Source organism: Paramormyrops kingsleyae, chromosome 19 (assembly GCF_048594095.1).
Source record: "Paramormyrops kingsleyae isolate MSU_618 chromosome 19, PKINGS_0.4, whole genome shotgun sequence".
NCBI lineage: Eukaryota > Metazoa > Chordata > Actinopteri > Osteoglossiformes > Mormyridae > Paramormyrops > Paramormyrops kingsleyae.
In genome coordinates this window covers 5,370,338-5,512,103 of record NC_132815.1, presented here as the reverse complement: position 1 = coordinate 5,512,103, position 141,766 = coordinate 5,370,338, and the positions used below count along the sequence as shown (strand labels likewise).

The following is a 141,766-nucleotide window of genomic DNA, read 5'->3' as shown; positions in this document are numbered from 1 at the left end:
GTTACTGAAATCACGGTTAACTTCATGTGCAGCCTGGGCGGAGTTTGTGGTGGAGGGGGAAGCTTTCGCAGGTCGTCGCTTTCTCGTTCTTCAGCATTACGCCATTTATGAAGAACATTCTACATTAATTTATGTGGTCATAACCCTAATCCCAGCTAAGATAACCTTAACCATTACCCAGTCCTAAACTTAACCATAATTAACCCAATTAAATACAAGACTTTTGGTACTTTTTTTTTTTTACTCCACTAATAGATTTGCATAAAACTGAGTTTCCCGTTGTGGGGAACGAAAACAACATAAAAAAACAGGTTTTCCTTACAAATGTCCCCACAATGTAATACACACACGTAAACATACCACTGTCCGTAACCCAGTTTATTCACGTTTATGGAAGTTGTTACACATCCTGAAATTGTACCCAGATCAGCATTGCTTTACTCTTAAACAACCTTAATTTCTCAGATGTTGTAGTAAATATCTCTACAGAAAAGGAACATATATAAAAAAATAAATTATTTCATCTGGGAATTAGGTACCCTGTTATAATTAAATCAATAGAAGATTTTTTTGCATGTGCTATTCTGTTCTCAGAACTGTAATTAAAATAAGATACAATCAAAATGTCAGGTGGCCTAGTGTTATCCTGGATGCACTATATGGAAAGTATTATCCGTAGTTATTTTCTTAGCAAATGCATAACATACTGGCAGAACACAATTGGTATAGTGTGTAAAGGTGAAGCATTTGTAATTGTTAGGTGTTGGCTGGGCTGGGCTACAAGTATATCCACATTGTTGTGATATTCTAGGGTGTACAGTAACTAGAGAGGGAGCAGGTGTAATGAGAGCTTTATAGTCCCTGGACAGCACAGTCACCAGCCCCGCCCATCTAATCCATACTCCTCACATACTGCCCAACCCCCACCATTTGTAGAAGTGCTGGATGGAACAACTGGAAATGTGAAAGCCAATAAATGTGCTTTTACCCAAATGCCCCAAGTCATATTTGTGACACGTAACTCTGAAATAACACTTATTCATTTATTGCACATTCTACATACATGACAAATCACACAATCTTTCCACATTTGGGTCATATTTTATTGTATCTTAATTTCCATTTCTTAAAATGTCATTTATAGTATTTATACATCGAAATATTAATATATTTATAAATATTTATTTCTCATTTGTACTATGACCACCTTTTCCATGACATTACAGTAAGAACCATGACAGACACAGCAATGGCGTAGGACTGGGCGATGTAACGATACAATCTATGATGGACAATCAGACAAGTAACCCAGGATGTTTCTCAATATGTGTACTTGACTGTTCTTGTGTTCACATTGCCTGATTGAAATCATCTTCCATTGCCAAAGTACAGTTCCAATACTCAAGAACAGAACGAAAGAGGTAGAACAGTAAAAATCCCCAGATGTCGTTCTTGTCCAGCCCTAAGGATCAAGGATGCATCGGTTGCATCCTGACCAAGGAAAACAATCTCATGATTCATTGTGTCCCAAGTTTGTTCTTGGGAGGCAAGTTAACAAGAACACTCTTGCCTAGAACACAAGTTTGCTCTTTGCATTTTTGATATTGATAAATACCCAACACCTGACTGAGTAATTGGTGATTTTCACCTTTGTTGGTGAATTTGTTACAAAACGAGGCGGTTCAGGCACGAGAACGAGGCATGATGAAGGCAGAAATGTGGACGACCCACTTGCGGCTCGAAGGACAAAACGGGGTTTATTAACAAAAACAGAAAACACTCGGAATACTACAAAGAAAAAGACCACGAGGGGTCAAAAGCTAAGGGGAAAAATTTTAATTTTTTAAATTTAATTACGTATGTATGTGGTTTAATTACAAATGGGTGCAGGCAGGCAGAACATACATCTTACAGCTAATATCAGCAATCACAATCAAACAATCACAATCAACGAACCACTGGGGAACTAAACTGAGGGAGGGACTTAAACACTGAAACTAAACTGGGTAACAAGACTAACACAGGGCAGGCGAGACTAATTAACATAGACTGGGAAAACAGGCCACAATCAATGGACTGGGAGAGGAAGACTAAGACACTGACAGAAACAAGGAAACAGAATCTAACACAGGGGAATAAGAAAGGCAGGTAAAACACAACCAAAGCACAAAACAAGAAACCAAAAACAGAAAGCAAACCACAAAATCACAGTAACTAGAAAATCTGATGAAACAATACAAAGACAGAGGGGTTCACAGACAACCGGACGCTCAAGGAGTTGAGCCATGCGGCCGACAGGGAGCAGGGTAAAACAGACTGACAACAGGAGCTGACCCTGACAGAATTAGGCTTACACGCAAAGCAAGCTAATAAAGCCTGTGTCCAAATTCAGGGACTGCATCCTTCAAAGGATGGAGCTATTGTAGGCTACATCCTTCGAAGGGCCGTTCAATGAAGATATTGGGCTGCAAAGAATCCATCAGGTGAATCCTTCACTACCCAGTGGAAAAACAGATGCATTGCTAGATGGCATGTGAAGGAGCCTTCGAAACGGGACAGCCTTGTCGCAGTGCCGTGACGCCTGTGAAGGAGCCTTCGAAACGGGACAGCCTTGTCGCAGTGCCGTGACGCCTGTGAAGGAGCCTTCGAAACGGGACAGCCTTGTCGCAGTGCCGTGACGCCTGTGAAGGAGCCTTCGAAACGGGACAGCCTTGTCGCAGTGCCGTGACGCCTGTGAAGGAGCCTTCGAAACGGGACAGCCTTGTCGCAGTGCCGTGACTCCTGTGAAGGAGCCTTCGAAACGGGACAGCCTTGTCGCAGTGCCGTGACGCCTGTGAAGGAGCCTTCGAAACGGGACAGCCTTGTCGCAGTGCCGTGACTCCTGTGAAGGAGCCTTCGAAACGGGACAGCCTTGTTGCAGTGCCGTGACGCCTGTGAAGGAGCCTTCGAAACGGGACAGCCTTGTTGCAGTGCCGTGACGCCTGTGAAGGAGCCTTCGAAACGGGACAGCCTTGTCGCAGTGCCGTGAAGCATTTGATCTTTGAATGCAGCCTTAGAAGGATGCAGCCCCTGAATTAGGATATGGCCAAAGATTTATTATTTGACTTTCAGTTCAGTCATCTAATATATATTTCTAACAGTTTAAAACACACATATTTGCATTCATATCTTTGTGGAGACAATCCATTCATTCCTATGGGCATAACACTAATTCTAATAATGACAACCATAACCCATACCCAACTAAACCTCAACCCATAGGTAATTAAACCCAATACAAGGTATTTGGCTATTTGGGTTTTTTTGATGGGGGTAATATGTAAACCAGACTATTATAACTACACAGGGGGAAAACTCTCAAAAATACAACCACAAATACAGTGCTACACAGGGAAACAGTCACACGGGAAAAACAGACACAACAAACCAACAAGGAACAAAAGCAGCTTAAATACACCACTAACAGGTCATGACGCAGGACAGGTGAAAAGCATAACTCAATTAGCCAATCAGTACAAGCACAGGACAACCTTGAACCCACAACTAGAGGGGTGTTATTTTCTGAGCTACTCATCCAACCCATCAAGCTACATGACAGCCCTGGGCGCAGAGAAACACAATAGGGACTAGGGCTAAATGACAGCGGTAACAGGATGGTCAGCAACACCTGCTGGTCAAATGGGAACATACATATAGGACAGGGATGGATGGACACTGACCCTGACATTCCTGCCCTCCGGTCTCCCTCCTTCTCTGCCACTGGGTAAAGTCACTTATCCAGTAAAATTTACAGAACAGAGAGGATTGCAATGAAAAATCAACTTCATTCAAAGAATATTCAGAACTCTTGCGCCCCACAGTTAGAATCACTGACGATGCTCCTAGAAAGTTTGCAAGAAGATCCTCAGAATCAATTTAGATGGGAGACGGTTCTGTCCGAAAGATAAGAGATGCAGGCTCCATTTTCACCCTCAGCCACCTTCTATCATTGCGGGTCGAGTTTCCGAATTTCGAGGTGATTTTTGGTGTGGTCACGTGTACATTTTCAAGTGTAGATTTTCATCCATATACTGTTTTTGTGCAGTGGCAATAAGATCCATTAAAGGTCAAATAGAGCAAATGAATTGATAACAAATATGGTGATCCTGTTCAGAAGGATGAGCTTTCCATCCTCTTTGTTGTCACAATGCACCATTGCTTCAGTTTTGGTGCGATTTATTTCAAAATGTAAACAGGTCTAGATACACAATGTTGATTGATGTGACCAATGAGCAATCATGTGTGATGACAGACAAGGATCGGGGGGGTCAGGTCAAGGGGGGGTGGGCTGTCTGAGGGGTGGGCAGAGACGAGAGGGGTGCACGAACAGCAGAAAACAAGATGAGTGCCAGTCGCAGACGAAGCTCCTTTTGGATGCATTTTAATATCACAGACAGCGCAAAGGCTAAATTTAGAATTGGTAAGATAAACCGTTATTTCGACCGAGTTCTTCTAACAGCCTTCAAAGGCATATTAGGACTGTAAATCTAACAGCGCCCCAGGTACACTGCGTTTAGCGTTCGTAGCGAAACGCTAATTTACAACATTCAATACGCGTGTAATAGTGTTTGATGTTTTTACATTAATGTTTTTATACCAAACGTAATGTAAATAATGCGGTTTAGTATAATTACATTTAGTAATTGAAGTGGTATACGTGCACACATATTAATCATAGGTCAAAACATTGCTAAATTTTCCTGAATTACAAAACCTGAGCTGAACTAAATGATCCGGCTCACTAAAGAGAGCTCAAGTGTGTAGTACGCTATAGCCTGCTATGCAAGTTTGTGTAAGTACACTGTCGGGTTTGCCAACTCTTACGCGTGGCGTGACTCTCACGCTTTCTGAGTCACGCAGAAAATCTTGCGGCAAATCTAAATTAAACCTAACATTAGCTACATCAAAAGCCTCGGGGTAGTTTCCAAATCCCACAGGCTATTCACAAGGTAATATAACAGTTACATATATGTAGAAGCGTGTGCAGACTTGCCACGAACTGCAAATCACACTCCAGTGGCAACCCTGCACAATCTCCATCGTTAAAAGGCGCATGGCTGTAATCTCACTGTCACCTGCAGTAACACTAAGTGGCAGATGCATCAGACATACGAAGCTAGCAGGTGTAACCAGACACCAGAAAAGACCGTAAAATACAAAATGAATTTTAAAAAATTTTTATACTATTTTTATATATGTTTATACTTCATTCCCTATGCTTCGATGTGTCTAACCTTCGGCATTTCAGGTAGACACATCACGACGTTGTATTAGATAAGCTTTGTGGGAGAAGGATGAATAGATAAATTTAAAAATCCCGTGTCTGATGGAACTGTTAGGCTACTTCTCCAAATTATGCTTTTATGACGGAGAAATTGCTCCATCTAGTGGCAGAGAACAGATTGCGGATGTTATTCGTTTGCTCTTTACTTTTGATTTCCAATCCTCCATGTTTCCGGAAAGAGCAGAAACATTTCAGTGACTCATGTTAACTATACAAAACAAAAATATATTTAGATAGATGAACATCTCAGTATATTTTTTGTCAAAGGTGTAGGCCTATTTCGTAATCACAATTGAAATATCTAAAAAATATTTTCATTATGGATTTAATGACATTACGTATTCCATAAAAAACATTAATTAGAAAATCGTTGTTTGCGTGTCTATTCATTCATACATTTCAAAATATATTGCAAAATATATTACAATATATTTAAAAATACATAAGGTATCGATGCTTTTCATATATATCCAAACTATATCTAAACCATGACAACAGAGGAGATCCACAAAGCTCCTGTTTACACTTTTTACTGAACCCTTGACTGCTTCAATAAGGCAAAGTGATGGTATCTGAGTGTCCTCTCTCCCATCAGTTCATGATCTGATTAGTATCTATAGTAGTGGGTGTAGCAACTCCGTAAACTGAACAAAATGCAAGATTCTGCCTACATCCAAATTCAGCTGGGATGTTGAAGTCCAGGACCCCCCCCCCCCCCTTCCAGAGAAGTTCATCATATACTTAGATATTTCAGAATCAGCATCAGAATCTTTATTGCCACATGACCAAGGCCACCGGAATTTTTTGTTGGCATAGCTTACAACTGTTGGAACTTCAAATGAAATTCTTAATTACAGTCTTTCATCATTTACTCCTTCTCCATTTGGGCATAACCTTGTGCTTTTAATTAATAATGAACCAATCTTTTTCCCAGCATGGCGTCACAGAGGAATAACCCACCCGGGACAGTAATTCAATGAAAGGCTGCTCAGGATTATGACATATTACTTGGTAGCATCAATAATCACTGCTAAAAAACAGTATTACCTAACTGGAAAGATTAAAACTATCCACAAATCATGTGAAAATGCAAAAGCATCCTTGAATGATGATATTAAATCTTTTGTGGACACCTGTCCTCCCTTTTCTCTGTACCTTCAGTGCTGATTCCACTTTCCTCATACCTAAAATGCATTATTACTGCATCTGCACAATGTGCACCCCTCCATCTAGTTTTTCCTCATTCTGGATTTTTCTGCCTCCTTGTCATATTTCATGTTATATGCCTTATATTATCTTGTTTTGTTGATATCAATTTAAAATACACAAAACACAAACCTCCGCATACAGCACAACACTCAATAAATCTTGTCTTTTCATGGGATGTGATAATTTAACTGCCTTTTTCTACATACAGAGTGTCATGATCCGCTCCGTCCGATCCTGATGTGTGCCACGCCCCCTTCATTACCTCGTGTGAATCCCTGATTGTGATCACCTGTTGCCTGTTACAGTATGTTCAACTTTTTTTTTTTTTTTTAATTTTATTTATTTATTTATGTATTTGTGATTTGTTGTGTTAAGTGACCTTGGGTGTTTTGAAAGGCGCTGAAAATAAAATGTATTATTATTATTATTATTAACTTGTCTTTTGAATTTAGTCCGTGTCTCAGTTAGTTTCCCCAGATCCGTCATTGTAGTGTCCGTAGATGTCCGTGCCTGTCCCTCCCTCCCTCAATAAACCCCGTTTACCTGACTTCCTGGCTGCTCTCGCCTGCTTCCACGGCTCGCCTGCCTTCCGAACGTGACACAGACATTTGAAGGTTTTTTCTTGTGAATAGGAATAGAAGGAAAGATGCTCCCTCATACAGACATGCTTGCTGATAAAAGGCCAAAATTCATCAGCGTGTGTTTGATGCCTCACAATTAGGGTGAGAAAGACAAAAATGTGAGCTGAGCATAATGAGGTGATTCTCAAGCACAGACCTGCAGGACCCTCCCGTCGCTTCACTGTGGACTGTCATGCGGCTGACCGTGAAGCGATGTGAACAATGCCGCATTCGCATCAGCGATTTCAGCCACGTTTCACTTCCTTGCATGAGGTGGGAACAGCGCAATTTGTTTAGGTGAGGCATTATGCTCAAGTCCTGTTTGTACCATGAGAGATCCTGTGGACTAGAGGGGATGTTTGGACACAGAAGTCTCGTGTTTATTGCTGTGTAGTAGCCAATTTCATCTGTATACAATGTCCTTCCCTCATCTGACTTCCACATACTGCCAGCAAAGGGGATTTCTTCGATCTGTCCAGCCGGTCAGCTTGATTTGTAAGAACAATCTGCTTGTTGTTGTACAAATTATTACAAAGCATTTTCAGAAAATAATACCCAGGCAATCCCATACATCAATCCTTACCAAAGGCTCTACATTTGGGCCTGTTTTTTAGTACTTTCAGTCCTGTTGCTGAATTACTTCTAATTATCTTGTGGAAATACTTCTGGTTAGATCTCAGATGGCTATTTCTGGATCAGTGATTGTAACAGCAGGAATTCTCTCGCTACAAAAATCAAGTCACCTGCCAGTTAATCATTAGAGTAGATTGCACTGGCCATCATGATACATTTGGAAAATATATATATATATATATATATACACATATATACACACACACACACACATACATACAAATAGATATAATGGAAATTTAGAGATGCCAGTTCTCCAAACTGCATGCCTTTGAATAACGTGAGGAAACCGGAGAAGCAGGAGAAAATCAGCACAAACACAGAGAAAACATGTAAGCATACAAACATAGAAGGAGCAGCAGCCAAACCAGGTGGCCGGGAGGTGAGGCGACTGGGCTAACAGTCACACCGAAGTGTCGCCCTCAAGTGGTCATTATGTAAATTAGTGTAATATTTGTCGTAAAGAGGTAAATATGACTGAGAATGGCTGGATTTTTACATTTTTTAATTAAGTGTGTGCCAAATACAATGATCATCTGCCTAAAATAAACACTTTTACAAATAATATTAAAGCAAAAAGTAGTAACCTTAAACAGTGATACTAGTCTAGATAGCAATTTACTTTCCATCCTTCTGTCAGCAAAGATAAAATCTCATACCATGAGGACTTTGTCTCAGTGGTGGATTTCCTGTAAAGGTTTTTACAGTTTACATTACCACGGTAAACAGAGATGTCCCAATAAATTGAAAAAAAAGATATTACCCAGTCGAGTGAATGTTTGACCAAACTGGGAACAGAATACAAAACGAGTACAATTAGATTGCAGAGTTCACCTGACTATGTGGTAATACAGGATATTTAATAAATCAACATAATGAACAAGCATTAATAATTGCGGATGTACATTCACTCTATCATAAAGTAAACTGGCAGTGAATGCTCTGTAGTGAATGCTCTGTAGTGAATGCTCACTGGTGTAACTTCATTACCCATACTCGCACCAGGCTAAAACTCACTCTCCGTAACGTTTGATTTAGACTGGTTCACTGTATCAGGTTGCTAAGTTGCTGCAATAATCATTTAATACTAAAATGAATACAAAAATTATACTACACAGAGAGTCTTATACTATATATTACATTATTATATCCTAACAGCTATTTATACCTTCATATTCGCTCATTATACATACGTATTAACATTAGAGATGGGCGATATGGCCAAAAATCTTTTCACGATAAAAAAAAATTCCAAATGGTCGATATCGATAATTTACTGAGCAAAAAAATAAAATGCTCTTACTTTCGCACTTGCTTTCCCGTGTAAGAACAGATTTTTTTTTCCCGTGTAAGTTTTTTTGCGGCATAGCGTTTAGAAGGCTTCGAGGAAACTCACCCCGGGTAATTTTAGTCATCTTTGAAAAAAACGCCCTGCTGTGCGATCTCCCTATCCATTCTTAATACTCTGTGGATTATTACTGTCGGGATTTCTCATGGACTGAACTTTACTGTGGACTTTCCCCGTTTTTACGGCTGTGCTTGCGCTTGTGCTCCACTGTATTGTGCTCTAAACTCCCCCCTTGACCCGGATTGCCTCCTCTGACGTAATCCCTCTTTTTAAAGCCAATGGCTTCGCTTCTGGTATTTTACAATCAAATTATTAATAACCTTCTATAAAATTGCAAATATGACAGTTACTACTGTTTCATTAAAATGCGAAAGTGATGCATTCCGCTATGACAACTTAATTTCCCTTTGTGGAAGCAATCCTGGTGCAAAATTTCTCCTATTCTGTTTTCTTTTCATACCTATAATGTGGCAATTAGCTTCAAACTCGGCACTGTCGCACCTGGAAATGATATGACATCAAACCAATTTCACTATTCACTGTAACAATTACATCAGGGGAAACAATCCATAGCAGAGGGGCAGTTTACAGCGCAACACTTGTCCTAACGTAGTCAAAGAGAAAGTGACCTCATTTAGTGATACCAAAAGTGTCACCAGTAAGTGTTTGATCTTAAATTATTTCGAACTTTTATCGAGTATTTGGCACGTCGATATGGAGGGAAATATATCGTGATAATTGTCGTTTTCGTTTTGACGCCCAGTCGTAATTAAAATGAAATATTTTAGTCTGAGATTAACTAGATTTAAATAGCCATGCTAATGTATAACACATTGTATAAAATGAAAACATCATGTTTTAAAAAGCGAATAAAAGCAAACATTAACTAATTAAATCAACACTATAATTCTTCCTTCATTATTTTTTGTACACGGCAGCTGTGCACACCTTCCACAAACACCCTGCGCATGACATTGTAAGATTTGGCAAACAGTGGAATATCACTGATTTCAAAATGTCTCATTTTCACATGTTGACCTGGAGAGCCCAAATGTTCTCCATTTTGGTCAGATCATCTTCGAACTCAGTGGACCCATCTAGCGAGCGCCTGATGTAAACTTTAGAGAAGACATCAAAGGAATGGGCGTCGTCACAGCGCAGGCTCACTTCCTCCACAGGCTCGAGTTCTGGCTCAAAGTCAGAGAGCAGAGGGAGCTGAATCGTGCCGGTCTGCGGGTCCCAGTTCACTATGGTGCCTTCTTCTGTCTCGTGTTCCTCCTGGAGGCCCGGACAGGCAGCCTGCCACTGCTGTTTGTATGCAGCAGAGGCTCCGCCCACCCTGTCACCGGGAACTTGGCCCTCGCCAGCAAACGGCAGGCATGCCTGGGTAACCTTGGCCACCTCTTCCACCGGTTGAGCCTTGAGCACGAAGCCGTAGTTGGAGTGCTTGCTCTGAGTCACCTCTACACCGTGAACCTCCTGCTGAACCACAGTCCTTGGCTCCGCCTTCACAACCCCCTCATGGGCTCCTTGCTGGGCGGCGTATGCCGGGAGCATCTGCCTCTCTGATTGGTGGGCAAGAAGCATCTCCATCTCTGATTGGTGGGCAGGATGGAGGGAGGCTTTTTGAGGGCCTTTGGCTCTTCCCTGGTCTTCAGGGTCCAACTCGGCCATGGCGTTGTCGACGTAGATGAAGTTCACCTTCAGGAGCATGTCGGAATAAAAGTGCTGGAACTCCGGGAGGTGCGGGACCAGCTGCTAAGGGGGGGCAGCATGTTGTCGTTAGTCCAGCAATGGATTACATTTTGCCCATTTGAAACAATTAGCAGACCATTATCTAATCTTAGTTTCACACAAGTGAAGTCTTGACCCCTTTCGTGCTTCTCATTCACAATGATTGAAACCGAAATGATTCCTCTCACTACCTTTACCAAATTTCAGGTTGTATATTTGACAGACTATATGTTATTGACACTATAGCAGAATCTAAATGAATTAGCTTGTTACCGCAAATGCTGATTTATTATGCATATAATGTTATTCAGAAGTGGGATAGCTATGACAGCAGGATAGAGATATCAGCGAGATAGCTATGACAGCAGGATAGAGATATCAACAGGATAGAGATATCAGCGAGATAGCTATAACAGCAGGATAGAGATATCAACAGGATAGAGATATCAGCGAGATAGCTATGACAGCAGGATAGAGATATCAACAGGATAGAGATATCAGTGGGATAGCTATGACAGCAGGATAGAGATATCAACAGGATAGAGATATCAGTGGGATAGCTATGACAGCAGGATAGAGATATCAACAGGATAGAGATATCAGCGAGATAGCTATGACAGCAGGATAGAGATATCAACAGGATAGAGATATCAGCGAGATAGCTATGACAGCAGGATAGAGATATCAACAGGATAGAGATATCAGCGAGATAGCTATGACAGCAGGATAGAGATATCAACAGGATAGAGAAATCAGCGAGATAGCTATGACAGCAGGATAGAGATATCAACAGGATAGAGATATCAGCGAGATAGCTATGACAGCAGGATAGAGATATCAACAGGATAGAGATATCAGCGAGATAGCTATGACAGCAGGATAGAGATATCAACAGGATAACTATATCAGTAAGACAGTTATAACAACAGCGAGATCATGATAATCCAACAGTGAAAAGACTGACGTCACTGGAAACTAAGGCATCAGGTTTGGCTTACCAGATTGGGGGGGTGTTTTTGTTTGTAGCAGAAAACATAGTGGTACACGGGAACCCCCACGAAGACCAAGAGCAGCAGGATAATCATTAAAGGCAGGATACCCCCCAGGGTCAGCACCAGCGCCCGTGTTTCCTGGGGGACTGGGGACCAGGGCATGGGGGATGACAAGGTCAGAAAAGTTCCTGCCAGAGGTTCGCTTGTTTACCTACTGAATACACAGGCTCACACAAACACACACCCACACACACATAGCTGCAGGGCTGGCCCACCCTTTAAGTGATATAGGTGATCGTTAGGGTGCCATTTGATTAGGGGCTGCAACAGAGTGAGTAAAAAAAAAAAAAACAGAATTACCTGTGACTGCATTCATGACGAGTTATTCACACTAGTTTTATATTTCACTACTTGTACTTGTGAAGCTAATGGTAGCCAGGGAGGTTGTGCTCTGACATACAGACTTCCTCATGTTCAGTGTAAACATTAGTCATCACTGATGCAGTGCATTGTGGTCTGTATACTTTGCCAAAGATCGCTTCCATGAGGGATTTACCAAAGCGTGGATAAAGTGCCCATTAACCATGCTGTTTATGGCTTATTTGAGGGCCCAGACATCCTTGGATATTTGCGCTAGGTGTGATAGTGTGTACTTGGTGGGGCAAATGGGACAAAGCCTCTATGTGGCACGCTGTTGGATGACTACGTGATGTAATTGGTTGATAACTTGTTGTATTTAAGGTAGTCTGGGCTAAATGTGAGTGAACAAACATAAAGTCTGTTTAAACTGGGGTACCCTTAACTAAATGGAAAGCTGGGGCCTGTATCACAAAGCGGGATTTCTTAGTCGCATAACTTGTCGGATTTCAGGTGCCATAGTTTAAATGGATTTTATCATTGTTCACTTACATCTAGCCCAGACTGTCTTAAATGTGACAAGTTAACTTGGCTAAACAAGAAATCCTGGCCCTGGTTATTTTCCTTTTCTGATTGACAGAGCTATAGAGCAATAAAGAGCTGAGACCCCCCCTTCCTAGTTCTGGGTAATAGGCGCCATGTTTGTAGTCCCCAAGTGGCTTCACTGAGGGCAAAAATGTCAGCATGGGCCAGTCGAGGGATAGGACTCCTCCAACAAAAACCCTTATGTCTCACAAACGGAATTTCATTGGAAGAATATTTATTCCAACAAATCTACAGAATCCAATGATGCCCAACTGGGTAGATCCTAAATAACCCCAAGTAATCACTCCAGCCCTGCGGAACTACATTGCTAAACAGGTTAGAATTTCAGCTCTAGGTATGTTTTTAAGGGTTTCAGAGCCCAAAACCAAACCAAAGCTAAATTAATATAATAAAAATATCAGTTTAGCATTATCACATTAAACTTTGGAGTTAGCGAATTAGCAGTTATCAAAGCTAACTTTTCAGTTAGCTGTGCCCACCATCAGAAAGCGTGCACCACAGACGGCATACTTACCTTTTCCCGTCGTCACACACTGCTTCGAAGACGCCTGGGCTTTTGTGGGACGTGATGCGAAATAGATGCTTGCAGAGACGCAGTACAGAGTGTTGAAGTCTCGCAAAAATAGCTCCTTTGAGGTGTCGTCAAGAAGGTGGATCTCCTGACAACAGAAAAAGATAATTAAATGACACCAAGAAATCTAAAGAATTTTGACTAAAGACACCCTTGCCATGAAAGGAAAATGAAAAAGAGTATATGACACATTTTTTGGACACATGACGTTTTTGAAGTGCTGTGCTAAGAAGCTGAAGCATGGTAATGACTCATGGCATTCTTCAGGCTGAAGACAGAAATCTGCACCATCTACATAGTGATTATGTGCTAGACAGAGCTGTTTTCCCTCAGCTACCATGCTCACCAACTCTACACATTTACACTTCAGCGCGACACATTTCCATACAGCAAACTAAAGAATAATTCTGGAGTTTTGATACTGAACCCCAAACGCTAAGAGAAACAGCAATATATATATGTGTATGTATGTATGTATATATTAGGGCTGTCAAAATTAACGGGTTAACGTGGATTAATCCATCATCATGATTAATCTGATTAAAATTTTCAACGCAATTAACCCATCTGCAGCGCAGAATGACTCAAAATCCCAGAAATGTCTCTGTCAACCCATTTCGGGCAGTTTTGGTGCATTCCATTTGCCCTGGGAACTCGGATTCCGAGTTTTGAAGCCGGAAGTGATAACATGCGCGCTCCCGTTTCTCAGAGATCTGAGAAATATCTCGGAGCAGCACAGAGGATCCCGAGTTCAGAATCCGAGACGGCTGCGCCTTTTATCAACAGCAGGGAAAGTTGTAGTTTTATACTGTTCAAGCACTATTTCTCATTTGTGGCTCAATAAATCGGTCGCACACACTATACCGTCCAACTTATCTGTGGACGTGTTGCTACGGAGTTTTATATGTAAAGCACCGCGCGTAATGTGTTATCAACTGATATTGCTAACAATGGCAATTAACCGAGCTAGAATTGGATTTCATGATTAGTCGGATTATTTGTCGGATTTACGGTAGTTCGGGCTAATTGTAAGTGAACGAAGATAAAGACAATTTAAACGAAGGTACCTTAAATACGACAAGTTGTCCGGCTAAGCAAAAAATCTTGCTTTTTGATAAGGGTCCATGGTATTGCACTTCTGTGGCAAATGGAATGCATCCGACTCTTGTTCAAGACATTCAATAAACATGTTAAGTGCATATGTATTCCCTTTTTTCTTGAGTCTGCTTGCTCATGCAAAATGAAATGCGTTTAATATAGATTAAAAATGAATGACATTTAATCGTGATTAATCGAAATTAATCCACAGCAACCCTGTGATTAATCTGATTAAAAAAAAATTATCGTTTGATAGCACTAATTATATATATATATATATATATATATATATAATGTGTGTGTGTGTGTGTGTATGTGTGCAGGTGTGGGTGTTTGTGTATTTAACAAAACATCCATAAATTCACAGATAACTGTCACCCCTGTGCTGTAGTTACACTTTAATTGCACATACACATTGACAGAGGCTTCCAACTTCCTGTGTGGTTTGATAAATGTAAGAACACAGAGTGACAATGAACTTCATGGCCTCATTTCCAAGAAGCAGTAGGAATTTCAAAGAAATACCAACCGTTTGCCCAGTCCTGTTGTTGTGGACGGACAGGTTGTACAGCATCAGGCTCTCCGGATAGTACTCTGCCATAGGTTCATTGCTTTCTTTGTTACTCCATCTCATTGGACCCGTGAGGTTGAAGAACATGTGACGCTCCTTCACCACAATGTTAACGACCGGTGGTCCAAAGGTTGCTGATAAGTAGAGAAAATGAAACCAAAAACATGCATCAGACACCTCAGCCTGCAGCACCCACTGCTACAAGGGCTTTTATGTCTGTCAGCTTACTGATGTTAAACTCAATACCTCATATGTGTGCAGCAAATTCAAAAGGAATTTAGATCAAGAAATCAATTAAAGCCCTTCTTGTAGCTACACATCTCAATAAAAAAATGTATGCCATCAAGGTTTTCATCAAAAAGTGTACATTTTCTGAACTTAATTATACTGTAATTACATATCAAGATATTTACGTTTATTACTACACATAGTAAACTATGAATAATACACACATACACAATGAAATACAGAGGTACTGTGGTCAATTTAATGATGTTGGTGATTGACAGGTCGGCTTACTGTCTAAGACGGGGTCGAATCGGTCTGTGTGGTTCCACTCTGAGGCTCCGTTCTTGCCCACAGCCTTGACCCTGGCATAGTACTTTTCATCCGGGTCACTGGTCTCATCAGATAGGTCACACATCGTCTTCTTCAGCTTCTTGCATGCCTTGACCCCTTTCCATACCTCCTGGCCGGGTGCTGCCTTGTCCTCTTCTCCGTATCTGCAGGAAGGAACAGTCTCAACTTCAGACCTTTTAAAAACCCGGCTGGAGTAGCATGGCAAGACCCTCACCAAGGAGCTGACATGAGTCAACACCTCCTTTGTTCTTTGTTCTTCATTTTCTTTCAAGTAATAGTCTACTTTCACATTGTTGTGTTTTTCACACAAAAACAGGATCTGGTAGTTAGGCTATACATCCATATTCTGTAACGACTTATCCAACATGGGTTGTGTTGTGCCAGGAGTTTATTGTAGGAAACAGCCTGGAGCAGATGTCAGTCAATCTGAGGGCACGAGCTAGCACACATAATCAGACTCGATTTAAAAAGCCCCAGTTCACCTACCCACATGCATTTGAACTACAGGAGAGAATCTGCGTGTAAACGCCACCCAAACAGTGACAGTGATTCAACTCACAGCACTGGAGGCCGTGAGGCCGCAGTGTTAACCACCAAGCCAACCAGCAGTCATACAGTTAAGCAGAAGTAATTCTGAACACTGGCAATTCGGAAAGATACACAGTATTTGATTGCCACTCTTCTGTTGCTACTGTATATGACAATGGAGTATTTGGGTAAAGTGATACAGACGAACCAGAACTAGAGGCTGATCACGCCAGTAGCTGATTGACCTGGAGAATCCCTTACATTGCATACTCCACAGCGTACCATGTCCCCTTCGGTGTCCCTGGTCCAGGACTCCACTCCACTATGTTCCGCAGATTTATAGACTTGAACTTGACATCCTGGGGTGGAGCGACAGCAGCTCCATGAGTGACGGCTATGAGGAACACAAAAGTTACTGATTGCTTTAACTGGAATGATCAATCCATACAGTTAAATATAAAGTCATTAAATGAGACATGCTATTGAATTTTTATAATTATTTAGATTTCAGACACAACTCCTTTTCATTTAATAAAGGCTACATTTTCTTACTCGTTTATTTCAAACATATTTTAAATAGCTTCCGTTGAGGCGAAAGTTAACAGTGTTGAATTTAGGTACAGAGAAGTTCATGTAACCACACTATGTTCCCTCATCTTGTTTCAAAACCCCATAAACTTCCTGAGCTTCTGACTTGACTAAAGCATTTAGATAAAGAAATTATTTATTAGACGGTATGGTTTGAGTAAGAAAACAGAAAATTAAACAATCATTGCGACCACAAATTATAATTTAGTCAAATTCACTCATTTCATATTTCAAGTCTATTGTTTACTGGAAATTCTGTTTATCTGAATGCAATTCAAGTTTATTCATATGGTGCATTTTCACAATATTACATTGCCTCAAAGCGCTTTACATTGTGCCTGCCCAATGAATTGATGCTGATGAAACGCTATCAATCCTAAAGAAAATCTAGTGATCAACAAAACTGCTAAATCAGAACATTTTATTCAAAACAGACCACAGATAACAATTAAGCGATATTTTTTACTGGAACTGTGCTTTTATATTAAAGCTGTTACACTTAAATAATGTGTTCCACTGTTTGTAATTGTCCGCAGCCATATGCAAAAACTACATAGTAAAAATACCTACATTACAAAATTAAATCTGCCCTCCAACTGCACAGTACAACTTTATTAAGAAAAAAACAATAAGAAGAATATTTCATCAGCATATCATAAGTAATTCAACTAATTAGAGCAGGGCTATTCAAATGACGGTCCCCAAGGGCCAAGCACTGCTGATTTCCCTGCCTTCCTTTACCTGTGAACCAGTTGTGAAGCCTCTGTAGCCAATCAGAATCAATAACTGCTTGGGAGAACTGAAGATAATAATAGATACTTTATTTCCAGTGGGGAAATTGTCTTTATGCCTCCCTCTTTGTATAATGAGTCATCTGTGAAGGACAGCCACCTGTAGCAGCTCCCAGGGAGCTGGGGGTTAAGGGCCTTGCTCAAGGACCCACAGATGTGCTGAGGCTGGGTTTGAACTGGCAACCTTCTGATTACAGGCACACAGATTTCAACCCACACCTCATTTGGAATTTGATTTGGAATCAAGAGCCAGATTTGAAAAGCCCTGAATCAGACCAATATTCCGAAGTAACCTTAAGTGAACAAGTGAAGTAACCTTTAAGTGAACACTTTTCACTTGTATTGGAGTAATATTCTCTATTCTTTGACTAAAGTAATGGAGTTGTGTACTTCGTCCACCTCTGCATATACGTGAGATATGAAAAAAAAACAGCCATATGTGAAGGCTTTATTTTCTGTAAGCCTTTACCTGCTCAGTCAACTGCTGAAGCCATGTTTGTCGTTCTAAATGCATTTATTGTGTCCGATGGAATTGATTGGACAAAATGTGTGGGAATAAGCACAGATGTGGTTAGAGCATATGGGGTTCCATTCTGGCACAAATGGAACCCAGTAAGAGGAATGATGGGTTGATCCAATGGAGTCATTACTCAAGTTAAAAAAAATTCAGCTTATTAAGGGTCCAAAGCACGTAGTGCTATGGAACCTTATTGTTTTCTTAAGCTTGTTTTTGGATAACGTGGTTAAAATACTTATCTTTATAAAGAGTGTCCCCTTCCAGTCACGATTATCTCAAGTGCTTTGTGAGAAAATAGGAAGGAGTCATGTTCAGCTTCTTTGGCACGAGGAGGTGCAACGGCTTTTGTGAAACAAGATGCTGACGCAACATTTTGAATTAAGATGAGGCACAGATTTTTAAAAATCTGTCTCTAAATTTGAGCTCTCAGAGCACTTCCATAATTTTGAATGGCTTGCAAAATTTGCATATTTTTCAGCCGTTTAAATTAGCTCAGTCTTGGCCTTCAAGGCACGTCAATGACAGTTTTTCATGTCCAAAGTAAAATTGAAGTAACAATAAAGAAACTGGGCATGTGGACCAGAGGCACTTAACAGGGGAACTTTCTGAGAATCGTTTAGATTTTCTGACAAAGCAAGACAGGTCCCCACTAGCGTCTGTTGCAAAGGAAATTGCATTGCAGCTGCAAACTCGGTTGCATGAATATATCCCAGCTTTTGATGTTCATGTGAGCTGGATTGAAAATCACTTTGTGAACCTGAGCAAGGGATCGCTCACAAACTTGAGTACAAAGGAGCAGAACAACTTTGCGGAATTATCTTGTGACAGCGCATTAAAGATAAATTTTAGATAGGAATCTTTAACAGGGTTTTGGCTCCAGACAAAGAAGTACATTTCTTGATGCTGTTTCTGATAACTTATCTTTGCAAAACTGGATTTTCAACATTAGTGTCACTGAAGACCAAATATAAGAATTAACTTACTGTACATGCTGCATTCCATTTGAACTGCAGTTTTCCAAGTTACTAGTTATAATTGGAAGCTTTCCCCATTCAGTCTGACCCCTAGAAGTTACCAGCCTTCCCATTAGGTGAGTTACAAATTTTTGTTTTGTTAATTTACAGCTGCTTTCAAATTTTTTGTAAGTATTGGTGGGCCGTGGAAACTGAGACCCCCTGCTCTAGAGGAATCAGGGCAGCGTCATCGTGCCATGGTGGCTATCCTTACCCCATCCACTAGGGGCACCATCTTTTATTTTATGTATTTTTTAAATAAATATATAATATATTTTTTATTTATATATATAACATAGTGCATCGCCGTTCTACCTAAAATATACAGTTTGTGATCCAAATTTCCCAGTACTCTGTGCATCACAGCCCCCATGAAAATCGTCGAACGTTGTACATCAGCTTTGTTCTCTAACCGGCACTGAGAAAAATCCACCTTGCCACTCAGTAAAATGCACAGGGGGCAGCCTACATGTATATTATAGGGACACTTAACATCGCTTAACATGACAAAAAAGGTTAACGCGTTCCACAAGAACCCTTTTTAAGGAAAGGAACTAACGGTTGAGGGCAGGGGTGGCCTAATGATTAGGAATGTGCATTTGTAATTGAAGGAGTGCTGGTTTGAACCCCTGACCAGCAAGGTACTACTGAGGTACTCTAAGCAAGGTACAGCCCCCAAGCACTGCTCCCCAGGTGCTGAATTAGCTGCCCCCTGCTATGTCACACATGGGTAAAATGCAGAGGACACATTTTATTGTGGTGTGTCATCACTGATCAATTAGATTACTAATTAGAGGACTAATTGGCTGAAGAGTCCTCACACCTGGGTTTGAACAGCTGACCTGAAGGTTACCCCAAAAACCTGCATACACACCGGCCCTTTGCAGATAAGATTGGCCACAGCTGCCTTACACTTTCTTACACTAAGCTCTATATACGGCAGGGGTCTCAAACTCCAGTCCTGGGGGGCCGGAGCCCTGTGTAGCTTAGTTCTTTCCCTGTTCCACCACAAATGATTCAGCTCAAGAGCTGTGTGGTAATTAGCACAAGGAGTTGAATCAGGTGTGTTAAATGAGGGTGAACCAAAAACTGTGTAGGGCTCCGGCCCCCCAGGACTGGAGTTTAAGACCCCTGATATACGGCAAATGTGGTTATGCCAAATTGTAGCCTAACTGCAAAGCACAAATTTATACATTAGGCTGTTTTCCATAGGCATACATTAGAGAGGTTATGGAGTTATGGGGACAAAAATCTTACGATTTTACAGATCAAAACAATGACCAAGCACAACCAAATGTCACTCTCACCTCTCAGATGTTTAACATTCAAAATATAAAGTTTGGATTTGGTTTCAGTTTCAGTCTTCTGACAGAAACAGTCTTCACAGAATGTAAAGTGTGACAGAATTTGGTTACACTTGATCATTGCTTTTGGCACATTGATATAGGCCTAACCGTAAGCTTTTTCTTTACAATTGATGCTTATGTAGAGGAAACACTTAATGTCGTATTATAAACTGTCGGTTGGGTTGTGATTTAAATCAATTTACAGTTGATAGCGTTTACGACCCATAAAGGCCGCGAGAAGTTTGACTGCTGTTTTGTCATTGAGTTAGCCTACATTACGTGTTATGCTTTATTTGTCATTTTGAAGTTTATCAGAAAAGTCCCCGATTGTGGCTATTGTGAAACAGTGCCTAATTAGTCACAATGAATAATCAAACATATTACTGTTTTAAACCGAGAAGAGATATGCGAATACAGAGAACCGTTGATATTTCGGTAATTATATTTACCTGTAACCCTTATTGAAAGAAGGGAAAGTGCCGTCAGGAAAATGTGCTTTAGCATTGAGGATTCATCAGGTGCCCAGATGTCATTGTAGTCTGTGGTGGTAATCCTCCAGGTTGGCTTCTTAAAGTATGTAGACTACATCGGAGTGCAAGTGTCTCTCCTGGCGGACAGGTTTGTAAGAGCAAAGTCTGTTCAGTGAGGCTGGGTTACTGAAATCACGGTTAACTTCATGTGCAGCCTGGGCGGAGTTTGTGGTGGAGGGGGAAGCTTTCGCAGGTCATCGCTTTCTCATTGTTTAGTATTGCGCCATTTATGAGGAAACACAAACATGCATGCGCTCACAGTCTACGTATTCATATCTGAAAAGTGGCGTATTCGTGGCGTAACCATGGCGTATTCATATCTCAAAAAAATGGTTCCTACAATGTCAAAAATCAGAATTTTATCGCACTGTAGGGACATTTGGTCCCCACCATGTAATGTATACCTGGACCACACACACACAGACACACACGCACATGCTATATTCATATCTTTGTGGGGATCATCCATTAATTTCTATGAGCACAATGCTAATCCCAGCTCTGACAATCTTAACACCCACCCAGTCCTAACATTAACAATAAATGACCCAACAAAATACAATACTTTTGGCTTTTTTAGTTTTTTGACTAAAAATTGTCCTCATAACATCAAAATAACAGGTTTTTGTTACATTATGAGGAAACCAGGTCCCCACAATGTAATAATAACAAAAAACGCACACACATAAACATACCACTGTTCCTTAAATGGATCTAATCACATTTAAGGAAGTTGTTAAATGTCCTGAAATTGTATACTGATTAACATTGCTGTTCTCTTAAACAAGCTTTCTATTCAGATGATATGATAAATATTACTACGGAAAAGCAACATAGGTTAAATAAAATAAAATAAACAGTTTCATCTAGGATTAAGGTACCCTGTCATCAAACAATAGAAGTGGTTTGTATGTGCTGTTCTGTTTAATGGTATGTTATACTAAATGCTTCCTCAGAACTGTAATTAAAACAAGATTCAATGGAAATGTTAGGTGGCCTAGTGTTATCCTAAATGCATTTTATTGAAAAGCTAGCCCGAAAGTTGTTTTCTTAGCAAATGTATAACCTACTGACAGATAAGCACAGAACAGGAACTGGTACAGTGTGTAGGTGAAGCAATTGCAATCGTTAGGTGTTGACTGGGTTGGGCTACAAGTATATCAACATTCTTGCGACATTCTAGGATATACAGAAACTATAGAGTGTCACATCGGAAACAAGGAAGGAGTAACGATCTACGCGGTGACATGGGTTTCCACAGGTTTGATTTGTGAGGGTATATACACCAACAGACACTAGCTCTGTAACAAGCAACAATGACTGAACTGGGGAATCAGGTGTTGGCAGGCACATATACACATATGTAATGATCGAGGACCAGACTAAAGACAGATGACGGTGGTTATCACATTAGGCTGGAAGCAATGAAGTGTTTACAAATTGGCCAAACGGGAACATTATGGGCTGATGGGGCAGGTCCTTACATACCCCCCATCCCCACGTGTAAACTCAGGGCACAGGGTTACCGTCAGGCTGGGGTGAGGCACACAGGACTGGGGACAAGAATGGACTGGATACATGGGACTGGGGACCAGAGATACATAACGTGGGGAAAACTAAACTGACTGGAAATTGACATGAAGGGCTAGGGGAAGCAAGACTGTCAGACGGAATGCAAGGAACTGGGTGAGGCCAGCAGAGACAAATCATCACTAGGAAAACGACCAGGGGACTCAGCACACACAGAGTCACCAGCCTAGATTTACTTATTTATTCACCTGGTTGGAGTATTAGTCATTAATATGTCTTCTAGGCAAAACGCATATATTTTTTCTACTTATAGCAAACATATTGCTCCTATCGTTAGCAACACTTTAATTCCTAAAAATAAATACAGAGAAACCAATTTATAGTGATCACAGTTATAGTGATCAACCCCTTATATGGATCAAAAAGCTTGGGACAGAATCAGTCCTGTACAAATGCTGTTTCAATAGTTTACTTACAGTAATCAAGTAGTCCGCTTACAGTGGTCATTTTGGGTCCTTTTATACATGACAACATAAGGAAAAAAATAAAACTACACTAATTCTCTCTCTCTCTCTCTCTCTCTCTCTCTCTCTCTCTTCTTTAATTTTACTTTACTTTGATAAACCTACTTCGCCCTGCGGTAACCCGGTGGCGAATGAAAACGACGAAAGCCGGACGGACACGAAGTTATGTTACTATTTAAAGGAACCGCACGTTAAAGATCGTCGGCTTATTGTGATCAGTCTCAACCAGACATTTGTGATCAGTAAAAGTGGATTCCACTGTATTGTAGCGAGGCTCTGGAACCCCCCCCCCCCCCCCCCCAGAACTCTGAATAAGACGAAGCGGTTTCAGAAAACGGATGGATGGAAATATTGAAACGCAGAATCGAACGACATAAGCCATTATATTGATGGATGGATGGATGGATAGATATTTATATTTTACGTAGTACGTTTTTAAACGTCCTTAAGTCTTTTAATTAATTTATTGCGATGTTTTTAGGCTGTTACCAATGTTAATATTTTATATATATAATAATCACAGTGAATTATATGTGTGTGTGTGTATATATAGCCTATATATCTGTCTAATATAGGTGACGGTTATATGTCTAAAAAGCTCATACCTGTTTATAAATTACATTTTAACTACACAGTTATTCACAGAAGTAAATACAACCACATTTTTATATGGGATTTCCGACATTAAGCTTAAATGTAGGCCTATATGACTCACAAAATATTCGCAAACGTGGAACGATTGTGTCCTTTTCAATGTTTCCTTGTGTTCCCATTTAAATACTGCACTGACTTCCGGTGAAGACAAAGCGGCTCTGTTTTTAATGTAACTAGAGTTAATGAAACCTTGCAAGCAATGGAGACTTTAATAAGATAATTTCACTTGTTTATTTAAGCGAAAGTGGACTGACTAAAATGGCGATTTCAATGGAAACTCAGCTTCAAACCATATTCGAGGAGGTTGTGGTGTGTGCATTCTTTGTTTTATCTAGCAAATGGCTAACACTGGCTAACTTGCTAGCTTTTGGCTATAATAAAAAAGTTTTCACTACAGCTGTCAGTAAGTCGAGATCAAGTCCAATTTTTTAACGCTGCATTTGTGAAACTATTCATTAGTTATCGATCAGTTCATTTGCGTTCGCTTTGAATAGGTAGTTAACTCGTTTTTTTTACCAGCTTTGAAAAATCTCACTTTCCTTAATATAGTAATATTTTTATTTTGTCATCTGCTTGTTCTGTAGTCGAATGCTTATGTAGTCAAATCCTTTTTTCTTTTTATCTAGAAAACGGAGTTTATAGAAGAAGCTTTTACCGGGTAAGACTTTTTGCATGAATGTCTGGCAGTAGAACACACAATAATGGATGCGTTGTAGCTACGTACGTTTGTGAAATCATGATGAAGCAAATATGCTTGCCTCAAAATTAATGCTGAATAATCCCGCCACAGTATTAGTCGGTCGGCTTTATTTCACTGTCAGAACTCCGATGTTAACAGAAAAATTATGCCATGTAACACATTAGATCTGGCATCTTACTGATTTCTCCATCAGCATGTTTATGGATACCCCCGAGGATGAGCGAACTAAACTTGTCCGGTGTCTAAGTGCCTTTCGTCAGTACTGGAGCACTCTTCCTCAGGTGAGGCATTGAGATGCATTCTTTGATTCTTCATTTTTTTGAGGGTTTGGACAAAATCTGGGTTTACAAAGTGCACCCTCAAGTTGTGGTCAATCAGTCCAAAACTGTGGCTTGGTTGCAGGAATCATGCCCCCTTACTCGTTTTTGATGCATCTGGGGTTGCAGAATTTTGCGAATTTTCATGTTAATTTCCCTGGAAAGTTTCCAACTTGGAATAATTCCAAATTCCCCCAACTTAACTTCCCATGGAATAGAAGGTTTCTGGAAATTTTCCACCCCTCTGCAAACAAAGATTCACCCTTAGTGACTATGTTCTGGACTGGTAGTGATTTGATCCTTGCACATTCGTAATGTGTGATTTATCTTTTTCTGAAGAATCTCCATGCTATGTCATTCTCCTCAGTGCATTCATTTAGGCAAATAGTCTGTTGGTGGATATGTGAACTGAGATGGGTAGTGTTTCCTGGCTTGTTCTTCATCGAATAAGACCTAGGCCTCTCTGTTAACTTGTACTAGATAAGTGGCTTGAACATGGAGTTACTTGGATGCCCGTTATATAAACTGTATTGTGGCTGCTTTTCAGGATTCTCATGATCAGTGTGTACAGTGGATTGTGCGGTTTATCCATGGTCAGCACAGTCCCAAGCGAATCTCCTTTCTGTACGACTGCCTGGCGATGGCTGTGGAAACCAACCTTTTACCCCCTAAGTATTCATTCTGTTTTTTTCCAGTTTGTACCATAGAACTGGTTTTTATAAAGCATTATCAGTTGTACTGTTTTCTTGCGACTTCCTCATTTGTCCTGCAGTTAAAAAATTAGGGACCCAAGCTATTTGACATTAGAGTAAAGTAATATAATTCTCAGAGCAAATATTGGCTGCCAGGTGACAAGCTAGCCAGTGGGTTCTATGTGTAACAGCAGTCTCTTGTCCCTAGGATGGTATGTGAAGCTTTGATTAACTCAGACAGCATGGAGTGGGAACGAACTCAACTGTGGGCTCTGACTTTCCAGCTCATCCGCAAGATTATCGGAGGGGTGGATTATAAGGTAACGTACAGGAAGAATGTAGCAGTCGACCACACCCCCCCTCCCCATTTGAGCCCCTCAGAGTCTGTGCACATCACTGGTAATGTGCAAATCCTCAGGTTCCCATGTTTTCTGCCTGGTCATCTGTTAACTCACCGGAGCTTTAAACTACATTATGTTCTTTGGGTTGTATGTGCCATAGAGTACGTGTTCCCAAAAAAAAAAATTAAAACGATTAAACTTATGAAATCATCCTATTTACGAGTCTGAAATTTTTGTACTACCCACACATCAAAAGGTTTAAATGAGAATAAGTTCCTCCAAGATTATTACAGTTATTATATCTATACGTGTCAGAATTTCATCCCAAGGGCCGACCCAATTACTGCCTCTAGTGAAATCCTTTGTGAGATGGATGCGCTCAAACATATGTATTAATATTATGTATTAAGGTTTCTTTTATACCTGGCACAATGATTTATTTAGTTGGCTTGACCTGTGGGAATTGCAGTGTCTTATTGAGAAAGGTTAGTGTGCTTTAAATCCGAGAGGTGACGGTTAAGAGGGCACCCCGTGAAGTCAGTCATGAGATCTGAATTGCTTTCATTCAGGGAGTTCGAGATCTTCTGAAGGTCGTCCTGGAAAAGATCCAGACCATTCCCAACACTGTGAGCTCCGCAGTGGTCCAGCAGCTTCTGGCCGCACGAGAGGTAACACTGTATTATGTGAACAGACCCACACTGGCCTTGCGTGCCATAGTTTTGAAGCATTTGTGAAAAGTCTGTGTCCTCTCTAAAGGTGGTGGAGTACATCCTGGACAGGAAAGCCTGTCTTTTGCCAGCCTATTTCGCCGTAACAGAAATCCGAAAACTGTATCCTGAGGGAAAGTTGCCACATTGGGTAAGCTACTGTTCATGAAGTGGAAGACTTGACTTTTTTATTGTACTCATTATTTATCAATTAGGGGGCTTCAGTGATTCTTGAGACATTAAAGGATTTTTACTAACTTGATTGAGACATCGAAATAATGGCATATTTATGTCGTCATCTATTCTTTTAATTTTACAATGATCTCTGGTTTCCCCCTTTGTAGCTGTTAGGCAGTCTGATATCTGACTTTGTGGACAGTTTCAGACCTACTTCAAGAATAAACTCCATTTGCGGTAAGACTACTGTAGATTGAAGATTTAAGATCTTTATTGGCCGTCTGCAACAGCTGCAGTGAAATACTTGCTCGTATACCTACAGTCGGTTCCAAAGAAAATAAAGACAGTGCAAGAAATAATCCAAAGCAGTGTAAGAGCTAGATAATATGCTTAGTGGTGCAGTGCAGTGAGTGTGCTGCAGTGTGCGGGAGCCGTGGATGGTAACTGTCACGGGTAACGTAGTTGTTGGAAATGCGCATGGCTCAGGGAAGAAGCTGTACCTCGTAAGTTCGCGCTTGCTGCTTGAAGCCGCGCGTTTTCCCATTTCCAGGGCGGTGCAGCCTCCTCCCCGTGGTCAACAATTCAGGGGCCATCTGTAACTCCTGGAAGCTGGACCCCACCACGCTGCGCTTCCCCCTGCGAGGGATGCTGCCCTACGACAAGGTTGCCCGCGTTCCTCCTGCTCTCTGAACCGAAGACGGGAATCCGCTGGCTTGTCGGCGTGGTTCGTCAAGCCTGTCTTTATCCCCTCTCCCGACAGGACTTGTTTGAGCCGCAGACAGGGCTACTGAGATACGTGTTGGAGCAGCCGTACTCCCGTGACATGGTCTGCAACATGTTAGGGCTCAACAAGCAGGTACTGTAGCGACCGTCTCATTTGGTGCCCCCCCCCCCCCAACCCTGCTCCCCCCTCCCTTCCTCAGACCGGCCTGTCCTTCGCTCCCCTGCCCCCTCTTTCCACCTGCAGAGACTGACCAACTACTGTAATCGTTGGTCAGTGGGACATGCAGTCGAGAGAATGCCATTGAAAAGACCTCCTGTCACGAGGCTGCCTCTCCAGCGCATCTCGATAGCCTCGGACCTTAAAGAGAATGATTAACGTTGCTTTGTGACCATATAGCCAGCATACTCCCGGCATACTCCCGGCATACTCCCTTGAGCGTGCACTCATACGGGAACAGATCTCGCCATTTATCAGCTGATTCCAGAATATTCCAGCTCCGTCTCCATAGCTGGTTGCGTCTGTAGCACCCGACTGCTGTGTTCCAGCTGGACACATGCTAATGCTTTGAGTATAGCAGTATAGCTGCGATCCTACTCCCAATACCTTGTCTGACGGGGAGTATACCGGCCTAGCCAATCACAGTTGTGTGTGGGAGGAGCTTGGCTTGACGGACTGACGGGGGAACTGGTGCTGCCCTCCTAGTCACTGTTTTTGTCTTTTCTTTTTTCTTCCTTTATTTTTGTTCTGTCCTGTCATGCCCTGCCCTTCCTCCAATGCTCTAGACCTTGAACATTGCTCAGGTATGTTCTCAACCTTCCTGTTGTATTGTGACTAACCAGATATTGGCCGCTTCGTAGCCACACTGATTCTATCTAGACCACAATTCTCTGGGGCTTGAAATTACCGCGCGCCCGACGGCGCTGGAGTGGCGTGGCGTGCCACTGAAGCTTGCGTCTCTCTCTGCCGTGGGCTTGCTACCCCACACTCTCCCGAGTTTTATCCCAAAAGAGACACAATACTAAACTGAGCCTTAAGCTTTTTTTAGGCACCTGCAGGAAGTGACAACGGGGGCAGTCTTGAGCGTGCAGGAAGTGACAGAACTGCAATCACCGTGTGAACCGAGAAAGCCACTTCCGATTAAGCCGTTTGGAGCACAAAGTAATCACCTACAGGCAGATGTGGAAGCAGGGCTAGTTTATTTTGTATTGGTTGTTTACTTTCCTGTATCTTTGCCCCCTTTATTTGCCTTTGTTAATCCTCGCGATAAAACTTTATTGCTAGAGTTAGCACTGGTCAGCTGGCAGGTAGACACTTGCATCGTGCTAGTTATGGTAAGCGCAGGAGCGCCGTGCTAGTTATGGTAATCGCAGGAGCGCCGTGCTAGTTATGGTAATCGCAGGAGCGCCGTGCTAGTTATGGTAAGCGCAGGAGCGCCGTGCTAGTTATGGTAAGCTCAGGAGCGCCGTGCTAGTTATGGTAAGCGCAGGAGCGCCGTGCTAGTTATGGTAAGCGCAGGAGCGCCGTGCTAGTTATGGTAAGCGCAGGAGCATCATGCTAGTGTAAGCGCAGGAGCGCCGTGCTAGTTATGGTAAGCGCAGGAGCACCGTGCTAGTTATGGTAAGCGCAGGAGAGCCGTGCTAGTTATGGTAAGCGCAGGAGCGCCGTGCTAGTTATGGTAAGCGCAGGAGCGCCGTGCTAGTTATGGTAAGCGCAGGAGCGCCGTGCTAGTTATGGTAAGCGCAGGAGAGCCGTGCTAGTTATGGTAAGTGCAGGAGCGCCGTGCTAGTTATGGTAAGCGCAGGAGAGCCGTGCTAGTTATGGTAAGCGCAGGAGCGCCGTGCTGGTTGTGGAAAGCGCAGGATTCCTTGGTGTCATTCTTTTCTGAGATTGTGAAGCCAGTGTGATCAGAATTTAATAAACAATGTTGTTCAGGGTAGCAGAAGAAATATTATTGGTGTTGGATTCCCAGCAGTCAGGTGTTTTCCTGAAGCTTGTTCTTCACAATGTAGACACACTCAGTTTCTTTGATTACATTGGTTATGGGCGGATTGTTTCAAAGAGGAAGTATAACTTTGGAGGGAAGTAGGTCCTTCAGATCTTACGGTGACTTTCCGAATGCCGCAGCGGGCCGCGTGCCCATCCGCTCGCCTTGCCGGCACGAAGGCCGCCTTCCCTGTATGTGAGCATATCTGAGATGTTGCTAATTTCAAGCCCTGATCTGCTGCATGCCTGCCCATAGAGTGTACCCTGTGTGTATCGCTTCGGCGCAGTGTGTGTACCCTCAGTGGTGGTGGTGGGGGGGGGGTCGTGCTCAGCTGTGGTTTCGTCCTTGTGATTGTCCCCCCCCCCCACACCACCAGGTGCCCTTTGTTCTCCTCCTTTTGTACTGTGTCTCTCAGATCGGTGTGACTGCAGTCTCCCATCTTTAACCCCCCCCATTTGTTTCAGTAGGGGCCCGTTAAGGGCAGCTGCGTTTGCGCTTCACCACCGAGGTCACGTTCCCCCCCTTCCCCTCCCCGCCCCCCCCCCCCCCAACAGGCGTGGATTTTATTGATTTTTTTTAAGGATTACTGTAATCAAAATAACCGTATTCTGTTTTAGTGACTGCTGTGTGCATCTTGACCCCGTAAAAATTATTCTGCTAAAATTTATTCAGACGCCTAGGGTCTAACTTCTCTCCCTGCTGGGTTTTAGTTCTGGGTCATAGTTGAGAATCTGAAGGGGGGAGGGGGCAGTTGCCTTTAAATCATGAACGCATCCAGCAGACACGCCCCCAGAGGACGCGCACACCGCGGGTGCCTTTGAGTCTCCTGCCGGTCTGCCATCTTTGCTCTTAGCGATTTCTGCTGAAACAAGTGACCTCACCAGCATGTCCTCTCACAGTGGGAAGCTGCAATATGTCAGAACGGCTCAGGGCAGGGGTGGGGGGCGGTTTTGGATTGGTCCGCATGGCTCCCTTTGTGTAGTGGGGTAACCACCCGGTCTCAGCGTTGGCTATTGACTTCTCTTCGAACCACGAGAGGCCATCGCCTTCTCACAGCTGTTAGCGTAGCGCCCAGTTCACTCTGCATATGCTAACAGACGGCTCGGGCCTGATTTCTCCTAACGATGAATTCATTCATTGTGAAACTCCCTGGAGCCTGTTTAAGCCTGAGCTTTGAAGGGACAACAAGCAGAGATACCAAATCTGAGCATTATGGTCTTCGTTCTGTAGGTTGATTCTAGTAGCTGGTGATGATTAGGGGTCACGCCGCCCTCAGCCCTGAAATCCTCGGCCAGCCCGGAGATATAATGCAGCTTTCCTGGGATCAGGGCTTTGTAGGCATCACAATCTTCATATCATGGCCTTCTGTGACTGTCCTCTCTGTGTGGGTCACTGTGAATGCACACCCGGGAGATTTCTGTCTGCCGCATGACTGAGTGGCCTCCGGCCACTAGGTGGGGTAGTGGTGAGGCTGTTGGAGTTGCCGTGGGGAGGCGGGGGAGGGTCCCTGAAGTAGTGATGTCAGGCCGCTTATCCTCGGTAGATGGCGTGGTTTTTTTGCTTGGGCGGGGGCATGGTGGTTGTTTTGGGGCCGTCCGTGTGACTGTCGCGGCCTCCCTTGCCCCCAGCACAAGCAGCGCTGCCCGGTTCTGGAGGACCAGCTGGTGGACCTGGTGGTGTACGCCATGGAGCGCTCGGAGACGGAGGAGCAGTTCGACGACGGCGGCACCAGCCAGCTGCTGTGGCAGCACCTGTCCAGCCAGCTCATCTTCTTCGTGCTCTTCCAGTTCGCCAGCTTCCCGCACATGGTGCTCTCGCTGCACCAGAAGGTGAGCCCCGCCCACCGCCATCCCCCGTCTCCACACACGTTCATGCAACCCACCTTAGAGATGAGGTTCTGACACGCTTTCCTTACCCGACCCCCCACCGAAGCTGGCTGGCCGCGGCCTCATCAAAGGCAGAGATCACCTGATGTGGGTCCTTCTGCAGTTCATCTCCGGAAGCATCCAGAAGAATGCCCTGGCTGACTTCCTTCCGGTCATGAAGCTGTTCGACCTGCTGTACCCCGAGAAAGAGGTAAGGGCGGACGTGGCAGAGGGTCCAGATGGTGGCACTGTGGGTTAGGAGGATCCGCTGACTCACTGGGAAGTGGCCAGCACCTTCTGGGTTTTATTAATGTTGTACACGGAGGGGGTGCTTTCAGCACGCTGGGAGGCCAGCAGAGGGCGCTGCATGCACCTCAGCACCGTGTGTCCTGGCTGAAAGTCAGTGCTGTTCAAAAAAAACAGTCTTGGCTCTCAGCTTGATGCCCAAAACTGAAATTCTACTGAAAATATATCTCTAGGGCTCCATTATCTCCCTCTGATTATCTGCCCGTCCTCGACTCCCGTGCGCATTCATTTTCGGCCCCGTTGAATGACCTTCTCTTCAGGGTTAATCACATATGGCTGTGTGCTGAGCGGCGAGATCACTGCCCGGGACGGCCAGGGCTGTGAAATATGAGTCCAGGGTTTTACAGCCATGTCACCCCTTCTCACCTATTAGCAGCAGTACTATAGATACTGCTGTTAATCTCACTTCTAACATTTCCGTTTCTGTATGCGAGATATCACTCTAAAGAAACCCATCCGTCTTCCAACAGCGATAAAGTATAAAATAAAAAAATGCAGTACGTTATATTTAAGATAAGTCCCATCCTCATAAAGACCAAATTTACAACTGAGTATGTATTTTATGGGCTGTAGTATGAAATGCCGCAGTGAAATAAAACGGAATCGCATTGATAGCGTGTAATGGAAGCTAATCACTTACAGGAGGCTGCACTGAGACCACGAGCTGCTCTGCGTGGTTAGAAAACCGGCAGCAATATAATTTCCCTGGAGTCCTGCCTGTAATTCGCCATTAGGGAGATTCTGTGTGTTTTTTTTTTTATAAATGACTCAAAGCTACACGGTCGTGATTCCTCCATCGCCTAAAGACAAGCCTCACGCTGGATGATGTTCTTGCGTGGTTTTTTCGACGGTTGAACAAACTGCCCAACTACATCCATTCTCCCTAGTCCCTCACAGCCCTCAGGAGATCTATCTCTTCCTGGAACACCTGGACATCCTTCATCCTTCTGCAGATCTTCCCCCGCTCTGTCTTGGCTGTTCCATCGATATGGCGTTACGTGGGCACTGCTTGAAGCTCTGTTGTGTTTTTCTCTAGTATATCGGCTTTGTTTTGAAAAGCTTTTCTGATTGTGGGTTTCACTGTGTTTTCTATAGCTCTTGTTCCCATAACAATGCCGTACTTAATGTTAGTCACTCATTGGATACTTAACCTAACAGCACATGTACCAAAGCTGGTTCCTTGACAGCTATATGCTTGTAATTATCTGCATCAACTTCACCTTGCTTTGGGCCTAAGCTTCTGTCAAATGAATCGAGCTGAACGTCCTTCCTGCAGTGCATCCCAGTGCCCGATATCAACAAGCCCCAGTCCACCCACGCCTTCGCCATGACCTGCATCTGGATTCACCTCAACAAGAAGGCACAAAATGACAACTCCAAGCTGCAGATCCCTATACCGCATTCTCTGAAGCTTCACCACGAGTAAGGCGCATGCCGGGGGAACTTGGGGTTCTGGGGGTGTCCGGGTCAGTGTGAAGTGGGGGCCTCATTTGATGCTGAATCAGAGCTTTAATTCTGGCTCCAGTTAAGAAGAAATACTTAGATTAAAATTAAGACTGATTTTATTGATTTTGGAGGGAGATTCTAGTGCATTCAGCTGCAAGAACATGTGCCCAGACAAACAATCATATTGTGCTGAACAGACAAATAGTACGAATGATGACTGAGCTCCTTAGCTGTCAAGCTTGGGATTGTGAAAAGTGCAGGTCAGCGATGGGTATTGTGTGCTTTAAAAAAGCATCCTGCTTAATTTCACTGTGATATCCACAGCGATATGAATGCTAGAGGTCTTCCTGACATGCACGTCTGTCGCATGCACGTCTGTCGCATGCGACGCCCTTCCTGCCTTCCCTGCTCAGGTTCCTGCAGCAGAGCCTGCGCAGCAAGAGCCTCCAGATGACGGACTACAAGATCGCGCTGCTCTGTAACGCCTACTCCACCAACTCGGAGTACTTCACGCTGCCCATGGGCGTGCTGGTGGAGACCATCTACGGCAACGGCAGCATGCGCATCACACTGCCGGGCACCAACTGCATGGCGTCGGGCTCCGTCACGCCCCTGCCCATGAACCTGCTGGACTCCCTCACCGTGCACGCCAAGATGAGGTGCGACCCCACACCCTACCATGCTGGAAGGGGGGCTCCGACGCTTTTAGAGACTCGATTTGATCGCTGTTCCGTAACGGTTATCGGTGATTTGCCGCCCTGCCAACTCTGGACTGGATTCGGTGCCGTAGGTGTGGCCGTTGTCCGTCGGCGGAGTGTCACTCACTCCGCCATGCTGGTGGCCGTGTGTCTCACCGACAGACGAGCCGCTGGCCATCCCACGCGTTCTGTTCCGCTGCGGCGTCCTCGTTAAAAGTTCTCGTTATGTCGCCTCTGCGGATAGGAATATGCTCGGGCCAGGATGTAGGAACCCGAACAGCGGTGGGGTGCTGGGGGGGGGGGTCCTCAATCGGCTTGGTTAAACAACACGTATCCCTGACCTCTGACCTCCGAGCAAAGGGGACGGCCACTCAACTCCCGTGTTTTTCTGCGATGTCGCAGCCTGATCCACAGCATAGCCACACGTGTGATCAAGCTGGCACACGCCAAGTCCAGCATCGCCCTGGCCCCGGCCCTGGTGGAGACCTACAGCCGCCTGCTGGTCTACATGGAGATCGAGTCCCTGGGAATCAAAGGCTTCATCAGTAAGTCCCAGATGTTTTGGGGGCGTTCCACAAGGAACGCTTGTCTTATAACGTCTGTCAGGCAGGTCGTTAGATTAGCTGAGTGTTTAAGTCCCCGCTTGTGAGTCCAGCTGCCTCTATGTTGAGGGGGGATCCTTCGGTTGATATGCTCCATTGCGCCTCCACCAGGCCAGCTCCTGCCTAACGTCTTCAAGTCGCACGCCTGGGGCATCCTGCACACCCTGCTGGAGATGTTCAGCTACCGCATGCACCACATCCAGCCCCACTACCGCGTCCAGCTGCTCAGCCATCTGCACTCGCTGGCCGCAGTGCCGCAGACCAACCAGAACCAGCTGCACCTGTGGTCAGTGCCAGCGGGGGGGGGGTATCGGGGCTCGGCCCGCCTCTTGGACGAGCATGAGTCCTCGCTGTCCTGATTTAAGGATGTGACCCGCAAATGATTTAATCAAGCCAGAGTGTAATTACTACATCGCAGCGTTTATGTCACACTGAGTGTGAACCCCGAATCACCTTGGCACACCGCTGTCTTGCCCAGTGATGCGTGTTCATGGCGTGAATCTCATTCAGTGATCCTGTTTCATGTATCCAGGGAGAGACTTCTTTTGTATCCTGCATTAAGGATTAGTTTAGGATTGAGAAAGAAAGCTTACAATGTAAAGGCGAGAGCTTGAGCCCCTTAGTGTAGAGCAATGTTTTCTAACCCAGACCTCAGGGAAACCCCAGACAGTCCACATTTTTGCTCCCTCCCAGCTCCCAACACACCCATACAGAGGATTTGGTGTTTGTGATTGGCTGGGAGCTGGGAGGGAGCAAAAATGTGGACTGTCTGGGGGTCCCTGTGGACTGAATGGGGAGACACTGGTGTAGAGGAGCACCTAAATGTGGCGCTGAGTTAACGTCTGTGTCTGTGGCGCCCCCCCCCCCCCCCCCCACAGTGTGGAAAGCACGGCCCTCCGGTTGATCACAGCGCTTGGGAGCTCAGAAGTCCAGCCACAGTTCACACGCTTCCTCAGCGACCCTAAGACCGTCCTGTCGGCGGAGTCGGAGGAGCTGAACCGCGCCCTCATCCTCACACTGGCCCGGGCCACACACGTGACAGGTCAGCGCGGGCCAGCCCGCATCGTGCCCCATGTGCACCGAACGTGTCGGCGGTTCATCCAGGTTCACATGGATATGCGCTTGGTCTGCAACGCACTTAAATAGCGAGTAACATGAAAAGTAACACCGGCGTATGTAACAGCTCAGTCTGTAGGCTGAAATATTACCTAACCATCTATAAATGAGTCATATAACAATATGTTAGCTTCAGTGTAGCTGCAGAAGTGATATTGTGGTCTGTCTACGATTTGCATAAGAGGGCAACTGGAAGCCAACGCTTTATGGTCTGGGTCTTTATGGTCTGGGTCTTTAGAGTCTTGTGAGGATGCTAACGGTCCCTGTCCGACCTGCTTTCCCACCGCACTCCCACAGACTTCTTCACGGGCTCCGACTCCATACAGGGCACCTGGTGTAAGGACATCCTGCAGACCATCATGAGCTTCACCCCCCACAACTGGGCGTCGCACACGCTGAGCTGCTTCCCTGCCCCACTGCAGGTACCGGGGGTGGAGAGACCACAGGATAGTGGCAGAAACGTGTAGGAGGCTCCTGTCATAAGCCAGAATCGTTCAGCAGCCAAAGCTGCCCTGAGCTCCCAGGCTAGCGCTGAAAGCAGTATGCGGCCGTACATATTTTACGGGCAGTAAGAGGTGATGTAAGGCACCTCGTAGATTCTCTGATTTATTCACACGACGCTGAAAGCAGGATGAGAATCGAGCTCTCTCCCTCTCGTCCGTAGGCGTTCTTCAAGCAGAACAACGTGCCTCAGGAGAGCCGCTTCAACCTGAAGAAGAACGTCGAGGAGGAGTACCGGAAGTGGAAGTCCATGACTAACGAGAATGACATCATCACACACTTCTCCATGCAGGGCTCCCCACCTCTCTTCCTGTGTCTCCTGTGGAAGATGCTTCTGGAAACAGACCACATCAACCAGATTGGTTTCAGGTACCCCATGAGCAGCTCTCGGGCCCGGCGAGCTTTATGGCACTTATCAGAGGGTGTGGCTATTTTCTAACCTGCTGATGAGCTGCACTGAATATGGCTCATGTGTTTAGTCGACGCTTTATTGGCCTTTTATGGCTTTTGTAGCTGAAACGTTATCCTTAACCTACGATTGTTCGGTATTTTGTCCTAGTAGTCAAGCAGATTGACATCTTGTATAATTCAAGTCAATCAGTCAGTGTCTAGTCCTGTTATTGTAGAATGACAACCTCAGCTCTGTGTGTCAAGTGAAGAACATGTATCTTTCACTTGGCAGCCAGTAATGGGGATGGTATTCTGAAGGCTTGAATGAGGGCATTTGGCCTGACCTTCACTGGGAGTCCAAAAGTACACAGAGCACCGTTCTTGTTAGTGAGGTCACCCTAACCCAGGGCTTTTATAAATCTGGTTCCTCCTCCCGCGTGTGCCGTTTGTTACTCTAATCGCCAGTTCACACGGACGGCCCCAAGGTGTCCAGGGGCCTCCCCAGAGCAGTAAATCGCTGTCGCTTTAAGGTCACATTTCTGGGACCATTTCCTGGCCCGTGTTTTGCTGTTGCTCCCATGACGATCTACCCTGACGTGTCACCCGTGGCTGCTTTTGTGACAGTTGTAGTCCTGTATCCGGCATCAGAAATATATCAAAGTTGTAACAAAGTTTACTTCAGGGCTGACGGCAAGTTTGCTGTGTAGATGTTGAAAGACGTGTGTCTGCGTGATGGAGCTGTTCCCCTCTGTGTTTTTGGCAAATCTGGGCCAGCAAGCCCGCACAACTGGCCCTCGAAAGATGGATCTTCACCCAGAGCAGCCCTGCTTCAAGCAAGGATTTTGGCAGGCTGTGATTTTGTCCCATTTTTTCACCAGATCTCCGGGTCACGCTTTGGAGCTCAGTTCCTGTTGATGTAAGTCCCAGGGGAAGACTTCCTGTGAAAGTCATTAAGTGCCCGGATAAGTCGCACCCCCCCAAAGAAAGTATGTTAGGGAAAAGAAAACAGCCCCCCAGTCACTCTTAATGCATCTCCCTCCCCTGAAGAATGATGGCTTTTCAGTCATGAATGTTATGCAAAGATTCCTGGATCGTTGTACTTGGAGATACACAAAGCGTGCGTGACTTCACGGCAGTGGTGAAAGCTTTTTTTTTCCCTTTAAATTCCAGGGAGGGGTCAGGTGTCCCGACACAGCACCCCCTGTCTGTTGCACGAAACATTTAAAAAGGCTGCTTTCCAAGCTGTCGCGGGCGATTATTAGAAACGGAACGTGTGATGTCAGAAGCTGTCGGCTCAGACTCGGATGGCACTGGGGTGATTAAGTGGGTTCCAGTGCTGGAACGCGCCACTGTCTGCTTCTGTGGCGGGGTGGGGGGTTAACCTATTTCGGGAGTGCTGCTCATTCCATCTCTGCGAGTGCGGGGGTGGCCGCCCTCCCTCCTTGTGAATGACGGGTTCGGGAGACCTGCTTGATTTCACTGTCGGTGTTCGGCATTGTGTGATGACATCACGCTAGGTCTCGACGTTCCAGCGTCTTTTGCCGATTCATGGGTGAGGGTAGCCGGCAGTCTCTGGCGCCCCTGGGTTTCATTCCCACACTGAGGGTTAACGGTAGCCATGCCCCCGTCCCAGGGTCCTGGAGCGGATTGGCGCCAGGGCACTGGTGGCCCACGTCCGGACCTTCGCCGACTTCCTGGTGTACGAGTTCTCCACGTCTGCCGGGGGCCAGCAACTAAACAAGTGCATCGAGATTCTCAATGACATGGTGTGGAAGTACAACATCGTCACGCTGGACCGCCTCATCCTCTGCCTGGTAAAGAGGAGCAGCCTTCCTCCTGTCTGAGGCTCACCCGTGCTGCCCGGGGGCCTGTCTCTGCCATTTTCCCCCTTGTCCCGCTTTTGTAAACTGATTTTATTCGTTTTACGAAACACTTTTTAACTGGGAATTACATTGAAGGGTATGGTAAGTCGTTGCTGAGGATTTGCTGTAACCCTGAGTCCCGTCCCGTCCCGTCTGAAGGCCATGAGGAGTCACGAGGGCAACGAAGCCCAGGTCTGCTACTTCATCATCCAGCTACTGCTCCTCAAGCCCAACGACTTCCGCAACCGCGTCAGCGACTTCGTCAAGGAGAACGCCCCAGAGCACTGGCTGCAGAGTGACTGGCACACCAAGCACATGTCCTACCACAAGGTCGGCATCTGCCCTCGACGCGCGCGGGCTCCCGAGGTGGCCGCGATACTTTCAGTGATGATTGATGTTGTCGAAGTGGCCGAACATTTAGTCCAGCTAGCTGGGGAGGGTCGCTGTATGAGATTGAATTTAATAATAACTCTTGCTCTGTGACTTCAGCCCTTTTGAAGATATCAACTGATTTCTCGGTTGTAACTTGTTATTGGTGTGAGGCTGTGAGCCGGGCGTGATCTCCCTGGGTGTGACCCACAGAAATACCCCGAGAAGCTGTACTTCGAGGGCCTGGCGGAGCAGGTTAACCCGCCGCTGCAGCTACAGTCACAGTATCTGCCGATCTACTTCGGCAACGTGTGCCTCCGCTTTCTGCCCGTCTTCGACATCGTCATCCACCGATTTCTGGAGCTGCTGCCCGTCTCCAAGTCCTTAGAGACGCTGCTGGACCACTTGGGCGGCCTCTACAAGTTCCACGGTGAGGGGCCCCCTGGGGTGAATGTGGCAGGAGGGGACGCTGAGCTGCTGCTTCTCGACGTGGTGTGGTGGAGCGTCAAGGCGCTAACGTTGTTTTTTTTTTCCCCGCTCTGGGGGTTCACGCTCCCTCATGGTGTGATGGACGTGCTCTGGCTCTCAGTTTAAAGGTCTCCCTACGGTCTAACACCCTTCTGGTTCGCAGACCGGCCCGTGACGTACTTGTACAACACGCTACACTACTATGAGCGACACCTGCGCGACCGCACCAGCCTCAAGCGCAAGCTGGTGCACGCCATCATGAGCTCGCTGAAGGACAACCGCACCCCAGGATGGTGCCTGAGCGAGACCTACCTCAAGTTCGGCATGAACGCACGCGAGGACAACGTCTGGATACCGGATGACACCTACTACTGCAAGTTGATCGGACGCCTGGTCGACAATATCCTCCCGATTTGATTCAGGCTAGGTCTGAGTCTTGTCAGCTAGTCTTGATGCGACCGGGTCTGTGAAGGGTGGCCCAATGTTGCGGCCAACACCCTGTAATCATCAAAATGTTACACAGCGACTCAAGCAATTTTATAACATTAATCTGTCGATCCGCTTACTCAGGACAGGGGTGTGGTCTATCTGGTAGTACAGGGCTACATTCATGCACGCAGACACTTCACACACTACCAGCCATTTAATGATGCCAGTTTGGCTAACTGGGACTAGTAGAAAATGGTATATTGTCAGATTTTAACAGCTACTTCCCCTGTGATGCATTTGATCTGTGTTAAGATGACTGTTGGCGTTTTGCGTAGTTGCGCTTTGCGGCGAAAACTCGGGCGATAAGCGCGTTCCTTCCTTGACTCCCCTTACCCATGGCGGGCAAATCTCCTGGGCCTTTTCCCAACTGCGACTGGAGGTTCAACGAGTTCCCAAACCCGGCGGCGCACGCCCTGCACGTGACCTGCGTGGAGCTCATGGCCCTGGCCGTCCCCGGGAAGGACGTGGGCAACGCGCTGCTCAGCGTGGTGTTGAAGAGGTAAGGGCAGGGCCTGTGGGGAGAGGGTGGGACTGATGGCTGAGGGGGCGGGGTCATGCTGGAAACGCATGTATTACAATCGAGCATTATTTAATGAGGGTGGAGCTTGTGAGGGAGCGGTGAGACCGCACTGAAAACATGGTTCATTACAATCAAGCATGCTTCACTAAGGGCAGGGCTTGTGAGGAGGGGAAGAGGCCACGCTGAAGTATTGATGCTTATTACAATCAAGCATGCTTCACTAAGGGCAGGGCTTGTGAGGAGGGGAAGAGGCCACGCTGAAGTATTGATGCTTATTACAATCAAGCATGCTTCACTAAGGGCAGGGCTTGTGAGGAGGGGAAGAGGCCACGCTAAAGTATTGTTGCTTATTACAATCAAGCATGCTTCACTAAGGGCAGGGCTTGTGAGGAGGGGAAGAGGCCACGCTGAAGTATTGATGCTTATTACAATCAAGCATGCTTCACTAAGGGCAGGGCTTATGAGGAGGGGAAGAGGCCACGCTGAAGTATTGCTCCTTATTACAATCAAGCATGCTTCACTAAGGGCAGGGCTTGTGAGGAGGGGAAGAGGCCACACTAAAGTATTGATGCTTATTACAATCAAGCATGCTTCACTAAGGGCAGGGCTTGTGAGGAGGGGAAGAGGCCACGCTGAAGTATTGATGCTTATTACAATCCAGCATGCTTCAATAAGGGTGGCTTTGTCGAAGCTTAGAGAAATAGCCAGCTGCTCAACCGAGGATTTCTGGAGGGTTGCTGTTAGTGCTGTCTCCGCGCTGTTTTTCACCCTCTTCAATTTTAATGTTGCAATGTGCAAACATAAATATTTGTTTGCACTCTGAAATGACTTTCTGGGAATCAGCGTGAGTGTTTCGGAGCTTGGTGCTTCATCGCTGTGATGCTTGTAGCCAGTATAATGCACTGCACTGATTGTTTCTGTATTGCTCACCCTGTGTTTGTGTGTGTGTGTGTGTGTGTGTGTGTGTGTGTCTGTCTGTGTGTCTGTCTGTGTGTTTACAGCCAGCCCCTCGTCCCCAGGGAGAACATCACCGCCTGGATGAATGCCATAGGCCTGGTGATCACGGCCCTGCCGGTAGGTCCCCTCCTACCAGCCGTGGTGGGTGTTGCGGGCCTGTAAAGCCATCCCTGCTGCTGATCCGCCATTCCCGCTGCTCGATCGCAGCACACCCGCAGCCCGTGGCATTCTGTTTTGGAGAATGAGCAGCTGGCACGGTCCTCAACTGCAAAAAAAACGCCCAAACGCTGGGAGCCTCTGCCACGTTGTGCCGCCTGTCGCGCCGCATTGCTGCGTACGGTTATTGCGTTCGATTCTCCGTCACCATGCCAACGGCTGACAGCCGCAGCCCCAGGTGGCCCTCCTGATCCTTCCCGGCGGATAAACACCTCTTGATCTGTTTGTTTTTGTTGTTTTTTCCTCCCTCACTCCCCCCCCCCCAGGAGCCATACTGGGTGGTCCTGCACGACCGCATCGTGAGTGTAGTGAGCAGCCCCTCCCTCACCTCGGAGACTGAGTGGGTGGGTTACCCCTTCCAGCTGTTCGACTTCACCGCCTGCCATCAGTCCTACTCGGAGATGTACTGCAGCTATGTTCTGGCCCTGGCCCACGCCGTGTGGCACCACTCCAGCATCGGCCAGCTCTCCCTCATCCCCAAGTGCGTAGCCCCGCCCGCCGACCTTCGCCATTGGACGCATTTCCAAACTAATCTGTGCTGATTGGCTTTCAGTCTTAATGCAGCCGTAAATTAGTGAAGTATGCGGTGAGTTGAATGAGCCTTGCTGGCAGTAAGACTTGCTGTTCCTCCGCTTTCCTGCAATACTGTGCAAAAGTGTTAGTTAAAGGAAGTGTTTAAAGCTATTAATCTGGGAGGTATGTCTATATTTGGTAAGGAAACAATGCAATTTAATGTTAGAATGTGTACAAATTTACAGTAACAGCTAAAAGTTACTGATATCTTGTTGGACGGATAGATGAACACCACTTCAGTTCCCAAACCTCTCCTCAGGGGCACCTCAGCCATTCCATGGATTTGTTGTTGAATTTCAAATTGATTAATTTAATTAGTTTAATAACTCAGTGAGGTATTGATTAGCCAAACACTCTGTGCTTGTGGTGAGTCAATAAATATATGGGTGTATTGGATGGTTGCTGCAAATCCTGGGGTGACTTAAGGAGAGGTTTTCAAATGGCTAAGCTGACACACTTTGACAAACAGAAAATGAGTTTTATACCAACATGAAAACCATTTTTAAACACTTTGTATGAGTGCCTAAGACTTTTGCAGTCGTTCTTTACAGATGTGAGTCTTTTGTCGTGGGATTAGCTTGAAGCCAGAGCAGGAAATCCTAAAATATGAAGGAATCAGTTTTCTCATCAGTCAGCCGTGCCAGATTCGCTCCCTGAACGCTCGGTCCCGGTTAAGCCCTTATTCTCCAGTGCAGCTTTCTGAGGCTGACGGGATAGAGAGCCGTGCAGCTCTCGATACAGCGTTGGTGTGTGACGGGAAGGGCCTGGGTTTATCGGGAACCAAGCTGTCCCGTGGTGCCTTTGTCCCGCTGTCTATCTCGGTTCCGCGTAGCACGCTGACTGCGCTTGGGTACGACATCCATCTACGCGTGCGTCAGCACCCTCGGGGGGGGGGGGGGCGATGAGGGATCCGGGAGTGACCTCCGACCCCTTGACCCAGGTTCCTGTCAGAGGTTCTGAAGCCCATCGTGAAGACCGAGTTCCAGCTGCTCTACGTGTACCACCTGGTGGGCCCCTTCCTGCAGCGCTTCCAGCAGGAGCGGACTCGCTGCATGCTCGAGGTACCGCTCCACACCCGCCGCATCTCCATGTCACATCGCAATTAAATGCCGCATGTACAATAATCATCAAGGCTTTAGGTGACAGCCAAAACATTTGTCCGGGATTGGCTTTTCGGTACCAAATGGACGTTTGCGTATGCCCACAATTTGGTAAGCAGATTAGTAGTATGCCTAAAATATTAAGGAGATGCATTTATGATGCCTAAAAATGAATCGGTATAAATTCAGCATTCCCTTATGTTTATTAAATCCGGTTAGCGGAGCACGCCATGTGCTACTGTTTTGTTATATCATGGAAGCGATAAGCACTGAAGTGGCGGTGAAGACAGGGACAGCTCAGCAGCCAAGAGCAGACATTGTGGATAAACTAGGTAAAAAGACGTCGTGGTGTGGCGGGAATTTTTGCAGTTTAAATTCTGACACCGAATTTTTGCAGATTACTAATTTTTTGGTGTCACGGTACACATCTCATGAATATTTTAGGCATGCTACTAATCTGCTTACCAAATCGTGGGCGTAAGTAAACATCCGTATAGTACTGAAAAGCCAGCGTCCGACTAAATGTTTCACCCATCATCTGAAGCCCTGGTGACGATGGTGCGTGCACCATATAATCACGACGTGATGCCGTGCAGCCCCAGTGAACGAGCTCGTTTTCACATGGCAAACCCAGCACCTGATTCCGTTTCGTGATCCTGTGGTTACTGGAGGGAATCTCAGAGTCTGGGACGGGATTAAGTAGCTCTGGGATAAATCTTTTGAGAAGCAGCAGATTTTCGGCCTATTAACCGTCTGATGGCAGCCCTTCCAGTCTGTTTCCTAGCAGGCCTGTCCCTCTAGGGCATTTTACATCCTGACCATGTGCACGATGTGTAATATCTGCCCTCCCGCGTTGTCTTTGGCCGATATCGCTTCTCCAGATCGGAGTGGCATTATACGAGATGCTTCAGGCCGTGGACCAGCTCAGCAATCATCTGGCCTATATGGACCCCATCTGTGACTTCCTCTACCACGTCAAGTACATGTTCACCGGAGACAGCGTCAAGGACCAGGTATGGGCCTGGCCTTCATGTGGGGGCTCTTTCCCGCTGCCCTCTCCCCCCGTGCCCCTCCCAGTTCCCCAGAAGGGCCCCTCACTTTCACCGGGCATGTGTCCCGTTGTCCTGTATTTTGCTCAGAATGCACAGCCGGTGTCTCATGTTGACCTTCAGGTGGAGAAGATCATCTGCACGCTGCGGCCTGCCATCAAGCTCCGACTCCGCTTCATCACACACAGCAGCAAGATGGAGCCAGCAGCCCCCAGTGCCCCCCCCGCCGGGGTGGCCTCCCCCACCGGGCAGCCCCCCCAGGGCCCTGTCAGTGTCCCGCTGTCCGTCGCTCAGTGATGCCCCTCTGTAGCCGGTCCTCGCCTGGCTCTGCTCTGACTGTACCTTGCCCTTGGTCCATGGGATGGTCTGTTTTGCCTGTCTGGAACCCTGTCGCCAGCTGCTCAGAACCCCTCGTCTCTGCCGCGGTTACCCAGCAGTTACCCCATGGCTCCTCAACATTCACCTATCACAACGTTTTCTCACTTGGTCCTCTTTGGTTGTTCTTTAGGAGCATCCACCAATCAGCTTGGAGTATGCTATATTTGCCCCCCGCCCCTTTTGGCCCTGAAATGTCTGGACTTGTTCTGTCTTCCTACGGATTGGTTGTTGTCCCCGTCGCCCGGTAACAGGGGATCATGTGCATAAACTGTGACTCTCCCCAAAAATGGAACGACAGATTTCTTATTTTTGTAAACTGCTTCCACCTTAAGCATCATTTCCGCGCGTCACCTCTGTAGAAAAGCGGGAAATAGTTCCGGGATCATTATGGAGAGGTGTGCTTGCTGCGTTCCGTTGGCCCTGCTCCCAAGGTGTGTATATAAGTGGCAGTGTCAGTCTTTCCTGGGCTCCTCCTCATCATGACAGCAGTAAATGGCGTGCCTTCACAAGGAGCTCTCTTCATGGAACATTTAAGTTATGTAGCTGTTTTTTAAAATGAGATATTCAGCGAAAACCATGTCTTTTGAAAATAAAATCTGGTTTATTGTAGTGTGTTATATTGGTATATTTGTGCGCATGCGTGCATGCCCTGCGATGGACTGGCATTCCATTCATGTTGTCCTCAACTTTGTGCCCTGTACATCCTGGCATAGCCTTCATGCTTACCATTATCCTTGTACCTGTTTAAGCAGTGATGGATGGATGGATGGATGGATTTACTTTGGAAAGTACCCGTAGATCCTCCTTTCCCGGTCTGAATGATCTGTGATGCAGGTCTCGGCACCCAGGCCTGAGTGTGACACACACAAACACACCCCCCCCCCCCCCACCCCGTTTCATGTGCCATTCAGGAACTTAATTAATTCTCCTCCAGGAAGCAATTAGGGCAGTGAGATGCTTTCGGCATGTTGTGTTCGTTTGTCTCGGCTCGTTAAAGGCCGGAAAAACTGTGAGCAGTGGGACATCACTCATCTGACGGAGAATGCACCTTGTGCACGTCGCTCCCTCAGAAAAACGGCAAACCGCTATTTTCTTTCCAGTCTGAGGGATTAGAAGTTATGCGCGAGGTGGCCAGCTGGGTGTCGGAAAATCTGATGATTACGCTGCTTTGCGTCGTGAGCCTGATTGTCACATGGCTGCTGGAGGTATTTTTAAGAGGCCTGTTGTTCTGCTGTGACGTACTTCTGAATAGCAAGGTCTTTTGTAACACTTTAGGAGGATTAGTGGGCAGCAGAATCGCCTTCTGCTGAAGAAGCTGATTGAAAGAGCGTTACGTTCCCTTTCTCTTTGAGATCCCGTGTTTCGCATTCGGCGGTATATTTAGAAATTCGCAGCGTTTGCCTCAGGGCTGGGATATAAAGGCATGATTATTCAGAAATGTGATGCAGGACACAAAAAAGTGGAGTATGGTGTTTGTTGTCATGCCTTGAGCGGTATAAATTTAGCCTATGGTGGAGGGTTGGTGCGGATCTGTGTTAAGCTCTCGGCAGATGTGCCTGACCTTCTGCAAGGATGGGCGACAGAATCCCAGGTTCCAAGAGAAGATTATTTGTGTGCTGATTAATCATCCGATCCCCCTGTGGAGCAATAACTGGTCTCGTAAGGCGGTGATGGGGTGTCGCTGGTGCTTACACTCTCGGGCACTTGTGAGTGAGGTCACTCTGCTAGGCCGGCTGTAAGTGCTCAGTCTGTCTCTAGGGAAACCTCAGTGGGGTGGTGGGGAGGGGGGTGGGGTGGGTATCAGAGAGGATGCTATCTTTAATTTAGCTTTTCTTGCAGAAGCAGTTGAAGTTCCTTCATGAGCTGCTCACACTCACCTGAGTCTCCCTGTCCATAAACGGCACAGTAGGAGGCTGAGAAATATCTGTATAGCTCCAAACGCCAAATAATGATACACTAGGGGGGTAGTTGTGATGCTGTGATTCAGTACGATCTCTATCTTTGTCTTATTTACAGTTAGGGTACATGTTTGACAACAAAATGTGCTCTGTTTCAGTTAGATAAACACAAAGTGCTAGTCTCCAGGTGACCTGATATTTTAAGGATGCATGTCCTGACCCTACCTGTGAAGTCGTATTGTCATGGAAACGCAATCCGCAGATTCTGGTAATTTCAATTACAAAGCATTTCACTGAGAAAAGCTTCTGAATTCATCAGGGATGCGACATGGCTGTTCTTGAACCGCGTGCAGCTTCTGGGTGGGGCAGGGGTGTCTTCTGCTGCTGTAATACACGCCACCATGGAACATCTGTGCTGACACCGTTTCCATGGTCACCCTCCGGATCCGGCTGCGCCGGAGATGTGACCTGCCCGCCCCACTTTGTAATGATGATGCATTCTTCTGATAGGACGCCTCTGGGGACGTGCCGCTATTTTCCAGGGTCCCGCAGAACCACCCCATGGCCCAGCAGGTGATCTGTAAGCAGCGGGTTTCAGGAAGGGGACAGAGCATGTTCCTGTGAATCAGAGGCCTCGTGTCTACATGTGTGATGGGTGCAGCGATTGATTCGGAATGCCAGAGGGGCCACATCCTTCTGCAGATGCTGCCGTCTTACTGCTATGTGATCTAGCGACATAAGTGACAGAATGAACATATCTCCCCATCCCAAACAAGCAAACGTCCCACCCCCCCCTCCGGGACTCGCAGCTCGTCTGAGTAAACGGCAAACAAGGCCATTGGAGCCGCAGCTGAGACCCTTAAGATGCGTCTTTAGGCAGCCTATGTGGTTTACAGGGTCGCTCCATCCCACACCAGTAGCTCAGCGTCTGCACGATGGTTAGAAATTTCACCTAGATTTCCTCTACAGGTTCCTTAACCCTGTTTGGTTGCACTGAGTGCAGTGAAAAAAAAAATATGAATAATGACTATAATGAATTTCCCTCAGATTAATAGAGTATGCCTTGTGTGCCGCATTGAAACTACACCCTATTCAGAAGCCTGTGGCGATCAGCCCTTCTCACGTAATCCGTCGAACTTTTGCTGGGACCTGCTCAGTGGGATTAGGCCTGGCAGATGACAGACACTGACCCTGCCGAACTGGCGATAAAGGAGGCTTGTATGATATAAACATGGCACATCTTCAGGAATATTAATTATTAATTAGTATTATGAATTATATTTATTATAATATACACTGGCACAGGGCTTCAGTTTGCTCATTTGGTTACACCACGTGACAAGCTCAGCTGTCCTCTCAATCAGTGTTTCCCAGCCCGGTCCACAGAGACCCAGTCCACGTTTTCCGGAACCAGGGAGGGAGCAAAAACATGGACTGTCTGCGGGTCCCCAAGGACCAGACTGGGAAACGCTGCTGTAAATACCTCAGTGCAAGATACCGTCCCAATCAGCGGGTGTAATTACAGCAGCGTGTGACAGGAACGGATCTGGGAAGCCTGCCATGCGATTTTGAAACGATCTCATGGTACTTTGGAGGATTCGTATTTTACATTGTCGAGTTTGTCGGGCTGTTTAAATCTCACAAATTAACATTTAATTAGCCCCCCCCCCCCCCCCCCCCAAGTTTCCCAGCTTATGAGCTGCTTCTGTAGATGATTTCAGAATGCGACTGAATCTTCTGGTAATGTGAACGTGAGTCTCCGTGCCGAGAGGCTGTGCCCGCCCACAGCGTCACTTGGGGGCACTGTGTTGGCACATGTGGCCGTGCTGCCAGCTGGTGGGGGCCGGATAGTGCCACCTTCCCAGGAAGTGTCATTCACACACCACCGATGGTAAACCTGCATGTAGAGTTCATCAGCCTCTGCTAAACCAGACCGTTACACTTCCCCATTGTTTAACTGGAAATATTCATTGTTTTTGACCTTTACTGGACTCTTGTCACCATTTTCATGTTTTCAATGGGTCCCAGCTGTCCAGCCTATATGTGATGGATATGTATGGATAAGCTTGGGCTTGGGGGGGAGGGGGGATTTGTCGACCATAGCTTCTCTGCTGTCCTCATTTTGAACCTCTTTCTCTGAACGGGAAGGCTGCGTGAAATGTCTCCATTTGTACTGTTTGAGCTGCTCTCCTTTCCGTCTTCCTCAATGGCCTGGTGAATGTAAACATCTCCTTCCTGCCGTGACAGCGAGCTAGCTGCCCTCACAGACACTTATCTCCCGACATCTTGTAAAAACTTTCATCCCCAAATTTTTCTGTAGATAATCTTGTTTAAATCAAAAGCAGCCTTGTCTGCTATGGCTTATTCCCAGCGATGGTTCCAAGGAGCTCCACCATAATACAGCGGCGATGTGTGTTTTCTCCCCGTTCTGGCTTTGAATGGAGCCGTCTTTGTCTGGAATGGGATTCCGTCTCTTAACAGCCAGTTTCCACGGCAACCAGGAGTTTCTGGGAGGATGAGAGGCTACCCGAAGGTATTTCTTGTGCGAGCCTCGCCGCCGCCACTGCTCCCGGCCTCGTACCTTAACGCCCGCTTGCCCCATCAGCCTGCCTTTGTTCATTTTCTTTGTGAATTTCCCTCGATTATTGATTCCCTTTGTCGCCTGGGTCACGGCCCGATTAATCTCCTGTGGTAGCCAGGGGTCTGATTCCTGGCATGGGTTTCGGAACGCGTGTTCTGCCCTCGGTGTTGGGACAGATGTATGGGCGGCGTGGTGCCATCGGCATACAGAGGTGCCCATCTGGATGGGCGCGTCATCCTAGGGACCAGGGACAGTCGTTGAACAGGATCAGTTGTGGAGCAGATTTTTAATACAATTCAGCAACTAACCCAAGCTGTACGACTCTCCACTTCTGCAGGCTTTGAGCTTCTAGCTACATTTCTGTCGCTTATGAAACATGTCATACTAATAGCACACAGATTAATGACTGAATAGGTACCAGATTCAATTTAACAATTGTCCCTCTACTCCTCTACTGTGGGACACAGCTGCCGCAAGCGTTAGACTCCGGATAATCTGCGGTGATCAGATTAGCTCAGAAAAATAAAAGGATTTCTAAAGAGTGACATCACTCACAGTGAGCGATGTCATCATTTGGGGGACACGGGGAAGCCTTACCTTCGAGAGGGGCCCAGAGCGGCACTGATGGCTTTGTAATCAGACTCAAAACGGCGAACAAGAGCGGCAGTCAGCGATGTAATTATCTGATGAGTGATGTTCACACCTGTTCCTGGTGAAGGCGTGTGTGTTTTCGGGAAATGTGCTGGCTGGGTGGGAAGACGACCGGCTGAAAGCATGACATGGCCTTTGTGGGAAGGCAGAGCAGTAGGTGGCGCTGTGGCCTTGCACGTCCTGGGTTTGCAGTTTGGTTCCTGACCCGGTTTTGGCTTGCACAGGTCTCCTCTGGGTAATCCAGTTTTCTCCCCCCCCACGTTAAATCACTGTCTCTAATTTGTTGCACATCTCTGCGACCTGCAGTGATCTCACGTCCCATCCGCTTTGTCCCCCTGTCCTGTGCCTCAGGTTCACGTGGCCTCGAAGATGGACGGACAGACTCAGACATTCACAACTCTGTCACCTTCTAGGACTACATGACTTGCTGCATTAACAAAAATCACTAAATTGTGGTCGTCACAATACGCCTCATTAATATTTTAGGCATACTGCTAATCTTCTTACCAAATTGTGGGTGTAAATAAATCCGTATAGTACCGACTGTGTCTTGGGTATGACTGAAAGCGCCATGCCTCTCCTTCGTGTCTGGGCTGGATTCGGGAGAATCCCAGGTGGTTGCCGTGAGCTCAGCTGATGTCTGAGGACCCAGGTTCAGAGGAACAGGTCAAGGACTCTCGGGCCCAGAGTCAGACGAGAGCACGGACAGGAAGGAAGCGGTTTATCGCGGGGTTAGTGCTGGCATGCCGGCGTAGCCTGTGGGCTGCCTTGTGTTTATGATGGGCTGAGCTTAGCAATTAAAACTGCCACTGTAATTGGAGGGTTTGCCGAATGTTTTTGTATATGCTTTTGTGAAACGTTTCATCGCTGTGAAATGAAAACGATCCTTTATTTGCGCGAGTGCATTGGAATGCTTCGTTCGCTGTATCCCATCTTGCTCTCCTGTGAGACACATACACATGTATACAGTTGAGAGTGAAGCTTAAGGTTTGAGGACAGGATCAGCCATTTATCCAGTGACCCTGGAGCATTTTGGGGGGGGGGGGGTTAAAAGTCTTGTTAAGGGACCCGACAGACATGTGAATGTTCTGTAGAGACTCAAACCGACAACCTTCTGATCACAGTCCCTGGAGCTTTACCCGCCGAGGGTCACACCAGCCTCCTTTAACGGCAGTGCCCTCGCTGCTGGCTGATGCTCCCCGCTGCGCGAACTGGCTGGTGTGGAGGTGAGTTTGACGCAGCACGACGGCGTACGGCACGTGTCCGGGTACCAGGTCGCGCACAGCAGGCAGGGCCCCACCTCCCAGCTCTAATCAGAGGCAACGCTGCGGCGTAACGCCACGGTGAGCCTGTTCTGTATGCGGCCACCATACAGAGCCATGATATTAAACCAATTAAAATCAAGAGCTCTCTGACTGTATAATAGGCAGCAGTAATGATCTGTCACGACTCAGGGCCTGTTCTTGCCGTCTGTGATCATTCCACTTCTGCTAATCATCGTCCGTGTTTCTTAATTTATTTATTTTTTCTTGACGAAGTTTAGCCCGGCACCAGACAGATGATCTCAATTTAAGTGTGATCTTGTGTTGAGGCCAGTGGGATTTTCACACAAGCTGGGCTGTGCAGAGTCAGATGTGAGGCTGATTTAAAAGCATCAGTCATGTTTAAGGGCTCTTGGGCCGGACAAAAAAAAAAATAAATGCTTACAAATTCTGTGTGTAGATAAGGGAATATCTACAGTACGTCAGTCTGTTCCTATGGCAACTGTGTCAGTCACCTTATGGCAACAGGCAGACAGAGAGGTGTTTTTATTTGGATAATCTCCTTAAAAAGATCGCTTAATGTAAATAAGTGGGCTCTGCACGCATGCGACACCTACTGTGAACACTGCTGGAAGCTCAGAATGACAATGAGCTTATCCAGGCGAGTCCTGGTGCGAGAGATGCGGAGACTCACTGGCTTGAGCCAGGAACTTGGTCATGTGACCATTTGGAGTCTGCTGCATGGACATGGTGAAAACTGAGCACACATACGCCTCTAGGCGCTGAGCATAGGTGATAAAATCCAGCCTGACTGCCCCTCCCCTAATGAGACAGTGCTTTTGTGGCATTTAATTGGGATAATTAGCAGTTAATGGAATGGCTGTGGGGTACATGAGGGCATGTAATACTTCCGTTATCCCCACTGATCGTCTCCATAAGTGCAGGTCACCGGTTGATTTACTAAGTAACGCGTGGATTAGCAGATGCTTTAGACACTCAAATATGGCCACTGCTAGTGATTATCCTCGATGAGACGCTCATTCAGAGCAAATGGCGGGACGAACCACGGCGGCCAGGAAGCCTCGCGGCCCGCCGGCCCTCAGGGCCGCTGTTTCGCGGAGGATGTTCTGGAGCGTGGGAACCGGTGTGTCTTCCACTGGCACAGAATGAGGCGAAAGCTGCACTTTCTCAAGCCCCATCATTATCGCCGTCGCACATCTCAGCCGACCTGTACACCTTCCGCTAATATACACAAGTCTGAACGGGCCTCGGACCTCTTGGCGCCTTTCTGGGCCTGGGATGAAAGGCTACTCTATTATCCCCCGCTAAGCTCTTCCAGTGTTTTTAATTGCAGTTCTTAAAGGGAAAAACAAAATTGGCCGAGAGACAAATTAATTGAGTATGCAGGGTCGGCCTTTCTGGGTCCTGCCGGATCTGAGGGCAGCACGACTGGAGACGCATCAAGCTGCTGGATATAATTAGCAGCAGCCTGCTAGGGCCCAGTAAGTTCTGAGTGCAGGACGGTTACCCCAGTAAGATCCTCTTATTCTTAGACCTGAGCGTCATTAATATTCAAACTGCTTTTGCTCATTTAAGGTGGTTGAGGGAGGTTTCGATTGGGGGACGTGTGTGGATGGGTGTCCAGCACAGGTCCTGGACGAGGAGAACCAAAGCAGGTGAAGCATGATTACGCAGCGTGCATACAACTGAAACCGGCGATTCCCCGAACTGCCACTGTTTGGCGCTGTGACGTGAAAGCCATCCACGGATCTGCATGCTGGTAACTGCGTGTGATTTTGGACAGATTTTGCCCTAAATGCCATCTTGATGATCTTCTGGGAGGTTGGGGGTGGGGGTGTGTTGGAGGTGACGTCTCCTAGCCGCACGCCGGAGGTAGGCGTCTCCCCTCCCCTCCCCCCTCGTTCTCCGTGGTTCTCCTGGAGCAGAGCCTCAGATGACGTCCCTGGCATCATGTGGCAGACGGACAGTAGCTCCAGAGACAGACTATGACGTGGCTCCATCTCAGACAGAGAACAAAGAGATTTTCTCCGTCTCTTAAAGTCAGACAGGCCTTATAATTACTACATGTGCATTATGTTCTTCCACGAGAAGGCGACATATCATTTAGGCATGTGGCACTACATCATCCAGGCGTAAATCAATTTACAGGGTTTCTCTACCTAATGGCAAGTGATTAAGCCATATACTGATTGCGCTGCTGTAAGAAATCACTGTGAGCAACCAGTTTTCTGGTGGAAAATTACAACTCAGGCTGTGTGTCATTTTCACTATCAAGATTACGGGCGTCTTTGGACTCCTTATAAGTATCACTTGCGTGCCTAATGACACATACCTGTTCTATCATAGCCAGAAGGTTTGGGTCCTTATAATATTGAGGGAAAGGATTACAGCCTGTCATCCAATCCATTTATGCCATAACCGCTTATCTAATGCACCACCTGGATGAGATATTTGTGAAATTATTACAATTAAAACTGTTTTTAATGAATGCATTACAGGGGGGGCATTTATTTAGAATAAGAGAGCAGCGCAGTGGTTAACACTCACACTGCTGGGACCAGGGTTGGAGTCTCTACCATAGCTCAATGTGTGGAGTTTGCGTGTTCTCTCCGTGTAAATTGGAGTTATCAAATTGTCCATAGGAGAATGTGCCCTGTGATGGGTTGGCCCCCCATCCTGGGTTATTCCCTGCCTTGTGTCTGTAGCCTCTGGGATTGGCTCAGACCCCCATGACCCTGAAGCAGCTACGAAAGATGGATGGATTTAAAATAACTCGCCACTGGTGTAGGATGAGCCTGAAGATAAATACCCGCTCGGGCGGGAATATCTATTTATCAGTCTGCCCAATCGCCATGTCGCCCGGTTTCTGCCACCAGCGATTCCTCAGATGAGCTGTGCACCCCAAAGACGGTCAGTCAGGTGACAAAGCGAGAACATCGGCGGCTTTGCACCAAGCCTGGTGCGGCGCCGCTCCCAGGGACAGCTGCCAGAGCACATTAACTCCTCCGCCGCACAGGGGCATGGGCGAGCGTGTGGCTCACGCCGAAACCACTGCAGCGTGATCGCTCTCCACGGGAACTCGGCTTGGGGCTGTAAAAGATTCTGCGGAAAGACGCTAAATTAACGACAACTGGTCCATAAACGTTAACATGCTAGTGTGTGGAATCCAAAGCGCTAAGTTATTGCGGAAAATAAAAAATATGGCTGGATACGCGTGAGGCAGACAGATAGCGGCGTGCCGCAGAAGGTCAGAGCCACTGAAGGCTGTGTGCAGCAGATCAGGAATGAGCGAGAAGATAAGGCAGAAAGAGCAAAGGTCTGCACTGCCGGAAGTGTGTCGGCTCCCTGCCCATCCAGCGTCCTCATCCTGACTCCATGCGCCAGAGCCCAGCTGCGGGAAAAAGCTTCCATTTGACCCAAAACTATGAGGATTTTATCTTTGCTCCATTTGGTGTCTGATCCCTGCAGTGTTTCCTCTCACTAGATATGAAAGGAAGGAAAAAAGGACAGTTAAAATGTATCTGACTCATCCAGGGTCTGGTGACTTCCAAAGCCAGCTTGGGCTGCATGTCTCTGTGTGTGTGTGTGTGTGTGTGTGTATCAGGCTAAAGGAGGGCACCTTTTAATAGCTGAAGATGGTCTCATCTGAACTCTTCTCACCTTTGACCAGAGGTGGAAATTTCAGGTCCAGAAAGTAAAAATCCAGACCAAGATTTTGCTTCAACCAACCAGTTGAACCGACCACCTTCTAGATCCAGCCTGGGTTTTTACTTTCTAGGCCTGAAATTTGCACCCCTGCCTTTGATCATGATTGGGGGACCAGGATCTTCATCCATCTTCCAGACTGAGCTTATTGAGGTCTAAAAAATCCCTTAAGCGACCATTTTAAACACTTTTACACCTTTAAGGTTTAATAACAGAACAGCTTCTTCTGCTTCTGAGGCAGTTACATACATATAACATGAGGCACGCGGGTTGTGCCTCGAAGGTGTCCTCAGGGGGACAGCATCTCGCCTCTCTGACAGTACGAGCGCTGAGTGCCCCCCGGCCTTCATTAATCTCTCCCTCGGCAGATGGCAGAGCTGCTGCTGTTGAAGAGCAAAAGGCGGCTTCGCTCGGTGAGTTTCCTGGTCTGTGTTTCCCATCATCTCTCTATCTATCCATCCATCCATCCATCCATCCGCTTTTCCCAGGCAGCATGGGGTAGATTCCACATAGCATGCCAGCCTTTTCTGACAAGCGAAATTGGCTCAGGTACAGACAACACTCATATAACAAGTTTTGGAAAAAAAAAACAGAACAAAAAAAATTTACAAATTGTCCCATATTTTTTTCTTAATTTTATTTTTTTTTCTTTGTTCGGGGTGGCAAATGACAAAATCACCATCCAGTAGACCCAATTACACACACATACAAATCTTTCATGAATGGTCAAAATGGACCAAGCCATATGTCACATGATGAATGACACAGTGAAGCACACAAAGCTTAAGGTTCCGGTGAACTTATGACTTCATTGAAATAAAAAATCAATACACTTCAAGTGCAAGGTAATAAAAACAAGATCTGCAGCTATATTCAATCCTTAAGGCCACTTTGGAAGTGGTAGTTTGAATTAATACTTTCCTACAAGCGTGTAAAAATAAAACAAAATTCATCGTTTGTGCTTCTGCAGTTCACTATTTTTTTTCTCCTCTAAATATACAATTAAACTTATTTCAAAAAATAAAAGTGGATTCTAATGGTCATATTAATAGCTTCCCTAATAGGGTCTACTGGATTTACTCTGTTGAAAACGATGAGGTCTGTTATCTACGTTCCTTTGCGCCGCCCCGGAGCCTGGTGTGGAGAGCTCAGCGAGGTGCACCTGGACTCCGGTCCCACAAAAGCTCCTGTCTGATGCTGGCTCGAACCGTTGGCTCGGACAAAAGCCGTTTTATGCCCTCTAGCCTCCTCAAGAGAGTCCTTGTTTGGCTGTGCAGCGCCCCTTTAATGAGACCCATGTCACTCTTTGTCCCTACAGGAAACACAAAGACAATACGCACTGGCTCAGAGCTTCAGACGTTTGCACCATCCTCTCCTCGCCCCCTCCCTATCCCCCTCCCGCGCTCTCTCTCTCCATCTGTAAGCATCGCGTGTGAAAGCCTAGGGTGTTCGAACCAAAACCCAGGCCCATCTCCCGGTGGCGCCAAGTCCCAGCCCACGCCCATTCTGTAGTGTGGCGGCCAGACATAAACATTTTCCATGGCGTGTTTCCGACTGCATATTGAGGCCCGTTGTAGCGGCTGTGAATCGTGGTTCGCGCCAATGACGTCCCAACGGCGCCGATTGTCTTTGCTCCATGGTGGACGGCGGTGTGTCTGACACGCGGCCGTGAGGGGGACGTGAGTGCCTCAGGTGCGGGGGAACTTGGTGGGGATGGGGCTTGAAGCAGGGCATGATGTCATCCAGCATGTCCATTAAAAATGGGGGGCAGTGCTTTTCCTACAAACCCATTAGGCAACAACAAAAGGATACGTCCATTACAAACGGGGTCTGAGGCGACCCCAGCGCGTTAGCATGCCGTGAGCAGCAGTGGCGGCAGTGTAATCGGGGGAACTGCCAGTCCCGCCCAGGGTCCTCTCTGAAGGCGTCCCGTCCACAAACGCAGACCCATTCAGCTCCAGCTCCCTCCCAGCTATTGCTGTGGTTCTCTATGGGCCTTCCGGTGGTGTCAACCCCGCTTTCCCTTCTCCCATTCACGCCCTCATTGGCTGGTTAGGATCCGGGTGGGTGGGGTCCGGGGGCTCACTTGCTGGCTCCGGTGTGGAGGTCGTCCCCGGGCGGGGGCGGGCCTTTGTTGCTGGCCCCGCCCACACCCTGCTGGGTCTCCTCCTTGTACTGCTGCAGGGCTTTGAGCACGGCATCCTCCACCAGCCTTTTGCTCAGGCTCAGCAGCTCCTCGTCGTCAGGCTCCTCCCCCCTCTTCTGACCTATACAACGACACCACCGAGATGAGGGTCACGCCCATATGGCCGGGGGAGGGGCCCCTGCACAGACCCACTCAACCCTGATTGGACAAATCCAAACCTACAAATCTCAGGCTGAAGTAAAGACTTTCATGAACTAAAGAATGTGGAAAAACATCCGACAGCATCAAGTAGGCTTTGTTTAAACATTCCAGGGCTAAGCTCTTAAATGACAATATTACGGACAGTTACTTAACGGGTGGATATTTTAGCATTACTGAGCACAGCGAACTGAGCACGGATTCAGCAGCACAGGGCCCGGATGCCGCCGTAATGCTGGGTCTAAACACAGACAAGGACACAGTGCCGTGCGTAAAGACTGAGACACGTACTTCTCTGAACAGCACTGGGAGAGCTCGGAATAAGATCTGCAAGACAAATAACATTCCTTCTTAAAAAGGCAAAGAGTGCAGCCTAACATTTCACTCCTTGTAATTACTATGACTCCTTAAATCGGTGTGAAGCGATCAATAATCAGACTCATCAGAGAACAGCATAGATTGATTTCCAGTGGCGGGTCCATCATTAAATATTAATTTTGTGGAATCAAACACCTTGGATTATGCATCACGCTGATCGTCTGTATTACTCATGTTGATGCTCACCTTGCTGAACTGTTTTGATTTACTATTGCCAGAGCGTGGGGGGTGGGGGGTGGGGGGGTGAACTTCATTAGCTCCACAAGTCCACACTTGAAAAAAGTCACCTCACGACCACATTCATGCAGATCTGGACTGGTGGGGGTAGCAGCCTATGCTCTCTGTCGCCGCCCTGGTGCTAACCCCCATAGCAAGGCCGTGGCAGTTCTGTTACATGGCACCCTGCTGTCACTATGCGAGTGACATGAGTCAATCTGCCTGTCACAGTTATCCTTAAATGAACCCTTCAGCTCATGTGGGGGCAGCCTAAGCACCCTCTCAGATTTGTGGCTCTGGTGAGGAGCTGGTCACCAGTCGTGCGGCGCTCCCTGGGGCTGCAAACAGCCCGGCTGGAGAGTGCAGGGGCTTCCTGTCAGGAAACTGCTGGCCTGTTAGCGGGACTCCATCACCACGGAGGGAAAGGGGCAAGGGAGACCAGCCGAGGTCTCAGCCAATGGCAGCCGGGACACGGAGACCAGCTGAGCTCTCAGCCAATGGCAGCCTGGACACGGAGACCAGCCGAGGTCTCAGCCAATGGTAGCCCGGACATGGAGACCAGCCGAGGTCTCAGCCAATGGAAGCACGGCCATGGAGACCAGCCGAGGTCTCAGCCAATGGCAGCACGGCCATGGAGACCAGCCGAGGTCTCAGCCAATGGCAGCACGGCCATGGAGACCAGCCAAGGTCTCAGCCAATGGCAGCACGGCCATGGAGACTAGCCGAGATCTCGGCCAATGGCAGCGGGGCTACGGACAGCAAAAACTCATTGTCATGGCCAATTTAATGTTCAACTCGTCGGTTACAAAACAGCGTTGCAGGAATGCACCAAGAACTTTTCAAATGGGGCTGAATGTGAAATATTACAACACAAATGCCTTCTTCACTCTGCAGAATGTCCCCATAACCAGAAATGCACTGAATCAGCAGGAATGAAGACTGAATGTTTCAGTGAGAACAGCACAGAAGACGGAGCAGCCGTTAGCGTTAGCGTTAGCGCGCTCTCCCGTGAAGTCCGCTGTAAGCAGCTGGGCCACATGGACAGCCCGCTGTCTGTCACAGAGCCAGCCCACTCTTCCAGAGGGGCCGAGATGACAGCACACGCGTGACCGGGCGTCCCTCCTGTCCCACACACAGGCGGTGGCATGGCAGGCACTAGCATGGAAGCACGGTGAGCCTAAATCCCAGAAGGCTGCAGACGCCGTGCTCTGTGCAAACCAGACGGTGCGTCAAACATGCTAAACATGCTAATGCACCTGCATAACTCACACGGCACCAATAAGTAAATGCAGGGCCCCCGTTCCGGAAGCCTTCTGCTTTCACGGCCCAACCCATTCTGCTCAGCTAACCGTAGCTCAGACGGCTGGGTTTGAGCTGCGCTGCCCCCCACCCCCCAAACACACGCACACAAAAAGCCCGATCTGCTCTCGCAGTGTAAGATCCAAGATCGCAGGGTAAAGGAACATCACTCACCCCCAGGACAAAAGCTCTAAGTGCCATTCCCATGTGCCTCCATGCGCTCACACCAAGCTGATGTCAGAGCCTATCCCCCCCCCCACCCCCCTCCCATTACTGCCCAGAAGTAGGGCACGCACGAGCACGGGAGGGGACCGGCCTGTCGGCCGCAGCCTGCCCATGGAGGTGAGCCGCACACACTGCCAGGACAGAAAAACAGGCGGCGTGATGGACGTCACTTGCTGAGCCCCCCTCCCCCCGCCCGCCATCGGGGCACGGCTCAGGACCAGCCCATCCAGCTCCTCGGGAGCGAGTGCCGTGCGGCTGCCGGGACACGGCGCGTTTCCAGCTCAAAAGTCCACATTCTTGGCTGCTGCCATAAAGCAATTCATCAGCTGGTTTATGGTGTGGGCATGTGGCTTAGGTGGGTGTAAGAAGGAACTGCCAGCGTGTGCCTGAACACACACACACACACACACACACACACACACACACACACACACAGATATACAAAGAGACACACACACATGTACAAAGAGACATTCAGAAATATACAGACACACACTGATAGACACACTCAGTGATACAATCACACTCAGAGCTATACAGACACACACACAGAAAGATACACACAGACAAAGATGTACAGAGACACACACACACTCACACAATGACATACACAATGACAGACACAGACACACACACACAGACACAGACACACACACAGACATACAGAGTGAGCTGCTCCCTTTCTACCGACGCTCGTACCTCGGGACTCATGATCAGAATCCATGAAGCACATTCTCCCCCATGCGCACGGACGCCCCCAGCCGCCCCCTCCCTGACTTACTGATCTTCTCTTCGCCTCTGGAGAAAGGGAAACAGCACAACTGTCCCATGGCGGCACGTGTGCTGGCCCCGCTCTCCTCTCCCTCTCCCTCGCTCCCTCTCTCCCTCTCCGCCTTCCTCCAGCCCAGCAGACACGCAGGCCACCTCCACGCCACTCGACGGGAATGGGGGTTCCGGTGCAGAGCGCCGCCGTCTGTGGCGAGCGAGCGAGTGAGCAAGAGAGGGAGACTGCGAGCAAGGGAGGGGGGGAGATGGAGGGGGAGGGGTCCCAGACTCCACCTCCTGCCTTACGCTTCTCTCTGATTGGACAGGCGCTGTCCTGCAGCCTCCCAACTGCCAGGGGGTGCGTGTGTGTGTCTTATAAGCTGAACATTCACACAGCACACAGACACACAAGAAATAGCTGCTCTCTCTTTGCGGATCTCTCTTTTAACACAAATACTAATAAATTTCCCAGAGTGCCAAGCAGCATTGCTGCATGCCACATGTTTTATATATTTCTATTGTTTATTTAATCAAAATAATGAAGATTGGTTCAAACTCTGATAGCTGACCATCTTATTAATAGAACCCATGGTGGAGCACTAATACAAAGACCGCAAGGCATCAGGGTTCTTCATTATTTTGATCACAGTGTACTGCCTATGAACCGCTCTGAGGAGGCTTGATGCTGCTGAAAAAGATATAAAGCACTGTGCTTTATATCTTTTTCATGCGTAGTGTTTATTTCTTGAAACGGGCCATTCTAGTACGCTCGAGCTCTTGCGGACTGGAGGATGTCTTATCAGACATCAAACATTAAAATGGTTCAAATGTCTTATGAGACATCAAACGTTAAAAAGGTTCATACAAACAGATGGTGCAAATTGCACTAAACTTCCAAATGGCACTGCATAAATCACCTTCACACTGTCGGCTCTATAGCACTGCGTAAATCACCTCGACCAACAATCCCCTCAAATTGTGCTTAATAGACACTTTCACGCCAAAGTTCAGACTTCCTCGGCAGTCTCAACCGGGAACTTTGGTAATTCCTGGCCACTTTCATGTGGTGCTTTCACACCGCACAACAGGAACCGAGACCATTATGTTAAATAAGCATGAGCAACACAAAAAGCTTGTAGGTTAAACTTTACGTGTAATTTCATACAAAACTACACCGTCACCCCAAAAACAATGGAGGATGAACAAGTCATTTTATTACTTATCAATCGTGCGGTCCGAAAATATGGGACAAATCACATTTTATTTATACGACTTGGGACATGTTTGTAATCCATTATTAAATATGGCCAGCAAATCGACCTTTTGTTTACCCACAGGATAATAAACGATGTAACTTTATCCCACTAATGAGGGCTGGCAAGTTTCACTGCTGGCACTGGTGCTATAGACAAAAGGATATATCAGTAATCGATCGAATGTTCTGCTCAGGGATATGGAGACACAAGCAAAAATTTATGCATCAAAGCATTAAATGTAACTGAGGTACAAAAACAATTCCATCGACTCAATTTCTGTTCTATCAATTCAATTTCTATCTCTTTTTCTGCACTTCTGCGTAGCTCCCAAGTTAGCGCTCGTGCTTGTGGTCAGCCGATCAGCAAGTTTGTCACTATAGGATCCACCTCAGTAGTTTGCGTTCGATCGAAAAGTAACTAGTCTGGAGCAGGGACTAAAAAAAGGTTCCGGAACTGTTTCAGAGGAACTACCAGTGACATACACAGAAGTTCCTGGTACCTGAAAAAAGTCCTTCAGAGGCACTAAGCAGAGGCTGTTGTATGGCGGCCAGCTTCACGCAGATACACCGTAATTTCAGTAACATAGCAGAGGCCCTGCTCCTTTTTCACACCCCCTCCCCGTAATGAATGCTTGGTTTTCCAGTGTCCCGCGGGTGTAGAAGGAGTGAGAGGTAACGCATCAAGGTGAGAGGAGAGAGCTGCAGTGCTTCGGCCTTCTCCTGCATCTGCTGGGGCTTTGGAGGGGCTCTGTCCGCGCTCACGACATCAGCAAGATGCTACACACGCCCCTATGCGTCTGCTTCCCTGTAAGGTTTTTCCCCGACGGCCAAATTCCATCAGCAATACGAAGCCAAGGGCCACTGCACCTGGGGGGGAAAAACTGCCAGGGATGATCACACGGGTCTGGATTCACTGGTTTTGGTTCGGACGCGCAGTGAAGTCCCCTCCCATTCCCAGCACGACCAAACGCACACACACTCTCACTCACAGCTATTCATATCTCTACTCCTTACTAACGGCGCACGGGGCTCAGTGACATCACCAAACAGATGTGCACAGTAGTCCACTGTAATAGGTTGCTTTTCAAAGCACATCGAACCAATTGGAGCAAAGCGAAGGGATGTATCCGGGGATCTGGGAGCCTTGGCATCTAACACATTTCCATGCTGAAAGAGGAGTCCGAGATATTGCCATGTGAACGGTGACCCCGTAAAGCAGATATGTGCTATCAGTCCCAGGTCAGCAAGGCCCAAGCTACATGAAATACCACATCGCAGTAAGAGCTCAGAGTCACATGACCTCACCCAATTAAATGTGAGTGGGTCAGAAGCCGAGTATGACGGCCAGAGGCCGACGCCAATGCGGAGAGCCTCTTTCATGGCCCCTGCCATTATTACTGATTCAAGGCAGCAACGGACCTGCATATGGCTGAGCCTCCCCACGGAATCATCACAGCTTTTAGAGGATTGTTTTGCAAATGCAGACAAACAGACAAAAAAAAAGAAGCTCATCCAGATGGCAGAATTGGCAGCTACCGATCGGATCATTGAAGAACTCGCTGCGGTCGAGAACTGAAACCGTACCGCCTGAAAGTCCGACTTCACATTACACGCTCCTTGTTAGAGGAAATTTCTTCCACTGTTTCCACTGGTAACAGTTCTCTGCAGCAGCCCGCCACGGCAAAAAAACATCAGTCCAACGGATTAATCATCTAACTCAACGTCTTGGTGACTTGTTCGGGAAGCCGGATTCCCTCGCGGTCTGGATTCAACTTGTTTCAGTTCGGATGCACTTGGGTTAGGCAGTCAGGTGCATTTGCACGCATTACAGAATTTTAGCTGGTTAACAGTCGTTTATCATAGGCTCCTATAAAGCTTTGCTAAAATGAGCTAATTTAGGTATTTTCCAAGGAAAAGAAAACCAGGTGAGGTAGGTGAATAAAGCTGGCATTTAGTTAGGTGGGGGTGATGACATCTCTCTCCTCACACTCTTACACCCCATTTAAAGACACACTTAAACCCGCTAATATGTCGCTATTTTACTGCTATGGTGTCACGAGGAAAGGGAGCAAAACAGTAAAGTCTACCTGGCAATCGAGTAACATTACCCAGGACGTTCTGTTTTGACAGGGCCACAGTGTGAATGTGAAACCATAACGGATTACCGTGTTTAAGGATGGGGGGACTACGTGACACCTGTTACTATCCACAACAAACCCACTAAGTTTGACCCAGTCACTTACACAGCTAGGCTGTGTGCTGTGCAGTTAGGCTGAGTCACTTACACAGCTAGGCTGTGTGCCGTGCAGTTGGGCCGAGTCACATACACAGCTAGGCTGTGTGCGGTGCAGTTAGGCCGAGTCACTTACGCAGCTAGGCTGTGTGCGGTGCAGTTAGGCCGAGTCACTTACACAGCTAGGCTGTGTGCGGTGCAGTTAGGCCGAGTCACACACACAGCTAGGCTGTGTGCCGTGCAGTTAGGCCGAGTCACTTACACAGCTAGGCTGTGTGCGGTGCAGTTAGGCCGAGTCACTTACACAGCTAGGCTGTGTGCGGTGCAGTTAGGCCGAGTCACTTACACAGCTAGGCTGTGTGCGGTGCAGTTAGGCCGAGTCACTTACACAGCTAGGCTGTGTGCGGTGCAGTTAGGCCGAGTCACTTACACAGCTAGGCTGTGTGCGGTGCAGTTAGGCCGAGTCACTTACACAGCTAGGCTGTGTGCGGTGCAGTTAGGCCGAGTCACTTACGCAGCTAGGCTGTGCGCCGTGCAGTTAGGCCGAGTCACTTACACAGCTAGGCTGTGTGCGGTGCAGTTAGGCCGAGTCACATACACAGCTAGGCTGTGTGCCGTGCAGTTAGGCCGAGTCACTTACACAAGTAGGCTGTGTGCAGTGCAGTTAGGCTACTCATACTTTTCAGTTAAGCAATGGAGACAGGCAAACTGTTGACGTCTTGATTTAGCAACCGCTAAAAACACTTAAGTCTACCCCCACAGACAGAGAGGGAACATGACATCACTAAACAATAAAAATAATAACATGTAAGACAACGGTCTGATGTCTGCATGTTTTTCAGCAGCACCCTCCCCCCCTGTCACACTGCCCCCACGCCAAACCTCTTGATCCACAGGAAACACTGTTCTCAGCAATTCAGTAATCTACATGAACTAAGCAAACACCCAATTTGCCACTTTAGCAAATGGTAAAAACAAGTGCCTACTAATTAATACTTCATATTCAAAATCAGGGTGTACCGTTTAAGCCAAGACTATAAAAACTAAACAGACACATTTTGTGAATACTGACTCATATGTTGTTATTAACTGACTGAAAGTTTTGGTGTGTGGATGTAAATACGAGTCTTACTGGGCTCTATAACCAGCTTGCAAAGGGGTATCTGCTTCCCTCAGTAATCTGTCTGATCAGCTACATTCAGCCAAGATCAAACAAAGCTTTGTTTGGAATATAAAGCTTTTATCATTCAAAATGAACAGCAAGAGGGTTATGTCACACTGCTGTGAGTCACCACTAACACATACCGCCACAGACCTGATAAGGGGACCGTTCTGCTCATTTTGAACGATCTAGCAGTTTGGATCATTTAAAGACCGTGTGAGCCACTCAATTTATCCATTGGGCAAAATGCTAATGCTGAATAATGTAAGCTTGAAGCCCTAATAATTCTGATTAAAAATGCATTTTTAGTAGCATGAATTTTTAATTTTTAAAGTGCAGATTTCCAGCAGTATAGGAATAGTCCCTGAGATGTATAATGACCGCTTGGTGGTTTTACCTGAGACACATAAAAATCGGGTGAGCCTCGCGGACAGCAGACGAGCCGAGCCGATCGATGTGACACAGGCGTGTTTAGCGTGCAATCAGACATCACACCGGCGTTAAATTGTGACACTTATATTGGCTATTCTACACGACAGGCTGCCATGCTAACAGCTAAGATCAGACATCACACTGGCATTAAATAAAAAGTAATATGACCTGCTCCAGTAAGAACAAAAAATAATAATAAAAAAAGCTTCCTGCTACCAGAGTTACATTTACACAGCCATAGACTTTGAACAGCAAGTTGATGCTCCGCCTGCAGGGGGCGGCACTAAACACACGAGACAGAGGGCAGAGCGGTCATGGGAATTCACACTCTGGGCTGCCTTACATGAGTCACCGCTGCCGTGCGTCCATGTCGGTGCACAGAGGTACACGCCAACCTAACGTGCATCGCGATGACACCCCAGCAATCCTTTGGAAAAGGTCACAGCGTTGACCAGACATTGAAACTGCATAAACAAGACAGCTTATAATTTATAAACTGGGTCAGCCTCAAATTACTTTGGAAGAGTGGAATCTCTTCTACTTCCTCTCATTTTAGAACATGAAATTAATGCACTTGGCACATTGTTAAAGAATCCCTGAAAAAGGGACGGCTGGCCTGCCACTGTGCATACAATTATCTGTTTTATCTAGAGCACCGTCTGCAGAGTGTATGGAGTGCAGCACAAAACGACTGGTGACGTAAAAAGATGTACTGTAAAATAGTAACAGTATTATCCAAGCAAAAGCAATCAGCCTTCAAACAGCAAAAATGGAAAAAGCTATCCCCCCCCTCATCAGAAACCAATATGTAAAGACCACAGCATCAGCTAACACCTGCAATCCTTTAATTATGCTTTTCGAAGCCTAAGAAGCCAGCTGTTAAGGGTTAGGGTTAGGGTTAGGGTTAGGGTTAGGGTTAGGGTTAGGGTTAGGGTTAGACTTTTTTGCTAGTAAAATAATATTAGGGCCTCAATTCTAAATTCTTTGAACAGCACCCCCAACAGGGCAATCCAACTTAAATGTGACAAAGCCATTTTCCAACCCCTAAAACAGCGCCCCCCCGCCCCCCTTGAAACACATGGGTCTTGTTTCAGGCTCATGACGGAAAGTCTGCAGTCTATCGCGGGTGAATTTCCTCTTCGCAACAAATCAAACGGACTTGTCATCCTCTTGGAAAAACAACAGGCTCATTAATCTCTGCGGTGCTTTAAATTTATACTGCTGTGGAAAGAGAAACTTTGCAGGAAAAAGATTACTGCTGCATGTTCATTTTTCCCCCATTGCTTTAAATCTTAAAAAAAAAAAACGTAGGACATCTATCAGCATGCAGGGCATGCCACGGTGTATGCAGACGTCAGCCTCCAGCTCAGAGAGGAAGGCGTTTAGTCTGGGATCACAACAGGGACTGGACTTCATTGTCCTCCCTGTCCGGCCAAACACACACACACCACAGGAAGGACAGCATCCACAAACAGCTCAGGAGAGCTCAACACAACATACACACATTCGCCAAAACGTGTGACCCTCACAGCAGAAATGAATAAATACAGGCTGGGCCCAATCTAACGGCAGCTCTGCAAATGTAAAATTCATGAAGCTTCATACAAATTCATAGAGTTCTTCGGAAAAGGGCATGAAATAGGTTTCAGAGCGCTGCAGGGCATAGTGCGGTTCAGCCATGCCGTTTGCGAGGGTGAGGCTCCTTATGGCCTCAAGGACAGCCATAAAATACACAGTGTCCAGAGTACTCACAGTGCCCAGAGTACCTACATTACCCACAGCATCCAGAGTACTCACAGTGCCCAGAGTACCTACATTACCCACAGCATCCAGAGTACTCACAGTGCCCAGAGTACCTACATTACCCACAGCATCCAGAGTACTCGCAGTGCCCAGAGTACCTACATTACCCACAGCATCCAGAGTACTCGCAGTGCCCAGAGTACCTACATTACCCACAGCATCCAGAGTACTCGCAGTGCCCAGAGTACCTACATTACCCACAGCATCCAGAGTACTCACAGTGCCCAGAGTACCTACATTACCCACAGCATCCAGAGTACTCACAGTGCCCAGAGTACAGGGATCAAATTTATCGACGGCATCGACGGCAAAAGCCGCCGTGCCTTAGCAATTTGCCGTGCTGCCCTGAATATTTACAAGTTCTTGCCAGCAGATACTTGCAGTGCCCTCTTCCTCAGTTGCCTTTGTGCCCTATTGTGTATGTTTAGATCATAATAAAGTCAATAAACTTATGAAATCAAGAACAAGTTCTTCCGTTTTTTACTTCTCTGTCGCCATGTCCATGATGTCTGGGTTAATAAGCGCATCCCATAATTTTACGTTAGCCACGCCTCCATGGTTAAATTATTCAGAGCGGCTATTCTAGCCGATGCTTACCTCCCTCCGAAACTAATAGCAACATGTTCATAGAATAGGGAGGGTGAGAAGGTTTAGAAGTTCTTTTGAAAATAACCACATTTTTTAGGTAATTTCGCTGGTTATGCATGTCTTTCCCAATCATACCGCATCTATTGTTATGGAAATTATCTGTCATTACTTGACATTATAATCATTTATAATAGACTGTAATAATTCATAGAAGATTGAAATAATTGATACCAGATGTGCACTGAATTGAAGTGAAAACGGAGAAGGAGTTAGAGCATAAACTGTACTGTCCTGCAGCTGCTGTCACGGGACAGTTCGTAGTGGCTCTCGGAAGTGTTGCAGGACAGTTCGTAGTGGCTTGTGGAAGTGTTGCGGGACAGTTCGTAGTGGCTCGGGGAAGTGTTGCGGGACAGTTCGTAGTGGCTTGTGGAAGTGTTGCAGGACAGTTCGTAGTGGCTTGTGGAAGTGTTGCGGGACAGTTCGTAGTGGCTCGGGGAAGTGTTGCGGGACAGTTCGTAGTGGCTCGCGGCACTGGGCGGGACAGTTAGCGAGTGGCTCGCGACAGTGTTTGAGTGGCTCGGGACAGTCGGTCTAGTTAGTTTTAAAAAGTTAGCTGGCTTGAATATGGTCACTCATGCATTATTTTGAAGTTCTGTTAGTCATGTTAGTGTTCAATGTCTCAGTAAAAAAAAAATGTTCATTAAATTAAAGTTTTTATCACTGACAATAGCTGGTTCTGTTTTTTTTTCATAAAACATTTCGTCATTACTGAGTAGATGAATGAAGGCAACAGCATCTTTTTTTCAATAGCTAGTCTAACACTATTTCACAGGATGCTAATGCATTTATTGCCCTTGAAAATGTCAGAATGCTAAATATTTCATGCGTCCGGCTATATACCTTTTTGCCTCAGTGCCCTGGCCAGTAATTCTTCATTGCCTTGGTGCCCTCCGAACCTACAGGAAAATGCCTTAGTGCCCTCCTATATTTGAGGGGATAAAAGGCAAACATTGCTGTGCCCCCCGAACAAAGTAATTCTACCCCTGAGAGTACCTACATTACCCACAGCATCCAGAGTACTCACAGTGTCCAGAGTACCTATATTACCCACAGCATCCAGAGTACTCACAGTACCCAGAGTACTGACAGTATCCACAGTACTAATTATACAGGACCCAGTCCAGAGTACCCACAGTACCCAGAATACTCAGTGTACCTAGGTGGGGGCAGCACTTGACTCAGTGGGCTAAGCCTCTGTGCCTGTGTTTGCCTGTCCAAGCCCAGTCTCGGAACATTTGTGGGTCCTTGAGCAAGGCCCTTAACCCCCAGCTCCCTGGGCGCCGCTACAGGTGGCTGTCCTTCGCGGACAGCTTACTCTCACTTATAAAGAGCAAGTTGGTGGAGGAGAAAAGAGATTTTCCCCATGGGGATCAATAAAGTATCAATTATTATTATTTCCAATGGTGTCCAGAGTACTCAAAGTACCCAGAGTACTACAGCATCACACTAACAGCTCATACACATTCTCCCTTAGCAAAATGCATATACAGATTCTACATGCTGACACACTCAACTGTCACAAAACAAGGATCAAAAATACAGAATACATGATTGCATATACAAGCAAGTAAAATTGATATTTATTTCTTAAACCTATGGCTGCCAGTGAATGCTTGAAAAGTAATGTGACTGGGTTATTAGCCAGATTACAAGCAGCAGCAGTATGAGGAAGAGCAGTCCGCATGACAGAAGGTGACGATAACACCGGAAAATGGCCCCGGTGAGCGGCGAGGAGGAGAGTGACCGGCACACGGCAGAACCGGCGAGCAGCAAGGACCGGCACACGGCACAGAGTGAGGGCAGGCCTTCAGGGCTATGGTGACTCATTAAAATTCTAGTCACCATTCCTACTTAAAACAAATCACAAATGGCCATAAATATTCATAGATACCCACTGCGATTTACATGTGAAGCTTCAGCGAGTCACCTTGGTGGCTCTCCAGCGCAGGAAAGGACCCCCGCATTTTACATTCATTCATCATAATTGGCATTTTACTGAGCAAATATCAAGGCCTGTCAATCAGAAAAAGGCTGGATACTCTGATGTGTGTAGAATTATACAAACTCCCACTCTGAGTGCCTCTGTATCAAGTGCACTGTGTCATATCACGGGGATCATCCAGATTTATTTGATGTTGCGGAACACTGTGGATGACAGAGGAGGATTCACAGAGATCTGACAGAATGCCACACTCGAAATTTCAGCACTAGTGTTTCCAGGCATCAGATTTGACCAATAAAATTCACTAAAACGTCTTTCATCTCTGTCTCAGCGATGAAGCCCAACAAGACTGTACAAATGGTCTGCCGATTGGATTAATTTTCTGGTTAAGCATGTACTCCGAGAGCTGAAGGCCTGTTCTTTTACTGTGTGTAGCCCTTGGCCCAACTCGTAGTTTCCAGACCAGTTGTCCTTGACGAGTAAGGTGGCAACACGATGCAGTGATAGATGACAAACACCGTGGGGAACCTCAGTGTGTCCGTTACCGACCGTAAGAACCAACAATGCAACAAGGTCGATTTTTTATTCTCACCTAAAAATGGCCTTCAAATATGATCAGAAGACCCATGACATTGGAAAAGACTGATTTTAATGCATGAAGGTAAAAGAAGCTGTCCTTAATTTGTGTGTTAGGACAGCGATAACTCTACACGTGCACCTTGGAAAGACTGAATATTTACGATCCATGCTCATTCAGACTACACAACTGGAGCTAGCTTATTATTAATCACCGGCAAGGCAAAGGTCAAAGGTTATAAAAAAGAAAAGTATACATTAGTGTCGTCATTCGAGGCCATAAATGAGCACTCAAGTGTATTTTATACAGACTTTTTAAAAACACGGCTAACCCCGGCAGGGAGATCAGTGGATATAGATAAAAGCAGACTGAATAAGTCATGCAGTGTTTAAGGCAGGCTGCGGCAGACTCTGATGCTGTGTGTCTCTTGGGCCAGAGACGATCTCCTCCATGGAGACTGATTTACCAGACATACTTCGAATCACTAACAATGGCACTTTATTAAATCATCTCCAATTTTAAGAAGTAAACTGTGGAAAGTGCACAAAAATCTTAGGCGCTCAAAGAAAAAAGCTATTAATCTATTAATTGCTAAAAAAAGAAAATTACTTAACAATAGGATATACGCACATTAACAGTAACGATAAATGCTAACAAGAATTTCTTCTGTTCTCTAAAAAGTTACTGATATCTAGTTAGACGGATAGATGAACATCGCTTCAGTTCCCAAACCTCTCCTCAGGGGCACCTCAGCCATTCCATGTACTTATTGAATTTCACCACGAGCTTAATTAATTAATTTAATTACTTACATAACTTGATGGGGTATTAATTAGCCAAACATGGCGTGCAAGTGGTTGAGTCAACAAATGCATGGGCTCATTGGATGTTGTAAATACTCGGGTGACTTTAGCAGAGGTTCTGAAATGGCTAAGCTAACACACTTTGACATATTATTACAAATTTACATCGATATGAAGATCATTTAAACGTCATTTTCTCTGTCTAAGGCTTTTCCACAGTGCTGTATATTTAGGAGGTCGCATGTAAACTATAGAACCCAAGTCAAAGACTGTAATAGAACTTCAGGGTTGCAGCCTGCAAACAAATCAGGTCTGTTTCTATCTCGGCGGTCACGGGGCCACTGTTCAGGGCCAGGAACCAATCAGAGTGACATACAAGTTCCGCTGGGAACCAATCAAAACACGCCACAAGGTCAGTGCGACAGGGACACCACACGGTGCCATTTTCATGGCTCATTTGAGCAGCCTGTCTCTTCATGCAGGGATGGTGTGTGAAATCTGACTTCTGCTACAACCACTTTGTTTAATTTAGCAGCACAGTCTCCACCTCGATAAACGGCTGAATCGGCAGAATAAGCAATACAGTTCCTGGGAATAGTGATTAAAAATAATAATAAAGCGCAATAAATGGTGAGAAAGCTAATATGCATAAAGTTGGACAAACTGGAGTGATTATTCCAAAAAAAAAAAAAAGCCGGCATACACTATGAAGGGAGTACTGGAGGAACACAATCAAAGTGCAGCGATTTTGGGACAATGAAACAGCTTTAATAACTAAGACTGATCTGCTGAGTAAGGTACAGAAGGTTTCTGCAGACAAGTGCTTAGGATCATTTTAAATGAAATAGGTTTTATAACGCCGGGATGCCACCCCAAGTCTGAACGCTAAATGCTTCTGAGAGAAAGCAGCTGTGTGTGCCAAGAAAAGAAGAAAAAAAACCTCATTTACTGGCCAAAGTGCGAATAGAAGGACCACACAACGACGACGGAGAATAGCAGGTCCCAGTGGGGGGGTGTTATCTGAATTCATAGCACTGAATATTTAGTTTATTTACAGGATTTTTCACCATGATACTATTAGAAAGAATGGTGGCATTTCTGAGTTTGGAAGAAAGCTTTATGAAGAAACAATGCCTTTTTAAAAGAGTCAGCATGAGGGTTAATGCAAACCTATTGGTGGAGGCATATTACAAGGAGTGCTGCTTTTCACTGAATACAGAGAGTCGCTCTATCTGATCCTAACACAATAACAAAGTAATAAGTATCGCGTGCAGAGCCTATGCCAAGGCGGCAGCCGGATGCCCGGGACCGCAGCGGAAATTAATTTCTCAGCAGGCCTGCCAGCAAGGTCATTTAGCAAATTATGTAGCGCCACAGACGACGATCCGGCCCTGCCGTGTCGCAGCGGAGCTGGTGAGCTTCAACCAGCAGGGGGAGCCCTCGCCCCCCACTAGGATCAGAGATGATCAAACACGTTCTGGCTGTTCAGGATTGGCTGTCGATGGCGTGAAAGGAGGCTTTACAGGGACCAGGCAGAAACCAGTGCCGTGTGGATCCTCGCAGTGCACATCACTTTCGGACTGATCTGTCGTCTCCAGTGAAAGACAGACGCTTCCATTCCCTGATCTATTGAATCGCTATACCGAGATTTCCATACGAGGATAAAACTTTAAGAAGACATTCCTACTAGTATAAGCAGGACCTTTATCCATCCAATATATGATTTCAGGAGGCCAGAACAGTGTTGGCTACTGCACCTAATGATGTTAATCTGTAAACATTTTAAATAGTGAAAACAAATGTTATTGTCTGCATTTTTAGTCTTCAACCACCAGAGGTCCTCGGACACCTGTATTTTTCCCACTTATATCCAAGCAATACACTAAAGTCAGTACCTTTCTACAGAATTTGGGGATGCAGAGGTTGCAATCAGCCAGACCAAACATCCACAAAAAATTTTGTTTCCCTATTAAATTTGTGGTGAGACGCTTGTGCACATTGTAATTTTATACGAGAAAGTGAAAGCACAAAACCACAACTGCAGAAACACTGCGGTAGACGGATGTTTAAAAATTGATCACATAATTCCAGGCAACGTGAGAGAGAGAGAGAGAACAGCCTGTAGTGCTTCTCTGGCTACCTGATGCTGCCCCATGTGGTAATATTGAGAAGTGCATGGTGAAAAGGTCACACGCAGGAATGTCACCGTGCCCACAGCTCACCTCTGGGGCATTGCGTCAACCAGGTTAGGTTTCCCCTTTTAGAGCATTTTCGACCCGGTGTCCCTGGGTACAGGACGCGAGCTTGAGAAGCCCAAACACTGGCGTTCATTGATCGAAAATAACCCAAAGTCCAGAACTTTCTACATGGGCATACATTCACAAAACAAACTCATAGACCAAAAACTTACCCTTACAGACCATTAAAAATATTTTCATATAACATCTACAGGGAGAAATTAATTTAAGCATTGACTCATTTAAACCAATCGAAAACTGAGAAATCATCTACGAACTAAAGAATATCTAAGTTAATTGGTAAAAATATTTATAAATCTTAACAAAATTTATATTTACATTTATTTATCAGATGTTTTTATCCAGAGAGACAAACTATTTTTTTTTTTTTTAGAAAGCAGGTTCAGCCAGTCCCTGGAGAAACTGAGGCTTAAGGGCCTTGGTCAGGGGACCAATGGTGACATCACTCTGCCAACCCTGGATTTTTGACCCAACTACCTTCTGGTCACAAGCCTAGCACGCTACCCCACTGAGCTGCACACCGTCCCCACACCTGTTTTACTCAAAGTACTGACTGTCCAAGTACATTTTTAAAAATAAAATTTGCATAAGAAAATTCTATTGTTTTTGCATTGTTTTTTCTTTTGTTTTTGTTTTGTTACTATTGTTTCTCTGCATTGTTTTTTTTCCCGGGAGAACCTGTCTCTCCCAGCACATTCAAACGAGGTCGGAGTGAGTGTAGCCGCACTGATCGCAAAGCTCAGAAACTCCTCGACTTACCCAGAGGCACGGAGGTCTCGCAGTGGTAGTACCCGTCTGGAGTCTTTTTCTTCAGCATCGCGCACAGGTCGAGTCGTGACGCCGTCTCATCCCCGAACTTGTGCTCCGCAAACTCCGCGTAGAGGCTCGAGTTCAGCTTCCGAATTCCCTGCAAGGCAAGCAGCGCACACCGCGATTGGCTGAGGGTGCCCACAGACCCTCCCCCCACAAATCAGACCCTCTATCTCACCCCAGCTAAAAAATTTTAAAAATTAAAACTAAATTCTAAGAAAAAGAATTAAACACTAGCAGTAGATCCACATCGCACAAACTCAGAAATAAGCTCAGAGATTTTCATTACTGCAGATCCACTGCTGTCATTTTCCCTAGAGTTTCAGAGGTTGAATCATTCATAAATAGCCTCCCAAGTCTATTCCCAGCACCTGGCATTCCGTCTCGCCCGAGAGCATCTGCACATATACAGAGAGGTCACCGTACCCAGGAAGACAGCGCCACAGGCCACCATCATCTAGCCAAACGCTGCCTGATAAATCCCTTGGCTCGTCTCTGAATGACTCTGTCATTTCCCGTAACCCAAAAAATCTTAGGATCACATTACAATCATCCCAGTTCTTTCTGGCACTGATAAAGTTTCCTTCCATTGAATCTCGGGTCCACGGTTCCACAGTCAGCATGGGAAAAGATTTATTTTAGCAAGATTACATGCTCCACAAAATGCTAAAGCCAATACTCTAAACAGACAGCTTTTTGAAACTACAAATTGTTAAGACTACAGCCACATACATTTGTTTAAATGTTTCTCATGATTTCAAAGCAGATCAGTCTTTAATTGAAAACATTTAACAGTCAATGTAATTCACTGCCCAGCATCACATTTTTCTACCAAACATTCAATAACAAGAGTTTCCTACTTTAGTGTCCCTGTGTCACCTTACACTACACTGAAGTACAACTGTATTTACTTACTAGTGTTAAATGATGAAATTAACACTAACACTCAATTCCTGCTGAATTCAATGAGTGCTGCGATTCTCCGTCGCGTGTCAGTTTTCACATTCCACACAAAATACTTTATTTTCAGCACAATAAAACCAACCAGTTTTTATTACCACATAACATCACGACCATGTATAATAATTCAGGCAACTGATCATTAAACTTTAATGGAAACAACGCTCATTCTAATCCTATACAGTACATAATTACAAAATAAAAAGCTATTATTCCATTTTTGAAGTGTGCCTATTCCATGCGCTGTAATATTCCATAACTGAACTCTACGATCATTAAAAAATAACTCAACATAAAGTTATTTTATTATTGTGACAGATTTCCCCCGCTGATGCTTTTCAGGCTGCTCCCTGTCGCCGTGGCTTCCCGCCAGGCGTGTTTACACGCTTAAAGCCAATCAGCCATTTGCCGAGGCGGAATGCGCAGACCCACCTTACCAAGAATGACTCAGCTTTCCCACACTCTCATCCTGCCGAAGACCATCGAGCTCCACAAGCGGCTCCCGCCGCCGAGAAAACTTTCTGGAAAGGGGCTGAACGAAAGCTCCTAAAGCCCCCTTCCTCCCAACGCACGGTGGGGGGGGGGGGGGGCAGCGGTGACCTCACCTGCCGGCGTAGCTTGGGGGCCTTGGACAGCTTCATGAAGGTGAGATGCGGCCGAAACGCCTTGCTTTCTCCGGATGGGATGCCCCGCTCTTCAAACGCCTTCCTCACTGCCTCTGGAACATGAGGGGGGGGGGGAGGCAAGAGGTGAGGCGGAACGCGGGACTGCAGTGGGAGAGCAAAGCACGTAAGAAGAGAACATAATCAATAGGATGGAGGAGGCGGAGGAGGCAGAGAGCCGGGTGGCGGACCTCTGCTTCTCCCAGCGTGGTTACATCAGTGCCCCAGGCCCCCCCGAGCTGAAAAAGCACCCCCCCCCCACCCATCCAGCCCATTAAACCGTGTCTACTGCCGCGAGCCGAGCGAAACGTTTTAGCCGGCGACTGGATCGCAGGATCGCCCACAGCATGAAGAGCGCAACAAAAAACCCCAGTGCTACACACCTGCGATCCCCTCTAGCGCCCCCATGTGGTCGCCCGACGCCAGCCGGGCGAACGCCACCTCGTTCCTGAAGTGGTCGATGCCGACGAAAGGTAGGACCAGCCTCCGGCCCTGGAACAGGTCCTGCAGCACTTGCTTCATCTGGCCAATGGCGCTCACAGCCCTGGCGGGACACTGACATTAGCCCTGCCCCCCCCCAGCTCTGAACTAACATAGGCTCGCTCACCCACCCACACGGAGGATGCATATGGAATACTGCTACGTCGTTAATGAACCCAGGATCGAGGTCCCACACAGGACGAAACTAATGATAGTGCTTTTTCACACATACTTGGAACTAACGCTCTTTAAAATCAACTGCAAGTCCATTAACACCGTGGATTTATCAACTTAATCTTGAGAAAACATTCTTAGCAGATTTAATGAGTTCTTTATGACAAAGGTTAGTGTTACCAGTGCCTAGTTCATTAAAGTTAACAGTATGTGGGTCAATAATAAGAGAAAAATATTCAGTCATCATATAACAAGAAAAAAACAGGCAGTGTATGATGTTGAGTGATTGTGATTGTGATTGTGATTGTGGCTGCCTAGCAAAAGCAGGGAAGCCAGAGGGGCAGAGATACTCACGCACTGACTTCCTCCTCACTGCCCAAGTAGGTCACTAGCAGGGTAATGTGGAGGCTGCCCACTGGTATCAGAGCTCGTGACAGTCTGTTGTCCTTCTGGATGATGTGGTCCTGGACAGCCTTAATGCCACCCTTGATCTGAAACGCGGTGAACGCACTGGTTACACCCTGTACCACAGCTGAAATGCAAACCTGCTCAACCAGAACCACACTCTTCCTCAGAAAGCATCTCATAATCAGTACCCTTTCACTGACATATAGAAGAAACCTGATCCCTCTGAACAACATAATGACAGGATTAGCTGGAGTCTTATTCTATAATTCATGAGCTGCTTTATGCTCCTAATAACTGCAGGTAGCAAAAAACCCAGGAAAAAAAATGCCTCTACAAATTAAATCTGAGCATCATTTGTTCTGGATGAAAGCACGGACGATTACTGATGCAAGTAATTACTTTTTTTTCCCCCTCTGCTTGTTCTTCCGAGAGTGCTTCTTTAAATCAAAAGACCCGCTGGCAATAATCTGAGTCAAACAACATTCAGGAGCTGATGTATGATTTATATTTATTAGCATAGGGTACAAAATGCCGCAGTAGCTGCAAAATCCGCCATGATACCAACCCACCAATAATGTAAACAAATGAAAGCGTGTACCAAACCCGGGTTGCCAAATGAAACTCCAGGTAATATTTCCATTATTTTTGGAGGTACAGCGCACTGCAATACACTTGGACGTAGTTTGTTTTTCTGAGGAATTTCCATGACATAGCATAAGTGTAATATTTATGGCATTTAGGCTACAAAGGGCTTCTGAAGACCAGGCAGTGCAGCACAGGGACCTCGTCCTCCCAGGACCGTCACACCCTGCGGTACCTCGGCACTGCTGATGGGGATGGACACGAAGTAGTTTGGCCTCTGCTGCCTCGTCTTCTTCTTCGTGTCATCCTCCTCGCTCTGCCCTTGGCCGCTTTCTCCTCTTTTCCTCTTTTTATTCTGGCTTTTCTCTGACGTCAAGACTGAACAAACGAAAAACCAAAAAAAAAAAAAGGAGAGCCGGTCAAGCATTACCCCCGACCGCAGGAGATTGGTTCAAGCTCGCTGGGTCGAGTCGAAATTATACTCTCCCAACGTTTAGAAACAGCTGCAGCACCGGTGCAGTTATTTGTCTTTCCTATAAAAAAAAATAAGCCACAGGAAGCAGCAAAACAAAAGCATCACTTGTGACAGTAAGACATCTGGGGGATGCCTGAATACAGCAGCAGCTGGGGTTTTAGCAAGATCCTTGCATTGCTTGGCTAAGCACCGTAAGCAGGGAAATACTGTCAATAAGGGGCCCATTTGCATTGGCGATCTGTCTGTCGTGTACAATAACTATTGCTTGCCTCTGCTCCTTTCCAGCACTTCAGCTGATTAACTACAATCGTCCTCTTCATGAGAGTTTGAAGACTTATGCCTTATTATAAGTCTGCACATGGCACAAAGAGGGGAAAAAAAACACATTAACGGGTGGAGGAAAAAAGACCTTGTAGCAAGGACAACATATAGGGACAGCACTGGCGATTTCAGAAGTTTGCTGGTCCTCGCTTTACGACCCGAACAATAGTGCAAAAAGCACACTTACAGCCAAGTTCCTTCCATACTTCCTCATTGACAAACGGAAGTTCAGCCAAGAGGTTGTCAGGGCACTCGAGTGTCTTTGATTTCTGCTTTCGCTCTTTCGCTTTGCGTTTCTGCCTCCTCTTCTTCGCCTTTTTGCTTTCTGACCACAGACAGGTAGAGGAAGAGAAGGTCATGTGCAGCCACCTCAAACATATCAAGCACACTTCTGAAAGGCTGTTCTTTCATTTGTGGGATGCCTTTCCAGTGTCATATTGTTATGTGAACCATCAGACTCCCGTGTTTGTTGGTACTTGAGTTGAGTTGGTTATTTAGGTATTTTTACCAAAGAATGTTTCAACTTATACCTTAAAACTGCAAGAAACCTGTTGTTTCTTGACAAGGCACCAGCGTACCAATAATTGTGTGTGTTGGTGTCTATGTGGCTCTTGTGCTGCATGAGTTTTCTCCCGCAGTTCAAACGCATGCAGTTAGACCAGTGTTTCCCAACCCAGTCCTCGGGGAACCCCAGGCAGTCACGTTTTTGCTTCCTCTCAGCTCCCAGCGCACCTGTACCAGGTATTCGGTGTTCCTGATTGGCTGGGAGCTGGGAGGTAGCAAAAACGTGGACCGGCCGGGGTTCCCAGAGGACTGGGTTGGGAAACACTGAGTTAGAGGTCAGAGCGTCACTAAATTGCCCTGACACATGCCCTGAAATAAACCAGCATCCTACAAAGGTGTCCTCTGTGCAGTCTAGGATTGACTCTTCATGAGACACAAGCAACTGGAGAATTGATGGATATGAAAAAAAATATTCTGGATATATTTAATCATCTTATATCTAATAGACTGAAACTCATGAGTTAAATTATAGATTGTTTTGATGATTCAGAACAAGACTACAATATACAACAGTAAGAATCAACGAAAGTTTATTGAACAGCTCTCTCGAGACGTGTGTTTATTGTGGCTCGTAATATCAATATTAATGCCTTTATAATACACTAAACCTAAAATCTTGATGTATCCAATTTAAGATTCCAAGCACGATTCCGGACAACATGTAACGGACTTCATAAAAGCTTAATGCCTCTCTTGTCTCCAAATGGGTGAGTGAAATATAAGCGGCGTGGCAGATGAGTGAATGCTGGCAAAGGTTTGGCTTCCTCACCGGCGTGGCCGCGTCCTTTTACACCGGCGGGGGAGCGCGGCTCGTCGCCGTCGTTTTCGACAGTTTGTACATCCCGCGTAAAGGACACACAGCGGTGCTCCATATCATCTGCTATTCCGACTGGCCTTAAAAAGCTCGTAGGACCTGCGACGGCCAGCAAGTCGCCAAGATTTAAGCGTCCTGCAAGTATCTGGATTTGAAGCTTTGCAGGAGACCCAGGACGAGGTTTGCCGAAGACACTGAAGGGCTGTAAAAGCAGCGCTTTCGATATTAATCTCAATACTTTGGTCCCATTATATCCATACATAGCTATTAGCACATGCGTGCACGAACTCAGGGTTTTACATCAAATTAATATTATATTTACTGCACACTAATCTGACTTGCACTCCGGAGTCAGTCCATCAAATTAAAGTTCACAATAGTGCAGCAACTTACTGTATTGAAATTAAACGAATAATAAAACTCGGACATTAAGTTTTTAAACTTACATCGTAAATGTAAACTCGAATACAAGCAGACTATCCTGATTAACAGCCCAATCAGGGGAACACACAGCCTCGTTTAAATGGTCCCCATTTTTTGTCAAGAACTATAATTCTTCCCTTCGCAGCGTGAACATTTCCTGCTTGTTTTCCTGTACAAACGAAGCGCTGCTCTTTGCTATTTTAGGGAAACTCGGCCTCCGGGACAGAAATAACCCGCAGAAAAACACAGTGCGCGCGCTGCTTCGACGTGTTTGTAAACACCCATCTACGGGTACCCGCGGGGCTCAAACTGAGCGACCTATTGTCAAACGTGAAAGTTACACGCTTTGATTGTTTTTTAAAGCTTATCCAATTCGAAGACAAACAGTTGTGTTTGCTTACTTATTTTATCACATACATCTTTCCATCCACCTTCCAGCCATTTTTCAATACATGGTTCTGGAAGCACCTGGAGCCAGAGGTGGATAGGTCAGGTCTAGAAAGTAAAAAAATCCAGCCCAAGGTTTTGTTTCAACCAGTTCAGTACTTCGACTCTTTATACTCAGTCGGTTGGTTAAAACAAAATCTTGGTCTGGATTTTTATTTTTTGGACCTGACCTATCTACCACTGCCCGGAGCCTATCCAGAGGCAGACATTTCAGGTCCAGAAAGTAAAAATCCAAACCAGGATTTTGTTTCACCCAAACCAGTTGCGTACTCTGTGACTGTGACTTTGGAATTTTACTTTCTGGACCTGAAATGTCCACCTCTGAGCCGATCCATGAGCATCACTACACCCCTTTAACTGGGGGCACCTGCACCAGTATTTATGTGCTGTGCCCAGTAAAATCTCATGTTCAGCTTTCAAAAATCACATGGGTAAGTGCGGTGGGGAGTGGCCTGTGCCCCGTAGAGCTTTACATGTTTGTCTAGCAACGCCCCTGAGCCTATCCCATGCAGCACAGGGAGGTGGGGCATCCTAGCCAGCATGTCAGTCCACCACAGGACACACACAAACACAGCTCCTAACTACGTGTTTTAGGGCTTCAAGAAGAAACACCAGACACCTGAGGCTTCTGGGATTGCTACAATGCCCCCTGCTGAAAGGAACCACTGTTCACCTTTATTTAATATTACAGATTCAACGACTGCTTTAACAAAGTGCAGAGAAACATACAGGGCAATCCGCTAAGCTAAGGTGAGGCTAAGTGGATCACTCCAATACATATCCGCATATAATTATAGCAGGTATCTACAATATACTGTAATGTAGCTGAGGTTGTCACATTATGTCTACACGGAACTGTTTACACCAGTCTCATTTCACTTGCAGGTACATTCATATCTTCTCATTTATCCAAAACGACTTTAGGCTAAGGGCATATGCGCAATTTTTTTTTATCAGAAATTCTTATACACAGTATGATGACCATTAAGGTCCTGGTAATCCATCCCTTCTTCATATAATACAGGTATTGTTCATGGAACAACAATACTCTAAAAGAGGCTCAAATATTTGCTTTTGCTTCTACCTTTCACGCCTTTGTTTGTGTTTTGTAACTCTACACCCCCAGCGTTGGGTTGCAGGATGTGGGAGAGAAACCAGCCCCTTGTGGAGAGGGAGCACATCTCAGAGACAGAGCAATGCTATGACTTCTTATGTAAATAGAGGCCAACGCACTGTACACAGGTCGGAATCTTCCTGAATTCCTTTCCACAGACTTCCAGGTAAGAAAAGCCTTTCTTTCTTCCTTTCTTTCTTTAGAGGTCTGTTTCAGACAAATCCAGACTGGCCAGGTGGGGGTTTCAGCCAGTTTTTATTATACATTTTTGATCAGTCAGAAAGGAATGGAGTATGTTCTCGTCTGTGGACGACAGAAAAATTAAGCAAATGTTTGCATTATTGAATATTAATAATATTTATTTATAAAACAGATATGACTTATTTTGGGGTGAAATCTAAATTATACATTGTACGTTGTAAATGGATAGAAAAATGATCACTATTAATATAATGAATATAGAATTTGGTCCATGTGCAATTACCCACTAAATATAATTACAATTATAACAATAAATATGTAGACCTGGTGCAATGTAACATATATGGCGCAATGCAAATGTAATAAGCAATGAAAACACGGAAAGCCGTATGGTAAATAGGTGGCCAGTCCTATTGGATTTTCACAATGTTTTCTAAAAAGATAATCAACAATATTCAAAGCACATGCCCTGATTATGATTTTGTTAATGTATTTTTATCAGTCAAAGGTAATATGCATATCTTACATGTGCTCAGTTTTAATGTCAGGATACAGCCGTCCATGTGTCCCGCATGCACATATGCACTTTTATAGGCACATGATGAGGTTATCATCCTAAAGGCAGTTAGGCAATTAAACAAAGCAGTTACTTCTAAGTATTTTTTTCCCCACAGTCTTTATACATATGTCTCGCTGCAATCTTTGAGGAAGGATGTCTTATTCATTAATAATTATTCTTCATTAATAATTCCTGGTAGTGTGAAAGGTTCAACACCAAGTATCCCCTCAAGAGGACTTAAATAAATTACAGTTACACCTTAACCTGATGCTTCTTTACTTACTTATTTACTTACTGTTAATCCATTGTTAACTTTGACACTGCCCTCCTTCTGTAGTTAGTAAACAAGAGGAAAAGAAATCATGAATTATCTCTTACTAAAGCAAAGCAAGAACCTTAGATTACGATATCATTATTAGTAACGTAATCCAGTCCACACACAAAGAACTGTGGACATATAGTTTTTTATGTGCTGAAAATTGTCCTTTGCTTATGACAAGCCAGATGGAGGATTGTGCTAATTCTTCTGACTAATCTCTGGAAATCTGTACAGCCATGTTTGTCGATTTTACAAGAGAAAACATTCCAGAGTGGTTAAGAGAAGACCAGTCTAAAGGCTGCCAATGCTTTAAATAACAGGCTAATTAAAGTCTCCTCAAACTTGTTTTTTATACATTCCAATGAAAAGGAATGATGTTTTGCATGGAATAAATACTTTCCAAGTGTTTGGGGATGTCGCTATCATTTTTTCATGTTGAGAATTATGATACTACGATACTGCAATCATACAAAAGCCTAATTTATCACTATTTTTCTCTTTTTCGATTTCAAACTTCTGAAATGGATCAACTGACATTCACTTCATTCTGAAATTTCAACATGCTCTGGTGAGTTTTTGTGTGGTGACATCTTGGAATGTTTGTAGTGAAATCTCTGTATCATTAATGTTATGGTTGAATAAAATGTCTTTGTGAGCAGTATATTTTCAGTTTTTGCTTCTTTTCGATAGGAAGGCAGTTAATTTTAATACTTTGTGTTTTTGAGAATGTATGTGCTTACACTAATACGAAAATATACTACAGCATCTGCCTCAAATCAAAAGCACTTGTTTTTCAGCTATGTAGCAATTCTTTGTTTGCTTTAATAATATTCTATGAAGAAACAAAAATGTTGACTGGACTAAGAGTTACTTTTTGCTGGGTATATAGTTACATAGAAACTTATGAAAGCGTTGGGTTATTTAAATGTGTTATTCACCTTTAATGAATCTGGGATACTGATTAACTGATCTTGTCATAGTTTCACGTTATCATCTTAGACTTATGCGTATATATTGAGCGAAGACAAAGAAGCACTAAGATTGGTTCAATTTCCTGTGTACTGGTAAGTAATCCTAACACAGCCTGAAATGAATTTTGAGACTTTTTTTGTCGGGGTCAGATGAGTGAATATCACAGGAAATTGTGCTGTCCTGTTTTCATGGACAATAAACATCTACGATTATGATTAATTCAATGTTGTCGCTCGCACATTTCCCAAGAGGCTGGGTAACAATTATTTAAACCTTACAATGCTTAATCAGGTGACTTATTACTGACTATTGTTGTTGTTGATTTTATGAACTATGTTATGAATTATGTGATATTTATTTTGGAGAATAAACTGTGGTTATCTCAAACCGTTATTCATGGTCATGTTTCCGTCAAAGAGCTCTATGTATATGAATTCTTTGTTCACTCCCTAAACAGAATTTCTCTGCTGTATTTATTGAACTATTGTGTATATAAAATCAGGTATAACGGTTAGCACCATAATTAAAGGGAAAAAATGCCATCAAACCACGTATTGAATGCATATATTTATCTAAGGCGTTGATAATACACAATTCATTCAGGTATTGATTAGAATGAAGAACCTCCTAGATAAATATTTTAAATGCTTAAATGACCGATTCATGTTGTGTTTTCATTACTCTTCCACGATAACACGTTTGATCAAGAAAAAGATATTAGCAGTGGCAATACAGATAAAGAGGTGTCACAAGCGTGTGGGTGTCGCCTGACTACTGGTCACTTTAGGAAAATTATACGAGTATTTACGTAGATATCGTCTTCACCTGTAATTATGGCTCCGGCCTGCGATGCAGCTACGTAATATGTTCAGTAGTGGGAGCCATTTCATTGATCCGTCTTCATATTTTAGTCAACATCTCCGAGGTTTAGCGGCCGCCAATTGAGAACGAGTTATGTTTTTCCGGACATCTCAGATAACCAGTCATATTTCAGTTTTCGATTCTTTGCCGCCCGTGGCCAATGAAATTTCGGGAGGGTGGACCAATCCTCGTCATGGAGGGGACGGGCCTGGCTGAGCTGGCTTCCCTCCCATCCAGATTTCGGTCTGGGAATTTCAATTTGCGATTCGGGAGTTTGCCTCGGAGTATCTTCCCTGGGACCGCGTACGGAAAACAGTTCGTAACTTCTCATCTTTCTTGCGCCAGGTAAGGCGGCTGAATCTGCGGCAAGCCCCCCCCCCCATGCGGCCGTCTTAACTGTGGAAATGATTCGGTCGGTGTTTGGGTGAAGGAGCACGTGAGGTTTCGTTAAATTGGCGTTAATCTGCGCGCGTGACGGCGTTTCAGAAGTGCAGGAGACCGCTGTAACGGGGGCGCGTGATGCAGCATTTCCGTTGCAGGAAGGGGGACGTGTTTGACTTTTTCGTTATTGCGTTCTTATTAAACCTAACTAATGTTGTCCTATTTTATTCACGTCACCTACATTCAAACAGATTCCCTGATTCGTGCATCATCTGATTGATCGATCCGGAGCCGGTTATCCTTCCTAGACTCCGATGGCGTCTGCGCAGTTTTATCGTTTGACCAAAATGTAATCCGGGTAAATCTGTTTGTTACATAGCGCAGCCCTTCAGTCTGTAATCCCCAGCACAGTCTGCCCAGTTGCCTTAACTCCCCTGTTGGGCGTGTGTCCGCTCTCCGCTGTAAAATTGCGTGTTTTTTTTTTCTCCCCTGTTTTACCCTGATCTCTGTGACGTGCAGCCGCACACAGACCTCGACTCGGGATGCTGCGTTGTAACGTGCCGCTGATCGGGTTGTTTCTTTGGGTCCAGTTGGATTGTGTGCGATAATTAACGCTTCGGTCTGCTTTAGTTAAATACCCGGCGGTGCGGCTGCGGTGCCCGAATGCGGCCGGTAACGTGGCGTTCGGGCGGGGAGGAGTGCCTTTTGGAGCCGCTCGCCTCTCCGGGTCAGGGCGGCCGGCGGTCCAGCCGCTCTGTCCTCGTTTCCGTGGCCAGATGTGTGAATAGTGAGTTGGGCGGTTCTCGATCAGATGATTTTGGGTGGCAAAACGACGCCCGGATCTTCAAAGGTCGTTTATGGCTCTCTCCAGACCGCAGTTTAATACAGAAACGAGTGTTTTTCCTTTTTTTGTACCATATATATATGTATATAATATATATCTTTATATACATGACGGGGGTCACCTCGACGCCATTTTAAATGCGTTTTAAATTGCGTTACTTTAAAACTTGGATGGAAATCGGCGTTTACGTGGAAAAACGACAAACTGGAGCGGGGACTCCGGAGTCAGCGTCGGCTCCTCAGTAATACACGTGAAAACAGCCTCTTTATTTACGTGCACTTTTAATCTTACTTCCATTAGCGCAATCTGCGTTATAGCGTATGGTGACAATTGTATAATAATTTTCGTAATGATCCTAAGACATTTTGTTTTGTAGTTTCACTGAATGCAAAGCATATTGAATGCTGTAAATATTAGCGTTATCGGTGACCATGTGTGCCGCCCACAGAACAAATTAACTTGTTGGATGTGTTGTAGAGTAATCTTATTTTAAGCGATGAGCCTTATTTCGGCAGTATGTCGTCCGGATTTCGGATCAGTTTGTAGTGGCAAGGAGCTGAGACACATTTATCATGTTAACCAGAAGTATGGAAACATTCATACATATATAAATAAGGGAAACGTTAATGCCCTCTGATCGTGCCCGTTTTTGCCCGCCTGACACGTGCGGCCACGGGTAGCGCGCTTCGCCGGACGTGCGAGGGCATTTATAAACCCTGCATGGCACCGTCCGAAAACCAAATGCACTTTCCGTCAGAATAATTCAAACTGTCTTTTCTGTCGTCTCAGTTCTATGATGCATGGGTCATATATCGGGATGATTTTTCTCTTTGTCTATACAGAAAATCGCATGTGGGATCGGCTGGCTTAAGATCAAACGATGTCCCTTTTCAAAACATCAAAATGCGAGAACAAAGCTGAACTGGCTCCTTTCTGGCTATAATTAAAAACAAACAAAACAAAAAAACTCGCCCGATGCATAACTATAATTTCACCCCCCTCCCACAAAATAAACCATAATCCCCTTGTTTCATAGTGTTCTAGTACTGTAATACTGCAATAGAAAGGGGAAGATAAGACACAGAAAGAGTGCAGTGTTTTCAGTTTAAAATGCTCTGTTGTGAAACAAATGAAAGTAAATGCAAGGAAAGCATCAGCTTTTGTAGGCCAACTGAAACACATGACAGCAAGGCATGTCATAAAGTCATGCCATCAAATGCTTCCTGTGTCAATGCATGCAGGCTGCAAGCTTGGTAAACGGATATGCGTAAATTCACGATTTACCAGTACAATTAAGCTGGTATGATAAATGTTCTTCCCAAATGGCAGCCAACTGTGATAATTTGAGACTCAAATATATAACGTAAGACCCAGACTGCTGTGGTAATGGTATTCTTTCTTTCTTTATTTTTAAGTCTATCACTGTGAAAATGTGTTGCCATAGTGCTAAATGGCCTCACCAGCAGAGGTGTAAATGATCAGTAATGTTAATTTGAGAAAGTTAAGAATCTGCGTAGATTATATTAATAGGTGAGTTATTGAAACACCTCTGGGTTTTTTTTCATGTAACTAGGAGGTGCAAGATGGTACTTACTGACCACTTCATCACCAAGCACAAGTTGCAGCCATTACTCCATGCATGCGATCAGGAGATTTAATGTAGTGAGGACAGTGCTGCATAGCAGCCTGCCTATTCTAATGAAAGCGTGGTGTTGCTTGGGAATTGGCTCATATTCTATTTTTAGTATGATTCTCCATTGCGCATGACAATATCGTGTTGTGTTGAATCTTCTCATTCCTCAAAACAGAGAGCAGGTGCTGTCTCTCACATGATATAATCACCTCATGGCTGTATACTTGGCGATATTTAACTTGGCCGTAACCTTTGTGTTTTGGAGGCTATCACTGGGCCCTCTATGTGAAATTGGGTTATAATTATATGACGTGTGTGTTCTGGCTCCCTTGACATTAAAATTTCACGTGACGTGAGAAGCCCTTGAGCGAGAGCGTCATGCGTTTTGTAGTAACCATCAGAGGGATAATGCTAATGTTCCTATGCATGTACGTGTGTGTTGTATTTGCATAGCAACTGCTGTTCTTTAGCCAGTTGCCTGAATAGCTTGTTTCCTTGGAAGTCCTTGCCCTCAATTCCTGAAGCAACATGCATCAGCTAGGGAGCCGAGGACCACACGTTCTATACCTTGCCTCTGACTCAGCCTTTATGCTCCTCCATCCTCATATCTTCTGCAGTCGGTCCTTCAGGAGCTTCAAGAAGTTCTCATCCAAAGTTCAGGAGGATGTAGTGGTGTGACCGCTCTGGATTTGCAGTAGCTCTGTGGCTTTCAGTAAGGAAAGGGCAGCTAAAATTGGGGTGATGCGGCCTAATTTTTCCCTGCATGAAGGGCATCCAAAAATAACGTTCTATATTAAAAAGAAAATACTTTAAATTCCATTTACCAAACAATAGTTTGTTCTTCTGTGAAAAGGTTTTGAATATACTGCCCTAGCAACACATTTTTCCCCTTCTGATTCAACACCCACTGGAATTTCTCTTCTGAAAAGAATGACTTGCTACTTCTCATCCTTAATTGTGCTAGTTCTGTTACTGCTTTGTTCCTTGGCGCATGTTTAATTTCGGCAACTAGGATTAAGTTGACGGGGACAACAGCAGGGGCTGTCTTGTTTCTTAGATATTTTGGTCACGTCCACTTTGGTCATCTGTCGTCTTAGGTGAGAAACACCGCATCATTCGTTGCAAGGCAGCGTGATTGGTGTCTGTTCCCTTGGTTTTATATTAATCTTTTTTTACACCTAGTAGACATCAAACAAGACCAGACAGCAGTTTTGCATGGTACAAACCACAAAAGCAGTCAATCAGATGGATTTATTTTTTTGGATACTGTGTTTTGGACTGGCTGAGCAGTTGATTAGCATTCTAAAGTGGCTGGTAATCTCATTCAATGATGTTCTGTTATATTTGGCTGGCAGTCTACAGTAAATATTATTCTTAAATGGTTACGTCAACAGTAGCATTACAATAAGTAGTTTCACTCTGGCCAGTGCTAAACTTTTGTTGTATTTGCTGCAGCTGCCATCTGGTTGCTGGTAGATTTGGTATAGCTGTAAAGGTAATATGAGAGAAAATTCTAGGCATTTTCTGAAGCTGCCATTCTCTGTGCTTTGCTATTATGAGAGTAGAACTTTCTAAAGTTACCTTCCCAGTTCCTCACTGCACAGGTGAGCAGTTGAGATCAGATATGAATTCGTCAGAGTTGCTGGACGGGTTGGCCTCAGCATTTCCTGTTTGCAGCTGAGAGACTCTGACATTGTCCTGAACCCCACCCACTCTACCCCCAGGTCCTCGCTGCACTGTGTGAGGTAGGGAGAGCTTGACCGTTTGGAAGGGTTGTGGGAACATCTCTCCTCCTGAGCGTCCTGTGAAGACAGCTGGGGTCATGGAGAGTATAGTGTTGCCCATGTTGTCCAAGCCCTTGGCGTGACCCTCGACTGAGCATACCCTTCCGCTCCGAATGGAGTGTTTCCTTGGTGTTTTTTGCTCCAGCTGGTGCTGAAACGAGGCTTGATGTTAATGTAAACCATTGTATGAACATTATGAAGAATTTGCATGCTTCATCTGACCTTTGAGGTATTCATTTTAAAGATTCGATGGCTGCCCGCAAAACCAAATCTGTCACAAGCTGCCCCACATCTGACCTCGTATGGTTTCCTGTATAGTTTTAATGAATCAATGGTCCCAGATGCCCGCATGTGGAGCGAACCAGGCGCCGTCTGTATACGTGATGTGTAGTTATCTGTCCCGGATTGGCATTTGCTGGCCCCTTGAGCTGGCTCAAACCAGGTCGATTTCACCGAACCACTGCTCTGAAATGGGATAGCAGGGGGTGGGTCTGGGGGCGTGGGAGGGGAAAGTACCCCAGCACACACTGCCTCGGGCCTGGAGCACTGCCAGGCATCGTTAAAAAGAGATTAACAGTAGGCATCCAGTTTGGAAGGAAACGCTCCCAGTGTCAAGCACTGGATGAATTACTTGGATCAAAAGCTCAAAATAAGGCACATCACGCCGCCTGTGTTTTGCCTGCTGTGACATGTACATCAAGCGGACGCTTTTGTTGACATTGAAAATTACCACTTCAGTCACAAAACACTGTTGTGTTGATGTTTCTTTACAGTGTTTTTTTTTTTACACCAACCTGTTGTCTCTGGAGGGGCAACATGGTGGTGCAGTGGTTAGCACTGTTGCCTCACACCTCTGGGACCTGGGTTCAAGTCTCCGCCTGGGTTACATGTGTGTGAAGTTTGCATGTTTTTCCTGTGTCGTCCTGGGGTTTCCTCCGGGTACTCCGGTTTCCCCCCACAGTCCAAAAACATGCTGAGGCTAATTGGAGTTACTAAATTGCCCATAGGTGTGCATGTGTGAGTGAATGGTGTGTGAGTGTGCCCTGCGATCGGTTGGCCCCCTGTCCAGGGTTGTTCTCTGCCTTGTGCCCATTGCTTCCGGGATAGGCTTCGGGCCCCTCCGCGACCCAGTAGGATAAGCGGGTTGGATAATGGATGGATGTATGGATGTTGTTTCTGGCTTGTGTTTAAATTTTATCTCATCTTTTGTCACTGCATGAGCGTCTCTACATAGTGCAGTCAGTCTTCTGTGGGGCATGAGGGTGTGAGTTTTCTTGAGCTGAGAGGTTTGGGGTGGTCGGGGTTTCTGCAGGATGACCGGTAGTGATGAAAGTTGTAAAAACAAGATGTCTGCTTCTCATCTGCTCTGGGGGGGGGGCGGGGGGAATGAAAATTCCTGTGCCTCAGCCCCCTCTTCCCACCAGGAAATCATCTGAGGTGCTGGTTTCCGCCACAGCGCTGGAATGGGAACGCTGGTGGTGGGGCTTTCGTAGAGCCAGCTGAGGCTTCGTTCGCTGCCTGGCTCTTGGAGATGTCTGTCTTCCCACCCCAGAATACTAATTGGGACATCCGGCGCTCCCGGTCCACCTTGTTCCCTCAGCCAGCCCTGTACTAGTTTTTGGGTCGAAGAATCTCCTCCCACGTTCCAATTGGTCAGCTAGGCAGGTTGCGCCCCCCCTGGATCACCTCTGGATGGCTTTTGTTTCGAATTTCGTTCAGCTAGCTCTGGAAATGGATTTCCAGATGGCATCTGTGTCCTCAGGGGATGAATCATCCCGTTTTATTGCCAGAGATCTATTAAGACGCATGTGACTGCCTGCTTTGAACTGGGTGACTGGTTAGACCGGTTTAGCCTAAACCGTGATGTAAAGATTAAAGACAATGCTATCTGTATGTTTTGTTTTTTTTCTTCCTCTCTGAACAAAATGTCACACATTGACTGTGGTCCATTTCTCTGGAGACAAGGCAGTCGACTCGAATGGTCAGAGACAGTTTGAGGAGCAGAGGAGGAAAGTGTCGTGACGTAGGTGCGACCCCTGGGAAGTACCTGAGGGCGGGCAGCCACTTGGTTGTACCCCATGAGCAGCCCTCGACAGCGGACTCACACGCCCCCATGCCCTTATGTGACAATGGGCAGTTATGAGCAACAGGATTGTCCAGACTGGGAAACGGGGCTAGCTTATGGGGGGTGCACTAGGCATAGGGTGTTATGGGTTATGTATACAGATGTCTGCCTCAGCCTGAACACAGTGCACATTTGTGCATGACCACACATTTTGTTTTCTTGTTCATGATTAGCCATAACTGTCAGAAGGAGCTTTATGCTTCTCTTTCAGAAAATAAGGCGAGGTGAATGTAGCATATTCACACCGTGGAAGCTTTATCCCAAGGAACATCCCCCATACCTAAAAATGGCCTCATCCATCTCAGACTGACTGGGTGTCTGTGCTCCTCATTTGATTCCAGAGTTTTGGTTCCTTTCATGCTTTTGACTTTGACAGATATTCTTTTGCACATGGTGACGGGTGCTGTGCGTTTTGTAATCCTGTAGTCCGCGGTTTAAGGCTAAAGGACAGAATTCGCAGTGGTAGCATATTCACGTCATTGAAGGCAAAAAGAAAATCTGTGTGTGACATGTCTCAGTGGAAAAAGGGTAAGGACTCCGGTGCTCTCTAATATCCTGAAATAGGGGTGTGTGATTTGACAATATTAGATCATGAATAATTAAAATGTCTCCAAGGTCTGGCTTTATGGAGGGATCGTTGTGCATGTAGTGCACATTGTATCAGAGGCAGTTCTATGGCTCATACACGTCTAAGATTTGTCAGCCGATATCAGTTTCGACACACCGATAAGCCGGCAATAGCAAACAGTAGGTAGTGTCTTCCTCTCTCTTTCACACCCTCATCCCAACATGTAATACGCAAACATGCAAAGCATTCCCTATGTGAGACAACTTCTTAGAGGGACAAGTGGTGTTCAGCCACACGAGATTGAGCAACAACAGGTCTGTGATGCCCTTAGATGTCCAGGGCTGCATGCTCCACACTGAGTGGAGCAGCGTGTGCACACCCTTCGCCGAGAGGCGTGGGTAACCCGCTGAACCCCATGCGTGCTGGGGGTTGGGGATTGCAATTATTTCCCATGAATGAGGAATTCCCAGTAAACGCGGATCACAAGATCGCGTTAAGTCCCTGCCCTTTGTACACACCGCCTGTCACTACTACAGATTTGATGGTTTAGTGAGGTCCTCGGATCGGCCTTGCCGGGGTTGGCGACAGCCCTGGCCGAGCGCTGAGAAGACGATCGAACTTGACTATCTAGAGCAGGGGTCTCCAACTCCGGTCCTGGAGAGCTACTATCCAGTAGGTTTTCTGTCCCACTTGGCTTCTGATGAGCCACACCTGGCCCTGGTATTTACCTGAGAACAGGTGTGGCTCATCAGAAGCCGGGTATGATAGAAAACCTACTGGACGGTAGCTCTCCAGGACCGGAGTTGGAGACCCCTGATCTAGAGGAAGTAAAAGTCGTAACAAGGTTTCCGTAGGTATACCTGCAGAAGGATCATTAACGGCAGACCAGGGCCGTGCGTGCCGTGGGTTGGGCGCCCAGCCTTACCCCGCTCGGCTCCCCCGCTTCGTGTCTTCCTCCGTGAGCTCCGGTGGAGGGGATGGGGTCAGTGTCTGGTGGCGAGCCGGGGCTACGTATGTATCCCGGCTGCCCTGACGCTCCCACCCAACACCAAAATGCTGCTGCCAGACTGCTCTCGGTGGGTGCCAGCCCCGTTCCGGTGGGCCGAGGCCAGGGGGGTCGTCGCAGGTCAGGATGAAGGGACAAGAACCGTTGCAGAGGGACGGTGGTTAGTCGATTCGCCAGCTGCCGCTCCCTCCTTGGCCTCCCACCGGCCGGCCCTACCCAACCCCGCGTCGCCTGGTCCCTCGCAACCCCCCGGAAACTGCCCCGCCGCACCTTGCTGCCCTGCCCCTCAATGGACGGGTGCCACCCCGCTCAGGGGTGGGGCGGAATGAGGGGGAAAGCCGTATGGTGTGGACAGTCGTGTGTGCGGCTGACCCACCCACCTTCCCCTCATCAACCGGACCCCACCCCGAACCAGGCTGGGTACCTATTGCACGAACCACCGTATTTGGACGCCGCGAGCGTCCGGCCTAAGGAAGGCGCCCATGCGTGCCTTCCCCCACTCCCTCCACCCGAGGGGGAAGGTGAAAACGAAGGATGGAAAATCGTGGTCACGGACTCTGGTTGCCTCCGGTGAACAAAAGAAACGTACGACTCTTAGCATTGGATCACTCGGCTCATGCGTTGATGAAGAACGCAGCTAGCCGTGAGAACTAATTTGAATTGCAGGACACATTGATCCAGGGGCCACATCTGTTTGAGGGTCACGCTGCCATCCCAAACTTTCCCACGACCCGACCCGGGGTCCCCTTCCTCGGGTTTCAGGGGGTGCGTGTCTGGGGACGTCGCAGGGAACGCCCTGTCTCCCTTCGTCCCCCTAAGTGCAGACGCGTCCTGGCACGGACGGCGCATGAATGGTGTGGGTCTCGGCTCCGGGTGCGTGCGGCCCCCCTCGGTGGCGGGCTCCAGGTCCGCCGTCCCCCAGCGTGTGGTTGGCTGCAGGTTCCAGGGCTCCATCTGAGCTGCCCGCGTCCTTCCGTGCCGGGGTTCTCCGGCAGCCTGTGGCCACCCTCGGGGGGGGGGGGGGGCTGTGTCTCGTCCTGGTGTCCTGCCTCCCCACCGTGTCCCATATGCAACCTCAGCTCAGACGTGACGACCCGCTGAATTTAAGCATATTACTAATCAGAGGAAAAGAAACTAACCAGGATTCCCTCAGTAGTGAAGAGGGAAGAGCCCAGCGCCGAATCTCTGTCCGTGCTGCGGGCGAAGGAAATGTGGCATATGGAAGTCCGCCCGTTCCCGGTGTCGGGCGGGGGCCTGCGTCCTTCTGATGGAGGCTCAGCCCGTGGACGGTGTGAGGCCGGCAACGGCCCCTGTCGTGCCGGGGCGCGGTCTTCCCGGAGTCAAATTGCTTGGGAATGCAGCCTAAAGCATGTGGTAAACTCCATCTGAGGCTAAATACTGGCACGAGACCGATAGTCAAAAGGACCGTAAGAGAAACTTGAAAAGAACTTTGAAGAGAGAGTTCAAGAGGGCGTGAAATCGTTAAGAGGTAAAAGGGTGGGGTCCGCGCAGTCCGGCTGGAGGATTCAACTCGGCAGGTCGTCTGGTCAGCCCGGCCCCCGGCGGGCGCATTTCCTCCGCCGGCGGTGCGTCGCGACCAGCTCTGGGTCGGCCTGGAAGGGCTCGCGGTGTGGATGGTGGCCCACCTCACTCCCCCTCCCTCTCGAAGGAGGGGATCAGCAGGCGGATGTTACAACCCCCACCTGCCACCACCTCGCCGCTTCCTGGGGCCGAGGGAGATGACCTGTCACCGTGCACGAGTCAGAGGCTCCCTCGAAACCCCGTGGCGCAATGAAGGTGAGGGCCGGCGCATGCCGGCTGAGGTGGGATCCCGGCCCGTCCCCCGCGGCGGCTGGATACACCTGTCTTGCTCGCTGGGGAGGTGGAGCATGAGCGCGTGCGATAGTACCCGAAAGATGGTGAACTATGCCTGGGCAGGGCGAAGCCAGAGGAAAATCTGGTGGAGGTCTGCAGCAGTCCTGACGTGCAAATCGGTCGTCTGACCTGGGTATAGGGGTGAAAGACTAATCGCACCATCTAATACCTGGTTCCCTCTGAAGTTTCCCTCAGGATAGCTGGCGCTTGGAAAACTCGCTGTTTTACCTGGTAAAGCAAATGATGAGAGGTCTTGGGGCCGAAGTGATCTCAACCTGTTCTCAAACATTAAATTGGTAAGAAGCCCATCTCGCTGGCTTGAGCTCGAGCGTGGAATGTGAGCCGCCTAGTGGGCCACTTTTGGTAAGCAGAACTGGCGCTGCGGCATGAACTTAACGCTCATCAGACCCCAGAAAAGGTGTTGGTTGATATAGACAGTAGGACGGTAGCCATGGAAGTCGGAATCCGCTAAGGAGTGTGTAACAACTCACCTGTCGAATCAACTAGCCCTGAAAATGGATGGTGTTGGAGTGTCGAGCCCATACCCGCCTGTCGCCTGCGGCGACGTAGCCCCCGGGGCTCTCTCACAACAAGTAGGAGGGCCACCGCGGTGGCACAGAAGCCTAGGGCGTGGAGCCACCGCAGGTGCAGATCTTGGTGGTAGTAGCAAATATTCAAAGGAGAACTTTGAAGGCCGAAGTGAAGAAGGGTTCCATGTGAACAGCAGTTGAACATGGGTCAGTCGGTCCTCAGAGATTGGCGAAGGCTGTTCGGAAGGGAGGGGCGATGACCTTCATCACCGCCGGCCGATCAAAAGGGAATCTGGATCAGATCCCTGAACCAGGAGCATGGAGATAGCTGCCGCGAGGCGTCCAGTGCGGTAACGCAAACGAAGCCGACAGGAGCCTTGGGGAGAGTTCTATTTTCTTTGTGAAGGGCAGGGCGCCCTGGAATGGGTTCGCCCCAAGATAGGGGCCCAGGCCCTGTAAAGCGTCGCGGTTCCAGCGGTGTCCGGTGAACTCTCTCTGGCCCTTGAACATTCTCAGTTGAACTAAAACAAAACTTTTATCATTATAGTTGATGCAGCATCTCTAATGAGCATTTTGGCAGCTGTTCATCGAAAGTAGTTTGAATTTTTGGTCGTGCCTGCAGAATGACTTTCTTTTCAAGTCTTTTTCCAGAGGTTTGTTTTTCCCTTATTCTACACTTGGCTTGGAACGGGGGACTCCCCTAAGTTAGGCGACGACTCCAAAAACACAACGAGGAAATCCATCCTCTGGACTGGGAGACTTGGGCTGCTGCCGGGGGCTTTGGGTCTTCCATGCTGAAATCGCCTAAATTGACCGGCCCCCACTGAGACACAGGAAACGAGGAGAACCAGATGTTGCGCAGAATTTGAGCTAGCACAGGATCAGGACCCCCAAATGTGAACCATTTCGTCACAGGTTGTCTTTCTGTTTGCCTGTTCTGTAGTTTGATCGAGACAGCCTTTGAACTTGTGCCTTTGTTCAGGTTCTGGAGGCGTTCAATGCATTTTTTTAGGAAGCTGGACTCATCAAAGTCACACCTGGCTGGATTTCTGTGGTGATCAGCTCTCCGGTGTTTGTCAGATTGTGGCTCTGCAGGAGGAGTGTTTCTTTGCTGGGAAGATCGGGGGAAACCACAAAACAAAGATTTAAAAAAGCACATTGTTTTGGGTCATGTTCCTGTGTAACATTGCCTGAAAAGTCTGGCCAAACACTGTCTCCTGACAAGCATAGACATGAGAGCAGCTGTCTGTATTTCCTGCCGGCAGAGGCTGGATCAGTGCAGCGTGCTGTTTGTCCGGCTTCTGTTCATATTCCGTTTCCTTCTGGATATGCTGTAGTCAATGCAAAAAGTAGGGTTCAGCTTCTTCATAGACATGCGTGGTCCTGTTTGCTTTGCTCATTGGTGATTGCCTTGAATTGGAGAAAACAGGCCATGTGGAGTGTGAGTGTGTGTGTGTGTGTGTGTGTTTTGAGGTCAGAAAGGGTGACGTGCTAAGCTGAAACAGTTGATGGTCATAGTGTCTTCCTGAGGTCCATGACAGCCGTACAATGCTGCATTGTCTGGTGCTTTTTAAAGTTACATGATCTTAAAGGATTTTTTTGTCATTAAACATTATACAAACAAAACAAATGAGCTACAAGTGCACCAGTACAGTCCTCGCAGCAAATTTATCTGCAGGTACACTCTAATTCATCTGCCAATGTGAATAAGAATTTGTTGTTCTTGTCTGTTAATTCTGTTGTCATCTCTTAGCATTGTATAGACAATATAAGTTTAAAGGGGTTCTGTTTGAAGATGTATTAAGTTAAACCGCAGTGATGCTGTCTTTAAGAAGCTTGTTGACGTGCTGTTTTTCAGTTCACTCCCTGCTCCTGCTTGTGGTTTAGCAGCCCGACTGTTACTGACTTATCTTTGACTCGGTGCTCTTCTGGGAAAGCTTCACGCCAGTGACGTGTTACAGGTTTCCATGTGTTGCCCATTTGGGCCGCCAGTGTCTGTTAGCCCTGTAATACCCGCTTTTCATGAAATGCGGACCTTGCTCCCCAGGTGTCTTGCGGCGCTAAACTTTCGGTGACCTTGAAATGACTGCCTGAGATGTCCGTTCCTCCCCTTCGGCGTGGAGGTAGAATGCCTCCCCAGTTCGGGGCCCAGAATTGGATGGGGCCTGCTAGGTTGTTCTGAAGGTGGGAGGTGCGGCCCGGTCCCGTTGACAGTGATCGCGCTCAGCTCTGCCTGCTCAGAAACCACAGAAACGGAAGGTATGGGGTCAGTTTGAGTTCTGCCATGATGGATGTGATATCGTGAGAAGACGGGGCGGGGGGCGGACGACAAAGGGGATTTCTGTACAGATGCAGCACTGATATTCAGCCAGCAAAAAGAAAACGGTTAAATCGTGGAAATAGTGACGGAACGAGATCTGCTTCTCATCCCCATGCACGTGATCGCCACTCACACTTGCCGCATTGTGCAGATGCTTGGAAACCCGTTGAAGTGCCGGCAGAGTCCGACGTACAAAACACGGCGCTGCTCATTGACAGCAGTCTGCCACCGAGGCAACTTTCACATAATTAAATCAAAAGGGGGCAGTACACCAAACGTTACGCTGTTTGTCCCAGCTTTGGGATGAGTTCAGCATGCAACTTTGTACATTGAGGTAAAAGTATCTGCAATCAGATTACTTTAGTTTTTAAGCTTCTCATTATAACCAGCAATAAAAAGAACTTTATGAGCCTTTGCGGAATTCATTTTTGGTGCTAATAACCTTTTGAATTACAGAACAGATTTGGTGGTTGCAGTGTTAATTGTGTATATAAACATTCTTGTTTTGTTCTTTGTTTGTTACACAAACCTCTCTGACAGGAGCATGTGTCTGCAGGATGTAACCAGCACAGCGTTTATGATCCAGCAAAAAAAAAAGATATTCCCCATAACAGCATCCCTCCGTGTCTGAGCCACGCGTGAAACCTGGAGACCTCTGTCACTATAGCGACTGGGAAATCAGGCCGTGCACGTGATATTTGGGTTTACCTTGGCATAGGGCAAGGTCATAGGCGTCCGTGGGATGCACCGCAAGGCTGTGTTTGTTCACAGGCTTCAGGGTGGGGGGAGGCATTGACCTTTAGCTCTAAAGTTTCACCATGCAGAAGCCGAGGTGGCTTTCTGAAAGCTTTAGTCTGTGTCCTGTCCATTTAACAGTCACTTTCTGAAGCAGTCCCTGTTTGGCATCGGATATAGCGGGGGTGTTGTGTGGGGGGAGGGGAGGGGGAACCCCCCCCCCCCCCTGCTTGGAGGCCTTGGCAGTGAAATCTCTCTTGCTCGGTGTCTGGTGGGAATTCCCAAAAGTTTTGTGCTCTCTAGCCGGATGTGTACCTCGTGAATCCTACTCCACCCCGAGTGCCAGCAGGTCCTGCGGGGTTTTCCCTGAGCTTCCCTAAAATGCATCGTGTCATCTGAGTAAGTGCTGCCTGCATGCCTGTGTCATGCAGTGGGTTGGTGCTGTCGGTGTGTGCGTGCTTCTGCCTGTTTGCTCGCGCCGTTGCTTTGAGACCGTCCTCTGAGCCCTGCCTCCTCCTGGGCTGACTCTTTGTCTCTAGCATTCACCTAACCAGCCATTTCTCTTTAAAATCAGGCAATAGAACCAGACAGCTTGTTTAGACGCTCCTCTGATGAGTGGCTCTGCTCCACTAAGGGTAAGCAGCCATGCTCCTAGCTGGCTTACCATTTGGGTGGGGTCTTTCTCTCTCTCTCTCTCTTTCTCTTCTCCACTCGGTGCCACAGTGAGCGAGAGCGAGGCTGTATCTGCAGCCACCAACAGGAAGGTTACCATAGAGGACGGTGGACGGGGGACGGGGGGGGGGGCTGCGGTAGACCTTCACTTTCCCAACCTCTGCTGGGGGCTGCCGGGTGCCGACTGACCACCGGCTGGTCGCTTACCTGCCCGCTGCGTGAACTGGCATCCAGGGGTGTACTGGTCTCTAGATTAGTGTGCATGCGCAGGCATCGCTGAGCCGTGGTGGGGGGGGGGACAGAATTATGATGACTGACACTTTGTGATGAGTTAAAAGAAGCATCCAGAACTTCTGACATGCCAGCCGTATGACTTAGGAAAAGACTCTTTTTGGTTGTGTTACTTGGTTGCCCGCATGGTTGCCTCTTGTTGTCAGTTGAGCGCTGCAGAGGTGCCATCCTTACTCTCCTCCGTCTACCTGCAGTGTAGCCGAACTGTCCTAATGAATTTGTCGTGCTCTGCTTGGAGAGTTTTCCGTGCCTTCGGGGGACCACGGGTGTTGCATCCGAACCTCCCGAAATGCGCATCTGAGGGAAAGGAAGCGCGGAAGCGGCTAACCTGTCATCAGTAATTAGTATTCTGACTGAGGAGGGCGGGAGGAGGCGTTTTAGGTGGCAGCCATGGCAACCTTTTTTATAGTGGGTGTCCTGCTGCCCTCCTGGGACATGTTTACTTTTCTGAATGAGAGCACATCTGTCACGGAGCCTTCCGGGCAGATTCTCAGCCGTGGCCCACCGTGCCTTCGGCTGCGGTGCCTTTTTCTCTTACGTTTGCCAAGCTGAATACTTAGAGCCTTCTCGTTTGTTTAATCCCCCCCCCCCCCCCAATTGTAGCCACTCTGGTTGATGATTTTGTTCATCCCCGCCCAATCCCATATCCAGCAACCCAGCTTGCTAATTGCATAACTTAACTCACATCATGTTTTAATTGACAGCGAGGCCGGCTTTTGTCCTGGTTGGGAACTAATGCTGTCTTTTTTTCCCCTCTCTAAATCTTTTTTGATTGAGAAAGAGAACAATGGAATGCTCGTGTGGAAACCAATGGGAATGCCCTCCTGTCAGTCTGGCCACCATTAATGTCCCCCATCCTTTATACAGCAGCTGGAAGGTGACCCCAGACAGGTCATGGACCTTTCCAAATTGTGGGGTGTGGGGTGGGGGGGGGGGATCAGTGAGCCAGGCTGTGCTGTAGGCTGTTCCATGGGGTTATCTTCTGAATTCACAGCAGTTTTGAAATCCTGGGGAAAATAGATACAGACTACAGCTGTTCCTGTTGAGAAACTTTGTGTCCAGGATGTGGGGGCCGGACAGAGAAAAGTGTAGCTTATCCTCCTCATGTTCTGGTACCCCCCACCCCCCATCTTTGCTGGTAACCCCCTCTGCGTGTGAGCGGGGGCGGAGTCGGCGTGAGAAACTGCATCGGCCCTCTCTGCTTCTCATCAGCTGTCACAGCCGGTGGCGGCACCGAATTACACTTCACACACATCCCGAGTTGCCCGAGGAAGCTTCCCATGTGCAGGGGAGACAGAACTCTAAAGGGCTTCTCTGCTCAGGGTAAGGAAAGTCCGCAACTGCCCACTATGGTTCCCGGAGCAGCAGGAACGTTGCTGAGTGCTTAATGGTTTTTGGGGATGGTATGTTAAGTGTACAGCTGTCCCAGACATTGAGGGTGTAGAATGGTCTGGCAGCCCCCTCCTTTGATATGGGGCACTGCCGAATCCCCTCTGGCGCTCCCGTAACATGGCACACATGAGTGCACTTGCTGAGGTACAGGGCCACAAAGCGCCTTCCCTCTGGGATGGATTACCTGCACATACAGGGACAGCAGCTCCCGCTCTGCCTCTTACGGAAAAGCGGATCTGCAGAGACACTCGCTTCCCTGGTGTGGTGGGCATGCCATCAGCCCTGGGGCCCTGATTGGCTTTGACAGCTTGTGCCGTCTCTCCGGCTCCAACTGCAAGCTCTGCAGTTGGCGGATTAAGCGGCCTGCTTGCCAGCCCTCTCTGGCTGCTGGAGCCACAAAGCCGAATGGCAGTGGCTCGCTCGGCTGCGCAGTAAGGAGAGGGAGACAAAGCTTTTCAGAGGGTCAGACCTCTGTGCCGTTAGCATTAATCACGCCGGTGCTGAGAGTGATGGTGTCCCTTCATACGCAGAAGTCGTCTCTGTGTCAGTCAGCTGGTTTGCCTGTGGGGGGGGGGGGGGGCTGTATTAGGTTATGTCCTGAAACTGGATGGCCGCTTGGGTGGAATTCTGTGTGTAAGGTTCTGTGTCCCTCGCTGCCGTCCCCGGGCCGCCTCTCCCTCGCTGCCGTCCCCGGGCCGCCTCTCCCTCGCTGCCGTCCCCGGGCCGCCTCTCCCTCGCTGCCGTCCCCGGGCCGCCTCACCCTCGCTGCCGTCCCCGGGCCGCCTCTCCCTCGCTGCCGCGTCTCAGGCCCTTGTCTACACTAGCCTTGACTTCTCGTGTTCCTGTTTGACTCCCCCACCCCCGTAACCCCCCTCCCCCAAGTCTGAAAACGAATTTCCCTAAACCCAAAAATAATCATGCCTGAGAGAATCTATTTATAATTCCTTTGCTTGTAGCCTGAAATTCTGAAATCTTTGTCGGTACTGAGTTTTGTTGCCTTCCTGGAGTATGAAGCGACTGGGCTGCTTTTCACATCATACCACAGCACAGTTTGTTTGTTTCCTGCTAAATGGCACTTACTCCTGATCTGAGGCGTCTGTTCACCCCATCATCCTGCCGCTTATCTATGGTAGACGGTGGATGTTCAAGGTTCACGGTTACTTTGTCATCAGCAGCTTCATACATGTACAAAGAGTGATGAAACAACGTTTCTCCATGGCCCCGGTGCAACATATAGTAACATCACAGTAACAGGGCGTGCAAGGTGCAAACAAGTAAATAAATAGTGCAGAGATGATAAATAGTGCAGAGATGTAAACTTCATATGATTTGTGCAGTTGCACAAGGCAGTTGGCAGGATTTACCCCAACATAAGACACCGCAAAGTGCAGTAACAGAATCAAAATACAATACAAACAATAATAGACAGGACGATAAATAGACAGCATACAATTCCAATTTGTAACCGTGGAGGGACGTACAGTGAACCCCCCGCCTGTCGCGGAAGATGTGTTCCAGACCCATCAGCGATAGGTGAAAATCCACGATATAGAAAGAACATATAAATAAACATTTTTTTATAGTTTAAGCCTTAAAGTATCCCTCCCACACATGTAAACTTATTAAAACAACACATATGATATGTGGATGTTGGGCTAATATATGCACATCTCTCTCTCTCTCTCTGTACATGGAATATGTAAAAATAAGAACATTTTAATAATGGCGAGCGACGTCCGCGTAACGCTTTCCTTCCCGAAGCATATCCAGGAGTTTTACCTTCTCCTGAATGGTCAAGGTCTTCCTCTGGCCAGATATTAGTGTGTTCAGAGGTTTTTCCCGTGGCGTCCGTGTCCCTCCCACCCCGCCCCTTTTTCTCTGTGAGCCATCCTTAGCTGAGCCCCCCCCCTCCCCCCTCAATCTGTGCCTTGACAGTGTGACCGGTGACCATGACGACAGAGGTCGTTTCCGAGGCTGAGGTGAAGAAGGAGCCGGAGAAGGCGGACGAGCAGCCGGCGGCACCGCAGCAGGACGCCGAGCAGGAGTCTGAGCAGCCGGCCGCCATCCAAGACGGGGACACGCCGCGGACGGCCTCGCCGCAGACGGACAGGAAGTCTAAGGAGGCCAGGGGCCTCTCCCGCTTCCTGCCCCCGTGGCTGAAGAGACAGAAGTCACAGAGTCGCACTGAGCCCAGCGAGGACCACGAGGATAAGGCCCCGATGGAGGAGCAGCTGGAGGCCCCCCCACCGGAGGAGGTGTCCCCCCAGGAGGCCGAGAGGGACGAGAGTCATTCCATTGGCAGCGCTGACACTCAGGTACGGCAGGGCCGCTTCAGGTCGCTCCTTTCTGCCCCCGCCCCAGCATGGTCGAAAAGGTCTGAACGGCTCATAATGCAAGGTGGGAGAAAGCAGGACGTCGGCGGCGGCCAATCAGAGGGCAGCAGTCCGGGAGCACAAGGCCTTCCTTCCTGCTCTGCTGCGGGTGAATCGCGAGCCTCACTGCAAGCTTATCTTTGCTTTTCTTGTCGGGTTGCTCGTATTAAGCCTTTATCTGAGATTATTTCACAGCTGAAGAAAACAGGAAACACGCTGTTTTAATGCTGAAGCAGGGCCGTTCTGCGTGCATTTTTTCGGTGACCATTAGAGGCAGCCTGCCTTTTTCCATTATCTAATTTCGATCCGCCCATTGACATCAGCTCTAGCAGTGAAGCCAATGGAAACTCCGTCTTCTGAGATAAAACCGTCGTATGGTTCAGCTTAGCAGCCTTAAAGGCAGGAGCAGCGCGGAGGTTCCGGTCTTCCGAGCCACCTCTCTGTTAAGGGGCGACCGTCTCTCTCTGTCCTAGCCCGCAAAAGAGGAGAAAGGGGAGGAGTTTCCAGAAAGGATCGGCGACGGGAAGGAGGAGGAGGACCTGCTAGAGAGCAAGGCCGGGGAGAAGGAGGACGAGCCGCTGAAAGCGGAGGCTGAGGCGGAGAAGTCCTCCCTGAAGCCTGCCAAGAAGATGAAGACTGTGACGTGTCAGGTGACCCTGCTGGACGGCTCACTGCTGCCCTGCGAGGTGGAGGTGAGTGGGGGGTGGGGGTGGGGGGGGGATACTGGCAGGTGCTTAACTAGGAATCCACCTTGGGGCCCCTACAGCAACTTTTTATATAATTGCTTACCCCCCAATCCACCTATGTTTCCACGCCCCTCCGACATGCCCGGTTATCGGGCCACCCAGTCGGGGGTCGCTGGCCCGTGATCCTTACGTTCTCGCAGGGATCCGGGCCGCTGCGGCCGCACAGGAACCCCGCGCTCCACCCTCGCCTCGACTCCCCAGCCTTCCCTTAAACCCTGTATTCTCTCCGTTTGAGCCTCGCTAGACATTCGTAAGATGGATTTGCGCTGCGCCCTTCGTAGCTAAGTAGACGTTTAATCTAAAGCTGAAGGATGAATGGCATGGCTTCTGCTAGCGTGGGATTTTCAGTTAATTGTATGGATTACTGTGATTGACATGTAACACAAAAGTACAACAGACAGATTAGCTGTAGGCTTGCATAGAATTAGGATGGTCTTGTCCAATTTCTGCATGAAGGTTTGTTTTTTTTTTAAAGCATTAAATACTTTTCCAGTCGAACTGTGTGGGTTCTATGTATGCACGTTGTCATGTCCTTTATAAAGCTCATCACGATGACGTCATTTGCTACAGGAAGGGCACTGTGACAATTCAGCTGAGTGCGCCGGACTTTTTCTGGAGTAACATTATTTTCTGGTCTTCCCGGCAGAGTTGGAATTATTTTCAGCATTTTTCTGCTCCCTGTTGTCTGTGGGAGGGCCACCCCTTAGCAGTCTGCTGGGTGACTGGCACCATGCGGCGGCTGGCTCACGCCCATGCTGCTTGGGAGCGTCATGCATCTGAGGTCCTGCTTTCAGACACCTTCATGCCTGGTCCAATTGGGACACACGTAAGCAGGGGAGCGCATGCGTATGTGAGATTCTCGCTCTTCCCCTTTACAATCCCAGGGGCTGAATACCATTTAAAGAAGCGTGCTGGAACTTACTAGAACTCGGACGTTGTTGATCGCTCATGGGGTTTTATTGACTGCGTCTGGGCTCCTGGTGTGATTCCCAGCATGCACCAGGACAGGGGAGCCGAGATTGAAGCTCCACGCGGATCGAGTTACGGTGGCTATACGGAGATTTATTTCCCCCCCGCCCCTTGTTCTTTTCGCCATAATCAAGTTGAGTGTAAGCTGATCTTATTTTTGTCTGCAGGCTAATGGTGTGAGCAGAGAACTGGAGCTGAAGAGGCTCGATTGATTTAATTAGGCACTGTCCCAAACACGCTGGCCCTTGATGACGTTTTGGCTCGAGATTGGGGCTGTTTTAAACCCCCACCCCCCACCTACTAGAATCACTCATGAAAAATTCTTAAGTTCACTGTACTCACGCTGTCTACGTTTCCCTGTACATATAACACAGGGACAGTCCCAGACACACTCTTATGCTCTCGCTAGTCGTCTTGTAATTCTGCTTCATTATTCTGTGTACTGTGTACTCTTTTTACTGCAGTTTGCCAAGCGAATACTTGTACACCCTGGAATGCATCTGTCTGTCGGCGCATCCCTCCGCATGATTTCACGCCTTTCCCCATGATGGGATGAGCCTGGGCCGCTCGCATGCGTCTGCCGATGCCTTCGGGGATCGCAGCCAGAGCCCAGTTCTGTAGCCGGAGCGACGTGCAGGATTGCTGTGAACCTCCAGCTTTGTCACGGAACGGCACAGAGAGGCCGAGTTTCCTGCGTCTTCCGGGAACACCTCTGTCCTTAGGACGTGCAGAGAGGGAAAGGGCCGATGTCGCTGTGTGCCGGGCCATGCCGTGTCCTGCTGTGCCGGCCGCCCTGGGGAGGGGGCCGTGCGGGGGCAGGTCAGGCATGAGATGGTGCCAAATAAGCAGCAAAGGATGAATCACCCACATGGGTCTTGTCAACCTGCTACATGGGGGGGTTAGTGCAGGCAGGTTGAGCTCTCAGCATCTGCCCCCCAGCATAGGCAAATGACGAGTAGCACGCCAGGGCTGAGGAATTTCATCGTCGATGAACAGCAGTGCTAAAGTCCGCTAGCTGTTTCCCCCTCGGCTGGTGATACTGAGATCCCCCCCCCGCTTCCTGCTCCCCTGAATGCACCGGGCCAGAGCCCGCGATATCGTGTATTCAGCGCCGCTGAGCGTGTGGCGCGGCGGCCCTGAACGGACCCTGGCTCTGATTGCTCTCCGCGAGCCGGTCGCGACAGGGCCGGCTTTGTCCGCGGCCACGGAAAAGCTGAGCCATCAGTACGCGCCATTGTTGGGGGTTATTCAGCCAGAAGACACAGGCATATTTATAATGAGCTGTAATGCCTGTGCACTTTGGGGACCTTTTTAATGGCGGACAAAGCATTCCAGAGATGATCCTTAATTTCTGACGGTCCCGGAATACAATTAGCCGCCCGAGGCAGCTGGTCCTGCCTGTTTGCGTACCAGCGATGCCAGGCTGTCCTCATGATGTATGCCCTTTATTTATTTTTTTGCCCCTGTGTTCTGTAATCATTCGCAGTTTGTCGTCGTCAAAGCCGGGCGAATGATGCTCGGCAAGTGTTTACGGCTTAACTGATGGGGGTCGGCTTGCTGAGATTTCCGAGGCTGGGTGTCCGCCAGGGGCCTGGTACTCATCCGAGAGCGGCACGTCAGGCCAGAACTGGTGCCGCTGCCAGTGGGGAAATGGCCCCTTTCAAGCTGCTGATGGGGGGGGTCTGGTCACGCAAGTCAGCCGGTCCCTATCGATCCGGGAAGGAGCTGCTACTCGGAGATGATCCCACGTACCAGCCAATGAAAACGCAATTTGATCCGGCACTTACGCCTCTAATCCTGGATGGGTTTATATCACTTTTTCTTTTTTTGTCATCATGTTATTTTTAAAGTGCTTTTGAGTTATGCTGTACAGTGCTGACATTTTAGTTTTGCTGCAGTGTGTAGTTTAGCATGCCAGTTAGTTAGTAATTTAGTTAATTAGCCATCATCCGCAGTTAGTGGAGCTCAACCAGCTGTCATGGAGAAAGTCAAGCGTGACTCAACTGGCTAAACTTCATTTGGAGCCCAATTGATTGTGTATCCATAAAGTCAAACAATGAAATAATGCATAATAAAAAATCTTCGGGGGGGAGGGGGTGCCGATGAGTCATTCGTGAGGCTTCTGCAAGTTGGAAACAACAGAGACTGTTCTGGAGAGCTGACAGGCAACCTTTAGGACACACACCCACTGTCCTAGCCCACCCTGTCCCTAAAGGCCGTGGATGGATTGTTCCCGAATAGCTCATAGGTGACGCCTTCAGGCGCTGCCCAAAGCTAGCGGCCCCCTGGCTGCGAACCCTGCGCAGCACCCAAAATGCGAGTTACACAGCTGAAACGGGGCGCCTCTGTCACGCCTCTTGTGCGCAGTTAGCCTGCTCGTGCAGTTTGTACCCTGAGTTTTTGTCTGCTGGTCATACCCTTCCCCGTCATTGTTTGACCCTGCCCTGGCCGATTTTCTGGCCTCATGAGCTGGTGCTCATTGGCCCTAACGAGCCATGTGGACAGTGTGCTTAGTGAATCGAGTGACCCAGGGGCACTGAATCGTTGTTAATGGGAGTGAGGGAGAGAGAGAGAGTGCCTTTGGCATATAGTTCTCTGCTCATCAAAATGGAGCCTCTGGTTATTCTGGGCCGTCGACTTCGGTCAGGCCGAAACATGGCATCGATGCTGACGTGTCCGGACTCCCAGCTCCGTCCGTTCGGCCGGCCGGCTTCCCTCTTCTCCCTCCGAATGCGTGCGCCTGCCACTTTCAATTGAGTCTGCAGGATTGGCCGGCGAGGCTTGAATGCGGCACGCTAAAAGGGGACATGCTGTCCTCCACCTCCCCCCTGAAGCGCATGGAGACCCGCGTCACGACGCCCAGTCTCTGGCGACAGGCTCGTTCCGCGTGCAGTGGCCCCTCGTGGCTCCGCCCTCCGGTTTCCAGGGGAACTTTTCCCGAGACGGCGGCTGAGTGACGGCACTGTCCTCCCACTGTGACGCAGTCCCTGTAGCGCAGTCATGGTTGGAACACAGTCTGCTCCCCTTTGGGTTTACATCAAGTAACCTGGAAAAAAGTGTCTGGCCAACTTCAAAAGCCCCGTCGGTTCTGCTTATCTCAATGCACCACTAACGCTGGTATAGCTGTGGCCAATTGGGTGCTTATGCCAAGCTGTCGTTCAGCTTTACCTGCGTTTAAATGCTCCTTGATGCAGAAACTTCTCCTAGCCCAGCTCGAGAGCGGAAGAGGGGCTCACAGCAAGCCGTCATCGAGGGATGTCAGTCTGGGTCTGATCCACAGGACATACGGTGATTTTATATATATGATACTGGAGTGAGTGGGAGCTGTGGGGGGCACCAGTTGCCAATCATCCCTGTTTGTAGCTTGGCATTAAAAAAATAAATCCCGTGCCTCTTATGTATTGGAGATTAAGAGGAAGTCGACTGTCCTTTCAGCAGCAGCCAAGCCCCTTTGTTTGGTGCCGTTTGCATTTTTTTTTGTCCCAGTAATTTGATTAGCAGCGCTTGTTTTGATTGCACGCGGCACGGCTGTCTGGAATGCCGGTCGGAATTACACGCCGCTCAGCGGGGAGCAGGAGTTCTGTAAGGTCCCGTCAAGCTTACAAGATTGTCGCAAGTTCTGTTGCAGCAATATTGAAGAGACAAGAACCTTCACTGATGATTACATTAGATCATAACTTATCTGTTTTCGTGAGCTTTAACTTTGAGAACAGTTCACCCTTTTTAAGTTTGCGGGCATTTACTGGAGTATAATTTCTTACTTCTTTGTGATGGTTGGTGGGTAATCTGCTTTAAACAGTTAGAGAATAAATATGCGTGTGCTTTTGACTTTCCCCAGTGATGTGCCTGAAGGTCACATGGAAAACTCGCTAAGCTGTGGGGAGAGTCTTTTTATTGTTACTGTAACTGGTCTCTTTATCAAGGTGTGTGCCCATTGGCTGCCAGTGCAGGAATGTCAGTCACGTGACCTGAGGCGGACTGGCAGAATGCATCCCAGCCAGTGGCTCGCAGTTAACAGAGCTCATTGTCTGGACGATAACGATTTAGCTGCAGCCTGCTTTGTCGCATTTCTGCGGCCTGGCCGATAAAAGCATCGTGCCTCGCATTTTTCCTTTGGGCCCTTTGCCTCACCCCTACCTCCCAGCTTCTGGGAATCGGCATCATTGTATTATTCCCCCCCACCTCTGTTGGGTTTTTAGGATTCCAGTGCCACGCGTCCCGTAACATTATTGCCCCCAGGGCTATGTCCATCCGCCCCCCGTCAGGGCAGAGCGAAGCTTCGTGCTCTCCTCATTCCATGGCGGTCAGCGGGCCGTCACGCCGGCGGGTGAATGTGTTCGCGCCCAAACTCCCTGCCCTGACCTGGCCCCATCTATACATCGGCAGCGAGAAGCTCCACCAACTGAGCATGTGCGAGGAATGCCCCCCCCCTCAGCCGCCCTCGGCCCCGGAGATGCAGGCCTGGTAGCTTCAATTTCAAGACCTAAATCAGCCTACCCTCAATCTGTCTTCTTCTCTCAAGAGTGACGTGGCATGTCCGCTGTTCCGAAAAAGACCCATTTTCCTCGTTCTCCTTGGAAAGGTGCCTTTTTCCCACTGGAGTGTGGCTGTATTACAAGTGTCTCAGTTAAAACACGACCCCCCCCTGCTAAAATGTTTCTCTGAGCAACACAATGAAAATTGTTTCGTTGATTCTTTGTTGCAGCAGTACCATCAGTGAGCAGTGTGGACTCCTCCCCCACCCCCAACAAATCATTACTGCTTTTGTTTTCCCAGAAACGGGCAAAGGGCATCGTCCTCTTCGTCAAAGTGTGTGAACATCTCAACCTCCTGGAGAAGGATTACTTTGGACTGTGCTACAAAGACCACGCAGACCAGAAGGTAGAGTCTGTCACACCTTCTCATAACAGAATCAGAGTTAATGGGGAACTTGGTAAGCAAATGAATTCATCTAGCAGGTATTGTTTGCAAAAACTAGAGGGGCCCTAAGCATTATGTAAAAACGTCATTCGTATCTATGATTCTTTTTCCATCGCCTCTGTAGTAAACGGTTCCCCCGGGCTGGGAATGAAACGCCGCCTCTGTGAGATGCAGTACATCCCAGCATTTGAGGGCATTTTTCACAGCCTTTGCATCCTTCTTGACTCTAGTTCAATGTTTCCCAGTCCAGTCCTTTGCTCCTAGGAGGGAGCAAAACTCTGCTGTCTGGCAGGGAGCACAAACCTGGACTGACTGTGGGTCCCCGAGGACCGTATTGGGAAACACTGCCCTGGCTGTTAGACTGCAGCAGCTTTTCCTTTGCCCTGTCAATACCGTGGGCACTCTGTTCAAACCGCCATCATAATTCATTACAAAATGCCACGCACTTCATCCAAACTTGCAAAAATGGTTGGTTAGCTCTTCATACTTGTGTTTAGCCCCTGCAGTTTGTTTTTGTGTTGACACCATGGTTGTGGGGGGGGGGTGGTCATGTTGAGAACATTAAACTGAACGTTTAGTTTCCATAGAAACCACTGTCTGAGGGTTAGGCGCTTAAAAACTCTGACGCAGTGAAAAAATTAAAACCTTCCAGAAATGGAACCTTATGCCATATTGCCGATTTAGACAGTGAAACATGTGCTTGGATGTGTGTGAATGGGCTTCGATGAGGCTCTCACTGCAGCACTATCACAGTGTATGGTGTCAGAAATGGGTGCGAGCGGTTTGGAGTGGAATTCCCCCCCCCCCTCCATCTGCTTACGGGTGAATCGCATGCACCTGGCTATCAAAGTGTGAACGCTGCACTGCCAGCGTCCCGCTGTGATAATTAAGCGGACGCTCATTTTATACTGGTGTCTAGCGTGTCGATTCCTCGCCCGCGCCACGCGGGCCGTCCGCCTCAGACTCACAGGGGCACTGCGACGGGAGACGGACCTCACTGGGAAGTTTCTTGTTTTTGCTCAGAGGTCACCAGGGTACCCCTCAGTCCTGGTTTCGGCTTTTCCCATTGTGGAAGGAGGAGCCAAATTGCCGTGGCAACCGGATGTGGAGAACGTGGCATTAATGCCGTCCACATTGCCCTCCGGGGATTAGCGCTGTAATCCCCAGACTTCCTATAAACGTCCCGCTCAGGTTGCTTGTTTATACGGCCCGCTTTATGGGATTGACTTCTTACTGTTTGTGTGGGTCTCAGATTCCGGGGTCACCGTGTGCCGCGTTTCACCAGGGAGCCGCCGAAGGCCGTGTGGGCACCAGCCTCAAACGCCACATTAATCTTCACGTCTCTTAATGTTTCTCTCTATTTTTTTTTTTTATTTAATTTTTTTTAGTGCTGGCTGGACCCTGCAAAGGAGATCAAACGTCAGATTCGAAGTAAGTAGTTTGCTGTTGATTGTTTTTTTTTGTGTTTCTTAAGAGGGGAAACCTGATTCGCGTGACGATGTCAGGTCTCACTAATGCGTGTAAAAAAAACACAACGATGGTACAAAGAGCGTGACCAAGAGCGTGACCAAGAGCGTGACCAAGAGCGTGACATTCGATTACAGGCGGTGGCTAAACAAACCAGACAAGGATCCCCGCAGGGGGACTGAAGAGTAGCTGTAGGTGGTCCAATAAGACATTTCTCAGATTGATGAAATGTCACTATTATTAGCTAATACACATCACAAAAATAATGTTGCTGTAGGGGAACTCTGGGTTTTGGGCTGTTTTCACTTGAGGGATTTAAGAAAGGTTGAAAAAGCAAAGGGCCGTCTCAAAGTCCGGACCGTGGTTCGGATGCAGACCAAACCACAAGTTAATCCGGACCAAGCCAGTAAAGCACCTTATGAGTGAATATGGTTACTATAAAAAGGTTTAATGTGGTTGGAAGGAAAAATTACAATGTAGAACCAGCAAACTTCACACACACGTAACATGTTAAAATCCCCGCCCATGACAGAGTGTCAAACGATCAGCAGGTGTTAAGTCTTTACATTAAGCTCCCTCTATTGCTATATATCGATATGTAATATAGAGAGTTATTCTTTATTCATTAAAGTTTATGAAATGCTGTTTTGTTATTGGAAATTGTTCCCGACCTCTGACTTTGAACACAAATCTGATGTGGACCTTTGATCAAAAAGTTACCGCCTGCGTTAGAGGCTGGTTTGGTGGGGCTGGTGCTTTGTTTGGTAGCTGTGGCTGTCAGTGTTTGAGCTTCCGCTTTCACATCCTGTGAGTTTAGTGCTGTGAGTGTAGCGATGATGACGGGGTCAGCGTAGCATATTATAACACTGTGGTCACTGTCATGTGGGTCTTTTGGGTCCTTGCTGCAAAATTCAGTGAGTTCAGCTTTGCCGGGGTGGGGGGGGGGGTGAGATTTCCATGGGAAGTGTCCACTGTGTGATGTTCAGGGATGTTCAGACATGCCCATTTACGTCATGGTTGGAGGATTCAGTTTGGAGATGGTGCATCTCCTTGGACGCCTGTTCAGCTGCGGACTGATACTGGTTAATGCTCCCTCGCCCAATCACACGTCTCGTTGTGATGATGGAGCACGTGACCCAAACCTGCTGGACATTTATTTCTCTGACTCTGTTCTTCATGTAGTTGTGTTAATTTGCAGATAAAAATAAATGAATCCTGGTGGCAGTGGGGACTGGGGGGCCCGGCTCGCTTGCATGGGGGGCAGTCTGTTCCATGTTTTTTTTTTTTTTGGTTCTTATTTGCATCACATTAGGTCTGCTTTCCTCTCTGCTCTTCCAAGCATCTTCAGTTTGAGATGTTGCCCCCCCCCCACCTCCCAGAAGTTTGGCTCTGTGTTTAATTGACTTTGGGTTTGAAGGAGGCCTCCCCCTTCAGACAAGCGTCTTGGCACTGACGTCATCGGCTGATAGAAAGCACACGTTTCCCATCTGCGGCAGATCTGCGGCACGCTCGTGTCCAGTGAGGACCCGGCCGGCCCGCGCTGACGCGGCCGGCAGACAGGCACGTCCTCGTGCGACGCACGGGGCCCAAAGCGGGGGAAATTGGCTTGGGGTGAAGTCATTGATTTGGGGGTGGGCTCCGTTACCTCACCACATCCTTCGGAGGTGACGGCGTCCCTGTGAAATGTGATTCAAGCAACGGGGCCCAAATCTCCCTCCTGACTTGATTTATCCTGTTTTTCTTTGTATTCTATTACTTAGTAACAAGTTCTACTCAAACCAATTTGTTCTGCTTATAGTTTTTACTCAGGATCTGTTTGTTCAGGAGGATCATATCTGAGGCAGGATCGGTACCTAAAGAGGACATTGGGTTGGTCCCATTATCTTGATCCTCATTGCTGAGGACCTGAGCAGCTAGATCAGGCCCAAGTATAACACCTGGCTGTGGCAGATGGATGGCCATTTCCGGAGGGTGGGACTGGACCGTGTATCTGCCTGGGGGGCCGCCAGCCATGATCCCAAGGAGTTTGGCCGTGTGATGCGCTGCATCAGTGCATGCTCCCCGACCTGACCTGTTTGCCATTTGGGATCGCTGTGTTTCTCTGCTCTTCTGAGATGGATGGATGGCACAAATCAAATCTCAGCGCCTTTATGTTTGTACCTGCAAGGTGTGCATTAGCCGCCGCAGTCTCTCAAGGTCTATTGTTAATGGACGGGGGGGTCCGGGGTCCGAATTACCATGCCCTGCTCCTTCCACCGCACAATCTCTCATTAAACTCAGGTTCTCTCTTCGCCGCCTCGCTCTGGAATCTCGATAAATCCTCACCAACCCCCCCCACCAACCCCCAGCCGGCCGGCGGAGGTTTGACAAGCCTAAATGGAGGGTTTCTTCGGGTCTCTCGAGAGCAGGAGGTGCTTAAAGTTCAACATTTGGCTTGCCCGAGTGCTGCTGGACAGAGGCGCATTCATGCCAGTGTGCCCACGGCTTCCCATGAAAACGTTTGGTGGCTGGCGGGTCCGCACGAAGCCTCGGGTCACGCTGCAGCCTTCGCCTCAGTCATGGGCCTTTGGACTCCTCGTTGGAGGAGCTTCACGCAGCACCTGGAGTTCCTGAAGGGGTTACCGCGTCCAGGCATGCGGAGACTCCTCACTGGAACCAGACGTTTTCATCCCGCCTCTGTTGCCACCACCACACCCCCTCCCCTCCCCGGCGCCCGGCCGACTTGACCGTGGTGGAGTCCGTCCGACGGAACCCAGACCACAATGCACCCAGTGTGGGCGCCTGACATTAACAGTGCAGCCTCAGTGCGAGGCTTGTTCTCGGGGTTCCTGTCCAGGGTCGGCCGTTTGAAGCTCAGGCTGGCTGTCATGTTCCAGTCACTTAAAGATGTTTTCATCTGGTCAAGTGGAAAACTAACTGGACCGTAAGCAGGATCGTCGTGCCCCCTGACTGTGAGGCATAAATCGTCGCGCCCCCCCGACTGCCGGGGGCGAGTCGTCGTGCCGCCTGACTGTTTGCAGTAGTGGAGAGGCCTTCAAAGAGGCTTCACTCCGCCTCTGGTGGAATCGCTTGCAGCTGTTGCATCTTTTCTGCCTCCGGCCCCCATCCCCTCTTCCTCCTCATACTCTCTTTTATTTATGCAAAGGCTTCTCTGTGTAAAGGTCTGTTTTTAGCAACTTAAGCTTCAGGAGGACACAGTTGGCTCGTTCCCAGCCAAACAGGGGCGGTTGTGACCCTCAGTCATGCCTGAGAATTGTGGTGTCGCTCTGGAGTTTGCATGTTTGTCATCTAACCTGGTGTTTGTCTGTCTCTTGCAGACTGTCCATGGCAGTTTGCCTTCAGCGTCAAATTCTACCCCCCCGACCCCTCCCAGCTCACCGAGGATATAACCAGGTACCATCCACTTGTGGCCTGAACACCTTGCCGTCACCAGGCTCTTTGAGCAGCTTGATTAAACAGCCCTTGGCTGCAAATCCATAGAGATGCATGCAGAGATAAACAGTGATGTTAGTTCTTTAGATATGCCCAGTCTGAAGGGGCATCTACAGCAAAAAATGAAATGATGACGTGTTAGTTGGTGGGTTTTTGTGTGTAAATCCCGTTAGAGACATTAAACCTGGAAATAAATATTTTAATAGTGCGGTTGATGTTCTATAAATCGTAAACCCAAATAGACTGTGGCTTAAGTGCTCTTGGAATGACTTGATGTCAATTCCTCAGAAGTGCCAAAGTAAACAGAGGCTGGACAGGATATGGCATCTGAATAAGACACACCCACATGCCAAATAAGACACACTCACATGCCAAGCTCTTCTTCTGATATGGGTCTGTCGTCGTCGTCTCCTCAGTTTGGTCCTTGAAGATCTTACGAAGACGCTCTCATGTAGCATAGAGTTTCTGTTGACCTTTTATACGCACGCCGGCCCCGATTCTCGTGTGAAGAAATGTTCTCGCTTCTGTGGTAGCACCTGATGCTGCCGCGCTTTCGGCGCGCCCCGAAGGCTTGGGCCGACCCTCTAAACACCCACCTTTTTCACACGTTTGTTCACGCTGCCATTTTTAGATTTGATGAGTTCAGGCTCTACACAGCGCTGCCAGATGGAACATCTGTTGTTTTTCAGTTATTCTCACTTACAGTTGCTTTGTATACATCAGTGTAGTAATTCCTCGGTTTATTTACATTGTGCTGCCAATTTACACCCATTAACCCAAGTCCCGCCCCCTGCGGATGGTGCCTGCGCAGATATTTATACCATGTGACCCGAGTCCCTGTGCTCCTCCCTTGTAGGTATCTCCTTTGCCTTCAGCTCCGCCAGGACATCGCCTCCGGCCGGCTGCCCTGCTCCTTCGTCACCCACTCGCTGCTTGGCTCCTACACCCTGCAGGCTGAGATGGGGGACCACGACCCCGACGCATGCTGCCTCGACTACATCAGCGAGTTCCAGTTTGCCCCGTCGCAGTCTAAGGAGATGGAGGAGAAGGTGGTGGAGCTGTACAAAACTCACAGGTGTGTGGGCGGTGCCTCAGTGTTGCCCGGGGGAGTGGCTGAATGCGTATGCAAATTAACTGGGCGGAGTTTCAGCAGGTATTAGTTCCTGATTGGATAAAAAATGTAAACCATTAAATAATGCAGACCATTGTATGGAACTTATTATGCATCGCTGATCTCAATAAACTGGTGCGATAACGGGTTTTGGCCATGAGAATGCAGAAGTGCGACTGAATAAAACCACACACTCACTCTCGTGACGCGGTAACAAAGGTATGAAAAGGCGAAGCGCACAAGTGTGGCGTGAGAGGGGCCCTGCTGTCTGTTCTGGGTCCGGCTGCGTTGCTCCACATGAAGGGAAACTGGGGGGCGGGTTACAGCTGGTGACCCGTCGTTCTTACCGAGCCAAGCCATGCCTGGGTGGTGATGTAACTCCCATCCTGTTAGCATAGCAACTCCAGCGGCAGAGGGTGATGTCACCGTGTCAGCTGGGCCTCCGCAGCGTCTGTGGGACCCTCGAAGGGGACATGGGGCCAACAGAGAGGTGGGGGTGTCCTGTCACCTGATCTGCCCTGGTCAGACTCCACTGGTAGCTGGCCGAGGGGATGTGGCCACTCTGGCTGGTGAAACGGGATCTATAATGCAGTCGGCAGGAAGTGCAGAGTCTGTCCGGCAGCAATCTGAGCTCACATGCCTTTAAGCTGGGCAGCCGGGGGCACTGGGGACGTTGGGGATCACCACAGACAGCCAGTGAATTCCTTCCTCTTGGCCCGTGCTAAAATTACCATTCAGCTTGGCAACTGCTGGAGATCAAGGTGATTATCTGTGAAAGATATAAACTAGGACAATGTGAAGGTGTGCTGGGACCCTGTGGGGGATTCATCAGAACCAAAAGGCAAATAATTAGTAAGAGAGATGACAGCGGGGTTAATGGCGGTCGAGAGACACATCCATAAATCCAGAGATTCCTCCATACTGGTCTGCTAGAGAGAAAAGGATTTGGTACGCAGCTGAAAGTGGAGTGAGATTTTTTTTCTGCAGAAAAATATGGGTTAAATTGCCAAGGAGATAAGTCTCTGTTTAGACGTTTTAAATGCATCCCGCTGGCTGTGTACGGCCTTCTGCAGCAGGAGCCAGTGTTGGCATTCTGGTTTCGGTCGTTTCCTTCTCATTTCCGCCCGTCTTTCCATCATCAGGGGAATGAGTCCGGCCCAGGCGGACGCTCAGTTCCTGGAGAACGCCAAGAAGCTGTCGATGTATGGGGTGGACCTTCACCATGCCAAGGTACTGTGGGCGACTCGCCTTGGCAGCCCAGCACTGCTCCTGTGCTTTACTGTGTTTTGAATGAAAAACTTTATTTATCACCATGCTCACAAATGCCATAGATCATGTGGTTGATTTTCTGCATTTTTCAGTTTGCATGAAATTTACTATTTATCACTGTTGACTCGGGTTCCGCCAGTTGCCTTTTAAATCACTTGGTTTGAGCGCAGAGAAAGATGATGGGATGCACTTTATTAATCCCTGTGGGGGAAATAAAGGTACGAAGACTGGTAGCATCAAATGTCCAATAGTGCAATTTTTCTCAACCCGGTCCTCGGGGACCCTGGACAGTTCATGTTTTTGCTCCCTCCCACATCCCGGAGCTGGGAGGGAGCAAAAACATGGACCGCCGGGGGGGTTCCCCCGAGGGCCGGGTTGAGAAACACTGCAAATGTGAAGTTATGAAATGAGAGAAGAAAAATGGTGGCCGACCCTTACATATGAGAGTGGGTGATCCAGCGGTGCTCGAGTACACAGGATAAATAAACATTTCCTATTAATGAGTATGGATGGTTTAGTTAAAGTAACGAACATTTAAACTGCAAACACACTGTAGCTTGCTTAGAGTTTCCTAGCGCTACAGTGAGACCACTCTCTGGATGAAGTTGCAGCTTGTTAGTTTGACGTTGGGTGAGAAGGTCGTGCGATGCACATTCAGCTCTGCTCAGAATCAGGATGGGGACTTCGGAGAAGCCCAATCAGACTGTCAGCTTCTCTGGAAACGTGCAAGACGTTCGTGGTCAGCTGGTGGGGGGTTGGGGTGGAAATCCAACCAAAAATTCAACAGTTCTGCCTCAGCTGCATAAACAGATGTTGGCAGCAGTTTCTGAGGGTGGGAAAGGGATGGGGAGGTGATCGCCATGGGAACTGCACGGGGGGGGGGGTCAGGGCTCTCACATTCATGGCGGGCCAGCTGTATTTACTGTTGTAATGGCATATTTACACTTATAGTGAAGGCAGCTTCAATCCCTGCACTCACTGCAAGGGATGGGTGATTGCTGGTAACTATTGTATCTGGGCTCCACTTTGGACTCGTGGTTTGAGTCTCAGAAGTGTTACCAGGGATTTCCCTCAGCGGTAAAACATTGTTTACCTATAAGTTCCAGGCTTGCATTGTATGGATTTGCAGACGCTTGGTATTTGCACTGTGTTTATACAGAGTTCTGTTTAGTTATCCCTGCCTAGTACCACGTGTCAGAGGAAACGTGACTTTTATCCATTTCACAGATTTGCACAGTTTATTATTTAAGGTTACGGCGGCAGCATTCCAAGATCTCGACATATTTCGTCGCCGGTCCAGTTGCGGAGTGCTATTGTGGAAAGGAAACACTTGCGGATGGTCGAGTCGCTGTTAATGGCCCCTCGTCCTTGGTGCTATGGCTGGTAGCGCACAGAGGCGGCTAATCGATTCCCAGCGCTCATTAGTGCGTTCCATCCAACTCATCCTGCCTCGTAGCTAAAAATCAATAGCATGCCCGATTTGCAGACGTTCTAAACAGCTTTAATATTTATACAGAGTAATAATAGTATTTCCACATTAATAATCCAGTGAGGTGGAAAATAGTGTCTCGCTGAATCTGCGGCTTGTGGTGGTTTTTATATTAAGACATTAAGCCTACATAGCGGGTTGTGGTAGGCACAGAAATGGGCGTGTCCCGCACAAAGGCACCAGGGTCGGGCCCATTCCGGAATACATACATCAGTTCCAGTCCAAATCATGAAATGGAACTGGAGTTGGGGTTAGGAACTATGGGGAACAGAATTGGAATTGAATTTAAATTTCAGGAGGATTTAAATTCCAGCTCCAGTTCCATTTCCTGATTTGGATTGGAATTGATGAATGCATTCCGGAATGGGCCCAACCTTGAAAGGTCCTTTCAACCCCCCCCACCCCCCGTCGCGCTCATCATGTCCCCACGCCCCCCCGCAGGACTCCGAGGGCGTTGACATCATGCTGGGGGTGTGTGCCAACGGGCTGCTGATCTACAAAGACAGGCTCCGGATAAATCGCTTTGCCTGGCCGAAGATCCTGAAGATCTCCTACAAACGGAGCAACTTCTACATCAAGATCAGACCTGGAGAGGTATGGCAACCCCCCCCCCCCCCGTTTCCCAGACCCCTTATAGGGGGAAGACTGCCGTGAGGCGCCAGTTCAGCTTACCAGCTAACGAGTATACCAGTGGTTTGATTGACCACACAGTCCTGCTTGGCAGTTGAACATGTTTCGAACAGTAGGGCGTCTCTGGGAGGTGTGTGTTTTTCCACATAGCACCCTCTGGAGGCTCCAAGGAGCCATAACATCTTGTCCGATGTCCTACAGGCGGAGCAGTTTGAGAGCAGCGTGGGATTTAAGCTGCCCAACCATCGCGCGGCTAAGAGGCTGTGGAAGGTTTGCGTGGAGCATCACACCTTCTTCAGGTACTGCAGCCACGTCCGGCGTGACAGTGTCCCATCACAACTTGGAATTGGTGGATTTACAGGGTTAAACAGAAGTTCACGTGCCTTGAATGACTGAATATTTTTGACAGAAATCAAGCTGTTTTTTAGCCAGGAAAGACCAAAGATTTTTTTCACCCCATAATAGAAGCGATATAATTGGATCCTGGGAAGCAAAACAATCAGATCGACTTCCTGTCCAAATAAAAAGATACATGCAGAGTAGACCGGAGCAGATTGTTGTGAAGTCCCACTCTGCTAATGCTGTTTGTTCTTCTGGAGCTTTCCGGAGCATCTGAGGTGTCCCCCCCAGCACTTGTGGCTTCCTTTTACCATCCGCAAGCCAAATGTTGAGTGCATGGTGAGAGAGATGCAGCACTGAATGAAGGATGTTCAGCCTGACCTTCCGCCAACCCGACTCTTGCACTCTCCCACGTCTGCCTACCTCCCAAGCTGGTTCTGTCATCATTTAATGCGATTATCAGCCCTCAGGTTTAACAGCAGGACATCAGACACCCACCACCTGGCTCAGGCACGCTCTGACTGGCCGTACGAAGACTGTTGACCCACGCTAAATTGGAACCACATTTGTAGCAGAGATCCTCTGTACTTAATCTCTGCTGTTTATCTTGGCCCAGTGTTAAAGTGAAACTGCGGTCTTAACAGATGCAAATGAAATCCCAAGTTCAGTCTAACCACTAAAACCCCCCCATACTCTGCCCTCGTATTCCAGTCCTTTTGTGTGTGTTGAGGTAACTCATATTTCCCTCCATTAAACTGTCCGGTTTGAATTAAAGCTCTTGGCCCATTTCTCGATATCCTCCCACCCAGTGAAGAAAAAGGGGGGAAAAAACGCCAATAATTTCCTTTTTAATCCCCTAGTCTGTTTTACCGTGAGCCAGAGGGCTTGATTAGGGTTGCCTCTGAGACGCGCTTGAGGGATGATGTCAGAATGACGCGTGCCTGGAAGTGACGGAGAGGCGGATCCTGTCCTCTGGGGCCACACCCCGAGCCCCGCTGTGGGTGGGGTGTTTTTTCTATGGGGAAAATAGCTCCCTCAGTCTCCAGTCCTACCCGTGACGACCCTCAGGGTCTCCTCATATTCCCTGGCTGTCATACCCTTGTTTGCCCTGCGGCCATGGGAACCGCACAGCCCCCCCCCCCCCGACCCACCAGACAAACACACAGATTCACGTTCACACACCCGCTGTCCTGTGACTGCGCCCTCTGCCTGCACTCATCTGAGACACACGTTCGGGAGGGTTAAAGCTAATTATGGGCGTCTAATTAAGACAAACTAGAAGAGCTGTATCCTTGTTGTAAAACACAAAAATAAAATCACCAGCCAGTAACCAGCCAGTGATCGGTAAAATGTTCTGCCATTGGTCCTGTATCTCTATTTCGAAGTCGATGCTGATCGGGCATTGCAGGGCATCTGTGTCACAAGCTGGTGGGCACCTTTATGCCCTGAAAAGTCACATGCCGCCTTGCTGAGCTTCTCCTGCTGGCCCTCCTCTGCCTCCCCCCAAGGCTGGTGACTCCGGAGCAGCCCCCCAAGGCCAGGTTTCTCACCCTGGGCTCCAAGTTCCGCTACAGCGGCCGCACGCAGGCCCAGACGCGGCAGGCCAGCACGCTCATCGACAGGCCCGCCCCCCACTTTGAGCGGTGCTCCAGCAAGAGGCTGTCCCGCAGCCTGGACGGAGGTGAGTCCGGGGTCAAAGGTCATGCTGCCTCACAGCCGCAGCCTTATCTCCTTCTACGCATTTGTTCATTTGCACAGCCGAACATTTGTTTCGCTGTGTCTGGTTGGGGATAAGCTCTGGCGAGTCCTGCTTCCCACGGTAACAAACCGCAGAGGCCTAGATCCAGGGAGAACGGCACTTTAAAAAAAACCCAGTGCCATCTTTTATGCCCTTGGATTAACACACTCGTCTGTAGGGTGGAGTTCATCTGGGAAACGGGCACTACCCACACGAGCGTAAATAAAAGGTGAAAGGAAAGATCATCTGCTCAAAGGAAGAGTAATGAAGGCCTTTCAGATCAAACAGATTCTGTATACTTCATGTGGCACTGCTGTGGATTTTGGGACAGATTCTAGATTCTAGATGTGGCATCTCTATTTCATTTATTTCAATGTGTCGTTGTATCCCCATGATATCAAATTATGCAGGATAACATTGAATAATTGTTTTTAAAGGCCAGGGTGAATCGCTCTAACATCGTTAATTAGTGACATTCTTCTGTATAATGTTTCACGTATATTTCCAAACTTTGCATAGGCGTGGCACACGAAACAAACCTTTCAGGTTGGTTGATGCTCTACATAAATGTAGGAGAGCATTAAGCCGTGGATCAAAAGCTTTGGGTGAAACATCTGCCCTCGGCATGAGTGTGTGGGCCCACCCCTGCCGTCGTAGGCCCTCTTTGTCCCTCGCAGGAGGGTATTTCTGGGTCTGTCCCCGTTTTCCGAGTCACCTGACCGACATCTGACACGCAAGCAGTTTTGTCCCGAGGACACCGTTGGCCAGGTTGCACGTTAGCTTTAATCCCCCGGCAGTTCTCATATTACAGAATGTGACCCCAACCCCCCCATGGACGCTGCGAGTACTGCGAACTGGACCGTTCCCTCTGTATGACAGTGGGACACAGGAAATGTATCCAACATCTGTTTCCTTTTGTTAGGAAAGGAAGATTTTTTTATGGGCAAACTGGGACGCGTATGTGCTGAGCGTACAGCAGAGAACGGCTTACAGAGAGCCATGTTCAGTTTGAAAAATTCTAAAAACACCCAAAAAATAAAAGATCTCAATGCCATGCTGAAGATTTTCAGAAACGATGGTTGGCTGGGTTATATTTGGCAACATCTGCTTTAGCTTATGTTTTATTAGCCTGCCAGCCTATCTGGTTCTTACCAGTGGGCTTGGAGTGACCTCCCTGGGCTGATGCAGGGCAGGTATGCGGCTTCACCTACTACCCAGCTACTGGGGTCTGTCTCTACGCTCGCTGCTTTGTAGAATTGGGAATTTTATGCTTTAAATGAGCTCTGAAGTGAGGAATATAATATGGTTATGGATGGAGAAGAAGTCCATCCAAATAAAGGCCGGCCACATAAACATCGGGGTGGCAAGGTGAGGCTTGCGGTGGGCGGCTGAGGCCTGTGGCAGCTGGCTAACAGACCAAACAAAATCTGCTCGCAGCGCTGATGGGAGGCTAAAATTACTCGTGGTTGCGTTAGTACCTGGCCTAATTCAGATCAGAGCACGGCAGCCCGTCTCCTTTTAGTCCTGTTATTACACTTTATGGTGTTACGGTGCAGCCGGGGTGGGGGGGGGTAGGAGCCCAGTTTAGGTCCGGGTACGTGGGGCTGCCCCCGCTTCCCCTTAGACTGTCTCGCAGATCGAAGTCTTGCCCATTCTTCTGCTGCTTCAGAGAGTCTGTATTTAGGTGACATACGCAGCTCAGCTGGTTAGTATCTGTGTCAGTGTCCTGAAGGTTGTGGGTTCAAACCCTTCAGCTGGTGGAGTAAACATACAAAACAGTAAGCAGATAAAGCTACTCCAGCGCTCCTGCACTGTGGCCGACTCCTGCTGCCAGTATATATACACACATTTATGGTTTTTTTTGTCTGTTTTGAAATGTTTGAAATATCTGCCACCTTTTGCTGGGCCACTTCTAATCTAAAATTCTTGTTGCTCTGCCCAATGGGAGTTTCTGATTAATAACATCTTTTAACAGTAAGAGAACAGCTAAACCGTGCATTTACTCCCCCGTCATTGTAACACTTTCTGGCGAATTAGGTGAGGCTGTACAGTGCTACAGCACCATCTGCTGGATATTTAGGGAATTACACCTAAAGGTAGTTTTTCCATGAATATGCGGGGAGTTAACCTGCAGTTTTCCATCCCTGTACCAGTCCCTGGGCTTGGCATGGATGACCAGGCTGGCGCCACCAGCCTGGGCCGGACCCCCGGCGAGAAGAACGGCCGCGATCCTGCTCTGGAGCTCTCCTCGGACTCCAAGGTGAGGGGTTTGTGGGCATCGCTTTGTCTCGCAGGTTCCTCCCCACAGGTACGGACCTACAGCCGGCATGACATCAGCGCCGGAACAGAGTACCATCATCTGTTGTAGCTTTGACAGTGATGACGAGTGGGATACGGAAGGCCGGCTTGACTCCGCTGAGTGACGGTGAAGCCATGCTTCACTGGAAAACTGATTTAGTATATAAACTGCCAGTATGGATGCGAAAGGCGAAATCAGTAAGACTGCCCTAGCAGCGCGGTGTTTGCGGTGCAGCTGGAGCCCCCCCTGGATAGCTGGGTGTTTGCCTGGCCTCCTGCCTGCAGCTTCAGCGATCATGTCCACAGTCAGATCACTCATCAAGAGGAACCCCCCCCCAAGGGAATGGCACGCCAGCCCATCGCCTTAGATGTGGAGGATAGTGTGAGTCATGGGCCTGTTTTAAAGGCTGCTGAGCTCCAGATTGCACACACACACCCCCTCCCCCCCCAGGCCCTGCAGGAGTATCCCCCCCCCCCCCGACAGCCTGTTGGCTTCTCTCCCTCTCTCTCTTTCCCATCCTCCCTCTCTCTGCTGTGCCACTGACCTCAGGTGTTTCGCTGACTAATGGTGTTGCTTTCTCCTCTTCACATTTGTTCTCTCTCTCTCTCTCTCTCTCTCTCTCTCTCTCTCTCTCTCTCTCTCCCTCCCTCCCACACACACTTTGCTGCGCTACTGACCTGAGGTGTTTCGCTGACTAATGGCGTGTGTCTCTCTCTCTCTCTCTCTCTCTTCTCCTTCACACTCATTCACACTCTTTTGCTTTGCCATGCACATCCTCATCTCCTTTGGGTTTTCCCCACACGGATTCCATCGTGGCCCCTTTTCTCACCCCCCAGTCTATCTTCATGTTCCCCCTCTCCCCCTCCTCCTCCTCCATCTCATCCCTCCCACTCAACCTGGACACCATCTCCGAGCTGGACGTCCCCTCCGACATCTCGGAGGACGACCCCCTGCCCTGGGCAGACGAGCTCGACGGGGAATGCCTGGGCACTTGCCCTGGGTACTTTGCCGAGCATGCCGACGGCTTGGCCGTGCCCGGACATGCCAGTGCTTTTGGCCCCGCCCCCTTGGAGGACGGTTTCCTTGAGGAGGCGGAGCCTGTGTCCCCTCCAGAGGCCCCTCCCACCCCAGGCTTCTCCGTCCTGGGCCTGCGGCTGTCCTCGCTCCTGGAGGAGGACTTTTCGGGGCTGCCCGAGGCCTGCCTCTCCCTGGTGCCCGCGGGCCTGAGGTCGTACCTGCTGCCCGGGTCGCCCTCGCTGCTGCCCTCCCTGCTGCTGGCCTTCGCCGTGCTGCTGTCCGCCTCGCAGTCGCTGTCCCTGTCCCTGGGCCTGGCCCTGCCGCTCGCCCTGTCCCTCTGCTACCTGGAGCCCAAGGGTCCCGAGATGCCCGTGTACCACGCGGTGCCCTGCCACACCATGGCGGTCCTGCAGGAGGACCTGTGCGACCCCGCCGCCTGACCCCACGCCCCCACCCCCCCGCCGGCCCCGCGTGCCCCCCCCGCCCCCTTATGTTTGCCTGCCCCCTCCCCCGTTATCCAAAGCCCCGCAAGGTTTTCTGTGTGACAGCACGGATATTCTCTGATGGTTTCCAGTCCCTTTCCGCGTCTCTTTTAGACCCCATTCGGTACAGACTCCCTTTGATAATTTAGCTGCTTCACCCGATTTCTCAATTCTTTGACAGAACATGTCGATAAATAAATATTTATACTATTAAAAACGACTTAAAAACCTAATCGGGCAAAGCAACCCGTTGTGCAGTAAGATGACCCTTCTAGATGTGACGTACAGTAGACTTTAAAGTCTTCTTCCACAAACTCCTCCGTTATCGGACGAAGGCTTAAGCCTTTCACTGCTGCAGATTATTGTTTGAATAGGAAGTGCTGCATCTTTTTAATACACGAGGGAAATCCCAGGGCTGCCCTGTCACCAGCCTCTGATCATCCTCCTGTGGTCGATTCGCTTCAGACGTGCTCCACACGCTCCATTTCCAAACGCCAGCGAGTAAAGTGCGAGTTGCAGGAAATGCACAGAAAGCGAGCCGCTCGCCCCGCATACCCAGGATGCCCTGTCGCATGATCCGCACGGCCCGCTGCAATTGGCTGCTCGACGGGCATCACCAAACAGGCCCGCTATGTCCTGGGATACAGGCCTCCCTTTTCCATTTCACCGTTCTTTTCCATCCCAAACCTCACTTTCATCCCCCACCTCCCCCAACCCAATCACCTCCCACCAAAAATGCGACTCAACCGTTTCCATGGCAACATAGGTGGAGGAGGGGCCCGGCGACGGCACAGCGGGCATGGCCACCCAAGCAGAGCTCACTGAGGTCTGTGAGGGCAGTGGCGGTTTTGGGCATCTACCATTCTCTTACATGAAAGTGGGGAGACCGCTTTGGGCACCTACCATTCTGTGACGGGGAGGGGGGGGTGAATAGCACGGGCTTTGACCTTGTGTAGCTAACATGCCCTTTCTTCCCTGCGCTGAGACAGACTGCTGGAGACATGGAGGACTCCCAGCGACAGAAGGTTGATTAATTGAATGGTTTATACATCTGTACAGCCTCTGGGGCTTCACTGCTTGTTTTGTATTGTGTTTTATTGTTTTGTTTTGTTTTTCTCTTGGCTGGGACACGATTTGTGTGTATTGCATTGGGGGTTTTTTGGTCACTTTGGCTTTAATGACACGGGCACACGGCAGAGCGGCTCGTCCACCCAGAATGCACTTCAGCAGAGCAGCATAAGGCAGTGGGCCCTTTGAAGGAAGCCGTCACACCTGGATCTTTATGCCGTAAAATAAGGCTTTTCTGTGTGAGCTCATGTGCTCAGCATGAAGAGATTCAGAAAAATGTCCTGCACTGTTATCAGACACATTTGGAATCTGACTGTGGTCGTGTTTATCTGATTGGCGCACAAACTCTAACTGCTCCTTCCTGGATTACCTCCAGCCGACGTGTGCTGTTGAGAGGCTGCTGGAAGCCTGGACCCTACACTTTTTCGTGGGGGGCTATGTGACCCCTGCCTGTCTCCCCGTGTGCCCCTGTCATTAAACTTTTTTCAGCTGTGGGTTTCTTCCATTGCTCTTGTTTTTTGTGTTTGCCTGCTGGTCCACTGTCACGATGGTCTCACTCCATTTTTGATTCCACAGAGCAAGTTGAGAGTACAGGGGGAAAATATATATGTCAGACATAGCAATTTAATGTTGGAGGTTGGTATGAAGGCCGCGTTGGGGATGCTCCCAGAATGCACCTCTCTGCCTTCCTGTCCTGGCCTGGCCTGCACTCTCGGGCTCTGCATTTCAGACATACTGCATGATCTGCATGTGAGCCGAGGGGGGGGGGGTGCATGCTCAACCCCCCCACCCCACGCTTGTTCACGGGTGGAAGGGATTTGGGTTTTGGGGGGGGTTGGCTGCTGTGATGGGGCCTGCAGGCTGATGTGTGCACGATGCCGTCCAGTCCGTGGTATCTGTTGATCTGCGATCGTTCTCTTATCTGGAAACATAACCTCACTAATATAATTCATTTAACGGAGCGGAATTTCTCGCTTTGGTGGCTTCATTCATTTTTTTTTTCCCCCCCTCTGTGGTATTTATAACAGACCGCCGACCTCAAGTAACCAGATGAACCTGCATATCAGAAACGTGGAGTGTCAGTACTGAGTTTTCAGTAGGCCCCAGAAGAGACGTCCACAACCTCGTGGTGACCTTGTAGAGTCAGTAGAGATGCTCTGGTGAGCCCTAAGCATGACGAGGATCAGATAGACACCTGGAAGAGCAAAGCCAATCAAGAGTCAACTTTTCTGCCTTCCTAGTTGAGCACAACCAATTAAGTCAATCGTTCTGCTATGAGGCCTGATTTAAGACGAACGTTTGGGTATGGGGGGGGGGGGGGGGTGTCAAGAACTCCGGCAAAGGAAGAGAGGAAGAAAAACACAAGAACTAAAGAAATGTGGGGAGGGGTGGGGGCAGCATAAGGGATCCCCAGGTCCCTGAAGAGGACGAGACCCCAGCTGGACACGGGAAGCAGCTCCGCTGGCCGCAGGGGGATGTGCCGCAGGGGGATGTGCCGCAGGGGGATGTGCCGCAGAGGGATGTGCCGCAGGGGGATGTGCCGCAGGGGGATGTTCCGCGTCCTGATGCTCATCACTCCGAAGGCCATTTTAAAATGTCGTAATCCCCAGTGCCAACATCACACTCGCGCCCCACACAGATGAAAAAGCCATCAAAAGGGGGCTTTACGTGTGGGCCTGTTCACACTCCACAGTTCTGATGTGCGGATTCATAATCAAACTAAACAGAAAATCCTGTACGTGAGCCGTGTCTCGCTGAGGCCCTATTAAAACAGAGTGGCAATAAAGTGTTTTTAATTGGCTATGAAATGAGTAATATTCTTCAATAATGAAACGGTGCTGTTGCGTGTGTTTCAATTACATCCTGTTTAAATGGCAAGTCGAACCCGCTGCCATGTAGATGGAAACACGTTCTCCCAGAGTGTCAAGCGTGCCTGTTTTGAGGGTCTGGTTAGACACGGTAACCATTTTATGTTTCATTAATTTTTGTTTTTATGTATGAGCTAATGCATTTGTTGTCCATTATTCCCCATATTGCCCCCCCGGTCCACCTTCCCCAACCCCTCCCTGCTGCGGTGTGGGTCCCAGGACCTGGATAAGACCCAGGAAGATGTTTTGAAACACCAGGCTAGCATTAGCGAGTTAAAGCGCAATTTTATGGAGTCCACCCCCGAGCCCCAGCCCAGTCAGTGGGACAAACGCCTTACCGCCAGTCCCGCCACCAGCCTACGTCTGCGGGCCCAAGCGGTATGTGTCCTGCATCTCCCTCTGCCCGTGCCCAGCGAGGTCGCGGTGGCACCGCCCTGGTGGTGGGCAGTCTGTATGGCAGTTGGGATCCTCCCCCTTTCTCTGCTCCATTACTCACACTGCTTTTGGTTTCTCTCCTCCCCCACCTCGCCTCACTAAAACCATCACTGGTGTCTCCATGTGGATTTATTAATATTACCCACAATTCCTGGCTGTCACACAGGGGTTAGCCACAGACCTCTTCCTGTCGGATCTCTGCTGCATTGTTGCTGTTTAGTTGTGTTCGGTGCTGGTCACGGATGTTTTTTAGTTTTCCGGTGAATCCTCCAATTCCTGCTGCTCTTGCTTTTCCTTCACGTTGCGCTGCAGATGCCTGGCATGACCTTCGAGTTTGGTTTCTAATGTCTGCGCTTCATCTGTGGGTCAGCCTCAGTCAGATGTCCCGCATGTCTGTCTTTTTTTGTTGTTTTTTTTTTTTTTTTTAATGGTCTGCTGGCTCTTCTTTTCCTTTTCTTATCGCTGTGATGTTCCCTTTGCCTTGTGAAATGGTATAATAGCACTTTCTTTGTCCGAGGTTTGCCCTTTGATCATAGAGCCACACTGCATGCCATTGCTCCGTAAATAAAAATTGGTAACACTTAAGGCCGTGTTGTTGGTAATTCATAGACGCATTCATAACACACAACGCATTCACAAAGCATTATAAACATGGTTCTAAATATCTAGCAAAAGGCATAACACATTATATAATGTATTATACATTATTCTTTATGAAGCTCTCATCTATAATGCACCTTAATGCATTATAGTGGTCAGTATAAGCCATAATGCATTATCAAGGTATTTATAGTGCATTATAGATGAGAACTTTATAAAACAGTCATAATGTATAATAAACATAGCCATGAGGTTATGCATTTTATAAAAATGTATAGTTATATGTTTAATACTTTATGAATGCATTATAATTCATTATGAATGTGTTTAGAAATGACAAAAAACATTTATGGGTGTGATGCCATGACACGTTGCGGTCGAGCCTGGCGGTTGTGTGAGTGTGGTTAAACGTTCCACGGCTAGTATTGAGCGAGCGAGGGACCAGTCTCTCTCTCTCTCTCTCTCTCTCTCTCTCCGAGGCTGTTTCCCCACTAGCTGCTGTAAGGCGCCGTTCCGTACCCACTTCTCCCAGCACCGTTTTTCTGTTCTGCAAACTAAGCTGCTGTCCCCGCGTGTCCCCGCATTCCCCGGCGTGCCTCTGTTCAGCTCCCCTCCTCACTCGTAAGCCTGCCATGTTTCCACATCCCCTGTAACTCTTGGTTCTTCTTCCTTCTCCTCATCCCCTAACTCACTCCAGGCCTTTGAAGAGGAGGTCCCCAGCAGCTCTCTCTTATCGAGCACGGTGGCCTGCACTACCAGCGTGCCAGCAGCAGAGGGCGCCATCGCTGTAGGCTCTCCCCCTGCGGCCGCACATGTTGCCGAGGTGCCCCTCAGTTTTCACACACCTTACAGCTTAGTATTTGTAAGAGTTCTGCTTGTCTCTCAGTATGTGCTCATTCACAGATTCGTTTATTAAACACTAAATTCAGACTGGGACGTAAACGTGCATGGAGTTAACTGGTCACCCATGTGAATGCTGTGGTCTGCCTTGCTTTTCCTGTGTTTAACAGCATGTGCTGTGAGGATGTGTTGGGGTTCCCCTTGCCGCCCTGCCGGGGGGGTGTCTGTGCAATGCTGTCCACATGTCTGCTGGTGTTGGGTTTTGCCACGAATGTGGGTGTGACCCCTGTCCCTCTGGTCGCCTTTTCTGCTCCCCAGAAAGCGCTCCCCAGAGCAGACGGGCCGGCCTACAGCAGCAACGATGTCGGCAAGGTGCTAACCCCCCCCCACCACCACCGCACGTTCCTGCCTAACTGTGCCGCCATCTTATTCCTTTCAGACATGTTTTCCGTTCAGCTCCCCGCCTCTGGCTTTTCACATCTGCCCTCTTGTTATTATTTGCTGTCATCCTCTTTCGGTTGCAGTATCTTTTATGTTTGTATTTCTCCATATTTGTTTTTTTTTCTCCCCCCCCTTTTATTTATTTTTCTCCCCGGTGTAGACGGCAGAGGACAAACAGAAATCAGACACACTCGAGCAGGCTGAGGTTGAAATAGAAGAGACTGTGGTCATCAAGGAGGTCAGGAAGGCGCCCAAGGTCGAGGTGACTGTGCCTGAGGTCGTCGTCACCGCTGTGACTGAGAAGGAGCCGGAGAAGAAGCCGGGAGGCGAAGCGGAGGGGAGGGGAGGCGAGGGGGTCACCCAGAGGGGCAGCACCTCCTCAGACAGCCACAGCGAGAGTGAGGACGAGGCGGAGTACCACCCTCAAGCCCCCAGCGTCTCCGTCGACCAGATCAAAGAGCTACCAGAGGAAGAAGAGGAGCTGGAAGTGGAGGCCCAGCCTCTGGAGGCGGAGCCAACAGCTGCGTCGCCTTGCCCCACCACCGAAGAGCAGGAACCGGCCCTGAAAGACGAAGCCCAGAACGGCCACCCTGAATCGCAGTCGCCCCAGGGGTCGGTGGAGGAAGATGAAGAGGATGAAGGGGAGCCCAAGCTGAACGGGGACGCGTCTCGCGCAGAGACTGAGGGCTTCCCGCAGGTTATTTGTTGTTCCGAGGTAAATCCCCGCGTGCTGCGTGGCTGGACTGCGCTGTGGGCCACTGCGGCTTCGCCCCCCCGCCTGCCGTCCGTCCCACCTGCTACTCCAGCGCCGGTCAATTCCACTCTTCATCCCGTGTGTGTTTTTTTTTTCTTTACCCCTCCTCTTGACAGGAGCCTAGCTGGTTAATCTTCTGCACCCCCCCGGTACCTCTTTCTGTCTGGCTGTCTTGTCTGACCCCAACCTCCTTTAACCCCCCCTCGCCTGCCCCCCTCCCCCCCACTATTCCAGGGCAGGGACAGATCTCACGATTCTGCAGTCGGTCGGTCTGCCTGCCGGAAATCCTGAACACAACTTTAAGCGTCATGTTTATTTTTATAATCTTACTTTGGATGCCGACGTAGCGAAGGGGGGGTGCAGTGTTTGTTTTCTCCCGTCTTTTTCCTCCTCCTGCATGCAGTTGGGTGCGTTATCCAACCAAAGACTTTCTACTGCTTAATTTGTTGGATTTTTGGATTTTAATATACACTCAATTCCTCCGGGCTATGAACACGCCATCTTGCGTGTTGTTCTGTGTGCGTGTGCGTGTGCGTCCTGTTCATCACTATCCCCACCTACCCCCCCCCCCCCCCCCCGCAGCCCCCAGTGGTAAAGACAGAAATGGTGACCATCTCTGACACCTTCGCTGCCCAGAAGACGGAGATCTCTACCTTGGAGGTGCCCATCGTGCACACGGAGACCAAAACCATCACGTACGAGGCTGCGCAGGTAGGAGCTTGATCCGGGGTCCGTACGCCGCCCTCTAGTGGTGTGTAACCGCATCACGCCCTCCAGCGTCGTCGTGTGTCGCATTCTTTGGGCCCGCCCCCTGCAGGTGGACGGCGCCGGGGACAGTGAGCCCGGCATGCTCATGACTGCACAGACCATCACCTCGGAGTCCCTATGCACCACCACCACCACGCACATCACCAAGGTAACTGTCTGTCCGGCTGCCCGCCCACGCGCTGGGAAGCCGCTCGCGTTCCCTCGCCCTCCCCTGAAAATTAATCAAGTTTGGAACCAAACAGACCGCAGCTTGCTGCCTGGTACCCTCCGAGCTCCGCGGCTCCATCTGGTGTTTGAGCGACTCTGCTGGCCGTGGTGCTCGGCAAGCGTGCCGATCGGCCAAGAGTCGGTGTCAGCGTGACACAGAAGGGCACCCCTGGCTCAGCATTTGCCTGCCAGTGAGTCACATGGTGACAGACCGCCGATGAGCCCCCACCTCCCGGCTCTCCCCACTGGCCGCTTGTGACACGCTGCTGCTGCACTTCAGGCTGCTCTCAGCCGGTCGGCAGTTTGGCGAAATCGAACCTCTGCTCTGTCGTGTTCGGGTGCCTCACCTGCCACACGTGCCGGGTAGCATTAGTATGTGAGGCTCAGCACTCGCGCAAAACAGCTGCAAAATGAAGTCATGAGCCTATTAAGCTCTGGAATGCAGGAGTAGTTTGAGCAATTTTTTTGTTTGTTGTTCATCCACAGATGCTGAAAGGTGGGGTTTCGGAAACGAGAATTGAAAAGCGCATCGTCATTTCGGGAGACTCTGATATCGACCACGATCAGGTGAGACGTTTGGGGACCCCCGGCATTTGGGGAGATCTCACAGGCGCTGGGTGTCAGTCCGCCGGAGGGGTCTCACTGCGGCAGGTTGGCGGGAGGCTGACGTGGTGTTTCACAGCATGCTCACACTTGGCCCCGAGCGCGATTGTTCCCTCTCATCCCTCCCTCACAGGTCTGCGTTCACATTGCGCTTAACGTTCCAGGCCTGAGCGCGCTTTCATCATCACTGTGCGCCTTTTTATGTTGAAGGAAACATAGGAAGGAAAGCGTTTTCACACAGCACACTTGAGTTCATGATTAATGTCCTGTTTTGCGGCTTATTTGGAGCCATTTTGGGCACGATGACACACGGCCCTCTTACAGACTTACCGAGCACGGATGCGTACCGTGCAAACAAGCTGAAGCGGGCCCGGGCATGGTGCAGAACGATCACACCGGTCAAACGTGCTCGGGCACGGTACCGACCACCTAGTGTGAGTACACCCTTAGTGTGAAGCTGATAGCTCGTTAACTGCGAATAAACATTGTTTCCTGGGCTCTCACCCCCCTCCCTTACCCTGGGAAGGCAGCATTAAGAGGATTTTCATAAGCCTGGGGGAGTTAACGGAGTTTGCTTTGTAATGAGACTTAAAATAGGCAGACAGTACTGCTGTGATGAACACAACTCTGTGGCGTAGGGGGAGGATTCCCCTTATGGGTACAGTTTGTACCTTAGCGAAGGCTGTGGGTTTGAATCCCAAGACTGGCACAGTAAGTCATCACCAAGGGGTTGTTGGGTAAGGCCATCTGCTCCAGGCGCACCAGCCAATTCTGTGTTCTGATTCTCATGTGTGCGTCGCTTTGTACAAACGTAATGTAGATGCGATGGACCAAAGCTGAACATGTCAGGAATGTAAGGGCATCAGGGGATGTTCTAAATGAGCAGCATGGCTGTCTCTTAGAATTTGAATCAAATGAGAAGCGGAAAATGACAGGAGCGTCACGAAGACGGAAACAAACCCGGTAATCCCTCTGACTGCCTCAGTCCTTCGGTGTGAAAGACATGCTCATCGTGAGCTTTGAGGTGCTGCAGGGATCCCCGGGGATGCTGGTGTGTCGTGTCCCGGCCCCCCCCCCCACCCCCACCCCGCCCCCCTTTGCCATCCTAGTCGGTGATGCTGCCCGGAGAGGATCCCCGTTTCCATGGAAGCACGGAGTCCCCACTCCTGGGGGAATCGGATTATTCTGCAGCCATGAAATACCCCAATAAATATTCTAAGCTAATGCAAAGCCTTCCTCCCTGTTCCTGGTGGGGGTTCTAGGCGTTGGCCCGGGCTATAAAGGAAGCCAAAGAACAGCACCCTGACATGTCAGTGACCCGGGTGGTGGTGCACAAAGAGACTGAGGTGATGGAGGAGGGCAAGGACTGAGCGGCCAGGTAAGGCGTCCCACAGCCTCACAGCCCTGCCGCCCCGTCAGCTGTGCCTGCTTCTCCCAGAATGGGCGCGTGGCCATATTGATGTTTAGCATTAATATCAAAATGATTCCAGCTGGGGCTCGTAAAGGCAGCCGCTGCTGTGTAATTACCGCTGTAACGGTAAACCTGCCTGGCTATAATGAGGGTCGTATACCAGGAAGCTTAATGAGATGCCACTAACAAGCAGAGCGGGGCCCCGCCCACAGCCTGCCGTCGATGCCCCTCCCCCCCAACGTGGCAGTTAGGGATTCGCTCATAGGGGGCAGCTGTTTGCAGAAGTGAGAGGGGCTTCTGTGAATTTTGACTCTGGTACTGTCATCACTTCAGCTTGGACAGTTGATATTGTCATACCTGACCTCTGCATATCTCTTTGTTCTTTATGAGAAGTGTTGACTTGCTTGCCAGAGTCCTGAAACGCAGGGATGGTCTGTGCACTTTTACTCAAAACCTCGTGTGTTCCGTCCTCGTTCAGTCGTTCGTGTCTCGCCGTCACACCAGTCCTTACTATGAAAGCATTTTAGCTAGTAAACGATCTTAGTCGCCAAAAGAAATGTTTTAGAGCAACTGGAAGTTGTAGTTTTTTTTGGGCTGTCTGACAACCCAGCGCTATACTCCTGAGACCTGAAAAGGCAAACTGTTGACCACAGTGTGGCAGTATGAAGGATCATCGAACTCACATTGATGACTAATGAGGTCTGTCTTTAAAACCTACCAATCAAATAGGAATATAGCAAATGACAGAACAGCTTGGTTTGTGAGTGTGGATGAAATTCCCTTTAGACAACCTAGGAAGGGTCACAGCTGTAAAGAAGCCATGTGTGTCTTTTGATTATTGCTGGTAATTAATAGGGATTAGTGATTATATTATGGTAATGTGGTTGTTAAGCCTAGGATTCCATTACATAGGTCTGGGAGTGTTTGATGAACCCTAATCTGAATATAACTATTATCTGTGTCATTGCAGAGGAGACCGTGGAGCCAATGAGAATTCATGTTATTTTCCAAGAGGAAATCCCCCAATCATCTGTCCAGAAACACCACGGTTACACCTCCAGACAAAGATGGCTCCCAAGGACCAACCCCAGTCTCCATGCTTTGCACAACTTCCATTTTTTATCATTCATAAGAAAACCACTTAGCTAACGTGTAGCTTGTTTTAATTACTTAGTGCTTCTGCAGAAAAATATCTTTATTAAAATCTTTTAGGGTTTCATAAACTGGTCATTTTTTTCCTATTTTTTATTTTTTTTCCTAGTGTTCAGTAGCTGTCACATTCCTAGTATGTACATAACGGTTATTTTTTTTTTTTTGTTTATCATTTTTTTGAGAAACTACGACCTTTAAAACAGAAAAATATTTAATGTCATCGTTCCGGATTCATGAAGTTGACGTAGTGTGGCGAAGAGGGCAGCCTTGGTTCCGAATCAGTCTTTGCGTCATTTAATCCCGAACCGCGCGAAGGCAGAGGATGGACCACCAGCACATGTGACTGCGGCACGTGCCCCTGCGTGGAACCGGCGGCGGGGCAGATGGACGGATCGGCGCGGCACGTGCTGCTACTCTAAATGCCAACTCGATCTCCAAACTATGCAGTCGGTCCATTTCAAACATTCCACGACTGGGAGGAGCCTCTTATCTACCTCCCTCCAAGAGCAAAACCGACGAAACAAGGAGGACAAACTAAAGTGATAAAAACGGAAATTCTAGGCAGCTTGGAAACTCGCTTTTCTGTAACTTTCTGGCAACATTAATCAGATTTATATTTGTAGATCTTTTTGCTATCTTTTAAAACTTTGTCTTAAACTGTAAACCAATTTAGACCTTTTAATATATATCTTTTTGGATTTTTTTTGACTAAAGTATACAAAACCAATGGCCCTTTAAATCCCTGTTTTTCTATAGGTGTACCTGAGAGAGACCCTCCTTTAGCGTTGCGCTACCTGTGATCTGGCTACCTTCCCCAGACCTGGTCACGTCCGCTTGCGCTCGGACCCGGGTGCACAGCCGCTCTTTAGGCTTTTTAGCAGCTTGAGAAGTGCGTCCTGTCTTTCTGCCCGCACCCGTTCGGTGTTCCCCTGTTTAAAATAAAGGTTTGTTTATTCTCTACCTGCTGGCTCGTGGTTGATCTGTAACTCCCGTTTCCTTATTCGCGTACTGGAGCTGCCTCCATTTCCCTTGTGGTCTGGATTTGTTCTATACAAGCAGCCTGTACTTGTTCTCTTAATTAGGCTTCAGTTGTGTTCCAGATAAAGTTCAAGTTGACTTCCTTTGATGGGACACCATCCCAAATTCCTGGAAAGGCCTTAAACTTTCCTCTTAGTGAACTGATGAAGGGTTCAGCTGGCTGAGCACAGCCACAGAGGCAGGGATATACACAGCTTGTATCTAATGCCTGCACACTGTTCATCTGTGTTTACTGAGAGACTTTTGATTGATTGCCCTTTTAGATTAAATGATTTTACACTTTCCACAGAGACTTTCCACCAGTCTTTCCCAAAATCCCAGTTAAGCTATTCAGGGATGTTAGCCATATTTTGAAAGGTTTTAAATAAAATTTTATTAGTGATTTATAAAGAAACTCGATGGTAGAATCTATACTTTCTTAGAGAAATCTTTTAATCCAGTCCCATCTGATTTCATGGTCCCTAGTAGCCTATTGCTAAGTCTGCCTGCATCTTCTGGTCTGCAAGGCGACATGGAGACCAGGCCTGTTTCCATTTCGCCTCTAGTCTGGATCCAAAGATGAGCAGGAATGGGTGTTTCCATTCTGCTGGGCGTTCGGAGCGCAAAGCTCTGCTGGAACCTCTGACTGGTTCATAAGCCGGCGAGGTCTGCTTCCACTGGGCGCGTTGCCAGCCGTCCAGCCCCACCTTTCCCGTTGCTCTGTCAGCTCCTCCCACGTCCCGCAGGACCCCCTGCGGGGTTAGGGGGCAGGGATCCTTCTCAGGTTCCGGTCCTACCCCCGGCCCTGCGACCTGCCGTGGTTGGCGCCGGTCCGTAGCAGAACCTGAGCGCTGTGTCGCGGGGATCGTGTACCTCAGCCAGCTCAGCATCCACTGTGAGGGGCGGTGAGATGAGAAGGTGACCTTGTGGGAAGCTTTTAAATGATCTCCAGCTGACCCCCACACTTTTTCAACTATGAGTGCCCCCCCCCGAATGCCATTAGTAATAACGTCAATAATGTTAGGGAAGGTTAACCGAATACATCATCCTGATCATATTTCTGCTCTTGCGATACTTAGTATTAAAACAATGTTAACATCTGAATATGGCCATTTCATCATACTTTTTTTTTTCTTTCTTTTCCTTAATGGACAATTTTGTCCAAAGCAACATATATTGTTATTTCAGACGGTCGCTGGATCAATTGGAGGTCCAATGCCTGGCTCAGGGCCCCACAAGTGAAACCACTCTGACAAGCTTGGGATTTGAACCAGCGACCTTCCGATCATAGACAATGTCCTCTCCCACTGAACTGCACGCCATCCCACCTTTACATCGCATTACATCACGCTGCACTTTATTTATGTGCAATCATGCAAGATGGGAGTTAGTTAGCTTCCCAGCCGCTCAGGTACAATGACAGACCCGGGGAAAATACATTCTGGCAACTGCAGGATTATGTTTAACGGGCCGGCGCCTGAGGGTGGGTGGGGCTGGAGGGCATACCTTCCGCAAGCTTCCACCGTAGGTGGGCGATGATCAGGAGCAGGAGTAGAGCCACAGGGAGGAAGATTCCGAGCAGGAGGAACCAGCCTGGGACCTCCTTGAGGAACATGGCCACGCTGGGCATTCTGTAGCAGACTGTGAACCGGCCGGCCGCCCCGGGCCTGCAGAAATAGCCGGTCTCATCTGGACTTTGCGCTTCTAAACAAGCCTGTGATTGCAAAGAGGCTTCCCAGGGGATGGGTTAATGGTTCACTCAGCCCGTCTCTGGGGTCCAAAGGCTCAGATTAACTCCTCAACCAGCTGACTGATGTGTTCGCTGACCTTGCAGGAAGTTTTGAGTCATATGTTTCGAAGATTAATTAATTAAAACCATGATTGTGTTGTTTAAAAAATCCCCCCCCCCTTCTCCTGTCTGCTTTCTCCATCATCCAATTACAGTTGAAGTATGACTGACAGGCTGCTGCTCATTTGACCTCTTTATCTTTGACCTTTTCTGATTGGTCCCAGTAAACGGTTATCAGGCGTTCTTGCCTGGTACTCATTAAAATGCCCAGAACAGACTAAATTGGTTATCTTTAAATTTCCATTAAATATACTGTGACAGTTCTTCACTTTGATCAACCTCGGAAGATGGATGACGAACTGTAATTTTCAAAGAAAAAGCGTCCCTTATCTGTCCTGACACTAGCCTTGTTGAAACATCTGAAGCTATGTTGTGTAGTTTTGTTGTTCATACAAGATGAGTTTTGAACAGAGTATAAGGGAAATGTCACCTGTCTGATAGTTTATAATGGTACATAATTAAATAAAATAAAAAAAAGCAGAGCTTCTGTGTTTAGAATACACCTTCAGTTTGAGGACCCCGAGGGTGTCTTCAGCCTGCCTGATGGTGCTCTGCACAGCCTCAAATGGACAGCATGGTGTTGCATAATCAATTAAATATGACATGCAACTAATGCATCTACTCTGTGTTCCCAGGGATATTGCAACGTAAAACAGAGAAAAGATGCATGAACTTCCTTTGCCTGCTGTCAGTGAGAGATCACACTGGTGAAAAATAGTGTCTTCAGTGGCGTAATGGGTGGGTTGATTTTGGGGTGTTTTGTGGTGTTTGTAAGCACTATTGGACCATGTAGTGCACATGTGCAATAACAGGTTCTCCTTGACGGCAAGCGAGGGCCATTCTCTGGTCTGGTTCCAGGCGCGCCAGCTCGCCCTCAGATGTATGTCAGACTCACGGGATGCCTGTTCCTTTCTGCCGTCTGCATCGTCAGCTACAGTATTAGCGGCAAGCACTTCCTCATCCAGCATCTCTACAGAACGTTCTTGGATCTCCTTTATTTTTTAGCAGGTTAAAAAAAGTTCTGTTTGCGTTAAAAAAAAATTCTCCACATTATTAAAGATTCCAGACCTTTATCAACCCATTAACCATTTGTGGTAATTGTAATAAATATTGTTATACACGTAAACACTCTCTGTTGTGTGTTTTAGCAATGTCCCTAATTATCTTAATCTGTCATTTAATTTTGATGTGTGGATTTATGGGTCACGGACTGGTTCCCTCAGGTTCCTGCGGCAGGTCTAAGACAGCATACCACCCTGGGATGGATGGGTGGGAAATATACTGATGCAGTCAGTCTCTTGAAACAGTGATTCCTGTATGCGCTTATTTCAGCAAACCTTTCTAGGAAAAAATGCACACATTTTCTATTTTCTGTGTTTGTTCCCAGGCATGTAGGAGGTCTTACTACCAGCCACTGGGGTATTTCTGAGAGAAACCCTCCTGTGTTTCATCTGCTCTTGTTTACTTAGCTGGCTCATTTGCATACTGTGTATTAGATTATCCAATCAGGCGCCTGATCTCCACCGATTTGTGACCCTTTGGAAGCAGCAGCTCTCTCTCCCTGGTCATTGCCGTTATGAAACGTTGACTTTGAGTGGCAGAGTTGACTGTTTTGAACTAACGAGTTGATTCCTTTTAATCTTCATCTAGATCTGTTCTGTTTCTCTGGCATGGTTTGTTCATTAAATAATGCTGACATCTTTTTAATGATTTTACTGTGCATTTCATTCAATTTCAATGCATGACCATGTTATTTTGCAAAACGAAAACTAATCTATTTAAAAGTCAGATATTTCTATTTGTCATTGTATTTTGTGGATGGTGTCTGGAATATGGTGCAAACGACTAAAGAAAGACTGCGAATTCCCTATCTCCCAGACTGATCTGAAACCGCACTCCCCAACAGATAACGGTGCTGCTCTGTGCAAACGTTATGTTTCACAGATGGAGCGGAATCAGTGTTTTAAGCGTGAGTGGGAGGTCACGTGACATCGGAACCCAACTCCTCTGAGGTAAACGTGCACTGCGGCCATGTGTCTGGCGTCGGCTATTGCCACCTCCGCGGAGGACGAGCACATGCTCCTGTGTATCATGCTCCCTTTCAGCTCCACAATCAGCCCCGGGAGACGGATCCCTCCATTTTTATGGAGAGGGAAGAAACGCACACAGGTATACATTGTAGTAAAATGAAAGCCACTGTTCAGCCTTGATTTACTCAGAGATTTTTCCACGGGCTTTTAATTCGGCCTGTTTTTGTGCCGACCTCCATTACGTTGGGGATCTTCTGAGTCGCGGCAGCTTTCAGACACATTTGGAGATTTATAAGCGCGGCTCCAGGGCCCAGGAGAGCTGCTCTTTCCGGCACTCAGCGCACAATGTAATCGGCAGGCAATTAAAGTCGCTCTCTCTCAGGTTAGCCTTCGCACAAGCGTACTTCAGGAGAATTAGTCATGCTCTCCTGCGTCACTGTCGTGGTCATTCGGAAAATGTGTAATGCATTGCTAAACACCAGGAAGACAATCATTATATTTTGATTATCATATAAACTTTTAATTTTGGAAGGTTTGCGATTCTTTGGCAGAGCTCTGTAATGGGCAGGGATGGACATTTGTCATTATACCAGGTTATATATATATATTAGTGCTGTCAAACGATTAAAATTTTTAATCAGATTAATCACAGGGTTACTGTGGATTAATTACGATTAAATGTCATTCATTTTTAATCTATATTAATCGCATTTCATTTTGCATGAGCAAACAGACTCAAGAAAAAAGGGAATACATATGCACTTAACATGTTTAATAAATGTCTTGAACAGAAGTCGGATGCATTCAAATCTGCCACAGAAGTGCAATATATACCATGGACCCATATGAAAAAGCAAGATTTTTTGCTTAGCCGGACATCTTGTCGTATTTAAGGTACCTTCGTTTAAATGCATGTCTTTATCTTCGTTCACTTACAATTGGCCCGAACTACCGTAAATCCGACAAATAATCCGACTAATCATGAAATCCAATTCTGGCTCGGTTAATTGCCATTGTTAGCAATATCAGTTGATAACACATTACGCGCGGTGCTTTACATATAAAACTCCGTAGCAACACGTCCACAGATAAGTTGGACGGTATAGTGTGTGCGACCGATTTAATGAGCCACAAATAAGAAGTAGTGCTTAAACAGGATAAAACTACAACTTTCCCTGCTGTTGATAAAAGGCGCAGCCGTCTCGGAGTCTGAACTTGGGATCCCCTGTGCTGCTCCGAGATATTTCTCAGATCTCCGAGAAACGGGAGCGCGCATGTCATCACTTCCGGCTTCAAAACTCGGAATCCGAGTTCCCAGGGCAAATGGAATGCGCCAAAACTGCCCGAAATGGGTTGACAGAGACATTTCTGGGATTTTGAGTCATTCTGCGCTGCAGTTGGGTTAATTGCGTTAAAAAATTTAATCAGATTAGTCATGATGTTGGATTAATCCACGTTAACCCGTAAATTTTGACAGCCCTAATATATATATTGTGCCTTTGGTAAACTTGTTTTTCTGTAAACAGAATACAGAAGCTCCTATCTGGAATCTACCTGCACTCACACTGTAAGTACAATCAGATGTGGAGATTTCAGGTCCAGAGAGTACAAATCCAGACCAAGATTACTCTGTTACTGTGACTCTTTATACACATCTGGTTGGTTGAAACACAATCTTAGTCTGGATTTGTACTCTCCGTACCTGAAATCTCCACCTCTGAGTACAACCTGGAATGTAGGAGGAAGTGTTCTTACAGAAAGGGGCACAAGCCCCCCCCCCCCACCGCATGGATTGGGGGCAGCTTCAGACCCACATCCGCATCCATCCTTGCACACTGAATCAGTCAGATAGAGCCTTGCGTATTGGTAATGATCAGCAGCACATTTAGGGTCCTTTACAGTAGCCAGATCTCCATAGCAACAGTCAAACCCAGTATACACTGTAGTGTAATATATTTGATACTGGGATATTACTATTTTCTACAGGTAGCATTACTGTACTATGGCCTATGATTATGAGAAAGTCAGTCTTTTTCCCTGGAGGGCAGTGGGGCAGTTTTGGCTCTGGGACCACTGCCTGTCATCATACATTTGCTCCTGTGCCTGAACTGGCCGTTCCTGTTCTCTTCCTGGTGTCGCATGTATGGGCTAAGCTATTCTTAGATGGTGACAGTGCAGGCACTCAGTGACACCCCTGTAAGACACTCACTACTTGACACTTTTAGCTTCCAGTGAGCCAAAGCCTCACTGCGTCCTCACTGCGTCCTCACATATGAACGCCGTCCATACGCGCCATTAAGGGTCTGAACTGAAACTGCGGCGGCAAACTGAGTGAACAGTCCGTGTGAGAAACGGTCAGATAAAAGATGAAAGTCTGCTTTTCATTCATTCATCATGACGGTTTAACGTTTGTAATGATAAAGCATCTCAGATTGCACTGATGGTGCAATGATTATTTTTGGGTAGCGTGATTG

The 141,766-nt window shown here is 47.8% G+C and overlaps 5 protein-coding genes and 1 long non-coding RNA gene across 23 annotated transcripts in view; 2 read left to right on the top strand and 4 right to left on the bottom strand.

Moving 5' to 3' along the window:
- Positions 1-14, bottom strand: part of LOC111836146 (interleukin-20 receptor subunit alpha-like) — a 10,136-nt gene extending 10,122 nt beyond the window's left edge. For 2 of the 3 annotated variants that reach the window (XM_072702917.1, XM_072702919.1), the window contains exon 1: positions 1-13. This exon is cut by the window's left edge and continues 203 nt beyond it. The gene's annotated coding sequence lies outside the window, so the exon portion shown is untranslated. The other variant, XM_072702918.1, reaches the window with a different exon arrangement.
- Positions 15-8,273: 8,259 nt separating this feature from the next.
- LOC111859288 (interleukin-20 receptor subunit alpha-like) lies at positions 8,274-21,083 on the bottom strand. Of its 2 annotated transcripts, none has more exons than XM_072702942.1 (7): positions 20,874-21,083; positions 16,431-16,563; positions 15,582-15,784; positions 15,021-15,196; positions 13,337-13,481; positions 11,866-12,005; positions 8,274-10,891 (listed from the first exon to the last, which is right to left on the bottom strand). In XM_072702942.1, the coding sequence occupies exons 1-7, from the start codon at positions 20,926-20,928 to the stop codon at positions 10,160-10,162; spliced, it is 1,584 nt and encodes a 527-aa protein (XP_072559043.1). In that variant the 5' UTR covers positions 20,929-21,083; the 3' UTR covers positions 8,274-10,159. The 2 variants fall into 2 exon arrangements, with proteins under 2 accessions (XP_072559043.1, XP_072559044.1); XM_072702943.1 differs by having other exon boundaries at positions 8,274-10,888.
- Positions 21,084-23,773: 2,690 nt separating this feature from the next.
- Positions 23,774-44,818, top strand: med23 (mediator complex subunit 23). 2 transcript variants are annotated; one of them, XM_023797185.2, is made up of 30 exons: positions 23,774-23,971; positions 24,289-24,320; positions 24,556-24,643; positions 25,227-25,351; positions 25,580-25,691; positions 26,282-26,380; positions 26,469-26,570; positions 26,764-26,833; positions 27,147-27,259; positions 27,357-27,452; positions 28,103-28,120; positions 30,933-31,133; positions 31,237-31,380; positions 32,752-32,897; positions 33,335-33,580; positions 34,022-34,164; positions 34,333-34,507; positions 35,100-35,263; positions 35,635-35,759; positions 36,002-36,207; positions 37,862-38,042; positions 38,250-38,420; positions 38,673-38,889; positions 39,091-39,327; positions 39,750-39,915; positions 40,938-41,010; positions 41,376-41,590; positions 42,623-42,743; positions 43,664-43,795; positions 43,955-44,818. In XM_023797185.2, exons 1-30 carry the CDS (start codon positions 23,921-23,923, stop codon positions 44,126-44,128), a joined length of 4,143 nt encoding a protein of 1,380 aa, XP_023652953.1. In that variant the 5' UTR covers positions 23,774-23,920; the 3' UTR covers positions 44,129-44,818. The 2 variants fall into 2 exon arrangements, with proteins under 2 accessions (XP_023652953.1, XP_023652954.1); XM_023797186.2 differs by lacking the exon at positions 28,103-28,120 and having other exon boundaries at positions 23,775-23,971.
- A 10,121-nt stretch (positions 44,819-54,939) lies between these two features.
- akap7 (A kinase (PRKA) anchor protein 7) lies at positions 54,940-79,629 on the bottom strand. 4 transcript variants are annotated; one of them, XM_023797184.2, is made up of 11 exons: positions 79,364-79,629; positions 78,873-79,119; positions 77,727-77,864; positions 76,979-77,121; positions 76,108-76,244; positions 75,483-75,643; positions 75,043-75,155; positions 73,427-73,574; positions 56,963-56,998; positions 56,414-56,594; positions 55,489-55,639 (listed from the first exon to the last, which is right to left on the bottom strand). In XM_023797184.2, exons 2-11 carry the CDS (start codon positions 78,973-78,975, stop codon positions 55,627-55,629), a joined length of 1,173 nt encoding a protein of 390 aa, XP_023652952.2. In that variant the 5' UTR covers positions 78,976-79,119; positions 79,364-79,629; the 3' UTR covers positions 55,489-55,626. The 4 variants fall into 4 exon arrangements, with proteins under 4 accessions (XP_023652951.2, XP_023652952.2, XP_023652948.2 ...); XM_023797180.2 differs by having other exon boundaries at positions 78,873-79,629; XM_023797181.2 differs by lacking the exon at positions 56,963-56,998 and having other exon boundaries at positions 78,873-79,627.
- A 784-nt stretch (positions 79,630-80,413) lies between these two features.
- Positions 80,414-84,018, bottom strand: LOC111836133 (uncharacterized). Of its 2 annotated transcripts, XR_002836353.2 has the most exons (4): positions 83,778-84,018; positions 81,957-81,992; positions 81,629-81,717; positions 80,414-81,204 (listed from the first exon to the last, which is right to left on the bottom strand). It is a non-coding gene; the product is annotated as an uncharacterized lncRNA (long non-coding RNA). The 2 variants fall into 2 exon arrangements; XR_011984292.1 differs by lacking the exon at positions 81,629-81,717.
- On the top strand, positions 82,375-135,356 carry epb41l2 (erythrocyte membrane protein band 4.1 like 2). 10 transcript variants are annotated; one of them, XM_072703183.1, is made up of 22 exons: positions 82,375-82,548; positions 101,905-102,284; positions 102,815-103,033; positions 108,833-108,937; positions 110,365-110,407; positions 113,761-113,836; positions 114,732-114,950; positions 116,129-116,216; positions 118,186-118,338; positions 118,576-118,673; positions 120,222-120,394; positions 122,605-122,711; positions 125,894-125,953; positions 127,405-127,563; positions 128,918-129,043; positions 129,379-129,432; positions 129,662-130,216; positions 130,838-130,966; positions 131,073-131,171; positions 131,717-131,797; positions 133,096-133,211; positions 134,215-135,356. In XM_072703183.1, exons 2-21 carry the CDS (start codon positions 101,919-101,921, stop codon positions 133,201-133,203), a joined length of 3,018 nt encoding a protein of 1,005 aa, XP_072559284.1. In that variant the 5' UTR covers positions 82,375-82,548; positions 101,905-101,918; the 3' UTR covers positions 133,204-133,211; positions 134,215-135,356. The 10 variants fall into 10 exon arrangements, with proteins under 10 accessions (XP_072559284.1, XP_072559282.1, XP_072559286.1 ...); XM_072703181.1 differs by lacking the exon at positions 82,375-82,548 and adding an exon at positions 84,000-84,158; XM_072703185.1 differs by lacking the exons at positions 82,375-82,548; positions 125,894-125,953 and adding exons at positions 84,000-84,158; positions 125,239-125,274.
- The last annotated feature ends 6,410 nt before the right edge of the window (positions 135,357-141,766 follow it).

Excerpts from the sequence above, each read along its gene's own strand:
- LOC111859288 (XM_072702942.1), bottom strand. The coding sequence starts at position 20,928 with ATGCTAAAGCACATTTTCCTGACGGCACTTTCCCTTCTTTCAATAAGG. Across the intron at positions 15,197-15,581 it reads ATTCGACCCCGTCTTAGACA|CAACCTTTGGACCACCGGTC; the intron begins GTAAGCCGACCT and ends TCTACTTATCAG. Across the intron at positions 12,006-13,336 it reads GTGTGTGACGACGGGAAAAG|TCCCCCAGGAAACACGGGCG; the intron begins GTAAGTATGCCG and ends CCTGGTCCCCAG.
- med23 (XM_023797185.2), top strand. The coding sequence starts at position 23,921 with ATGGCGATTTCAATGGAAACTCAGCTTCAAACCATATTCGAGGAGGTT. Across the intron at positions 26,834-27,146 it reads AAGAATAAACTCCATTTGCG|GGCGGTGCAGCCTCCTCCCC; the intron begins GTAAGACTACTG and ends TCCCATTTCCAG. Across the intron at positions 34,508-35,099 it reads CAGAACCAGCTGCACCTGTG|TGTGGAAAGCACGGCCCTCC; the intron begins GTCAGTGCCAGC and ends CCCCCCCCACAG.
- akap7 (XM_023797180.2), bottom strand. The coding sequence starts at position 79,179 with ATGTATGGATATAATGGGACCAAAGTATTGAGATTAATATCGAAAGCG. Across the intron at positions 77,122-77,726 it reads AGTATGGAAGGAACTTGGCT|TCTTGACGTCAGAGAAAAGC; the intron begins GTAAGTGTGCTT and ends TCGTTTGTTCAG. Across the intron at positions 75,156-75,482 it reads GGCGCTAGAGGGGATCGCAG|AGGCAGTGAGGAAGGCGTTT; the intron begins GTGTGTAGCACT and ends CTCATGTTCCAG.
- epb41l2 (XM_072703183.1), top strand. The coding sequence starts at position 101,919 with ATGACGACAGAGGTCGTTTCCGAGGCTGAGGTGAAGAAGGAGCCGGAG. Across the intron at positions 120,395-122,604 it reads GTCCCGCAGCCTGGACGGAG|TCCCTGGGCTTGGCATGGAT; the intron begins GTGAGTCCGGGG and ends TCCCTGTACCAG. Across the intron at positions 122,712-125,893 it reads AGCTCTCCTCGGACTCCAAG|AGCAAGTTGAGAGTACAGGG; the intron begins GTGAGGGGTTTG and ends TTGATTCCACAG.